This window comes from Tiliqua scincoides, chromosome 5 (genome assembly GCF_035046505.1).
Source record: "Tiliqua scincoides isolate rTilSci1 chromosome 5, rTilSci1.hap2, whole genome shotgun sequence".
NCBI classification, from domain to species: Eukaryota; Metazoa; Chordata; class Lepidosauria; order Squamata; family Scincidae; genus Tiliqua; species Tiliqua scincoides.
This window is the reverse complement of record NC_089825.1, coordinates 69,091,525-69,203,163: the sequence shown is the minus strand read 5'-3', so window position 1 is coordinate 69,203,163 and position 111,639 is coordinate 69,091,525. Positions and strand designations below refer to the sequence as shown.

General features: G+C 42.3%; 3 protein-coding genes across 4 annotated transcripts in view; 1 reads left to right on the top strand and 2 right to left on the bottom strand.

Moving 5' to 3' along the window:
* LOC136652268 (palmitoyltransferase ZDHHC11-like) overlaps nt 1–15,137 on the bottom strand; it is a 15,673-nt gene extending 536 nt beyond the window's left edge. The window contains exons 1-7 of the mRNA XM_066629198.1: nt 15,021–15,137; nt 13,844–14,089; nt 10,058–10,236; nt 8,315–8,416; nt 4,607–4,731; nt 3,377–3,532; nt 2,258–2,379 (exon numbers count right to left, since the gene is read on the bottom strand). Of these exons, the coding sequence (XP_066485295.1) occupies nt 2,258–2,379; nt 3,377–3,532; nt 4,607–4,731; nt 8,315–8,416; nt 10,058–10,236; nt 13,844–14,089; nt 15,021–15,137 (1,047 nt within the window). The remainder of the gene's footprint in view (nt 1–2,257; nt 2,380–3,376; nt 3,533–4,606; nt 4,732–8,314; nt 8,417–10,057; nt 10,237–13,843; nt 14,090–15,020) is intronic.
* A 34,717-nt stretch (nt 15,138–49,854) lies between these two features.
* BRD9 (bromodomain containing 9) lies at nt 49,855–82,810 on the bottom strand. Of its 2 annotated transcripts, none has more exons than XM_066628186.1 (17): nt 82,624–82,810; nt 80,534–80,754; nt 79,300–79,432; nt 76,772–76,832; nt 75,283–75,427; nt 73,707–73,817; nt 72,504–72,619; nt 67,486–67,618; nt 65,894–65,969; nt 64,883–64,978; nt 64,367–64,499; nt 61,130–61,241; nt 60,495–60,533; nt 58,286–58,357; nt 54,709–54,811; nt 53,222–53,389; nt 49,855–50,674 (listed from the first exon to the last, which is right to left on the bottom strand). In XM_066628186.1, the coding sequence occupies exons 1-17, from the start codon at nt 82,721–82,723 to the stop codon at nt 50,574–50,576; spliced, it is 1,920 nt and encodes a 639-aa protein (XP_066484283.1). In that variant the 5' UTR covers nt 82,724–82,810; the 3' UTR covers nt 49,855–50,573. The 2 variants fall into 2 exon arrangements, with proteins under 2 accessions (XP_066484283.1, XP_066484284.1); XM_066628187.1 differs by having other exon boundaries at nt 72,504–72,616.
* TRIP13 (thyroid hormone receptor interactor 13) lies at nt 82,630–105,412 on the top strand. The gene is made up of 14 exons (XM_066628188.1): nt 82,630–82,894; nt 89,901–90,003; nt 91,076–91,241; nt 91,962–92,091; nt 92,538–92,593; nt 95,037–95,127; nt 96,533–96,605; nt 97,332–97,395; nt 99,655–99,741; nt 100,081–100,187; nt 101,312–101,465; nt 103,485–103,597; nt 104,490–104,559; nt 105,079–105,412. Exons 1-14 carry the CDS (start codon nt 82,801–82,803, stop codon nt 105,172–105,174), a joined length of 1,404 nt encoding a protein of 467 aa, XP_066484285.1. The 5' UTR covers nt 82,630–82,800; the 3' UTR covers nt 105,175–105,412.
* The last annotated feature ends 6,227 nt before the right edge of the window (nt 105,413–111,639 follow it).

Genomic DNA, 111,639 nt, shown 5'->3' with positions numbered 1-111,639 from the left:
AACAGGACACATCAATAAAAATATAAGATGCTTATTAAAAGGGTTTGCAGGGAAGATCATTGCCAGTGATAAGGGCAAGGCAAAATGAACCATGGTGGGGGAGGGAAGCCAAGGTTGGCAAGGAGATTACAGAGCAAACTGAAAAGAAACAAATCCTGATGCAGCTCAACTAGGTACAGTCCCTATCTCAGTTGACTTGCACTGTTTCAGGCTTCCAGTCATCACTCCCCACCCCCTCCCCATTGTATAGCACCATTTAAGAATCGCAAGCTATGATTCGCAAGCTATAATATCAAGAATTCCTTGATATTTCTTTATCACAGGCTTACTAATAATAATGGTATAAAGCAGGGGTACCCAAACCCCAGCCCTGGGGCCACTTGCGGCCCTCAAGGACTCCCAATCCGGCCCTCAGGGAGCCCCCAATCTCCAATGAGCCTCTGGTGACTTGCTAGAGCCCATGCTGGCCTGATGCAACTGCTCTGACTGTGATGGCCAACTCATGTTTGACCTCTCACATGAGCTGTGGGATTAGGGCTCCTTCCACTGCTTGCTGTTTCACATCTGTGATGCATCAGCAGCAGCAAAGGAAAGGCTGGCCTTGTTTTGTGCAAGGCCTTTTATAGACCTTCAACTATTTGCAAGACCTTCATTCATTCATTCATATAAGTTCCATCTCTAATATATTAATTTATGCAAATCTGAAATGTAAATTAATTCTTTTTTTTCTTGGTCCCTGACACAGTGTCAGAGAGATGATGTGGCCCTCCTGCCAAAAAGTTTGGACACCCCTGGTATAAAGGTTAGCTAAACTCCATCTACTTCAGTGGTTCCCAAACTTTTTAGCTTTGGGACCCATTTTTTAAAATGACACTTTTATGAGGACCCACCTAAACCCAACAGGTTTAACAGACTTTTTAAAAAGGAGATCTAGAAAGAAATAATAGTTTTATTTACTTACAAGTAATAACTTTTTTATTCATTTATTTACAAAAACCTCAATTCATTTTTCATAATGTAGCATCCCTACTGAACTTTAATGAATGCTCTCCTTCCTTTCCCACATGTCTCCCTAGAAAAATAAAAAATAAAATCATCTGGGGTTTTTGGAACTCTTTGTTAGGGGGAATCAGTTAAGGCAGGGGTGTCAGACATAAGGCCCAGGGGCCTGGATGTGGCCCGCAGAAGCTTTTTATCCAGCCCTTGGGCTCTCAGCTGTTGAGTAGTGCTGAGGTGTTACAACTGAAAGGGCAGCCCACATGATAATTGGGCTGTCCCGTATCTTGAAATATAATCAAATTTGCCTATTTTCTCTTCTACCATTTGCAGCTAATGTATTCGTGAGAAAAAGTTAGAAAAAGTGAGAAAAAGCTTATTTCTGGTTATGACCTGTTCAATGATATCACTTCCTGCCTAATGACATCACTTCTGGCCCTCAGCAGGCATCATAAATGCCATTTGGCCCGCTGTATGAAACAAGTTTGACATCCCTGCCACCCCTGAACTAAGACATATTCATCCCCCTATATTTACATATGCTTGCAAACTGCAGGAGCTGTAAACCCCAGGAGCCTTGCAGGGCAATTAGCAGCTAACTTGCAAACTCCAGGAGCTGAGTTGTTTACAGGGTAATTAGCAGCTATCTGATTTTTTAATAGCCTCCGGACTATTAGTTATCTGATCTTGCCATTACTTGTGTTTACATTGGAGGCTCTGCCCAGCCATTCATAACCCACCAAAAATTGAGTCGCAGCCCACCAGTGGGTTCTGACCCATAGTTTAGGAACCACTGATCTACCTTATTTTCAGGATGGTAGAGGTTTTTGTATAGCCTGACCAGGAACGGACTCCCCAACCAGAGGTAAGCCAGTTTTCTCCAGTTCCTCCTGGATCACAGATGCCGTGTGTGGCCACACAGTCAGAAGAAATGGCAGGAATTGCATACAGACAACCTGCACAGCTCATGTCAGTTCCCACTCCTTGCCTTACTCTTAAAGATTCCTGGAGGCACCACTGTAATCCACTGCCCCCCTGGCAGCCACTATGCAACTGCTCAGAGCATGCTGAAATTGCAATTACTTCTTGGCAAGGCAGGGGTCGGCATTTAAAGGGATGGCCCTGGGGCGGCAGAACCCCCAGGAACGCCAGTGCCCAACACACTACCATTAACAATCTACTAAGCAATTTGATCTTTAAGATGGATGTGCCCTTGTCCAAAGCTACAAACTAAGAAGAACAGGTGACAGCAAGATCTTACCTGTAAAGGTTCCATTCTGCAAGATGCGTCTGATGTGGTCTCCAAACTAATTTCCTGAGATGCAGAACCCAGTTTGGGTCGATGTCGAGTCATGTATTCATATGTGCTCATCTTCTTACGCACTGCTTATAAACAAATTATTTGGACTTTTAAGTTTTAAGAATTTCCCAACGTTCTGTAGCTTAGGTAGGCAAAACAAAGTTTGGTAAACAGACACATAATTCAGATGGTACCAAGGATATAGATTTCTACCATGTGGCATTTGCATTCTGACTGGCAATATTTCTTTTTCATATTTTTGATACCACCCTTGCTCCAAGGAGCTTAAAGTGGCATGCATAGTTCCTCCTCTCCTTTTGACATCACAACAACTCTGTGAGGTAGGTGAGGTTGAGAGAGAGTGACTGGTCCAAGATCACCCACAAAGCTTCGTGGCTGAGCGGGGATTTGAACCTGGATTTTAAGTCCAACTCCTGAACCATTACACCATCCTGGCAGACATCATGGTGGCAGGTGTGGAAGGGAGGATCCCCTTGGCAGATACCTGTCAGCAGAATCCAGATCACTCAGCATCGGGAATGCAGGACAGGTTTTGCTTTCACTACTTTCTGTGGAGAGGCCCAGTGACCTGGGAGAAGAGCTGCTTACCCTTACTGCTCACAACATCTGCAGTTATTAGCTGTATCTGCTACTGTTGCCAGGTGATTGGGGCCTGCCGTTCCCCCAGATCAGGTTGGGGAAGAAGGAAGGCCAAACTGCAGGTGAGGCAGCCCCATCTGTGCAATAACCTGAAGCATTCCTGCAGTTGGCAGCCACATCACATCATCATTTAAGAGAACCATCTGAGATCACATTTAATCAACAACGGAATTTATTTCTAGCTGGAATCGGTTTATGCCCACAGAAATCACACACCACCACTCTTCATAAATGCAGCAGTTTACCTTCTATTTCCCAGCCATAGGATTTACAGCAACTGTTCACATAGAGGAAAGAATGGTGTATACTCCAGGTCACCATTAAGAAAGCATCATACTTCTGCCATTTCCATACTGAAAGAAGAAACCCACTAATGTTTTTTGAATGAAGCCAGACGCTTTCAGTGTATGTTTTACTCACTGAGATAAAGATGAAACAACAACAGATGTCCAAGTAGCAGGAAAGAAGCACATCCAAAAAACATAGTTAATACTGCTACAACCAGGATTCCTGCTGCTGTAGTCTCTATTGGAGCTAGAGGAAGAAATGCCAGCCAAGTTCCATTTCCACTGACACCTATCAGAGGAAAACAGAATGAGCAACCATTTTACTCTGATGTCAATTACCTAAAAGATTTATTTAAAATCTATTATGGGCAATTTCCACTCTTTCCCTCCCCCAATAGTATGAAAGGATTAAAGTTACCCTTACCCTATACCCAGACACCACTGAACAAAAATATATGAATGGAAAACATTGTTCTCGAGTGGCAAGCCATGTTTAAGAGCTAAAATGTTTCAGGATAAGAATTTCTCATTAGGGGAGAAATGAGACCTATGCATGTTCAAAAGATCCCCTCACAGTCATGCTAAAATAATTCAACAGCTATCAGTCCTCTGTTCATATAAGCAGACCCCTCTTCCCAGGACTTTTAACAGCCCAATCCTAAGCTTCCCCAGCACCCAGCTGTACAGTGTAGCGCTGAAATGGCTGCCACTGCATCCTGTGGGGCCAGGGAAGCTGCCAGAGGTCTCCTTGGGAACTGATGTAGAGTCCCGGCATGCCCCAGTAGGTCTCCTCAGAGCTGTGCTTGCAGTTGAGCTGGCGCAGAACCAAAGAGAACCTTGTCAGTCTCCACTGCTTGGGAGGGGGGATAGGATCAGGCAGCAGTTTCTGCCACCGTCCCCACCCCCTTGTGAGCCTGATCTGCTCTCCATCCCACTTGTCCTCCACCCAGTCTGCCCCACCTGCCTTTCCCCTGCCCCGGGAAGTTGTCCCACTGTCTGGAGGGAATACTTACCACTCAGCAGTCCTTCTGCACATCTGCCAGTGCTGAGGCCCAGTGCTGACTGGCGCTGGCCTCTCTGCTGGTGCTGGGTGTCTCCTGCTGGCAGGACAGTGCCTTATGGCACTTTTGTGATACCCAGCATTGGTGCTGCAAGCACAGCGCCAGCACGGGCAACACAGGATTGGGCTGTATTTTAAAAATTATGGCCAGCCTAAGGCAGTTTGGAGCTTCTTTGCTTTGTCAAAGATTAGCATCTAAGAAATCACTGGTCTCAACTTCAGCAAGTACCTCAAGAGCACTACCCTGAAAATGTTTTAGATCACACTGGTGTAAAGAGTTATTTTAAATCAGTGGAACAATACTTTCAAACTGAGGAGATGTGCGGAGTTGTGCTGGATTCACAAAATACTGGATGAAGACATACAAGATCACCAACATCAGAAGGAAGATCCCAACAACAGCAGAAGCAACCGCATTGAAGAAAAACCTATATGCATGCACACATGAACAGAAAGACTTTACTCAGTCATAAGGGACTAACACAATTGCACAGAAAGACTCTACAACCTGCCATTAATTTAATATAAAAGGTTACAACACAGGGAGGATATGAAGCTTTTATATGTGAATGTGTCATACAATTACAAGTTATAGTTAATTATATCCCCAATACAATCATGCTTCAGTCTCTCCTTTCCACATCTGACTCTGAGACCCTTGATAGGGTCGCTGCCTTTTTATCTGGGGTAATTGCCAGGCAGAGCTCTGGAACTCTGGGCAGTATGTGAGGAAAAGACTGATGTCTATGTTGTGGTGTCTTTGTATATTTTTGTTTTGTTTTGTTCTTTCTCTGTATTTTATGCCAATAAAGGTCTACTGAACTGAACTATATCCCCAATACAGATAAAGAGTTTTGCTCACTTCACAAAATGCCAGTCACAGAATATGGCCTGCTTATCAGTAACCTGTTTAAAGTTTAATAGCCTAGTACAGTGTTTCTCAAACTGTGGGTTGGGATCCACTAGGTGGGTCATGAGCCAATTTCAGGTAGGTCTCCATTCATTTCAATATTTTATTTTTAATATATTAGATTTGATGGTACCATGGTATATAACTGCATTTGGGGATATGTTACAGATCTGTACTTTTAACAGGTTGCTATGTGTATGCTTTTAACAATGATAGTAAGCGGGACTTACTCCTGGGTAAGTGTGAGTAGGATTGCAGCCTAGGATTGTTAAAAATTTTCTTGCTTATTGATGTCACTTCCAGTCATGACATCACTTCCAGTGGGACCCAACAGATTCTCATTCTAAAAAGTGGGTCCTGGTACTAAAAGTTAGAAAACCACCGGCCTAGTACCTTCTCAAGCACAGTACTGCTGTCCAGAGCTTGTTTTAATACATTTGAATCATATTTTCCCCTCTCTTCACCTGGCAGTCTTCCCTTTGCAAGCAAAACACAATACAGGCGGACACTGCTCATTTGACAGATTAGGGACTGGAGCAGTGTTGAAAAGGGGAAGTGGTTGAAAAGCAAAACACTTTTTCGTTTACAAATGTTGCTTCCAAAGCTTTTTTAGTTAGCAAACTGCAAATGCCTTTTTAATCCTGCAAATTCCTGTTGTCACACAAAGATTTCTGCAAATGGACTCTCGTTAATGCCTTCGGGAATGCGAAGGTAAACCCGGAGGTATAGCTGGCATGTGCTCTCTCTAACACACACACCAAAACAGTTTTAATTACCATGTCATAAACAAATCAACATGGGGGAGGGCAATTTTAACTTTTAAAACAGCAGAGAGGTTGAAAGAGTGCAGCATGTGTTGATTGAACGAGTTCCAGGTACAAATGAAATGTGTTGAAAAAGCGAACAGTCAGAAAATGAACCGTGGAAAGCGGAGGATACCTGTATCATTTTTCCTACATGTAAGAAGTCTCAGTGCCAAAACATATGCATTGGGTTGGATCTGAAAGATGTTAGTTATTACTAGTCATGATAACTTATTTATTTTGCTGCTTAGTCATGACCTTCTATAGCTTGGATCCAAAGAGCTGCTTGTGCATGCTCAAAGGAATCTGTGACTTCTTCCTGTTGAGTGGCAAATTGCCATATCACAGTCAGCTTTTCAAATCCAAAGAAAATGTGAAAAGCAGTTTGCAATATGGCATGAGGATCTGTCACTTAACAGGAAGAAATCAGAGACTCCAATGGGCATGCTTAAGCAACTTTTTGGATCCAAACCCACTGTTTTGTAATAACCATTCCATGTATTTGGAAGCTGCTCTACACTGCATCTTTCAAGCATGTCTTTACAGCAAGAGAGATTTTCACACTTTATTGCATGCATATACATGTACCCTCATCTTTCTATGGCAGTCAGTTTCAGATTGTGTCTAGGGAGAACCCTGCAATTCTTCGAAAATCTATCAGGCGTTCCCAATGAGGAAAAAGCTTCCCTAAAAGGCAACTTGCCCACCACCGCCATATCTCCTACAATGGGCAGCTGTGGGGGGAATGTGTTCTAGGTCAGAATCTTAGTAAGAGGACATGACAAAACACAGAAGTCTGAGAAGTTTGTACCACAGACTTCCACACTTTTAAGCATGTATATGCCAAAATCCTCTCCAATCCAGAACTCTGTGGAAGTTGTATCTATGTGAAAAAGCCATAGGGCAGTCGCTTTTAACAAGTAGAGCCAATCGTCTTTTGTAAATCTGGGCCATTTTGTGCTCCTCCCTGGGACAACAATATCCACTGATTTTATCTTGAGTCAGACTTGGATATTTATAACTATGCTTCTCAGACTGTTCTACTGTTGGTCTGTGGATAGACTTCTTAACTGTGTCATAAGATTGGTTTTACTTTGCCGCAGTAGGGTTTGCCGAAGACACAGTGGAAAGAACCAGTGGTGTAGCTAGAGTTTTGCAAGAAACACCACCACAGTGTGGAGGTGGCCCCCTCCCCCTCCCCTTCAGAGTCATTCTGGGCAGTGAGAGCAAAATGGAGGTGAAACACCTTCTGGGAGAATTCCAGGGAAGCCTTCTGGGAGTTTGCCTCCATTTTGATCCTCCCATCCAGAATGGCTCCAAAGGGGAGAGCAAGGGCTGCCTCCACGCTGCAGTGAGGCTCCTTGCAACCCTTAGTGCTTTACACCCCCTCCAGCTATGCCACTGGAAAGAACATGCCTCTGTCATCTTTCAAATTTCCAGATGGTTGAAGAATGCATCAAAATTATGCCTGTTGTCCTCTTTCTGAGCCACCAGCAGTAAACAGATGTCACTCTGTATACTAGCGGGAAAAGGATCTGTATTCTGATGAGCGAGAAATAGATTGTGGTTATTGGAAAAAATGCTGAAGGTCCACATAGCCTAGAAACAGCTGAATTAAGGGGAAAAGGGTGGGCAGGGTGTTCTTTCTTGAAAACATTTGTATATTAATGGCTTGATGCCACACACTATCGCTTTCAGTTAGTGGTGCTCATTAATTTGGGCAATGTTGGTTAACTGGTCAAGAGGGTAGAGGATAGAGGCACTGGATTAGAAATTGGGCTTCTTTCCTGGTTTATACTCTTTGTTGTAGGTACCTGCATACATTATGAATACTGCCAATTAACATCTGTATTAAATTAAAAATGAAAGATAACTTCTCATTGTGCTATCGCACAAACTAGTGGTGGCATAGCTCTCAGAGCTCCAAGCAAGGACTGAGTAATCAATGGATGATACCTTTTCCCTCACCCAGCTCATTTATAATAATGGAAGTGCTACACCACTAAAACAGACACTGGGGAAAAGTGATTGATTTTTCATTACAAACCAGGAATGTAACTTCATTTGAAAACATGTCTCCACCCAATTGATTAAGAATCTGTTGGCATCATTTAACATACAATAAATATTCCTTTCTGCGCTACAGAGTAAGATGTCCCAGAGGCACCAGTGTGGCAAGTGGAAGCACTCCTGCCAGCTCTCTACAACTGCTATCTGAGATTTCAAGAAGCAAGGCAAAGCAACTTCAGCAGAGGAAGTCTTCCTTGCCTGCTTTATAGCTAAACATTATTAGCTTACCAGTAGTTTCTGTTTCCAACACAGTTATTAAGCCAATTGCAATGATGGTCGAATTCCTCAACACACTTATTGCAGGTACTACAGTGCTTGGTTTTTGGCCCTCTGGGTGGAGGGAAAAAGATACATCAAATGGAACAAAAGTATTACCTGGTGCACACAGACAAAAACAGTGTCTCATATTTATGGCAAATCTAAATGTGCAATGCATTTTATAATATGTACGTAAAAGTGATGAGCCATTTGTGCTACACTGCCTGGTTAAACAAGCTTAAATGCCCAATCAACTGTTGCATACCGTTCCCAGCAGGTGACTAGCCAGACTGCAAAGGCAGACAATTTGCAAAATGACCCATCTACTGTGCAATATGGCTTCCCTACAATGATGCTGAATTAAAAAGGGTCTGAGGACCATGGCTACAGCAGCAGTATGTTTCAGGAGCATCTTAGGAGGCTGAGGAATCACAGGAGTCTCTGGGGAAGTGGAAGGGTTCAGAAATAGGCAAAAGATGGGAGGGGGAGGATTAAGACTTCTCACCATGCAGGTGAAGGCCTTTTATTTTGTTCAGGTTTCTTAGATCTTCAAGTTTTTAGATTGTTGTTTTAACCTAACACCAACATCAAGGCCTAACCTTGTTATACACAGATTTGACTCAACACAAATGGCCACTGCAAATGAGAAGGAATGTGCTGATTCTTGGAGACGGGGAAAATGCATCTCTTTAAAAATAACAATTAAAAAAACAACTGCTTTTCTTACTGTTGTAGAGAGACAGTCATACAAGTAATTATTCCATTCTTCAGCTGAGCCAGGCAAAGGCAGGGGGTCCTTTGCATTTCTAATTGCTGACTGCTTCTCTACAACAGTAAGAAAAGTTGTTTTTAAACCACTATTGTAAATGGATGCACTTTTTAATTTTTTTTAAACTGCTTTTATTTAGCACATTTTATGGTATCAGCAGGTTGTCCCAGAATCAAACCCCTACAGATTAGGTTGAGCTACAACCTTATTAGGAGGAGCAAGAAACCTGGAGGTGGGTCTTTAAATCTATTTTTCCACTGTTTTTTTATCAGCAGTTTTTTTTTAAATCCAATAGGGGCTCTGGAACGGAACCCCAGCGATAACAAGGGATGACCTTTACTATGGCTACTCTGTCATTTTTATTGTTGTTGATACGGTATTGCTCTTAAACCTTCAGCAGCCATTCAGTTCTTTGGCTTAAGGGCCAAACATATGTTGCCTCAAGCAAAGAAATAATTATCTTTTTTACTGAACAACCCCTATTAACTTAAACAAAAAGTCCAGAGTAGCACCAGAACATAGTCTGAAAGCTACTGATTTAGACCCAGCCTCATTCTCTCTGTCAACCTCTTTCCTTCCCTGTCCAAACAATAAATTTAGATAAAATCACTTGAAACATATCTAGCCTGTCTTTGGTTAAGTCTTTTTAAAAGTTGACAAGACTGTTATAAACAAAGTCACTCAATTAAAAAAAAAACTACAAAAACTATGGAATAGTAAGCTGAGAAAAATTGGTTGAGGCCAATAATCCCAAAAGACAAATAAAAATCATTATGGATCACCATCCAACCTTAAAATAATGACCTAATAGGCCAAAATGGGCAACATCTAAACATTCTGTTGGTGTTACACAAATATTAGGCAACAATATTTATAAAGGTGAGGTTTTGATCTGGCACATAAAACTACCTCTCATTCACTGTGCTGTAAAGATAGGAACTTACACATCAACTTCACAAAGATAGCAGTGCTGGTTCTGGATGACATGCTTGCACCTGCTTCGGTCAAAAGATGGCATGGGTTTGTTGTAATTTTTCTTAGCCAATATATTTTGATCTGCTGGATCGATAGTGATGGCAACAAGGTGAGTAATTAAGTGATGCACAAAAACTATGCCAATCACCTGCATTGTAATAAGGTTAAGGACAAGTTAAAGAACAAGAGAAAACAAGATCTTGGATCATATATAGTTTGCTTGGTTGCCTGGGCATTTCTAACAGTTGGGTTCTTCCTTCCTCTTAGACTAGTAGCAAGGCTACTAACTTCTGAGAATTTGTTTGCAGGGCTGGGAGTGATGCATGAGACTAGTTTCTACTAGAACTCTTACACGTAGCAATTGCTATTTATACTTTGAACAGAAAAATAGTTTCAACATTGCACCACTGCAGCTTCCATCAATCTGATTGGACTTTAAAAAATTAAGAAATCACTGTACTTTGGTATAAGGAAGTACCATTTCTTATTTATTGTAAGAAAGTGATTCTCCTTTCCCACTGTCCTTTCCCAAAATATTATGCCTATTTTTTTTAAAAAAATGTTAACTGCCACATTGGAAACAGAACATATGGTGGATTATCAACTGTCACTGTTGTTACATCCACTTCAACAAATGAAAGAAATTTGTATTGCAGGGTCAAATGCTTTAAGTCTGAATGCACCCAGGCTTTTGGTTCCATCTCAAAGCAGAAAATTCTACTTCAGTATGTATTTTAGCTTTGATAGTTTAGTAAAAATAAGTTTGCTCTGTCCCCAAATTTCCATTTTGACAAATGAAAGCATCATTCTGTAATAGGCATAATATGGAAGACCTATCCCACTTGCTCTGTCACCTTCTAGAAGCAATAGTTCTAAAATGCTCCCTTTGAAGCTTTTGGATCACAGAAGATTACTTGTTCATTATCAATTTCATAGCACTTTTAAATGTGGAAAGGGTCCTCCTAGTTTATGTCTCATTCAGCCTCCCAACCACGTAGATACATCTATTTTTGGATGGAAAAATTGAAGTATTGGACAATAGAGCCCCAGACCCACAAAACCTACAGCCCCCAGATCGTGGTTTAAGACCAAGATAGCTGTACCTGGCAGGTTTGCTACTGAAATATCAAGCTAGGAGTCATCAGTATTTTATTATACTTATATTCTACCTTTTCCCATGTTGAAGCTCAGGGTGACATACATGAGGTTCTAAGCAGACTCCCATCCAGGTATTGTCTAGACCCAGATCTGCTTAACTTCAGCAAGATTGCTACATCATGTGCCTTCAAACCTTGCCCTTAACCCAGAGGCGTCTTGAGGGTGTGCGGCACCCAGTGCAGTGCTTACCTTCTGGAACTGACATCCAGAAGTTCAGGGTGAAATAATCACTTCACCTTATGCTCTATCACAGTGCTTCCCAACCACTGGTGCTTGCACCACCAGTGGTACTTGAGGTGGTGTCTGGTGATACAAGCAAGACCCCCAGACTTCTGCTGCCTGACAGTGAGAACAGCAATGCAACATGATAAGCAGTAGTAGGAGGCTTGGCGGGCAGAGAACCAGTGTGCACTTTTCATTCACTCAAGAAAGCCCTCCCCCATTCACCCTGAGCCCCTCTCAACAAAAAACATTTATTTTCTGAGATCATCTCTAGGTGATGAGATGCATCTCTCCGAACAGATGCAAACAGACAAATATCTATAGCAGGGGTCTCCAAACTCAGGCCCACAGGCCAAATGCAAGCCTTTATCCGGCCCGTGATTAGCTTCTGCTCCCCTGCAAGCCTCTGGCTCACTTGACCAAACATGACCAGAGCTGTGCTCTGGTCATGTCCAGAGGGTGTTCTGAGGACCTAAAAGCATCACTTCCTGGTTTTCCTGAAAAATTGTAAGTAATTTTTTGTGCCTCTGGAAGCCTTAGAAGGCCCTCAGAATATGCTGTGGGTGTTTCCTATGATGGTTCTGAGATACTTACACCTGTATATTTAACTAAGCTGCTTGGGAGATGGGGGAATGAAAGTCCATTTATGTGTGCGCTTTATTTCTTTTGGACAAAATCCTGGAAATTAGAGCCCATTCATTTATTCTCCATCTGTTTCATCTCTAATGTATTTATTTAAATTTTATATTGAAAAAAAATTTTTTCTGGCCCTCAACACCATGCCAGATATTTGATGTGGCCCTTTAGCTGTAAAGACCCCTGACCTATAGCATAGATCCCTGAGACACAGCAGATAGCTGCAGGCCATGTTGACATCAGCTATGCTGTAGTTGTAGACTATATTCTGCATGGTTATATAGAAAGAAATGAAACCACTGAAGTGCTAACCTGGACAAACCAGCCAGCTTGAGGACATCAAGAGATGATCTACTATGTCAAATGCTGCCAATAGGTCTCACACAATCAACAAGGAGGCATTCCTCTGGTCAACCTCCAGATGCAGATCATCCACAAAGCAAGCATTACAATGAATTCATTTTCTGCCAAGGGTCTCAAATCCAGTAGTCTGCCTACTAAACCAGCTAGCTGGCTTTCATGCTGAAGTTTGCAAATGTGTTCAAAACATATGAAGCCCAGAAGGTTTTATACTATAAATGGTTATCATTTTCAATTCAAATCTCATTGGCTTATTACAAACATCATTGCTTTTTCTAGTCAATGCTTAAACTGAGCTCAAAGATAATGCAGCTGGCACCCTTACTCTAACATATGACCTAACTTCACAAATCATTTCACTTTAAGCTGCAATTATCATCATGTGTAAGAATAATGCAGGACACCATTAATACTTCCTAGCAACAATCTTGTGTTTGGCACATAAATAGTGAATCAGTTATAAAACTTGTCATGGTTTCCTTTTCATAACATTGGTGTCCTCCTTGACCCTGGCTCCTCATCCTGTTCAGAGGAAGGAAGAAAAACTTTGAATATGCAATAGATTTATGATTTACTTAATTTTTGAAGGAAGTGACTGGATAAAAATAATGAATAGACCAATCGAAATCACTTACTGCCACCAGGCACAGTACAAATGGTCAGCATTTTAAACTATATTCTTGAGTTATAGAAGAAAGTTTTAAAAGTGTAACCAGACAGTAAACTTATTTTGGTACCTAAAATAACTATAGCTATTTTGTTAGTAAAAATTACTAACTATTTAAGCTATTTTTAACTAGGTTTAGCTATTTTGTTAGTAAAAATGCCTCTCCGTTATTGTTTCAAAAGCCTAGTTCTCAATAAGATTGAGAACCTTTGTCTGGAGTATACCACTACAGAATGAGGTTTACATTACAAGATGCTTCTCCATACACAAAAATTCACACAGAAAACTAGTGTGTCATGGACTGCTAGATTCCTTGTCCTAAACAAGCTAGTTTTCTATCTACAGGGTGTGTTTTAAACAGAGAAGAATTCAGTCATGCAAACCTCTATCTGCGTGAAGTAGTATAGTCCAGAGACACAGCTTTAACTCCTCAGTTAGCTAGGCCTAATCTGAAAAAGTTTCCTGCTTGGTCCTATGGAGTCTAAGAACCAGGCTAGTAGTTATCAACAAGTCTTTTTAAAAAAATATACATTTCATACACAAAAAAGCCCTCAAAAACCCCCACAACTTAGAACACAGAATCTATTTTAGGACTAAACAGAGAATATGCACTCCTTTGGCCCATTCCTCTTAACTATTTCTTACAGCATGAACAGTTCATATGCAATCTGAGATTTATCCCAATGTTTTAAATTGAGAGAAAAAAGGATACAGCATAGGCAACATACTTCCACTCATGTGGGAGAAGAGGAATGTAGATACCAAAGCCCACAATGGCCAAGTACGAATAAAGCACAAGTGAGATTAACTGGAATGAGTGAAGTGGTGGAGACCAGCCATTCACCCTGGAGAGCAGTGGTGGTGCTACGATGACAGTTTGGCCATCCAGCTGTTCAGGTCCCGTCTGCCTCAGCTTCTTGTCATAGCAGGTCATCTGCAAGATAGAACCCAATACCACCTATCAAAAATAGCCATTGTCGTTTTTTAAATTGAGAAACACACATGTTGCGGGGGAAGGAAAGCAGATACACCCAGCACCGCAGCCTCACCCAGTCACAACTGGTTGGCAACCTCCCCTTCAGTCTCGAAAGACTATGGTAGAAGCCTACAGCACCCGGTATTCCTTGGCGGTCTCCCATCCAAGTACTAACCAGGCCTGACCCTGCTTAGCTTCTGAGATCAGATGAGATCAGGCAAACTGTCCTGCAGGAATTTTCTATCCATTCTGTCCCTACACAAACTAACACACAACTATGTAACAAACACTCAGACTAAAGCAGGGCCAGCCCATCCATGAGGCCAGCTGGAGTGTTCGCTTCAGGCAGGAGATGGGAGGGTGCCCATCTGTGCCTACCTTCTTGCCTCCACTGCTTACACTCCCTGCATTGGAAAAGGAAGAGGGGGACAGAGGGGAAGAAGAAATGGGGCACACTCCCAGGGTGTGCTGAGCTAGAATACTGGAGAATGGGAGGAGCAAAGGCACTAGCATATTCTTGGGTAAGAAAGGGTAGCATTTGGCATGCTGCTTTAGGTGCCAGGAGGTCTAGGGCCAGCCCTGGGCAAAAGGCATTTGTAAATTTCCAGAGAATGAAAACCTTTCCAAGCTAAGTAAGAAAATGGGTAGTCAATTTATAGATTGAACTGGCAAGAACTGAATTTGCAATGTGTTACAAAGTTACTGCATTTGGGTAAAGGTGGCAGAATGTGTAAGGCCATGAAGTCAGTTCATGGCAGAGGTGAAATCTGAACCAGGACTTCTTTATCCATATCAACTATGTAAATAATCCTAAATAATGAATTTTTCTACCATGCTTTTTCTAGCTTTCTACAGGCACAATCCTAACCAGGTCTGCTCAGAAGTAAGTCCTATTTTGTTCAATGGGGCTTACTCTCAGGACCGTGTGGTTAGGATTGCAGCCTACATCCCCTTCCTCCAAATTGCTTAGCGTAGTAAACACAGGCTCCCTCATTTTAACTTTATACAGTGGTAGTGCAACCATGGGCATGATAACCAGCCAGGACCAAATACAGGTGCAACCTATTTATCTGTGGATTTGTCTCCATAGGGTGGGGGGAATTGAAAGTCAAACACACCTTTGCCTCATTTGATGGTGTCTTGCTCCTTTTCAAGGCAGCCCAAAACACTGCAAAAAAGCTCTGACTGGCACAGGCAGAGAAAAGCCCTGGAGCCCTGAAAGAGGTTTCCCTTGCGAAGGAACAGTAACACTCCTGGAGCCCCTGAGCCAGCAAAAATGCTGAAGAGGGGAAGGGGGGGGTCGGAAAACCTCTGTAGCCAGAGCATGTGCAGCAAGGCGGAGCGCTCTCGCCTGCTCACGCGATCTCTCTCTCACTCACACTCACAGGGGCAGGTGAGGTAGTAACAGAGGGGATTGCTTTAAAAAACCCAGGGAGTGTTTGCCGAATTCCCCCCCTTCAGACTGAGATGGTGCAGACTCTCTGTTCTCCAGCCTAAGGAAACAAAACAGCCCAGCAAGCAAGTCTTCCCAGCAAGCAAAGCATGCAATTTAGGCTACAATCCTCTCCACACTTTCCTGGGAGTAAGCCCCATTGACTAGAATGGGATTTACTTTTGAGTAGGTAGGCATAGGACTGAGCTCTCATGCTACAATCCTCGCCACACTTTCCTGGGAGTAAACCCCATAGACTACAATGGGGCTTACTTCTTAGTAGAAATGCATAGGACTGGACTCTTAAAAGCTCAGCATCCCACCTGGTGAAAGAAGGGGGGCAGAACAGCTGGCAACGGGGAGGGCTGAGTATGGATGGGGGGGAGGCAGAAGAAGGAGGAGTCAATTGAGAACCTCTGCCTTAGTTTCCTTCCATCCCCAAGTGTTAGGCTGCAGCATATTTGCTTAACGCTATGCAATTTAGCACAAGGCATTTTTTCTTAATTGCAGCAGGTCAAGGAACAGAACTCTCACGTGCATAAATAGGTTCCACCTGTAGGTTGTTTCTCCCCTCAATTTCTTCTCAATTCTCTGTTCTACATGCTGATGTCTTCAATGCAACATATTTTTCCAAGCATTCAGAAATAAGCATGTGCAACACAGGAAATCTTTCTTATGGCCCGCCCAACCCTATCTGGGCATTGCAACCCCATCAGCCTAGGCTGCAGGCCTAGGTATGGCAGCAGCTAGCAGTTTTGGGCTGCCAGCACAAATGTATTGTAGGATGGCAGAGGAGGCATTCCAGGGGAGAACTGGGGTGGAGATCAGGTCAGGCTAGGGGTGGAGAAAGGAAGCAATGCCAATATTCAATGCCCCGTCCAGGCTCAACACACCCTCTTGGATTTACGCCACCCAAAACACTGGCACATGTCTGAGTAGGCCCATTGGGGACAATGGCAATGGCAGAGGTGGTTTACCTCTCCATCACTGCCTAGTTCCCTCCACCCACGCAGCAGACCAGGCCATAGCACGCAGTGGAGGCTGTGCCACACAGCTGTACACTCTGGGTTGGTTCAGGATAGGATTAGGTTGTGAGGCATTAAAAAGCTGCAGTCCTGCACTCTTAATGCAATGTCTGGATTGTTCAGTTCATCACTACTGCTGTAAACATTTACAAAGCAAAGGGAAGAAGCCATTGCATAAACATTAACCTGACTGACCATCCTTTGTTAAGCAGATCACTGACTGGCTAATGCTCAGAATTAATCAATTCATGTTTCTGCTGGGAAGTCTCTTCAGCTTTTGACAGGGATAGGAGAGTTTGGCAAGGTATTCCCTTTAGCTGTTCCCAACAGCAGTTTGAATTTTAGAAAGATGGAGATTGGAAAGAGAGAGAGTTTGAAGCTGGGGGATGGACAGAGCATCCATGGAATGCATCTACTCTGAGGACCCAATGCAGGATTTGTGGCTATGCTGCTTGCTTATAGGAATGCAGATGTCTCCAATATCCTCTACTTGTATATTTGCAAATAAACAATCTCCAGTACTACTTCAACAAAAGAAAAACCACATTTGTGCCTCTGGAACTTTTCACCACTTGGGGAAAAAGGGAGCGAGTAACAATGCACTGTATTAATCTTGAGATCCACTGAATGTGTCGGAATCCAAGTAAGGTACACTAGTCTGCATGCTATTGAAATCACTGGCATTTGCTTCCAAAAAAATATTTATAGGATCAGACCGTATGAGAGGTAACAAATGTCAAATACAAAGGCATCACTCAAAGAGCTGAAAAGGCAGGAGAACATAGAAATGAATTTGAACTCTCTCTGCTGTTTACATTACATATTTTAAAGGTCAGTTTAAGAAGATACTCCTAGGGCTGGGGTCTGCAACCTGTGTTTTTAGAGCCGCATGCGGCTCTTTCAGCGGTCTGCTGCGGCTCCCAAGTGGGGGCTGGAAGCGGGACGCCTTCCCCGCAGCCGCCGCCCAGCCAGCCCAGCCCTGAGGGTGCCTCTCTCCAGCACGATGTGCTGCGGGCACTGGCTGCTGGTGAGTGCGGGGTCGGGGTGCTGCCCTCGCCCACAGCAGCTCCTTCGGCAGGCAGGGACAGTGGCGCTCTCCCGCACCTGCTCTCTGTGCCCCACTGCGAGCAGGCACTGCAGGACAGGGCCGCTGGTGGGGGGCACTTTGAAGGGACCCCTGTGGCTGGGCAGGGAGAGCTGGCAGCGCTGGCGCGGCCGCGCATGGGCTCAGCGGGGAAGGGCATCAAAGGAAGGGGCAGCGGCGCTCTCCCGCACCTGCTCTCCGCGCCCCACTGCGAGCAGGTGCGGGGGGCAGCCGGGCACCTCTTCCCTGCGCCCTTCCTTCCTTCTCCCTGCAGCGGCAGGAGGCTGAACCGCGGGACAGGGCCGCTGGTGGCAGGCGCTTTGCAGGGACCCCTGTGGCCAGACAGGGAGAGCTGGTGGCGCATGGGCTCAGTGGGGAAGGGCGGGTGAAAGTGGCAAAGGGGGGTGACAGAGCGCCTCTCTGTTACCCCCTTTGCTAAACTAATTACTATGTAAAAATACAAAGGCATTTCCCAGGCAGATACGTAAGCTGCGCTCCGAAGCCTTCTCCGACCCCTCCCCGCAACTTGGAGTGCTCAGCCCAAGGTGCGCGTGCACCTCCCCTGTGCCCAGGCTGGGCTCTTCTCACCCTGGCGCTGTTCCCCCCCCCCGGCACAGAGCAGGCAGGGGGATCTTTCAGCTCCATCCCTCTGAGTCTGGCAGGCTTCGTTATGCCCTTTGCCTTAATGTTGCCCCTCCCCCCACTGCAGAAGAGATGGTGTGACCAGCCCTGGAGCTCCCTGGAGTGTGCCTGCAGGGAGTGCACACTTTCCTGGGAGTAAACCCCATTGAACTGAATGGGACTTACTTCTGAGTAGGCATGCTTAGGATTGGGAGCCGACTCCGGAATCAGCCCCTCTGGCCTTCCTGCGATTTCTCTCCTGGTCAGTGCACTTGATCATGGAAGTCAGTCCCTCTGAAACCGACAGGGCAGACTTCCCAAAAGAAGTCTGAGGGTGGAGGATGCAATCCTAATACTACACACACTGACTTAGGAGGAAGCCCCATGGAAATCAGAGAAGCGCTTACTTCTGAGTAAGCCTGCCTAAGTCTTCCCATTGCTTCGATTCAGCACAAAGCAGCATCTGTCAGTTGTTTTTTTCCCTCCCCTGACTCCACTTTGGAGTCAAATGAAATCCCATTGATTTTAACATACTATAGTTTTTTTATACATAGCATAAAGAAAAAAAACTATATATGCAGTGTTATCTTCATTTTAGATGTCAAGAGGCTTTTGTGGCTCCCGAGGTTTTCTTTTCTCCGGAAAACGAGTCCAAATGGCTCTTTGAATGTTTAAGGTTGCCGATCCCTGTCCTAGGGCATAAATATCAGCAACTACATTCTATGAAGAAAATTATTACCTGGTTGAATAGTTAATTTACTAGTTTCTTATCCTGGTTTTCAGCTGGAGTTCCCGTGGCAATTCACAATGTTTGTTTTTTTTTTAAAGTAAACTATTTTTTTAAAATGCCTATTTTGAACTAGTAACTTAAACATGAGAGAACATTTTTTCATCATCATGAATTTTCATTCAAATCACTCAACACCACAAGTCTTTCATATATAGTATTAATTTACTATAAATAAATAGATAAATAAATCCTTGTGTTCCCTTCTGAAATATCAGTATTTACCTACTGACAAGCTTCATTGCAAAATAAGAAATTGCTTATTATGATTATAAGCCTATAGCACAAATAAGAAACAAGTGGTCGTGGTCCAAGGCCTGAGCTTTCAATCTAAATTCCACCACACAAAGACAAGAATTAATTTTTTCTTTTAAACAGTCTAATCAAAAATGAGTGAAAACTGTTTCTAGTTAACATACCCACTTCTTTCCTTCTTTATCTTTATTTCTGAAGCCTGGCATCTCATGAAGTCATAGCCTTTCAAAAATTGTTTTCTTGGTTAATAGTTCTGATGCTGTCAAAGTCAGCCCTATACTGTTTTGCTACTGTTCACCAATGAACACCAGCAAGATTTTTTAAGTTGCTCTCTTTTTTACATAATGGCATGAAAGTATCTAGGAAAAGCACACCCGTTTAGCTTCAGGGAAGAAAGATGGTCTTTCAAATGATTTTGTTGGAGAGAATTGTAGCAAATGATCAAAGGACTCTTCAGTGCCTGCAGAACCTATATCTATATTATTCTGTGTTCAACAACAGATGGAATTATTCACTATGGACAGACTCCCCAAGGCAAAAAGACTTTCCAGTTGCAGTTATTGCACAAAAAATAACCAGTTTTTTTGATGGCCTCTTCCCTACACTACAAATAACTTTCATGGTTGTTCCATTTATATCCCTACGTAAATTTTTTTTGTTGAGAAGTGGCATTTAAATTTTCACTCCTGCATTAAGTTGAGTGCTTCTGGTCCAAACTCATTCTGTCCAATTTTGCTCATTATAAATTCAAAGTTTGCTCATTTTCAAGTGCTCCTTTTTGAGGAATTTCCCCCTTTCCCCCCCCTAGTGATTTATTATCAATAATAATAATAATAACTTTATTTTTACCCGCCTTTCTCCGAAGGGACTCAAGGCGGCTTACAACATGTGATTACAACTAGTGATTTTATAAATGGATGATGAAAGTGCTAGAGAGCCCTAGTATTTCTAAAGTTACTCAGGTGCCCTTTGCCTATCACAGCAGCAGCACAGAAGTTGTTTTGGGGGGCTCCTTTCACTGTACAATAGTAACATGGAGTCCTGCAGCAATGTGGGTGGAGCGGAGCACCATACAGTGTTGTTGCTTACATGGTTGTGGGCCTTCAAACATTACAACAAAAGTGTGGGAAGAACTAATGAAAAAGCTGCTCCTATAACAGTGATGTGGAATTTTTAAAACACCTTAATTGGGAGCCATTCCTGTAAGACTGTATGGAAATTGGTTTATGTTTATAGTGCAGCCATGTCCACTGCATGTAGATGCAATTACATGGCGATTTTCTTAAAATGCTTCGTATACATTCTCCCAATCATCCTTATAACCTCTCTGTGTGCCAGTTCTGTATTACCTTCCTCATAACAAAGAATCCTTATGCTCCTGTTTGTGCAAAACACTAGCAAAGAAACACAGCAAGGAGCCATCCATAGGAAGGTCTACAAGCAGACCAGCAGCCTCTAGTGGAGAGCTGCATGAACTGCAGTAAGACAGACATCAAGTGCAGTGGAACTCAGAGATTAAAACATGAGATTTAATACAGAACTTCATGCCCGAGTCGCAAATCATATGCAGTGCCACATGCCTTCAAAAAAATACTGCGGTGATTGCAATTTGGCAAAGAGCATTGCAACAGAGTTCTGTTCCATTTACCATGAAGTGTTCCCAGAGCCTGACTTCACATTTCCAAAGTCAAGATGAAAAACCTAGAACTGCCCCCAAAATCATACCCTTTGGCATAACCAAGGTTGAATAGGTTGTAATACTGAAATGTCAAGTATCAGTCCTTCAGAATTGACTGAGGAGGTGGGTACCTGTATTAGAATCGCAGAAGATCTGGCGAGGAGTTAGATGTGGTGTCAGCAGTGACCCCTTTAAGGGTAAGGCCTGGGCATCCAGCAGAGTGTGCTGTACAGCTGCAGCCACCTGAAGGCAATAGGGCCCTCAGGGATATAAGGAGCACCTGAGGCAGGAAGGGTTTGTGGGTTGTAGAAGGTGTGTAGGTAGGAGAGGAGATTGACTTGGCTTATTGAATTTGGAATCTGATTGTGGACTGTGACTTGGCTTAATGACTTTAACTTGGATACTCTGACTACCTGGAATCTGACCTTGGACTGTGACTTCGCTTATTGGCTCTGGACTCTGATTTGGCAACTCTAACTGATTGGACTGACTTACTTGGAATCTGTGGACTGAGACTGGACTCTGACTTTTGCTTGCTGCACTTGGGAGTTTAACAAGGGAAACTAATCAGCCTTAAGCAGGCATGAGGCCCAGTGGGGAGGAGCTGTGGCAAAGCCAAAAAAGGGTATTTCAGCTTTAAAAATATAGCAGCATGCTTGCTTTTAATGTATATTTAGAAGTGCAAATCTGAAATACAGTGAATATTCATGTTATTCACTCCATCTAGTGGCTGAAGGCAGTATAGTGTCTATATACCAATGAATTGTGGTGCAACAAAGGAGGAGCAAGAAACCCGGGAGTAGGTCTTTAAAGCTATTTTTCCACTGATTTTTTTTATCCACGGGGTTCCAGAACAGAACACCCATGGATAATGAGGCAACCTGTATGTGATTGGGAAAGAGGCTTCCAGGGATAGTCTCCCTCTGGTTGGTTTTTGTCCTCATGGTGGCAGTAGAGTCTACCAATCTTGATTAAGGGTGCATGGGGAAAAGAATGGAATTGGTACCAGGGCTCCCCCCATTGCCACAACAATACCTAATTAAAAGTGTTCTTATCAGTGTTAGAAGACATCATACAGACAGAGGCAAAATATCTGAAATAACCCTAAAAGCTAGTATGTGCTTGTGGGTGTTTTGTGCAACAAACAAGAGAGAAGTCAGAAGAAGGCTTTTAAGAGGAAGAATCTTTTGCTCTAGCTTAGTGGTTGCACACCTTGCTTGCAAAAAAATCTCAGGCTCAGTCTCTGAAATCTCCAGGTAAGGCTGGGGAAAAGTACAACCTGGAGCCTGGGAAGCCACAGCCAGCCATTGGAGATGAGCTAGATCACTGACCAGTGGTACAACTCATCAAAAGTTCATTTCATATTCTCTTTATTCTACAAAGGGAGGAAGTTAGATAGTACATGGGATCAGACTTTAAACTCACAAAAACAGCATTTTCTACATTGTATTGACAACTGACGCAACACAGCAGTGCCCAAACATGTATCATACTTACTAATGGAAGATGCTTTCAAGGGGCAGGGATTTATTCATTAAGTGCCAAGTTACCATTGAAACACGCAAAATGCTCCAGCTCTGAGTAATGCAGTATAACTTGTCCTTTGTGAGCCTTGGGCAACATACCCATCCTCAACTCTACTTCTGAGCCAAAATGCCAGCTCAATTATTCCTTCTAAACACCTGACAGGAAGTTCTACAAGAGCTGCTAAATTCTTGCCCAATACAACACAGTTATAAATCATAAATTGTCAAAAAGTTAACAAATTTAATGTAAGAAAAATAAGTGTGTCTGGGTGATTGTGCTGCCAATGGTTTCTAATTTTTAGGCAATGATTACCAGGAACCCGCAGCTCACACCACTGCATTTTATTTAAAAATGCTTCCACTGTTTTGAATTCTGTAGAAGAGACACCATTCTATAATATCTAATTTAATTCTAGTGACAGAAGAGAGACATATTTTCAGAGTTTCCACTTTCCCATAAAAGAAAAGAGGAAGGGCATTTGCAATTTTGGCAAAGAGCCAAGTGGGAATTTAAATGTCAAACTGTGTAACATCTATGACTATATGCCTATGGGAAGAAGTCATGAGTGTGCACTCAATGCAAGGAGCTCTAGAAACGCAGGGAACAGGTCTGCTCCCTCAAAACCTTGGTTGCCAACCTGGAGAAGCAGAGGTAGGTGGAGAGGGACCACCATGAGACTTCCAGGGATGTGCAGGTACCGTCCCACCCTCAGGTGAGTAGCTCCCCAGCTGCTGGGGTAGGAAGTCTCAGGGTTGGAGAACATCATTCTAGAGAAGAGAGAAATGATTCTCTAGAGGAGACCCCTTCCTCAGGGGATGGGCACATATTCAGTTGCACTAAAGATACTCCCAGTGGCGTACCTAGCCCATCTGTCACCCTGGAGCAAACTAACATTTTGGCACCCCCCATGATTTAATTAAATTTATTATTATTACTGTATTATAGAAGATATTAATGTAAAAATGGTAGATGAAATAACTTTAGCTTACAAAAACTTGTGCCACATTACTTTGTTAGGGCACAATCCTAAGCAAGTCTACTCAGAAGTAAGTCCTATTGTGTTCAATTAATACTAATACTAACTTGGCATTTATATACCGCCTTTCTGGTCATCGGATTACTCCTCTGACTTTATTCAAGGCGCTTTACATAGGCAGGCATATCTAAATCCCTCAAGGGGATTTTTATAATTATAGATGGTCTTTCTTTCAAGAACCAACAACATTTCAGAATGGATCTTCCTGGTTTGGTCTCACTTCTGGCCTCCAGTTCTCCCACGCAGGCTAGCTAAGATGCTTCTTGCTCATACCAAGAGCAGGTGGAATGACTCAGCTTGGCTAGTCAGCTGCTTCAAGGTCTCACCATTCTCAGCTGTTCAGGGAGCTGCTGGTATCCTCGAACTGGCAACCTTCTGATGTTTATCTTCAGGCTAACAGCTGTTCTACCCTCTAGACCAGACCTCCTGCCCTACTCCCAGGAAAGTGAGGTTAGGATTGCAGCTTTAGGGCCCAATCCTATCCAACTTTCCAGCACCAGTGCAGTTGCAGTGCAGTCCCAAAGTAAGGGAACAAATGTTCCCATACCTTGAAGAGGCCTCTGTGTCTGCCTCCCCACCACAGAATGAAGTGCCCAACTGGCATAGCTGCACTGGCACCGGAAAATTGGATAGGATTGGGCCTTAAGTTGTCACAGGATCATGAATATCTTACGATCTTGGCACATCTCCCACACATACAGTCCTGTCTTAAGTAGCATTATGAACTCTGAAAATATCTGATCAAAAGCATTCTCTCAGAGACAACTGCATCCTAAAGTGTTCTGTCTCTTTAAAACTCAATGTAAAAAGTTGCCCATAAATCATAATCCTGAGCATATTTATTTGGAAACACTGAAATAAATTAAATTTACTTACAAGGTAAAGGTGTTTGGGTCCATAGAGATAGATATGCCATTTGTTATCATTATAATATGAAATCCATAATGCTCAGAATGGTGCATTTGCACAGGATATTTTTCAGGGACTAAAATCAGTGCATCTAATCCTGCAAGCCTGTCATAAAACACAACCTTCTTTTCTGGGGCATAGTTCCCTATGTTTCTAGTTTTGCATTTGACAAACACAGATCTCTCCTAAGCAAATATGCCCAGAAAATGAACATGCCCTCATATGTTATTTAAATCAGACACAAAGCAAAGGTGCAGCTTATCAGTTACAAACACACTCAAACAGCTTTGATTGGCAGAGTGGCCATGCTTCCTAAAATGTGCACAGCACTCATGAAATTGGCAGGAAACTCCAGGGCTAGCCCAGGCTAGGAGGCAAAGGCTGCAATCCTAACCACACTTTCCTGAGAGTAAGCCCCATTGAACAAAATAGGACTTACTTTTGAGTAGAGCTGGTTAGGCTTGTGCCCAAGCAGGATCATTTAGCCAGATTTCTGCTTCTCCAGCAAGGCCATACCACACTTACGTGGGAGCCTGCTTTGGGTCCCATCCCCACATGTCTCCTATGCCTTTAACAGTGACATTCTACGACAGGCAAGAATCCAGTTGTTCTTTTTGCACCAGGGAGAAGCTCTGGGAATCTAATTAAGTTCAAGGTTGGAGAGACTAGGATTCTCTCATGTCAAAGCAACAGAAGAGAAGTTGAAGAGCTGCCTCTGTTCTCTCCTCCTCCCAGTAGTTTCACCATGAAGCATCCTTTAATTTTCCCCACCCACCACCCCTTTTTTTTGGTGCTTAACATTAAACATGATAATGAACTGAAAAGGAATGTTTGTTCACACTTTGGTTCTAATGTGTATCAGTTGTGTGTGTGTGTGTGTGTGTGTGTGCGTGTGTGTGTGTGTGTGTGTGTTGGGGGAGGGTGCCTAACAGCTTTCTACTGTGCCAGGGACTTCTCAAAAAGTCACCCCAGACTACCTACCCCTCATTGCCCAGGCTTTGCCTGGGGTGGGCTCCTTTCCAGACAGCTAAGGCCCCCAAGCCCCTCCTTCCAGAGGATGCACACTTCTAGTGGGGGAAAAAAAGTTCTTAATGGAAGGAGCTGACTTTCAGGCTGCAATCCTCTATCAGTGGTTCTCGAACTTTTCTGGCCCACAGATCCCCTGATCCTTGTGGCCATTGGCCATAGCTCCCCATTACAACACCCCACCTCAATTACCCCCAAAATGGGGATGAAGGTGTTATAATTATACACTAGAAACAAAAATCAGATGCCAGCACTCTGAGGCTGCAATTCTAACCACACTTACCCAAGAGTAAGCCCCATTGAACAAAAATAGGACTTACTTCTAAGTAGACCTGGTTAGGATTGTGCCCTGAGTTTGTTAGCAGCACACCTGGAGGGTTTTGGAAAGGGAAGGGGGAAAGTGATGAATTTGCTGGGGGAGGGGAAGACTTTGTTTTGTGTGTATCTGCTAATTGCAAACTGAGACCCAGAGACTGTTTGGCTGCAATCCTAACTTCACTTTCCTGAGAGTAAGTCCCATTGAACACAATAGGACTTACTTTTGAGTAGACCTAGCTAGGATTGTGCCTTTTGTCTTACAATAGCAGCCAACATGGGAAGTACCCCCCCCCCCCCAAGGAGGCAGGAGGAAAAAGGGGGATGGCTGAAAAGGAATGGATATTTTTATTTTTTAATCAATTTTTGGAGACAAAACCATCAAGAGTGGCTTTTTTCTTTTTTGAAGGGGAAGGAAAAAGAGAAAGGTGAAGATCCTGGGTTAAGCTGACACAGACCCCAAGCCTATGTAGGTCTATGTAGGTAGATTTTAGTCAATGGGGCTTACTCCCAGGAAAGTATGGAAAGGATTACAGCCACACTGAGCAACATTACAACTCACCACAAAGTAAATGGGGCATGCTCACACAAGTACACCCCAATATGCAGATGCCACCCCTATTCCCCCCAAGCAAGACAGAGGAATGCAGGCTGTGGTATTTGGACACACACACCCCCAGCAGGCTGGGCTTGTTCCTTCCCAAGAGGAGGAAAGCGCTTCACTGCCTGTACTTACTCTTCCCCCTCCAGTTTGAAGTCTGCCAGGAGCAGGCCCTGTTCTGATGAGGTGCAGCAGCTCTGCTGCTGCCCAGCCAGCCTTCTCTCCCATCTCCCCCCACCATGTTTCACAGCCCTCCCCACCTCACGCTGCCCCACCCACCTCTGCACAGCTGCAGAAAAGCAGCAAGTCAGCAGGCAGCACATGCAGCAGAGCAGCTAAGGCCACCTCTCTCCCCCAGATGCCTCACAGAGGCCCCTGGAGGCTAGCCACACCTCAGATTGATTACCTCAGCTCTATGTAGTTACCTGGGAGTAAGACCCATTGAACATAATGGGACTTACTGTGAGCATTTCATTGCTTTTCCAACAGAGATAATGAACGCCCCTTCTCCTTTAAAAAAAGGACAAACCAGCAGGGGAGAGGGGAGGCTGGTGAAGATGCCCCCAGAGGGTCAGCACTCAGGCCAGTGGATACTCCTTAGTGGGAGGAGGGTTGGAGGCTTGTTGTAGTGGGTGATTGTCAGGACTATAGAGGGGGGTCTGTGATGGCCATGAGGATTGCATGGTGACTTGCCTGCTTAGTGCAAAGGTTTCGGGCATCATGTCTCATCTAGATAGGTTGGTAGAGAGTGCTGGGGAGGAGGTAACTGTTGTGGTGCATGTCGACACCAACATTGTGGGGCAATGCAACCAGAAGGTCCTGGAGGCCAAATTTAGGCTGCTCGGAAGGAAGCTCAAAGCCAGGAGCCCATAAGTAGTGTTTTCAGAAGTGCTACCTGTTCCACACGCAGAGCCAGCTAAGTAGGTGGAGCTCTGGGAACATTTTGGGACAAACCCAGCCTGTACAAGAGGGACAGGCTTCACTTGAACCAAAATGGAACCAGACTACTGGCGCATAACATTAAAAAGATGGCTGAGCAGCTTTTAAAATGAATCCTGGGGGAAAGCTGACAGGAGCTGAGGGGCATCCGGTTCAGAACTTCTCAGTTCTATGGAATGAGAATGGGGAGGTTAGAGAACAATGAGGTAGTGACAGAATAGGAATTGGGAGTGGAAGCATGATGGGAAGTGATAGCTGGTTCAGCAGAATGAGAGGCTCTACAGGGATAAAGGAGCAAATAAGCAGCCCATCTTGGGGGACTCCATATACAAGTGCTTTTATGCAAATGCCCAAAGTCTCCAAGCAAAGATGGGAGAACTGGAATGTTTGGTGACAAGGAAAAACATTGATATAGTGGGCATAAAAGAAACATGGTGGAATGAGGAGAATCAGTGGGATACCGCATTCCTAGGCTATAATCTCTATAGGAGAGAGGGGCATGTTGGAGGTGGGATAACCATCTACGTTAAAGATGGGATAGAATCCAGCAAACTAGAGATTGAAGGCGCATCCAATCCACCATAGAATCTCTGTGGGTTAAATTATCAAGCAAGAAGAGTGATGCAATACTGGAGGTATGCTATTGTCCTCTGGACCAAAAACCTGAAGGGGACCTTGAAATGAGGAAACAAATTAGGGAGGCGTCAAGGAGAGACAGGGTTGTAATAATGGGGGACTTCAATTATACTCATATTGACTGGGTCAATTCATGCTCTGGTCATGAAAGAGAGACCGGATTTCTTGATTTGCTAAATGACTGTTCCTTAGAGCAGCTAGTCATGGAACCCTCCAGAGGACAGGTGACTTTGGATTTGATATTGTGTGGTACTCAGGATCTGGTTAGAGATGTAAATGTTACTGAGCCATTGGGCAACAGTGACCATGCTGCAATCTGTTTTGCCATGCATGTTGGGGGAAGAGTGCCAACCAAGCAATTCTGACACAAAAACGCTTGTCTTTCAAAAGGCAGACTTCCCCCAAATGAGAATGGTTAGAAAATTTGAAAGGGAAGGTAAAAAGATTTGAATTGCTCCAGAGTGCATGGAGGCTGCTTAAAACAACAGTAATGGAGGCCCAGCAGAAATGTATACCACAGAGGAAAAACAGTTCGACTAAGTTCAGGAGGGTGCTAGCATGGCTAACGAAAGTTACCAAGGAAGCTTCCTTCCGTAAATGGAAGTCTTGCCCTAAGGAGGAGAAAAAAAAGGAACATAAACTGTGGCAAAAGAAATGTAAGAAGATGATATGGGAGGCCAAGAAACACTTGGAGGAACATATGGCCAGCAACAATAAGGGGAATAATAAAAGTTTCTTCAAATATGTTAGAAGCAGGAAACCTGCCAGAGAAGCAGTGGCCCTCTGGACAGTGAGAAAAGGAAAGGGGAGATAAAAGAAGATGGAGATGGCAGAGAAATTGAATAAGTTCTTTGCAACTGTTTTCATAGCAGAAGCCCTCGGACAGATCACTGCTTGAATGGCCCCTCCTGACCAAGGAATTAAGAGCACAATGCTATCTTGTGCTGGAACAGGCAGGCCAGATTCTGGTTGCCACATCTCAAAAAAGATATAGTGGAAATGGAAAAGGTGCAGAAGAGAGTGACCAAAATGATTACTTGGATGGGGCACCTTCCATACGAGGAGGCTCTTTAGTCTAGAAAAAAGGCACCTGAGGAGGGACATGAATGAGACATACAAAATTATTCAGGGTATCAATAAAGTGGATAGGGGATGTTCTTTTCCCTGTCACACAACACATAAACAAGGAGACCTCCACTAATACTGAGTGTTGGGAGAGTTAGGACAGACAGAAGAAAATATTTCTTTATCTAGCATGTAATTAGCCTGTGGAACTCCTTGTCACAGGATGTGCTGATGGCATCTGGCTTGGATGCCTTTAAAAGGGAATTGGACAAATTTCTGGAGGACATGTCCATCACAGGTTACAAAATGTGATGGGCATGTGCAACTTTCTAATTTTAGATGGAGGCTACCTCAGAATGCCAGGTGCAAGGGAGGGCACCAAGATGAAGGTCTCTTATTGTCTTGTGTGCTTCCTGAGGCATCTGATGGGCCACTGTGAGACACGGGAAGCTGGATTAGATGGGCATCTGGTGGGCCACTGTGAGATACAGGAAGCTGGATTAGATGGGCCTTTGGCCTAATCCAGTGGGGCTCTTCTTATGTTCTTAAGCACATTTCTACTACAGCAGTTCATATGAAGTTGACTAACCAACACTGACCAGCAAATGGTGGGATCTAAAGCCACCATGTTGTACAGTCATGTTGCACCTCCTTTCACGAATTGACACCACACCTTCCTAGAGCATTCTTATGGTCAATAATTTTCAGTTTGGGGTAGACAATTAACAGCAAAACCTGAATGCTTTGGCATCGCCATACCAGAACACCTTCTACTGGCACCAACATGCCTTTTCAAGAGGATGCATATTCCTGACCAACCCAGAAGGCTAAAGAGTGAAGTATTAGGACTGGTAGACATCCTCTCATTTTAGTTCAGATTAAGGCAAGGTGACCTTTGAACCTAAACCTAGATGGCCTAGTAGAATATGAACAAGAGTACTGAGGATTTACAATAATAAAGAGAAGTCTGATTTCTAAAAATAAAATGCTTAAAAATAGTCTGAGGCCAGACTTACGAACTGATACAATTCTGAGCGAGACAGGCCACATTGGCATGCGTACAGGTTTCCATGCCAATTGAGAAGACACTCGTCCATTCTTTAAAGTTCCAAAAGAAAGAAAACCAATATATTTGGCTATTGTCTTTAAAAAGTGTAATCAATATGAAGGCATAGTAGCTTAAAAGTGAATTTTAATTGTCTAAAAGTTAAATAATAACATAGAAAAGTAAAAAAACCATTCCAGCTCACAAACTCTGGAATGTAGGAGAAGTTGTTCCTCACAGATAAAACTCTTGTCTTGTCCGCAGCAACCATGAACCAAAGGATTCACTTGCAACATTAAATGAAGAGCCATATCTGTAAGCAGGTTAAAAATAGAATTTTGCTAAAATTGGGTTAAAGGTATTTCTTATTAGGAGCCCTTTCTATAATAAAGTTTAATTTGTTTTGAATTAAAATACAAAACTATACATCCCTCAAAAGAATACATCTATGAAAAGTGTAAAGTCCCATAGTGTGTGATAAGAACAGAAGGAAGAGTTTAGTAAGCAAGTACAGAGAGCAGTTTAGGAAGAAACAGTATGATGCAAAGTAGTAGGTTTATGAAAAATTAACAAAACAAGAAGTTACCAAGAGAATGTGCAGAGTACAATGTTGAAATGTAGGAAAGTCACAAAACCTTATTTTAGCTCTAAAATAAGTCACAAGATATATAAAAGAGTGTTAAAAGAAGTGTAAAAGGATTAGTTCGCACAGGTTAGTAAAAGAACTCTTAAAACATGTTAAACCCATGAAAGAAGATGTAAATAAGTAGTTTAGCAAAACCATTTAAAGAGTTTAAAACATAAGAGTTCTACCAAACCAGGGCCTATGCACTCATATTCATTTGCCTATACACTCATATTTAAGTGTTTGTATGTACTCTTTGATAAAGATAGTATGAAAACTTGTTTTTTCCAAAGAAGTTCATAATTAAATTAATAAATGTGAGTAAGAGTCAGTTCTGAATAAAGATAGAGAGACAGTGAACCCTACTGGTTTTAAGAATTGTTGAAAATTGTATGATTTTGGCAAAGTTTGAAGATGAAACCCCACCTGTATGTAAAGAACCAATCAATGGTTGTGCTCACTTGTTGCCCATCTTTCCTCCATCTTGTACGTAAATGTATCATATCTCTTTCCTATTAAAGTTGTGCCACCATTTATGATGTCAAACCTTCAGTGAATGAGAGGTCTAGATGTTCAAACAAATGACTGTAAAAATTATAAAAGTTAAAACACAATGGTTAATCCTGGTCCACGCTTTGCGACCATAGTCTCGTGGGCCAATTGTATACAATTCAATGAAGCCTGTGAACTTTCACCCTGTGTACTGAGTTGCTCATTTGGGTTGGCCCTTTGGCCTTGCAACACAGATAACCAGAAAAAAAGCTCACATGTAAAAAAAACAAAAAACCCACAAAAACTTTGCACACATGGGATAGGGTTAGGGTTGGGGTTGGGGGATTCAGTGGATTAGCGTTAGGGTAAGGACTAGCACACTTCTCTGTAGGCAATTCCATGTGGCCTTTTCATATAACTACACACACTACCTTAACTCTTCAATTCAGCATAACTACATTCATAAATAATTCTATCTACAGCTTGACAGGAAAATTGAATCTCCAGAGGCAGGTACATTTTTGAACACTAAACGCTTGCAACAAAGGATGGCCACTACTGTCTTTCCAGGTTTGCAAGCTCTTCTGGTCTGTTGCTGTTGTAAATGTAAATGTGGGACTAGAAAGGCATTTGGTCTGAGCAAGCAAGGCAATTCTGAACCTCTCCATTCCTGTGTTTCGAATGCTTTTAACAAGAACCACAAGCTTCTGGTTGGAAGAATGCTTGAACAATACACATCTGTGTGGACATCTAGTTTGGCCCTTTACCTCATGGTGTGCATTTCCCCGACTCTAATCCCCACTAGAATTAGTTTCAAAGTTAAACAACGAAAGCTACTGGGGTCTTGAGCAAGACCATTTCTTCTCTCCCCTTCTCCATTTTTTCTTCCCTGCACTTTACAACTGATCCCCCCTCCACATTTTCAGAGCTCAAAAGATCCTTGTCCAGTCATTTTGAAGTTTTAAATTAAGTTTGAAAAACGTTAAACACCAGTATATTTTTCAGTACCTTTCAATTCCCTTATCCCCCATCCCAAATATACAGAAACTACTGTGATTTGGGGGTGACTCAATTTCTCTTCCAGATAAACTGCTTGAGACTATCCAAGAGGGAATGATTTTGAGAGAAAAAACAACAGCTCCCCCCTCCATTTATTATTTGTGTGAAATAAAAAGTAAGAGAGGCACCTGTGCATTCTTGCCAATGTAGGATGCACATTTATAAACAGGTTTTAAAGAACAGAACAAAATGCTTTAACCCTCACATAGGCAAGCACCACAAGAGCGTCCAGGTACCCTATCCCATCACCCTATACAATATTCAACAGGCACCCCAACCTTTGCTTACCTCACAGCTCAATCCTAACTCAATCCTATTGGCACTGATGCAGCCGTGCCAATAGGTGCTACATCCTGCAGCGGGGGGCACTCATGGAGGCCTCCTCAAGGCAAGGGAACATTTATTTCCTTTCTTCAGGGCAGCATTACAGTTGCACTGGCACTGGAAAGTTGGGTAGGATTGGGCTGTCAGACATTTACCCACCAGCCAAACTCTTGCAGCTGTCTCCAATCACACTGAAAGAATTGCCACAACAGTCCTCCATTCCACCACTCTGTGCATGCAAATTTCTGTGAGTTTCGCAATCTGCTGAGGAGGTAACTTGCCAACCATGGAGGTGGTGGTAGAAAAAGCTTCACACACACAACAGCAGGTTTCACGTTTTCATTATGAAAAAGGTACTAAATTTTATACATTTCAGGAGCTGACCTGAGTGAGCTCTTCACTACAACTCCAGAAACAGAATCTACTTACCCAGTACCAAAATGCAAAGCAACACTGAAAATGATAGAAAAATTCCCGAGGTTCACAATAATGAAACGGGAGGCTTTTATATCCTCTGTGCCCTCTGTTCTTCATCTTGGTGGCTTGCAATTGATGAGCATAGAGGAGAGTGCACCCTAGTCAAAAAGGGCTGCTACAACACCAACAGAAAGCAAACCGAGAGGAAAAACTGCAGTATTGTTCAAAGGACTTGGTCATATGTTCCTACATTATGTGATGCTTTAGCCATCAAATCTGCACAACTAAAGACAAATGATGAAGCCAAGTGAGATGATCAGTACTTCCACCTTGCCAAGAAGGTATTGTGAAGAAATGGAGGAAACCACAGTGAGGAAGTGACTGCTTTACCAACAGTTTGTACAGCCAAGTTGCAAGAGAGCCTTTTAAATGACAAAATACAAGAACATCTTGAGTCATCACTTTCACAAAAAGCCCTCTCACCACAAATATATCAGAATAAACTATATTTGGAACAGACCTTTACCGAGTCTCACAATTGAAAAGTAATCTGTCATTGATTTTTAAACATATTGCATCACAAGTTTTTTTTTAAAAAGTACAATTGATTTCTACTATTATTTTCACTTTCCAACTTTTCTCACTTTTTGAAAAGAAAAGTTAGAATATGATGTTTCTTCTGTATGTTTGTATCTGGCCTTTCCACCCAACTGAGGCCGCAAGGCAACTATCATAACATTTTCAGATAAATGCTTTTTAAAACAGAATACATTATATAAAACAGCAGAAGATCAAATATTTATTCCCCACTAGGGAATACATGTGGAATTGCACAAAGAAATAAGTACAGCATCATCACATGATTCTATACTTCCTCATTAAAACTCAGGAAAAAAGAAGCAGATAGCAGGAAGAGGTGTGCACATACTAACCAATACACTAGACCTCTTGATTGGCTTGACCTCTCCCAATATGGATCCCTGACAGCTCAAAAAGCATAGTGCGCTGATCAGCCATAGCTGTGGAACAAAGGGCCATACTTGGCAGGAGCTATCACTTGGACATCCAGAAGTAGTGCTGAACTGCAAAGTTATTTTACTGTGCTTTGGCCTTTACATAGAGTGAGTTTTATCTAGTTTGTGATGTACGTATTTTAAGTCTCTTCTGTCAGACTTAATAGGTCACAAACAACTAGATTAGGCCGGCCCAACTTCTGGCCAACATGATGATATCACTGCCAATTAATTCTGAGTTCTGAGCCACCGAAGGAGGCAGAGGTGGCAGTAGGGCTTTTCGATCTCTCTGCCATGCCGTTTCAGCTTCCCCTTTAAGAAGAAGTTAGAACAGCGTGGCAGGAATACTGAAAAGCTGCTGAAGCAAGAAACAGTTGGGGGCGCTGTGGCAGGGCTTTCAGAGACCGCCAAAAAGGGCTTCAGCCTGTGGCCCATGTGTTAAACCACGCTGAAAACTCACCTTATGCTTTGCATTTTAGCCACCATAAGCTATGAACAAAGAATTAATGCTAACGTTAAGCATGTTCGATGCTGAAGTGCAAAACATCCATTCTAGTACAAAACTTTTATCAGTAGATTTGTACCTCTAAAACTAGGAACAAAACCAATTTCTGTTAGTTGTCAGATGTTTATGAGTAGAGCATGGCCTATGAATCACACCTCTTGTGTAAGTAAACATCCACAAATCCATTTGTTGGGCGAGTGCTAAACATCTTAAACAACAGGGGATACTCCTGCTATTTCTCACCTTCCTTCATACAATAGGGCATTTGAGAGGTCAATATGTGGTGATCATAAATAATGGCCTGCTAGTAAACCAAGTCAACAGCTGTGGACTACTGGGTGTAACTGTCCAGATTCTTCATGTGCTGAGCATTTGGAAATTAGGGCTGCTAACTTGTGACCGTAAACAATTCAGGACAAGTCATTTGTGGGCCTGGACCAGTGCAGCCCCAGGGCACAGGACTGCAACACACTGCCCCCCCCCCGGGAGGAGCTACCCCCCCCAAGAGGAGACTAACCATCCGTACAGAGCCTTGCTCGATGTCCACAGGCGCTCTGAAAGCCTTCTGAGTCCTACAGAGAGATGTTAAACAGTACTTCCAGTTTTCTGGAAATTGGCAGTACTGTTTAATGTTGCTCTGGAGACCTCAGAAGGCTTTTGGAGCACCCATTGACGTAGCGTGAGGCCTCCCTGGCCCTTGGAAGGGCTCCGTGGGTGGGCAAAGGTGGCAGCAGAGGTACGGCCCCCCCGGACTACTATTAGGACAAGTTATGCAAAGATAACACTGACTATACAGACAACCACATGGAACACAAAATACACAAAAGTCCAAGCTTTCCAATCCCTAAACCCGCCCTATAAAGGGGACCCCCTTTAAGACAGTTTCACACACACACATAGCCACTTTACAAAGTATATATTGCTCAACTGTATCAGCTTTGAGAGAGGCAGTAAGTGTGACAGCAAGCCCAATTCTTGCTGTTGCTGGGTCAGATCCAGCAGAGGAGCTAGAAGTGGCTATTGTTGCAAGCTTAAAAATGCAGACAATGTCCTCAACTCTCAGTCAGCAGCATTTTAAAACAAAGTTCAAATGTTTAAGTAACTAGGAGCTGAAGGGCCAGCCACACATCCTCCCCATTTCAGGCTGTCACAGAGAAAGGCTCTTTAATGTCTTACTCTTCACCCCCTGTGACTAGCAATCAAGCACTTCCCCTATGCAACTCATCTTCTGAATCCGTTTTCTCAAGGTGCTGAAAGGATGAACCTCTCTTGTTGTTCCCTTCACACTTCAGAAAGGGAATTTAAAAAACTCTGCCTGCATCTTGGAAAACAAATGTGGAAATCAGCAGGGTCCTCAGCTTGCAACAGAGGACACCCTGATAGGGTCAACCCCACCTAGAATACCATAAGATTCCATGGGGCAAAAATCTATAAAAACTCAGATCCTTGTGTTGTTTGTTCCACCATACATTACCCTGCCTTGATATCATAGATCGTTAACTTGCTGGTGCCACATTAAGTCATCCCCATTCCAGGCTGGCAACACCCTGACACCCCTTTCCTTTTCAGCCTTCTCTCTATCTCCCTGGACATAAACAAGTCTGCAGAGCCAGCATGGGCTGGTTTGCTAACCTTGTGGGTTGCTGTTGCTTCTCTCTCTCTAAGCAGCCATCCCTTCCAAGAAAGGGAGCTCAGCTCCCTTGCCTTGCTCCCTTCAAGGCCATTGATGTATTGCATGCCAGGGCTTGCTTCATGGCTCACTTTCTGTCTGCGAGACCCCTCTTTGAATCCGGAAGGTTCATGTGGCCAGCTTCCTTGACACTGCAGTGCCTGCAAGCAACATTCTCAAACCTCACAGAAACAGGACAGATAACTTTGGCTTGTGGCACAGCCTTCCTCCTTCCATGCACCTCAAAATTTCTAGTTCCTTCCTTCTCTGGGAGGCCCATCTAATCTCCCTAATCTCCCCCCCCCCCCGGTGCTACTTCTAAGGAGTTCACTTCTCCTCTTAACTGCTTTCCCCAGGACTCCATACTGCATGAATGTTAGCCATAGAATCCCCCTCTCTAGAGTAAAATGTGAGTTATTTTCGATACCTGTTTAAATTCTCTTCTGGTTCTTGGAATAAACTGAACTCTTTTTGCATCTTTCACACTTGTCTCTGTTTTCCATTTCCCACCAGATTATATAGCTGTTCAATTGGTTACTACATAGGATTTCTGCTGCAAATGACTATTTCCCACCACCACTACCACGTGTGCATGTTACATGCGTTTTGAGAGCTGTTGGTAACAGCTGAGGATATGATTCAACCCAGGCTTCTTGTCACCCATCCCTGTTGTAAACACTCTAAGGCTGCAATCCTAACCACACTTTCCTGAGAGTAAACCCCATTGAAAAAATAGGACTAAGTAGACTGGACTGTGCCCTAGATGTAATTGCTCTCCAAAAGGAAACTTTTCTTCATTTCAAACAATGGTGGAAAAAAATCCCCACTGTCTGGGATAACTCCCCCTGGTCACCATAGTTCTGGCACACATCAGAAAATATATGGCAGCCCATCTACTACATTTTAGCTCCTGAGGAAACTACTACTGCATTCTAGTCAAAGCTAATATATCTAACCCAGCCGCAGTAACCTTGGAATGTAAACACTTCTTGATAATTAATGAGTCTGTGGCATTTGAACAAAGCTGGAGGCAAAGAACCATAAAAATACAACAAAAGTGAGTTTTCGTTATGTACTACAGTGGTTTCCAAGATGTCTTCTGTATGGCCTAACACTTTTATATGCATGTATACCAGGGATGGGCAAGTCAGGGTGGTTTGACTCAAGTTGAGTCATGTCTCCACCACCCCCCTCCGTGACTTGACTTGAAAATGGGTCATAACGGGTGGATTTTCTGAGTCGCCCAGAGTGTTTTTGCAACTTGAAAAGACTTGAGTCATTCCCTTTAAAAAGCCAGCCATGGAAAAAAATGGGGCTGATGCCAGGGTGTGGGTGTCAGATGTCACTTTAAACACTCCCCAATGTCCCCTCCCATCTGTAAACAAGGCAGGAAGGGGTTGAACAGACTACATGAGAGCAAGACAGAAGCAGCAAGAGGGTCACGCACAACAGCTGCAAGGTTTACCATAACAACACAATCCTTTGCAGCTCTACTCAGAAGTACTCCCATTTGCACCAGTCCTTCAATGAGGCTTCCTCCTCCCAAGTAACAATGGAGCCATGCATTGGAAAGCGTGATGGCTACGAACTGCCTCCCCGAACTTTCCTGCCTCCTCCCCCTCCCTGGGTTTCTCCAGCCAATCCTAAGGCAAGAACCCCCTTGGGCTTCTCCTTCTCACCTACTTCAGCCAAAGAAAAAAAACCAGAGTGCCCATCCTTCATCCAATGACCATCAGTTCCTTCAGAGATGAGCAAGAGAGCTCACTCCTGCCCAATGCAAAAGCAAAACATTAAACCTTCCCTCCCTCTGTCTGGAACTTCCCTGCTGTTTGCCCGGTCCAAATGATGGCCCCACAACGTCTTTCGAGCCATGAAAACAGTAAGCAAGCACACCCAGACACAGACAAACCTCAGTGCACATGTGTGGGGAATCAGTGCCAAGTCAAGTGGCCTCAGACTCAAGTCAATGCCCAAATATTCACGAGTCAGCAAAAAACGATTTTCACAACTCTGACTCATCTGACTTGAGTTCCCATCCCTAATGTGTACATACCAGATGAGCAAGACCCAGGCCAATCTCCTGTTTTGCTTGGGCTGACAGCAAGGAAACATCAGGTCCTGTAGGTTTTTAAGGAAAAGGCCAAGCTTTCATTCATTAGAACAAACCCCCTTTCCCCCTCACTGGCTGGCTTGAGAGAAGCCTTGCCTTCGGAAAATTTCATGTATGTGGTTGCACCTTGCTTTGTCAGCAAATTCAAACTTGTAAACAAGGTCACATTTTCAGGTAAATGAGATCAACAATATTCACAAAAGAGGCACCTTAAACTTTGGCTTCCCTCACCAACTAATTGCACATTCAATCATGAGACATGGTAATTGAGATACAGGCTTTAAGAACAACAGAGGAGTCTCCTGCCAGACATTCCCCCCCCCACCCCATATTGCAGAATAGTAGACCACCATCCCCAAAAAAGGATTAATAAGGGCCATCAAGACACAAAAGAATGGTGCCCAGTGAGCTCACTGTACAATAGACACTTTCTTATCCTATAGGGATTTTATCTATCAAAAGCAGGATCACAGCCCCCTTGCCTAGCCCTCCTGGGTTCGCTCGTTTTTTCCCTTTCTCTCCACCTTTGAACCAGGAGATTGCTGGATCTTGACAAACTACCTGCAACAACGCAAGCTCATCTCACCAGATACAGATAGGCAACCATGGCCTTTGGCAACCCCAATCATTTACTACCAAACCCCTATCTCCTGTGTCCCATATGCAGTCAAATTGGAGACACGCTTATCCCTTCCTCCTTTGGTTTAGCCTCAGGGCGCAATCCTAACCCCTTATGTCAGTGCTCCAGCACTGACATAAGGGCAATGCAGCTCCGAGGTAAGGGAACAAACATTCCCTTACTTTGAGGAGGCCTCTGTGAGTGACACCCAACTGCAGGATGCAGCACACGCGCCATTGTCAGTGGAAAGCACTGACATAAGGGGTTAGGATTGCACCCTCAGTGTGTGATGGGCAGGGCCTCTGAGAGGAATTTTATCAGGGAATATTTTGGGCCCCTTCCCAAAGAGGGAGGGGGTGAAACAGAGCGGGGGGTGGCAATTGGGGTTGGCAGAATGGAGGCAAAACAGACAGGGGGAAAGTGGCAAAAGCTGGAATAGTTTGTGGAGCTCAGGTCTACCAGTCTTCCCAATGCAGAGCTCAGGTGTATCTGCCTGCCCGACGTTGGCAGCTAGATACAGTAATACGGAAAACCAAACACATTCCTAAGTCTCTCTAAAATTTTTCAAATATAGAAAATCATTGCAGGATATTAGTATTGTATTTAGGCTCATACTAGAATGTAAAGTGTCCTGGGTATACCAAAACATACTTCTGCTGCAGCTGTAGCCCTGCAACTGTGTCCCTGAGCTCCTCTATGCTCCTTCATTGTAAGCAGATCCACAAGCTAAAGAGCTACTTTAGCAGGTCAGTTTCCTCAAAGATGTGACACTGTTAAGGAATGTATGCATTCCTGGGCCTGGTGTGTATGCCTTGTGGCAGTAGTCACCACCATTGTGCCCACAGTCATGCCCCCAGCATCCCACATGGGCAGTGAGTCTGGATGAGATTGGAAAATATAAGATCCCAGGAAATTGCTGGGGCCCCTCCTTTGGCTCCTGGGCCCTCTTTTTGACCCTGGGTACAAATTACCCCCTTTTCCTAGACCCTGGTGATGGGCAATGACTAAAGAGTAACCCCAGGCCTCCAATGCACAGTCCACCTGCACCTGTCTATCAAGGGCTCCAAGAACAAGTAAAATCTCAGTTCCTATTGCCATCTCAGAGTCTTAGAGATAGGTTATGAATAATTAGGCAGTGGGAAAGACAAGCTTCCTCACCACAAATGAGTGAAGTGTTTTACAGCCTGCTAGCGGGCTCACTTCCGGCCTGTAGCCATAACTCAGTCTACCAGAGAACACAGATTCTAACCATGGTCTCACACTGCAGCTGGAACCTTTGGTTCTGAGCTTTCTCCCTTTGCCCTCAAATATGCATAACCCCTGGTTCATCAGCCCCTGCTCCCCCTGCATAATCTCTCCAAATTCTCTAAGATGCCAGGGCCCTGCTGCCCTCTTTCCATCTCTATTGTTTATCACAAGGCACCCCTTTTTCTTTGTAAATTTCTTCTCGCTTTCTGCTTGCCTCAAAAACACTGGAAGCCATTGAAACCTCCTATTAAGACCTAGTTGTACAAGCACAATCTTTTTGCTTCCCTGCTCCATTACTGGACTTTTATCCCTCTAACAAAGTTTTACATTGTTGCCCAGAAATTCTTGCCTTTCTCCTTATTTCATGTTACGCTGTGCGCCAATGCACTCAGTCCCTGTACACATAGTCAATTTCCTCTATTATGTGCATGCTATATGTGTCTTAGACTAGAACATTTCTGGAGTTTGTCATTATGAAGATCAATAATAGTGGCAAAGCTTTACTTAAAGTCAGCTTACCCACTAGCTACTGATCTTTGCCTGTAGTAAGTAGCTATGTGGGTGTATTGCATAAGGCAGTATTTCTCAAACTGTGGGTCGGGATCAACTAGGTGGGTTGCAAGCCAATTTAGGTGGGTTCCCATTCATTTCAATGTGTATTTTATTTTTCATTTGGAGAAATGTTATAGATATGTACTTTTAAAAGACTGCTATGTATATGCTTTTGACAATGTTAGTCAATACGGCTTACTCCAAGGTAATTGTGGCTAGAACTGCAGCTTTTGGGATGTTTGGGGATTTTTTTTTAAACAGATCAGCAACTGCTTGGGATGGTTCTTCTTCATTTTAAAATTTTTTAAACTTATTGTAAACTTTAACTTACTTAGTTTTTATTTAATTTTGTTTGCATGGGGGTGTAAAAATTTTCCTGCTTGATGTCACTTCCATCCATAATATTAATTCCAGGTTAATATCACTTTTGGTGGTCCCGACAGGTTGTCATTATAAAAAGTGGGTCCCGGTGCGAAAAATGTTTGAGAACCACTGGCATAAGGCCAGTCCATATTGGGCCATCAACAATCCTGGCAGTGTACATCAAAATACACCCCAGAAAAATACAGAGCTTCCACAGTGGGCAGATTGATGTGGGCAGTCATCTGAAAGTAGAAAGTTTGAAAGCCACTTCTTGATCAACAAATACAAACAACTTGCTATTGAACTGAATGTAAAATAGACAATGCTCATATCAGATTATGGCAAAGCCATGGGCACAGCTGTTAGAATCTCCCAGACTTTCACCATGTCTCAGTACCTGATCAAAATCGAGAGAAGTGACGCAGTGGCAAGTCTCCCTCACTGCCTATCATAATGATACAGACAGCTTTCCAAGTGGTACACACAGTGCTGACACCTGGTTGCTGGAGGCCCTGGGGGAGAGCCCTACACTTGTCCCCCCCTCCCCCGGTGCATTGGATGCTACTGTCAGTATTGAGGTTGGCCTTGCCAGAAGTGACCACTGGTTGACCTGGGCCCTCGCCAAGACTGTACCTAACTTAACTCCCATCACAATCCCTGCATTGCCCAATAAAATACAATTACATTCAATAGACTAAGTTCTAAACAGTACATATCTACTAACTACTGCAATTTTCATACTGCCATTTATGTTACAAAAAAAATTAACACAATCTTTCCTCTTAAGAAACCACATTCAGACTTACTTGTTTACTTCCAGAAATACAATTACTGCTTTTCCTTTGGCCAGAAGAATCTCAGGGTATTTAATCCAGTGCTGAATTAACAGAATTTCAGTGAAAATCCAAGACTTCTTGGTAGATAAACTTCTTCCTGTTTTCTCACTTCTGCCACCTTAAACACATACTGCCATTTAACACACTTTCTCCCCCTCTCTTGCAATTAGCTGGGCTGGAGAGAGACAGATGTATAGGTAAAGTTGTATGTATGTAACACTCATGTAAAAAAAAAAAAAGGAATCTTTCTCCCTGTGGCTTTTGAAAAACTCCAGACTCCCAAGACTAGGCCTCCATCCAGTATGCAGTATTACCAAAGATACACAGCTATTCAGTAAGTCTACCTGTGTCAACATAGCCTTTATTTGCCACCTTAAAAACACACACACACACACTATTTCATTTCCTTTAAACAGAACTACTATCTGCAGCTATGGAAACAGCTCTGACTCCACTTCTCGTACAAACACTGGTTTGCAAACAAGGAAACTGCTCAAGTAACCACTCCTCTATATTTTACATGGACTACTTGGTTTGAAAGGCTTATTATTAAAAAAAAAAAATAACCCCACATCACTCATTTCATATTATGAAGCATTATCAGAACAGTAAAAACAGAGTTCCAAACAGCCTAGAGCACCAAAATAGGTGACTTGTCAAATGCAAAATAAAGTAGCTGACAGTGCTTATTTCCATGCTGTGAAAAAATTTCCAACTACTGTTTAAGGGCACAGGAACAGGACAAGCTCACATTTTTCTCCTCAGTTGGCTAGGCGATCTAGAGTGGTAACCAGTGAGCCATTGTATTTTGTAACTATAAATCTTTAAATCTACTAAGCATGCTACGGAGAAGTAAGTTCTGCTATGTTGAATTCCAGCCATGCAGTTTAATCTCATGCAAACTTATTTATAAGCAGGTCCTACTGAGTCCCCAGCAAGTTTGTTTAGGATCACTGCCTTAGTACTATTAATTCTTTATTTTGCCATGTGATCTATCTAAACTCTCCTGAGAGAAGGAGTAAAAAACAGAAGCTGATATTTCAAAAAACAGAAGCTGATATTTCATTTACTTCAGATTATAGTAATATTACAGTTAATAGAACTGCTCTGGTCCATCCTGTTCCAGGCATGGTAGCAAGCTAGGCTGGTGATCTATCTGAGACAGAGACCCAATCTGAGGTAGAAAGTCAGGTAGCTCCAAGTGGAAACAAAAGACCACACCTTGATGCTATGAGTTGAGATGCTGCTCCAGCAGAGATCTAGTGGTTTCTGAATATCTTTATGTTGGCTGTACCTCCTCCCTGCAAGGAGACTTTGCTTTTAAAGGGTTCTTACTCCACACTGTGTAAGTGCTGGTTCCTACTGCATGTTGGCTTCTGTGCAGTTCCTCAAGTGAGTCCTTGAGTCAGTGTGGATCTGGCTCCTGGGGTTCCCCTACTACAGGGAGTTCAGGGAAGCTGGAGAGGGCTGGGTCCTGGTCCAAGGGAATTTCTCTTCTTCCCTGGGTCTTCAGAAGCAGGAGGTTCTGATTATAGGGTTATAGCACCATCACCACTTCAGGGCTCTCCCCAAGAGACATGGTCCAGCCAGGCTTGTTAGGATACTGCACGTGGCATAACCACTGAAAGCTCCCATTACTATTCAGGCCTTCTTATATCCCTTCTGATTGACTAGGTATTCCAACTGACCCTGACGAATTCAGAATGTCTTGTGCTTCAAATTATTCCTCACCTTCTACCTGCAGTGGAGGTGGGTAAGGAATTGGTATAGATTGGTATCTGTAGCAGCAGGAGTGAGCAGTGTCCAGCAGAACACCAGATGCATTTCCATGGTATTGGGCAAATGGGTACGGAAGGCTATAGGGTTGATCACTGGGCTCATTGGAAAGAGCTCCAAATATCAGTAGTTTCAATAGTTTAACGTTTGTGAGGCATGAATGGTTTGCAAATGCTTTGTTTCATAGCCACAACCTTTTGGGGGATTATTTTTTTTGTCTACTTGTGCTTTATAAGCTTCCTTGATTCAGAAGTTCTTGGAGGTCTGTTTGCATGGTCTGTAGTTCTTCCACAAATTTATCTATAGGAGGCATCCTAGTGGGAGGACAACCCCACTATGTAGATAATGTGGAAATCAAACTCTTTTAAGAATAAAGATCAAGAATAAATACAGTATATATTGCTGTTTAAGTTTCTTGGTGGTCTGACATGTTCCATCTGATTTCAGTGCAAACAATAATGGGGTGCTGTGCCCCTTCAGGATAATGGCACCAAGTTTCAAAAGCTGCATTGGCCATAAGCAATTCTTTTTTCCCAGAGGGTGCAGTTGAACTGAGACAGATGATGTCTGAGAAAAGTTCCACAAGAATTTGAGAGCTCTGGCATTCTCTACCTGCTGTAATAAGACTGCTTCTATCACCACATCAGATACATTAACACCCTCAATGTAAGGCTACCAAGACTTAAGATATACAGGGGAGGGTGTGCAGTGGTGAAGTAGTATTTTACCTGGTTGAAGCCTTCTATGCTTCAGGGTTCAATTTAAAACAAGGACAGCTTTTTGAGCAGATCTGTTAGAAGGGTGGTTTTGAAGGAAAAGTGGTTATAAAGCAGTAAAAGTAGTTGGCAACCCCCAGGAACCACTTCAAATCCCTGGAGGTCTTAGGGAGATGGCAGTCTACTACTACTTTGATTTTGTGTTGATCTATCTCAGGGGTGCCCAAACCCCGGCCCTGGGGCCACTTGCGGCCCTCAAGGCCTCTCAATGCGGCCCTCAGGGAGCCCCCAGTCTCCAATGAGCCTCTGGCCCTCCTGAGATTTGTTGGAGCCCACACTGGCCCGATGCAACTGCTCTCAGCATGATGGCCAACTGTTCGACCTTTCGCATGAGCTGTGGGACAAGGGCTCCCTCCATTGCTTGCTGTTTCACATCTGTGATGCAGCAGTGGCAGCAAAGGAAAGGCCAGCCTTGCTTTGTGCAAGACCTGCATTCATTCATATAAATTCATCTTTAATGTATTCATTTAGGTAAACTTATGTAAATTTATTCAAATTTTAAATGTAAATTAATTCTTTTTTCCCCCTGGCCCCCGACACAGTGTCAGAGAGACGATGTGGCCCTCCTGCCAAAAACTTTGGACGCCCCTGGTCTATCTGAAGGCCCAGGCAGGTGCCATGATATGGGCAAAGAATTTTAGCTGTGATAGGGTGTACGTTTGTCCAGGGTGGCAGTTGGACACTGTGATCTGAGGTGTAGCAGTGGCATCACTACGGGGTGCAGCTGGTGCAGTTGTAAGGAACTGGAACTGAGCAGCAAAGGGGCAGTGCTTAGTGGCAGCCCCAAAATAAATTATAGCTAGTCTTTGCCACTTGTCTGCCAGAGAGAAAAGAAACAAGCTGAAGAAACAGGGTCATTTTGGACAAACTGAGAAACACTAGTTTGAGGGCCCAATCCTATCTAGCTTTCCAGTGCCGGTGCAACTGTGCCAATGGGGCATGCACTGCATCCTGTGGTGGGAAGGCAGTCACAGAGACCTCCTCAAGGTATGGGAACATTTGTTCCCTTATCTCAGGGCTGTGTTGCGGCTGCAGCAATGCTGGATAGTTGGATAGGACTGGGCCCTGACAGCCCAATCCTATCCACACTTTCCTGGGAGTAAGCCCCATTGACTCTAATGGAAGTTATTTCTGAGTAAACATGCATAGGATTGAGCTGTGAGTCCACTATCTGCAATATGGGGCTGATACTGACTTACTTTGGTAGTGTGGGGATTATTGAGCTAATGAAGCACTCTGAACACTCTCTCATGCTACATCAGTATTAAAAGTATTGTTAATTCATTAATGAAAATCACATGTTGGTTGATGGTGAGCAGAAAATAATGGGTAAGTCACAAAGAAAGTTTTGACTCTTCTGCCTGAACAATTTATATTGCCTTTTAGCTGTGAATATGTGATCTTATTAAAGGCCCAGAGGCATATGATGATTTTAAATGGGTTATAGTCCCCACATATTATGTTCTGAGACCCTTGGGGGAAAAATGCAGGATATAATTGTGATGAATATACAAATTAAAACTCAAATGACCACATACTGACCATGTGGGGGGGGGGGGTAACCCTGATCATGATAGTAAAAAAAAACCAAAACATCTTCTTAGGAAGTTCCTAAGTAAAGCACATTGCCTCTATTGTACATATTTGTAACACACAGCTCCCAAACTCCACCCCTTCCAGACAATCCTCCCTCCCCACCAATGACCTTAAACATTGACTGGATCGGGAGACAATCAGCGATTGAATAGCCTCCATCTGACCTGGAGCTGCTGCTTCTCCCTCTTTGTAGAATGTTGGGGCTTGTAAAAATGGAGGAGTTGCCATGGCAACCAACTGCTAACTTAGGGCCCAATCCTATCCAATTTTCCAGTGCTGGTGCAGTAGTGCCAGTGGGGTGTGTGCTGCATCCTGTGGTGGAGGGGCAGTCACTGGGGCCTTCTCAAGGTGTGTGAGAACATTTGTTCCCTTACCACAGGGCTGCAATGTGGCTACACCAGAGCTGGAAAGTTGGAAAGGACTGGGCCCTTAACTGTGGGATGTTAAATCAGGACTGTTTGTGACCAACAGAACAATTTTTTCCCCATAACCAAGGACAATTCTTTGCAGGTGCAAGAACTCATCAGTAGGGGCTCTTCTACCACAGCATGTTTATTCTGGCATCATCTCTCTAATCATGCTTTCAAAATAGGGTCCCTAGTTTAAAAATCAAATCCAAGAGCTATCAAACTTAGGTTATTGAAAAACAATCTTGATATTAAGCAGTATCAATAGATAAAATACTTATACGTTGGCAAGTTCCCTCTTACCAAACAAGTTATTGGCAGTATGACATACCTGTATAACAGCGCAATCCTATCTTGTGCTGGAACAGGCAAGCCAGGAGGCTTGCACTGTATCCAGCGCAAGATAGGGCTGCAAAGTGGCTCAGCCGAAGGTAAGGGGAAACTCTTCCCCTTACCCCAGGGTAAGCCACTGCAGTCCCTATGGGTCTCCTTGGACTTGTGCCACCTCCTGAAGTGGCACAAGTCTGAGGAGAGTGGAGTGGCTTGAAGCCGCTCTCCGCTGTTCAGTTATGGGGGCTAGGATCTGGCATAACAGCTGGATCCAAGCCCTGCTCCCCACCCATCCCCAGAACACCTCCCTCCCGCCTTCCTCCCCTCCCCAGAGCTTTGCTTCGGCCAAGAAGGCTTGCTCTCTCCATTGGCTCGGAGGCTGAATTCAGTGTCCACGTGCTGGCCCAGCGGATTCTCGAGGAGATGCAAATGTGCCTTATGGCACGTTTACGATCCTCCTGGGCTGGCGCAAGGGTAAGTCAGGATTGCACCAGAGATATATAGGGTACCTCAAATCCTCACAGAGAAACTACACAATATTTTTCAGCCATGTTAATGCAAGGATATTAAATATTTTCACATGGAGATACTCCCTTCTCTAAACACAGAGTCAGATGGCTTTTCATTGAACCTTCCAAGTTAGCCACAAACACCAAATGAAGATACATATTGGCGATTTTTCTCTTTTGTTACAGTTTTGTGGATTTCTTGTATTTCCATTGTGTCTTTGCTCCAGTTTCCACTCCAGTGTCCACATGTGTCCCAGAGCTATGAAACGAAAAAGACAAGACAGACTTTGGAAACTTCACCACCCAGTCAGAGTGTGCTGACCTCACTGCTGACTTCATAATGTTTGACTTTTAGTTAAAAGGTGACATCACATTTGGTGGTTTCATGCTTTGACTCTGCAGTCCTTACAGCATGTCCCAGTCCTACGACCCTGCACTTCTTTTCCCGTGGCACTTAGTACTTTTCTAATAGTACTTTCCAAAAGTTAAGTTATTTTCAGTACTTTCAGAGGGATAGTCTTATGAGTTTGTAGTTCACAAAACTTGTGCTGAAATAATTCTTTTAAGATGCTGCAGGACTCTGTCATAAGTTTACCATTTGTATGCAAACACTGAGGGGCTAAGAGCCCAATCCTATGCCTGCCTATTCAGAAGTAAGCCCCATTAGAGTTAATGGGGCTTACTCTCTGATAATCGTGAATGGGATTGCAGCCTAAGATGTCTCTTCCAAGTCACAACACTATATGATCAAAACTGAAGAAGGCAGAAAGACCAGGACACACTGTGGCAAACCAGTCTGGCTGTTGATAGTGGTGTCTCAGCCTAGCCCCTGGGAAATTAGAATCACTGCCATCAGAGATGGAATGATCTTAAGCCTTCCCCCAGTCTGGGGTTATCCCTCCCTCCTGAACGGTATTGTACAGCGGTCCCAATTGTAGCAGCTGCCTTCTGCTCATACATTCAGAGACACTGAGCACTCCTAGCATTGACTCAAACAAGTAGGCAAATAAACTAACTCAGAAGAAAACTAAAATAGACAAAGTACAAAATGGGGGAAAGAAGACCATAGAATCATAGATGGATGTGCAAGATGTTTGCCAATTGCAGGCAGTCTATAACTGATAGCTGGTGTGGGCAATCCTCCATTTCATCCCATGGGGTAAGTTCAACCACCAGAGGGCAGAAATATGACATTTGGGGAGAGGGAGCAATATATGCTTACAAGTCTGGTGGATGCTTATAAAGGTTTATTTGAAAAGGTGGCATTATAAGGGTTATTTGAGGTTTATTTGAAGGGTTTGTAAGGGTTTATTTGAAAGTGGCAACAACTGGGATCACCTAAGCATGGTTACTTCACCAAAAGGGTTCTGTCAAGGGTTCCATCTGGCAGTGGATGTTGCTCCAGCAAAAGCTGGCTCTTCCTTTTGAAGATGGCCCAGCACCCCCAGTTTCTTCTCAGCAGGTGGGGGTACCATAGCGGACAGTGAACTTGCAGGATCAGCCTCAATTCCTGTTCAGTATTGGCAGGATCCTCCCAGCCCCCAGATTGCAATAAATGGCATATCCTGGGCCTCACCTGGTCATGCTTACTGCTGTTGGACTCCAGTAACTCCACCCCTTCCCCTTTGCTCAAGCTGGTTTCATCCTCTTTTTTTTTCATCCTCTGGCCTGGTGCTGTCTTGTCCCCATCTTTTCCTTTCTTCAATCGTTGTCTCTACTCCATCTCACCCAGCAGTCCTATCTTTCCCCTCTGCCTCCCAGCAGTTGTTTTCGGTATTCCCCTCAGATTTGCATTCTCTCTCTCAGCTCCTTTTGTCTCTACCTGTCAACCATTTTTCTCTCCTTCTGGCCTTCAGCTTCTTTCTCTTCTATTCCTTTCTCTCCTCTTTCCACCTCACTTGTCCTTATGGCTGCAGTCCTTTTTAAGGGCTGGTACTAGCCTGCCTCCCCTTAGGAAAGGCTGTCATTAGCTGTGCAGCTGACAGCATCTCAGATCATCCTTTGATTAGATGTGGCAGTTCTAAGCAGGTCTCCTTGGATATATACCACTTATTTTGGCATGCAACTGCTGTTGGATCCATCCCCTCCCTTGGTTCCTCTCCAACTTACCCCCTTCTTCCTCCACCAGCTTACCTGCACAGGAGAAGGCAACAAGCCATGGCAGCCAGTGGCTGGTTCTGCTGCCCCTTTGCAGCAGCAGTTTGAAAACGGCTGCTGGCAGTGTACTCCATGCATTATTGGTAGTTGATTTATGGCAGTGGGACACAGTCACACAGACTCTCATTCAAGTAGTAGCCAAGATCCTCCCAATAAAATCCCAAGTCTGGTCTGGGCTACAGTCTGATCACCTCTGGATTAGTAGTGTTAATTTTTTGTAAAAGGTATCCTAAAGATTTTGGTAAATGAATTAGAACTTCATTATTCTAATATTCTGTTTAGTAGGTTTATTTCAGAACATCAATTTTCATTCTTATAAAGTTTCAGTCAAACAAATTATATTCTGGAAACAGAAGAACACAAGTACATTTTGAGTTTTATTAATATTTACAGTATTTTTAATGAACAAATTAATTCTAGTTTATACATAATAGTAAGTGTTTAAAAAGCCATTCAATGTCAAATTTCAAATACTTCATTTAAAAACTACACAAATGCTTTCCCTTTTGGCAGGTACAATTTTACTCATATACACAAAACATTAAAAATCCATTCTATATACTTTGGCAGAGGCTGAATGTATTAGTGAAGTCTTCAAAATTATCATAAATCTTTTGCACACAAAATTAAGAGGTTCTGACATTGTTTTTATTTTAATCTGGCCCATCTCTTCACTGAGCAACTAGGGGAATATAAGGGAGAACATGAAGACAACCACAGTTCTAAAACCTGCAAAAATACCCCTCCTAGAGGAGTTTCTATATGATAATAGCTGTACAGAAGGTTTATATGTCAAACTTTAATGTCTGACAGCATGATAGACAGCTGATTTGCATTTTTTGATAAATAATATTTCTTAAATACGTAATTTGCAATTGCTTCTTTAGGTCTATTATATATATCCCTAAATGATGTGTGAGCTATGGTGCAAATATCATGATACACTTACTACCAAAGTAAAATTTACAAATATGTGCACAAACATTATTACAAAACAATCCTCATACAAAAAGAGGACAAAATGAAATGCATACCATTTGATGGAACTTTGTAAAATATTACACTGTTTAAAAAATACAACTTAAATACTGTGTATTTGAGATTAATTGTTATTGGCATTTGCAGGTTCTGGAGATTGAAGAAATTCATAGGGGTCATGAACCATGTCTGGTTGTTCTCCCACGCTTAAGTGTGAAGGGCTTCCTGTAAAAAATAGGGAGAAAAAGAAGATAGTTTAGCAGGTTATATTATTTGGGAGACATCTGTTAAAACTTCACTGTCTGGTGAAAATACATAATCTGTGCAATCCTATGAGTGATGTGCTGTGGATCCTGAGTGAGCCTTGCACATCAAAGGTTCATTGCACACTTCTGTGAAGGCACCCAGCAATGTCATTGCTGCATGCCTCTGAAGCACAGCTGATTGCCAGATCACCGGTTGCTCATCAAACCACCCAACTCCAGAACAGCCGCCACATGAGCAAACTAGAGCCACTAGGCCAACTGCAGAGTGGGGAAGGCCAACAGAGGGTGAAGTAGCCTGTATATTTTCATTTTATCTCCTGTATGGGACTTGGTTTTGGTTACATTAAATATGTATAGGCTGCATCCCAGATCTATGTCTGTATGTGGATGGAAATGTCCTTCCCATAACCTGATGTGGACTTGTCCCCTGGGACAACAGGGTAGGCAGGATACATGCCACAGCATGTCTACTTAGTCATTATGTGCAATAGACCTTACCCCTAGGAAAGTGCATGTAGGAATGTAACCTAAGGCTGCAATCCTATATACACTTACCCCTAGGAAAGTGCATGTAGAAATGTAACCTAAGGCTGCAATCCTATATACACTTCCCTGTGAATAAATCCCACTGAACTTAATGGGGTTTACCTCTAAGACTGCACTGTAAGCTTCACCTCCTCCACTGCTGGTTTACCATGCCAAGATATTATACATTCATACAGCCTGTTTAGTCCCTCTCTATTAGAGGTGCGAGACTGCTGATGGATGGCAGTAGAGCTGAGGCTTTGAATGAACTTCTGCAGAGATTACCCCTGCTAATTGGGTAAGAGGCACTTTTTCAAGTGGGTGCTCCTTTTTTTTTTTAGCAGGGGGAGAGTAACTGGCCCACCTCACCCCAGCATTGTCTGTTCTAGTGGCTGTCTGCTGGTATTCATTTGCATCTTTTTAGATTGTGAGCCCTTTTGGGACAGGGAGCCATTTAGTTATTTGATTTTTCTCTTTAAACCGCTTTGTGAACTTTTAGTTGAAAAGCGGTATATAAATACTGTTAATAAATAATAATGTGTTGGAGCATCTCCCTCCAAAAATGAAGCCTCTCTATATAAATTCACTTCAGGGCTGTTTTAATGAGGTTTTTGTAGGTGTGTAATTTTATTTGTTTTGAGACTGTCTTGGAAATTGAATTGATAACTTGTGGATTTTAAATAAAAATAAACCACATGCTAAGTGAATTTGATGGAAATATTTATCTATGGTTGTATCCTGATTTCTTCCAAGAACTTCAGGTGGCCGTGAGGGAAAACATCTGGAAATGAAGGGTTCTATGAGCTTCTCATAAACCATTAATTGTAAAAACTCCATTTGTAAAAAATTACTTTGGTGATAGCCTGCCTGTGTGAACCACCTTAGGTCTGTAAGATTCTCACTCACTGTGAGAGTCAGTGAGAAAGAAAGTATATAAATACTATATCATTATTATTGATGATGATGATACCTGAATGCTATGCAAAGTTCCCTCCATCCAAGTGCAGAATACATTTTATGGTGTCATGGCCATCAAGGTAATGGGTGCATATGTGTCACCAGTAGAAATAAAAAAATATATACATCTATAACTACTTGCACAAGTATAAAGAAAACTGGACTGTATCTGCATTTGGAGGCATTCACCAATTAAAAAGGCTTATTCAGAAGTGAATCCAACTACGTTCAGTGGGGCTGTAACCACCACAAGGAAACTGAATTTACTTCTGAATGAACATGCACAGTTTTGGGTTGAAGCTGTTCAAGAGGGTATATAGGAAAAAGTGCTCATACAACATGTAACTCAAGGGTGTCAGGGCATTTATTTACTGATTGATGGCTCCTTTTGCTTTTCTGGAGTAGGGGTGAGGCTGTGCTGGGCCTCAGAAGGGCCTCCAGAAGATAAGTGGGATAGCTGTTTGGAACACAGTGGGTTCTCTGTAAACAGCCCCTTTTTAGTGAATTAAGTACACAACACCAATGCTTCTCCCTCACTTTCAGACTTCCTGTGCTGCTACTGCACTTGTGCAGGATGCAAGCTATTTCATTGCTGCTTCAAGGTTCTGAGCAAGTACAATTGGTTGTGCACACTGATCTGCCAGCTCCAGCCAGCATTGCTTGATGAATGGGTGATGCATCCCTGCACTTTCCTTACACAGAGGCCTTGCCTGCCTCCCCTAGTAAAAACAACTCCTCAACGACTGTGTGCTTGAACAACTTAAATGTGCAAGGTGTGAAGGATTCTTGAGCACCCATGCAGCTGTTCAGCTTAATGGGAATAGAAGTGCTATCCCATTTTATCTTCACAATAATCCTGTGAAGTAGGTTAGGCTGAGACAGAGACCAACCCAGATGAATAAACAAGTCTACTGGTGCTTAATTTGCTGCTAATGACAATATAGATGATACTTTGAGACTTTCACAAACAACCCTAAGTGGAATCAGGACACTTTAGGTGGTCATACTGTACAACTACATTTACCTAGATGGTGCTGATCCCTTTCGGAAGCATTCGAGAGAGAACTGAGGTTAGAAGAAGGCCTGGATCCCACTCGATCAGTTTGAGCTTCATGAAGGTCCTGCAGCAATTTGGCTGTTTCATCCAAGTGTAAATGATTGTCATCATGATCCAGTTCCTTCTTTACTTTCCCTAAAAACGGTGTCATCGTTGAAGTGAACAATGTGAGTAAACAATGAGAAAAAAATTATCATTGAAAGGATTTTTTGCTATTTTCCTCCCCTGTCAATTTTCTTTTACAATTAAGCTGAAAAATCTATGCTATCTGAATATATCTTAAGAGGGGCTCTATTTTTATCCAATGGTATAAAAGATTTTCCATTAATAATGTATTCAGAATAACATGTTCAAGTTTCAGCAAGGACATGCATTCCAGCACCTCAAAGAGGCTGAAATATTCCTTTAAAAATAAGGATATTAGACCCCATTCCTCAGACCCACATAGCAAAGGTTTAAAAAAAACTCAGAGCCATACTACATAAGCCAATGGAGATCTGTAATTGGATCTCCTATCTTTGTACACTGGTTTTAAAAGCCAATGTGGAGGGAAGGGGCATGGGATTGGAACAGTTGTGCTAGAGAATGGAATGATCAACTCTTTTCTCCCCTACCCATGTGGGTCCCACACTCACCACTCACAAAACTGCTATTTGTCCAGTAATGGAAAATATACATTTTTTGCCTAATACTACAAATAGCTTATTCTTCGGCTAGAGAGGGGAGGGTTTTCTATCCAGAAAACTGCATGAGAGAAGAAGCGTTATTAAGGCACAGTCCTATGTACGTTTATGCGGAAGTAAGGCTTCTGAACTTGAATGGGACTTACTTCCAGGTATCAGTAGACAGGATTACAGCCTTAGGTTTCGACCCTATTGGGCCCGGTGGCAGTGCTCGACCAGCACTGCTGGTCCAACTGACACAAAAAGTGCCATAAGGCACTTTCATGCCAGGGGTACAGGTGCACTCCCAGTGCTGGGCCCAGTGGCAGTTGGCACGGGGTCTTGGCACTGGAGGACGAGTGGCGAGGGCTCCCAGTAGTATGTTTTGCATTTCAGGGTGGAGAGGGGGCAGAACTGGTGGGAAGAGGGCAGCAGAGATGGCAGCAGGCTCTGCCACCATATCCTAACCCCATCCCAAGCCAGGAAACCTGACATGGGTCTCCTTGATTCTGCACTTGCTCAATAGTGGGCAACAGATCTGAGGAGACCCATTGGGGTCACCTGGTCACTATATGGGGTAAGGGAACATAAGTTAGTCCTTTATCCTATTGGGCTGTTAGTCCTTTATCCTGCATCAGTCCAGTAAGTTATCTTGTGCATCATCACAAATGTTACATTAACACACCTGGGCCTATACTATGTTAGGAGAACCAAGAAAACAATGACTATTGGACCATGTTATGTATATACTACTGAATCACACTTTCAACACACCTTGATGAGAACACCTACCCAATGAACTCAACATCGATATGTCAAGTGACACATCTGGATACGGCTTCATGGATAAAAAATCCAAAACTGAACTAGTACCATCTCCAATGGCTTCTCCAACCTGAACAAAAAGAGAAAGTAGAATTCTGAGTTATCAAAATGATAACTACACAACAGAACAATAATTATTTGCTCAGGGTTGCTACGAATGTGATTTCCCTCAAATGCAAGCATGTTCTCCCCAAGAAGGGCAACATGCATACTACATGAGCTGTATATGAAAAAAGAGATTCCTTACGAAGCACCACTGAAATCAATTAGACTTAAGTGAGTGACAACTAATGTGTCACACTGATTTAAATTATGCTTAGTTAGGATTCCCTGTCCCCATGACTTTTGGCTGGGCAATCAAATATGCTCATTGTACTGTGTCTGCATGTATACTCACTGTTTCAGGAAAGCATTATTTCATCTTTTCTGGGGCATCACATACAATCCTACCCTTCAGTACATTTTAAGACTGCAAAGGACTTGGATCCATCACCCAAGTCTGATAATCACTTTACTGATCATTTTTTAAATCACGATTTTATCACAGCCTTCTTCCACAAAGTTCATGGTCACATTAATAGGGTTAACTCACTTTATCCTCAAAAACCATCCTCTGAGATATAATACCAAAATTTGCCTGTAAATATCCAATTTTCCTTATGCACATAGCTTGCTCCAAGATTATATCTACTTAATCCTTCAGCCCCCACTTTTCCCTTCCACAGAAGATTTCTTATGCAGATCTGATCGTTATTTTCTGCCATCACTGCCTGCCAGCCTCTTTAATCTCAGTTCTAGGCAGCTGAGAAATTGCTCATATAACCCTTTTTTCCTGAATTAGCTGAACTTGGTCTTGGGCACTGAATTTAGGAGCGGGTATTTACATGAATTTAGTTAGGGGCAGGTATTTCGGTTCTTCCCTGGCAAATACACATGGCACAAAGTTATTTATTTATTAAAGACAGGATAGTAAAGACAGCAAAGAGCCCTCATGCATAACAAACGGCACATTCATGGGATAACACACAACATCAGGAAAACAATAAACATTAGCTCAGCCTAACGACCCTAGGAATACTTACCTCTGAAGTTGAATTCGGGAAAGAAATCCTAGGCTGCAAGTTTCAAGCATGGCTAGGAACACTCTTGCTCCTGGGATGCTTGCCAGTGGTAGATTCCAGGGCAATGCAAGCAGAAGGCAAAAGGCAAAAAGGAGGCCAAAATGGCTCTGCACCTTTCCCTTTTTATACTTTTTTCAACCTTACAAAAAAAAATCAGCTGATGCAATCTTGAACTGTGATGAGAGCATCACATAGGCATGCAAGTGTCCAGCAAGAAAAAAAAAAGGTCACTTTGTGATTCAGGAAAGGTAGCCAGAGTCTTGTGATTTCTCCCCTCCTCCCCCACACTGCTCACAGCTGCATTTCTTATCTCCGAGAGTTACATCCTGGCACCTTGGAACAGACTATCTCAGACAGAAACAGCTTATCCTGAAAGATTTCCAATTCTGTGGCCTTTTAATGTTCCCTAATCAATTTCTTGGCCATTTGGCCATAAATTGCAGACCCACAACTCCGGCAGAGAAATTCCATGCCAGGCATCCACGTTTGGCCCTTCCCTGGCAGAGTTAAGGACAGTTACATATTACAGACTCCTTTTGATGTTACTCTCCTCTACCTTGTTGACCCAGCTCCTCACAGCTATAATTCTACTGCCTTTAAACGATACTCTTCAAATTCCAGTATCTTCAGAGTACATGAAAAACACTAAACACTGTTCACTGCATGAACATTGTGCCATATTGCCTGTAAGCAAATTATAATCCGGTTAAACAGAAAGGAGAGAAGGAGAATGGATGGCTGAACCCCACCCCTGCCTGCAATTCTTTAGTGTACCTCAACCAGTGCTAGGTCCCTTCCACTGGTGCAAACTCAGGGGAACCTTTACTTTAAGGGCACAGCTTTTACTAACAAGGCCAAAGTGCCCCAAAAGGGAAGGTGCGTCAGTGACATAGCCTGGTGGGGGGCCAACCATCCCAGGTGCCACCCTCAGGGAGGTAACAGCACTAGTGACCAAAATTGTGGTTATTAGGAATAAGACCATCATATTATACAGCATTTGATGTGTATTTTACAGTAGAATGCAATGAAACAAACTGGAGTGAAATATCTCAATTCTATCAAAAGTTATGGCCAAAAAACCAGAAAACAAATATGCAACTGTCTTATGTAACAAAAAGTAGATTTCCTAACTCAGAATGGACCAATGAGACTGATAATTCGAAAAGTCAATGAGATGTTATTATGACATACCATAGTACCAATAAGATGTTAGTAAGGTGACACCCTCAGGGGAGATGACACCATTAGTGACCAAAATTATTGTGGTTTTTAGGAATACCATCAAGTTACATACCATTCGATGCATACTTTACACCAGAATGCAATGAAACAAAGTGCACTGAAATATCTGTGTCCTATCAGAAGCTATAACCAAATAACCAGAAAAGGAAACATAATTGCCTTGTGTCACAAAAAGTGCCCATTTCTGCCCAGCTCACAGGTGTACATATTTGATCTCTAATTGTATATATGCAATGTTGGGCAAAAATGGCATAATTCAAAACTGACCAATGCTGAGTGTTATGAAGCTCTAATATATGACACAGCATGGAACCAATAAGATGTTGTTATGAATCAGCTCCCTTTTCCATGCATCAGAGCTAATACTCAAACTCCTATTCAGTTGTGGGAGTGTCATCAAGTTGGCCACTGTTGTTTTTTTTGTTGGTTACAGATTGGTCGGTAACCTGTATTGTTCTATAGTAAAATAAATAAATAAATGGTGGAGATACCATGACTTACTAGACTGGGTGACACCTACCCTAGCGATGCCACTGGAAGGTTGGGTATTGTTGTTCACTGGCTTAGATGACTTTTAAAGTGAGTTCTAAACATTCATGGTGGACTATAGTCCATTAGTCTATTAACTAATAGTCTATTACCCATGATAGCTACATTGAACCTCCAGATGCAGGGGCAGTATGTCACTGAGTCAGGAATGGATCCAGTGTTTGTGTTTTTGGGGGTGGGGGCACGAGAACTCTTAATTCCAGAGCCCAGGTCAACCAGGCAGATAGACCTGGGCTCTTGGTTGAACTTTGGCCTCTGTGGCTGAAGTTTGCTGCGTGGGTAGACCTGGGCTCCCACCTGGATTTGCAGCCCAAATCTACCTGCTGGGTAGACCTGGGCTCCCTTCTGATTGCCCTCTGGAGCCATCTCTTCCAAATGGGTAGACCTGGGCTCCTGGGTGAACTTTGGCCTCCACAGTCAAGGTTTGCTGAGTGGGAAAACTTGGACTCCCGTCCAGAATTGAAGCACAGATTAATTAATGTTGTCATATGGGGTGTCAAAAATTTATGGGTGTTGGGTGCCAAATGACTTAGCTACGCTACTGAGGTGCGTACAGATCTCAGTTGCTAACATTCAAGATTTACCCTTTGGCCACATTTTCTTAGAGGCACAAACTATATAAGAAATCTTACCATACTTTGCTTGGAGGCATCTGGGCAAGTATTGCGCAATTTATGTTCTTCTTTTATGAGAACTGGTGGAATCTAAAATATGAAAACACATTCAAATTGCTAGCAATTTAAAAATCAGTATTCAGCTTCCCCATACCAGCTTCACATCGCTTACCACCACAGAGTTCAACATGAAATCTACCATAGGCACTCGCCTTCAGGGCAAGAAATTTTTGCCAATACATCAAGCTTAGATAATCACCTTGTCTTCACTCTGAGGTCGCTCAGGGGGCAGAGCTTTTCAAGCAACTTTGAAGAAGTTGCTTTTCAACTAGCATTGCTTTTCAAGCAGCGCTGGCAATGTAGAGATAATCTGAGATAATCAGCATTGGCAATGCAGAGGACCGTTAATCTCCAAGACAGCCCCTAGAAAGCTGCAGCTAAAGTTTAATCTTTTCACTGCCCCTGAGACTTCCATTGAATTCCATTGAATTGAAGCCAACCTCCTCTAAGTTTACAGAGCCTGTTGCAGCCTCCTTCCATTTTGCAAATGCTTTTTCAAACAGCAGGATTTACAGGTCCAACTGTGTTATACATGGATTTTTTATACACCGATTTGACAAAACACGAACGGTCATTGCAAATGAGAAGGAATGTGCTGATCCCTGGAGAAGAAAAAATGCATCCCTTTAAAATCACTGTTTAAAAATAGCTTTTCTTACTGTTGTAGACTCATGCAAGTGATCATGCCATTCTTCAGCTGAGCCAGGCAAAAGCAGGGGTTCTAATTGCTTACTGCCTTTCTATAACAGTAAGAAAAGCTGTTTTAAACCACAATTGGAAAGGGATGCACTTTTTAATTTTTTTTAACTGTTTTTATTTAACATATTTTATGGTATCAGCAGGGAGTCCCAGAATCAAATACCTTGGGATGGTGAGTCACAACCTTATTCCATTAGGAGCAGTGAGTCTTTAAATCTATTTTTCCACTGTTTTTATATCCACTTTTTTTATCCACTAGGGGTTCCGGAATGGAATCCCAGTGGATAACGAGGGACGACCTGTAATCCTCGTTTCCATTTGAAACAAAGTCCCAGGCTGCAATTTAGTGCACCATCACTTAAGAATAACACCCATGGAAAGCAATGGGTCTGCTTCTGAATATATAGGGTTGCAACTATGTGTAGATGCACTTCCAGTAATTACTTGTTGCTTGTCTCTCTGCTGTGAATTGAATTGCACACTCCCAGTTATGTGTTATATGTTATATATTGAGCCTCTGGCTTAACACACGAGGCACCTTAAAGAAGGATTTGATTAATGGTTCTCCTGCAGTGCTTCCCAACCTTTTTCACTTGCATACTCCTTGGCAGCCCATTTCCATAAATTGTACCCCTCATATTAGCTAAATGTTTGTAATTAATATTAATACAAGCCCTCATCTCCTCCATATGAAAGCCCATACTTCTTTTTCAAGCACTCCTAAAGGTCCTGTCAAGTACCCTTTGGGGTACATGTACTCCAGGCTGGGAACCACTGTTCAACTAGTATGTTGTATACAGTGCATTTACTCTGATAGTGTTTACAAAAAGGTTGTGAAGACCAGAATTAAAAAAGTTAAAGAATAAAAATGTTTCTTATGGTCTTTTATTATATTTTTAATAAATTAGAGACTGCACAGTTCTTAGGCAACAATTACTGGTAGGTTATTTTTCAGGATAAGGCTTCAAGTAAAATCAGACAAAACTATAGTCAGAAACCCCCTAAGTTTAACCCTAGACTTAGCTGAGGGTCATAGAAAATTCCATGATTTTGGCTCAAAAACTTGCCCTCGACGTCTGTGGAACTGACTTATAGTCGAGTATCTGTGGTATTCCCTTTTGTGCTTCAGTTTACAATTTTTATACATTAGGTCAGTGGTTCCCAAATTGTTTAGCATCAGGACCCACTTTAAAAAGTTTCACTTTACCAGCCACTCAAGCCTCTGTAGCCATAGTGGTGATTAGGCAGCAGTACCCCTTTTCCTTTGATAAATTGAAAAAAATACAAAATTTAAGGAATGAAAGTGACACAGAAAAATCCAACCCAAACTCAAATCTTAACGTCTTGAAAACATCTAGAATGTTGTGGTGAACAACCCATGAACTTCCCAAACGTTTGTAGTTCTTCTAACACAGGTTACCAGCAAGAATGATGATTTATAGTTTTGTTTTTATGCAGTACAACTTACTTTAACTTCATCTGGTGGCTTCACAGGAATGTTTCTTCTCTGAAAATTTAAAAAAAAAATTTGGTATAGGAACATTTTCGCTACCTTCTTTTATTGATGTTGAGCAATTATTCATATTCAGTAGGAGAGACTAATTTCCCCTACAACCTTTTGTTAGATTTATAATTAGATTCATCTTGCAGATCTACTAAAACCTACAGAAATCTGGGACAAAGGGGAACAAAAATAGGGCAAGGAACAAATTATTTTCTTTTGATCTGTGCTCAAACAAGACAAGAAAATAACTGTGGTGGTTTTAAAATCATGCAGAAAACGATACTATTTATTTTGTTTAATATCATGATCCACAAGCAAGCTTAACATTAATACAAAACAGCAGAATTAAGTAAAGACTGAGAGATAGTAATTAACTGCTTCATATTACAAATGCTCCCTGAATTAGAAAGTTCTTAATTTGCCAGTGGAAACTTAGCAGTGAATGAACCAAGCAAGCCCTCCATGGAAGCAACAGCTGACGTACCACTACTGAGTAGGCCCTGTCTTGCATAACCACCCACCATATTCCATTGTGCAACGTATCTCAAGGGAAAAACAAACAAACACAACAATTACAGCTCTGTGTAATGCAAACTTACCTGCTTTAGCTGATAAATAGTTTTGGAATGATCTCCACAAGTGATCTGATCCAATAGGTCATCCACTAATTTTTTGCTGTAACTTCCAGAATCTTTCACAAATTCCTGCAAACTAGAAGAAATTGTGATATAAAATTCAGACAGCAGCATACATATTTGTACATTAATATTTTAAAAAATCTTGCTTATTACAGCTTTCTTCCGTTGTTTTGCCTCCCACAGAGTTTCCAAAAGAGCATTTCCCCAGATACTGCAAATCTTTGTATATTGTTTGTTTTAACTGCCACAGGAGCAATTATGAGGGATGAGAAAAATAAACTGGAACTTAATCCAGATAAAACAGAAGAACTGCTGGTTAGGGAACTGCTTGATCCAAGAGTAAATGTACAGTCTGTTCTGGAGGACTAGAAACTTGATCCTTTAATGCAGGACTCTCCAAAACCTGGGTCTGGAAAAAGCCCTTCTCCCACGAGCAGAGATTTCATTTCTTTCAAGCTGATCTAGGCACAGAGATATTCTGGGTAGTCCTGTGTGCCCAAACATTCTGCTGCACAGCATTCTGGAATGTTGAGCACACAACTGCCTAGAGTGGCTCTGTGGCCAGATCAGCTTGAAACAAACATGGCGATGAGGTGGAATGGTAAGCGCCAGTTGGGGCAGGGAGGGGTTTTTGAGAATGCTTTAGTGGTTCTCCTCAATGCAGTGCTGCTTTAAGTGATGATGGAGACCAGGAGACATTTTACCAGCTTCCGTTGGCTGGTCAATAGGGCCTCTTCCTGGAAAAGTCAGACTTAGCTACAGACATTCACACGCTAGAACATGGGCGTCAAATATAAAGCCTGCAGGATGGATATAGTCCCCAGAAGGAATCTCTTCAGAACCTGTTATAACTGGGCTCTCCCAGCATGACAATTGGGCTTGCTCACATCTTGAAATTATGAACAAGATTTGCACATTTTCTGTTCTGTCATTTGGAACTAATGAGTTTCTGTGTTAGACCAAAGTGCTTATATGTGAGAACAAAGTGCTTCTTTCTGACCATCATCAGCTTAATGTTACTTCCTGCTCTCAGCAGATGCCATTTGACACCCCTGCTCTATAAACCTCCAGAATTGACTACTGTAAAGTGCTCTATGGGGGGGTTACACTCGAAAAGCATCTGGAAACAGTGTAAAATCAGGTTTTTTACTAGTCCTAGCAAACTGGAGCACAACATTTCAGTATTGACAAAGCCCGAAAAAGTATGGGAATATGTTAGGCAGCACCTTTCCTGTGTTCAGCTCCTCATGCACTCTATTCAACATCTGAGGTCCTGCTCCATGTACCTTAGCCAGATTGGTGGGTGGCTAATAAAAGCAGGATTTTTTCAGATATGGCACTAACTTTCTGGAATGCTCTCCCCAGGAAGATCCATCTGGCCCCACAACTGCATGTTCAAATACCATAAAAATATGATTATTGAAGAAGGTCTTTTTAGGATGGTTGATTTTGTTTTTGCTGCTTTTTAGTTTCACCACAATATCTACCTTAGATACTCACGTACAGTACAGTGAAATTTTTGCCAAGTAATCAAGCTCCAATTATCACTTCACCTTATCTCCGAGTCAATCAGAGGGCAGAGCCTTTCAACTCTGAAGTGTTTGGTTTCTCAGCTCTGAAAAGTTTTGTTTCTCTGCTCAGCTCAGGCAGGCACCTGGTTAGTTGCTATAGTAATTTTCCTGGGACATTCCAGCCAAAGTTAACCTTTTATTCTCCTTCCTTCTGCTGCAACCTGGTTCTGCTTGGGAAATGCTTGCAAAGCAGGTCTGTTTTTTTGAAACACCAGGATGGGATCCTCCTTCCCAGGCTACAGTTCAGTGCACCATTACTTTAGAATAACACCCATGGAAAGCATTGGGTCTACTTCTGAGTAAAAAGGGCTGCAAATATATGCAGCTGCATCTCTCTGCTGTGAATTGAATTGCACACTCCCAGTTATGTGTTATATGCTGTACGTAGAGCTTCTGGCTTAACACACCAGACACCTTAAAGGTGGATTTGATTCATAGTCCTCCTGCAGTGGTTCCCAACCCTTTTCACTTGCATATCCCTTGACAGCCCATTTCCATAAATTGTACCCTTCATATTAGCGAAATGTTTGTAATTAATGATACAAGCCCTCATCTCTGCCATATGAAAGACCAGACTTCATGTATTCATCACATATTTTCTCTTTTCATCTGAAGAACAGAAGACTCTGCCTTTGCACTGTTTTGCACCAGAAGTGTCCTGAGAATTTCTGGGTGATTGATCACTTTCCATATTATGTTTCAGTATTTTTACTGCGCTGGTTTTCAATCACTGGTTCATAGATGAATTGATGACCAAAAACTAGCTATTGGTGGGGCTTTCACAGCCAACTAGCTACCTCCCTTCCTGCCTTGCTGGTCCTTGCAAGGCATTCCTGCCTTCCAAGGCATTCTGGAGCACAACCTGCCTTTTTTTGCCATTATTCCATTCTTTTTCAAGTACCCCTAAAGGTCCTGTTGAGTGTCCCTAGGAGTACATGAACATCAGGTTGGGAACCATTGTTTTACTGGTATGTAGTTTACAGTGCACTTACTCTGATAGTGTTTACAAAAAGGTGATGACGACCAGAATTTAAAAAGAATAAAAATGTACCTTATGATCTTTTACTATGTTTTTAATAAATTAGACTGTACAGTTCTTAGGTAACAATTAGTGGTAGGTTATTTTTCAGGATCTGGCCTCAAGTAAAATCAGACAAAACTATAGTCAGAAACCCCTCTACGTTTAACCCCCGACTTATCTGAGGGTCATAGAAAATTCCATGATTGTTGGTTTAAAACCTGCCCTCGAATTATCTGTGGGGTCGACTTATAGGCGAGTATCTGCGGTATTTGTTTGTGCCTTGTTTGGCTGCTGTGTATTTGTTTTCTTATTAGGTTATTCAATACTTTAATATTTTAATTATGCTTTTGTCTTCAGCTATTTATATTATTATTATTATTATTATTATTATTATTAACAATATTTATATACCGCTTTTCAACTAAAAGTTCACAAAGCGGTTTACAGAGAAAAATCAAATAACTAAATGGCTCTAAAATAATAAAAGTGGGATGTACATATTTTAAACTATTTTGTATATACCCCTAACTTTAAACATTTGTGCTGTAGTGCATGCAACACCAGTGAAGTATCCATGCTTGCCATGTTCCATTATGACTTGCTTACCTTAAGGCACACTGGATCCCAGTTTCATCTCCATATGCTGAATACAGCAGTTCCATTTCATCTGCTTTCAGATCATGAAAGATAGAGTGGTTTTGCATCGAGAGTGCTGTATTAGCACTGGAAAGAAATGTAACTGAAATATAAGAAAAAAAGTCTTTGGAATTTTCTTCTGCCAGAAAAATGTGCATTTCTTAGGTTGCTTCAAAAATGGATGCATGTTGTTTACACATTAGAATTACACACTGGCACATAGGTGTGAATGAGGCACTACAGTGCAGAACACGCAGAACTGCCATTATAATCACTTCGCCTCACCTCACCATACAATTCAATGGAGGTTCAAGCATACAGCTATAAACCATTAAACGTACAGTAAACATCCAAAATGAATTGAAAACACCTTCTTGACACTATTGTGTGCTTCACAAATGAATACAGATATCATACAAAAACAAATATTTAATCTTGACAATCTAAAATGCATTTGCCTCAGAGGTCTTCAACACATGCACCCACCTTTGTGCCTTCTTTCATCTTTAAAGCCTAATGCAGTGAAACCAGGCAATAATTTGCTTGATAGCGAACTCAGATCCACTGGATGGGATTCTTCTTCTGTATTGAAATAGGATTCATATAACACATTTAACGTTGCAAATATAATATAAACAAGTAATAGAAAAATATATTTGTGTATGTTTATATGGAATTTGTATCAGAATGTATTTACCATTTTCAGTTCATACGTAACATACATTATACATCTATGTATAAGCAGACAAGAAGAATCTGAATTCTCATTTGATGCTTTACTCTTTGAACCTTGCTATCACTGTGGCCTCTAATTTGCCATGGAGTAGTCAGCAGTGAAATGGAGGGAAAGATAAGCAGGACTGCAGATCAATGTGTCACAGCCAGGCAATGTGCCACTGGCCCTCCTGCTTTTTGTCCAGGACTTAAACCCCCTGTTGCCTATGTCAAAGGTTGGTTAACCTTGTTTTAACGAAATAGCTGACGATTACGTTGAATAAGCAGAGTATATATTTACAGCAACTCAGCTCAGATGAATGTCAAAAATATTCCAATCAACAGAAAGATACTTTCGATTTCAGCAGTGCTGATAAATGCTGCTTAATTTTGAAACTATTTGTAATATTAGCCAGAAACTCTCAAGGAAATTATTACTAACTATCCACTTTAGCTGATGATATATTGTCAAGTGTATCTCTGGGTGTAAACCTTACTGTTTTGTTGCCAGTTTTAATACACCATTACTGACTTGAGCTCCACAAAGGAATTGACAGGTTTTGGTTACTCAAATTAAGATGGAATCATAACATTGAATTGAAATGTTTGTCTCTCACTAACAGAGCAATTAAAAAAACAGACATTACAGTGCAACCCTAAAATGTCTACTCAGATATGTTTTTTTCTGTTTAATGTATAAAGAAATACAGCCTTATCATGCACCAATAAAACCACAGTTGCAATGATTTTTAAAAAGCATATTGAGATTATCAGAACAATTACCTTCTGCTTCTGGATCTGATGGATTGACTACACTGAAAACCAAAGACCCGTCGCCACTTTTTTTCAAATAGCCTATCTGTACTTAAAAACACAGACAGAAATATAAATTGGTGTCATGCTTCCTAAAAACAATGAAAATCTACATTTTAAAATTTTTTATCCTAACGGCCTGATCCACACTGCTGAGATCACACAACATCAGCCCTGTTACACCTTGCCTCCTGCTGTGTGTGGACAGCATGCTCCAAAGAACAAGGGAGATAATTTTCCTCCACATAATCTCCAATACTTTCTTTGCTGGCTTGATGTCATCACAAGACTATTTCCTTAGCATCTTTGTTCAGTTATGGCTCTTACAGCCCAATCCTAATTTGCCCTGGAGCATGCAGGCTGGCTGTCCTGCGCTGCATCCAGAGCAGGGTTGGGGCTGGCTGCGGCGCAACTCAGGGAAAGGGGAATTAATTCCCCTTACCCTGAGCAATGTGGCAGTAGGCCATATGGGGCAACTCGAATCTATGCCATTTAAAGAAATGGTGCAAATCCAAGTAGCCCAGCAGTAGGTCAGGCTGTCCAGAAGGCCAAAGTGCTGGATCCTGGTCCCACCCCCCACCCAGAACCAGTCCTCCCACCAGCCCACCCACCCCAGAACGCCTCTGTTCCACCCTCCCCCGGCCTCCCCAAAGCCCTGTGCTGGCCTGACTCAGCTGTATGGACTTACCTGCCGTCGGTGCAGCAGAGGCCAGCACAGGTCCATGCACCAGCCTCCTGACTCCAGAGGTGTTGCAAAAGTGCCATTAAGGAATTGCGCTGGCCCAAGAGCACTTCTGAATTGAGCTCACAGTTACGTAGAGCTACTCATGGTGGAGGTGGTAGTTTTGTCATCTCTTGAATGTGTCAGTGGAATAGGTTGTATGTGTGTACAGCCCAACACAGGCAAGTTGTGTTCCATACACCCACCAAAACAATGATTAAACATAAAATAACCACCACCAATAACTGCACAGAACTGACTCACATATATTGAACACTAAGGATAAAGCCCCTATTCTAACACAACGTAGTATATAAGGGCATTTGACAGACATAATGGGGAGAGGAAGTAGGTTGATGGAATTTGGCAGCCATGGAGACCTCTTCAGTGTATGGGAACAAACTTTCCCTTAGTTTGGGGCTGCATTGGCACTAGAAAGTTGGATAGGAATGGGCCCTTAGTTTAACATAATCAGCAGATGTCAATATTCTACTTTTATTTTCAGTTTTTAGTCTTACTATAATGCAGAACGTTACCCATCCAGAGTAGCCCGCTTTAGTGATTTTAATACAGAGCTAATGTATTAAACTTTCAAGGGGATGGTCACCAAGGCAGAACCTAGGAACAAGACCAAGGGGATACTTAATTTCTGTTTATCTTCAGATGGAAGTCTCGAAAAATGCATGCACATTTAATACATGCACTCTGTTTAACTAACAATATTCACATTCCATTTGCATGTCAGAAAGCATAATTATTTAATCTGATTCAAGACATCATTTCCATGCATTTAGCTGAAAAATAGTAAAGTAAAACAACTGCATAGATTAAGTGGCAAGACCTTGCTGTTTGGGAGACATCTATTGATTCTGTCCCGAGCTTCATCAGCTGCATGTTCCACCAAAGCCAAGACGTGTTCTTCAGCTGTGCTGTCTGTCAGACTGCATGCATTTCCTTCTGGTTCAAATATACAGCTACAACAAAGTATAAGTTATACAAATAAATATGAAACCAAATATGGCTAAATGTGAGCATTCTCCAGTCAGCCAATCCACATTTTTTCCCTTATTATTCAATGGGTTGTATCCTAACTTGTTTCTGGAGGATGGAATATTATCAGAAACACCTTACAATCCAGGAAGGAGCATTCTGACTATGCAAAGATCTCTTGTGAAAGCAGAAGGGGTCCCTGGACTGATGAAATGCCCCTTCCAGGAATGAAAGAGGCTTCCAGTGACATCCTATGTTCTACAGACAGCTCAAAATAAAACCCCACTGGCCAATAACATACCTGATGCTTTATATCAGGGGTCTTCAAACATTCAGCTGCTAAGGTCACACCATAAGAACATAAGAACAGCCCCACTGGATCAGGCCATAGGCCCATCTAGTCCAGCTTCTTGTATCTCACAGCGGCCCACCAAATGCCCCAGGGAGCACACCAGATAACAAGAGACCTCATCCTGGTGCCCTCCCTTGCATCTGGCATTCTGACATAACCCATTTCTAAAATCAGGAGGTTGCGCATACACATCATGGCTTGTACCCCATAATGGATTTTTCCTTCAGAAACTTGTCCAATCCCCTTTTAAAGGCGTCTAGGCTAGACGCCATCACCACATCCTGTGGCAAGGAGTTCCATAGACCGACCACACGCTGAGTAAAGAAATATTTTCTTTTGTCTGTCCTAACCTGCCCAACACTCAATTTTAGTGGATGTCCCCTGGTTCTGGTATTATGTGAGAGTGTAAAGAGCATCTCCCTATCCACTCTGTCCATCCCCTGCATAATTTTGTATGTCTCAATCATGTCCCCCCTCAGGCGCCTCTTTTCTAGGCTGAAGAGGCCCAAACGCCGCAGCCTTTCCTCATAAGGAAGGTGCCCCAGCCCCGTAATCATCTTAGTCGCTCTCTTTTGCACCTTTTCCATTTCCACTATGTCTTTTTTGAGATGCGGCGACCAGAACTGGACACAATACTCCAGGTGTGGCCTTACCATAGATTTGTACAACGGCATTATAATAGTAGCTGTTTTGTTCTCAATACCCTTCCTAATGATCCCAAGCATAGAATTGGCCTTCTTCACTGCCGCCGCACATTCTTGCTATTAGTGTGGCTGACAAGACAGTCAATTACAGAAATGTAATACATACATTGTGTACATAACACTAAGAATTGTCAAAATAGGAGAAAAAAATTTGCAATATTTGTAGTTGTGCTCCCTGTGAGAGTAACCCAGTCCAATAGTCATTTCATTTGACAGGAGAAAGATGCACAGTGGCAGGTCAGGATTGGGAGGAGAGCACGTAATAACAACTCTCACATAACTTTAGAACCAGGGGACAATTGAGTGCTGGGAGAGTTACAACAGACAAAAGAAAATATTTCTTTACTCAGCGTGAAGTTAGTCTGTGGAACTCCTTGTCACAGGATGTGGTGATGACATCTGGCCTAGATGCTTTTAAAAGGGGACCAATTTCTGGAGGAGAAGTCTATCACAGCTTACAAGCCTTGATGTGCAAGTGCAACCTCTTCATTTTGGAAGTGGGTTACTTCAGAATGCCAGATGCAAGGAATGCCACCTGGATGCAGGTCTCTTGTCTTGTGTGCTCCCTGAGGCATAGATGGGCCTATGGTCTGATCCAGCAGGGCATGTTCTTAATGCCACTGGGTTCATCAGGTCAATCAAAATGCGCTGGTAGGTTGGATGTGGCCTGTAGCTGGGGAGCCCTGCTTTATACATATGCAAAGTGTGTGTTTGTGTACACACACACACAACGCATCTCATTATATACACACACTCTCTCTCTCTCTCTCTCTCTCTCTCACACACACACACACACACACACACAACACATCTCATGATCCAGTGCAAAACATTTCGCATGAACCAAACATAAGAATTGCCTTGTTAGATCAAAACAAGGTTATAACAGTCCAGCATTCTGTTTCCAACAGCATTGTTGGTCATTGATACATCTGGGAGTGCAACCAGGACATGAAGATAATAGCCTTCATCCCCACTTCTTTAGTGTAGGCATCATGCCTTACAGTCACCATGGCAGAAAGGTATGTCTAGAATCTGAACTCAGAACCCCTTTAACCCAAGTGAGAATTATGTCCCTAGACTGACAGTCTTTAAAGCTTTAAAACTTGGACTGCGATGTGGCACCTTAGAGGCCAGCAGATGGCTTTTATGGGTCACATTCCTTGCATAGGTTTTTATGGGTCACATTCCTTGAATGTGCTTCCTCCCCCACAGCTTTTCAGGTCTTGTTCTAAGGAAGAACGTGTGCATTTCTCCTAAGGCCTAAAATCAATGTGGCTAAAATAAATTTGATTTTAAAAAATCAAAACAAGTGAATTTTCAAAAAATGTTTCCGTTATACAATGCATTTCTCTAAAGAAAATAACAAAATGAAACCTGATCTTAACACGTGAAAGTCAACGTTTCAAATTGGAGCTCAAGAAGTATCAAATACATTTTGTTAACAACTATTATTTTAAAGGAAAGAAACACGGGGAAAAATAACTTACTTTTGATGTAAAGCATTATACATGATACAGATGGGTCATATGTGATTTTGTTCATTTATTACTATATACAGTGCCCTTTAAGCAATTATTACAGCCCAATCCCACCTAACTCCTCTGGTGCTGATGCAGCCACACCAACGTGGTGCATACTGCATCCTGTGAGAGTTTTGAGCTGTAAAGATCTCTTCAAGGTAAGGAAACATTGTCTTGAGTACTGGCAGTGCTAGCAACCATCCCAGTGTACTCCAATGAGGGTGCAATCCTAACCCCTTATATCAGTGCTTTCCAGCACTGGCATAGCAGTGCCAATGGGACATGTGCTGCATCCTGCAGTTGGGTGTCACTCATGGAGGCCTCCTCAAAGTAAGGGAATGTTTGTTCCCTTACCTCAGAGCTGCATTGCCCTATGTCAGTGCTGGAAAGCACTGATATAAGGATGTAAGATTGCGCCCTGAAAGGACAAGATGTGGCAAGGAGGTGAGTGCTGACTGTCCTGCATCCCATTCCTGTACACCAGGGTATTTAATTGTCAAGTAGGTATGTTCCAATGCTCACTCTCTATGTTTTCATGAGAATTCTATCACAAAAAGGTATATGGAGATACCAAAAAGATATGTCCAAATGCTCTCAATATGCTTCTAGGCTTCATAAAGGGCTGAATGTGTCTGTTTCATTTACACACAAACTCATATATTTTGTTACTGCCATTAATTACACAACGAGAAATCATTTATTTAAACTAGATTTTCAAAAGCAAGGTGATTTAACTCAATCTACCCTGCCCAAGAGGAAGCAGAAAATGGGTAGGAAAGGTGAATATTTAACTGGATGAAGAGGATTTTACTCCGTGGGGAAATGCCTCCCTCCTCTTAAGGTAAGATCCAGAAGCCTGGGAGAGAAAGCTCAATAACTTGTGCTTCTTTGGAAACTCTGAAGTATCTATCACAGAATGCTTGGAGATCCTGTATCACTTTTATTGCTGTTCCAAAATGTGGTTGCTAATGAAAGTGAACAGGGATATAAAATTTCAATGTAGCCCCATCTAATCTTCTACTAATGCTGTATAGTGGGATGCCATGGAATCTAATCTTCCAGTGTGATTTTCTCATTGCAGAACCCATAAATCACTTTCCTATTTAGGAACAGTGAGATATTTGACTTTAGGGCAACCCTCCTTAGATGCTTACATAATTTCAAGCAAAGTATCCCTTATATGGTATCCATACAAAAAAATTAAATCAAAATATATCATGTTTTGTTGATAGTAAAAAAAAAAAAATCAATACGCAGAGCATGACTGTAAACAAAGAGTAAAATAAGCAATATTTCTCTTAGAAAACATTTAAAATATGCAAGAGTTGGGTGGTAAATTCTGCTGATTCCACAGATACTCAAGCAATACCAGCAATTTGGAATCTATCTAAAACCAAGGATGCAATCTTATACAAATTTCCTCAGAGTAAGTCCCAGCGAATATAACAGGGCTTTCTTCAGAGTGAATTTGCTTAGTAGTGCACTGTAAATTGATTACAAAGTGCCATACACACCCCTCTGTAACTTGGAAAATGTGTGGCTACACATTTTGTGACTGGAAGGGAAATAAACTGGACTCTCAGTATAAGACTACTTCAGTTAGGGCTACAGTAAGCCAAAACAGGAACACCTCTCTTAAATTTTTCCGATTGTGGTTATGCAACATGTTCTTTTGACCAAAAATTGAATTTAAAAGATGGAAAATATTGACCTATACTTGAGGTGTCTGTTCATTAACAGTTAAGCCAAAGACAGAAGAAACTTCATCAAAAGCTGTCATAAAAAAAACAGATTAAATGAAGACCACTGTCCAATCTATAAGAGCAAAAGCTCAAATTAATTTTCCATCTCAATGCCTTTGAAACTATTGTTTAGGGAACTGGTTTGCTGCAAAGGATTACCAGTAATCTTCAATGAGACGATCAGGAATGGTGGACAACGTTCCTAAAAGACCACTTCTCTATCAAACCTTGCAAAATTCACCCACAGAGGAGAACTGTGTGCATCCTAGGAGACACTTTCAATACATTTAGAGGGGAAAAACTTTCAGTTCATGTGGGGGACAACCTATCTTCCCTATACTCCACATAAACTAATGGTGCACTCTAGAACATGTAAAAAGATTCCCTAACAGATAATCAAGAGTTCCTTGACAAATATGGGTGTACTGAAAGGGTTATCTTAATAGTGGAAAGCTTAGAAACCAATGCTCTTATTCTAATGCTTCAGATGCTGGTAATTTTGAAACTAGTACATATAAAATAGCAAAGAATTCCATCAAGATCTTTACCTAATAACTTCTTTACTTGGCTTTTTGGATTTCTTGGTAGTCTCTACGTGCACAGGAACAACTTCGGGCACAGGTTCCTCAACAGCTGTGTCTTCGTCACCCAAAAGAGCTGCCTGCTGAGAAAAATCCATGTCCTGCATAAACGACATGCTGCGCTTCAAAGCTAACAGCCGTTCCTAGAATTAGAAAGGACAGAGCGGCAGGGACTTTACACCTTTCCCTCATAGCCAAGATGCTATGATGATGGGATGGGATGGGAATGGCCATGGCGTTGCACCTAAGAGCTACATCTTCAATGATGATGCAACATGATTCAGTCATGGCAGCACGACACCAGAATATCTGTAACCTAGAAAGAAAAACTACACATGCAGATGGCCATCTACCTGAGTGTGAGACTCACATCCATCTTCACAGAGGACAAGCTACTTTGTTTTGTATTAACGCTTTTATATTTTCATATTTTTAAAAAATGGTTTTGCACAATTTCATGCCAATCCATTTCCTATGCAAGCATTTTTCCATTTCTTTTAATGCTATTATATGTTCTTCCTGTCTTTTTCTTTTTTAATGTTAGTGCTGGGGGAGGGGCTTGTGTGATGGCTATGGGGATTCTTATATAGTATTCCATAAATCATAAAACATTTTAAGTGGACTTAGACCTGGAAGATCCAGGTTCAAAAACTCGCTCAGCCATAAGCTTCCTGAGTGACCTTGAGCCAGTCACTATCTCTAAGCTTCACCTCACAGGGCTGTGGTGACGACAAAAGGAGGGAAGGAACTGGTACACCACCCTGAGCTCCTTGGAGGAAGGGTGGTATAAAAAAACTCAAGACAAAAACTCAGAAGGCAAACGTGTGGCTGAAAAAGACTTAGCACTGGGGCAGGGTGGTAGGGTTGCAGTGTTCTACACAGCTTCTAGTCCCTTTTCATCATAAGTAGAAGCAGAATATAATGCAAAAAAGAAAAATCCTATAATTCTGCTTAATTTGAACAATTTATATTTGTTCCAGAATTCAGATTTACTTCGTAGAGAATGTGTATTTTTTTAAGTGCAGAGTATACACGCTACTGAACAGAGCAGTCATATAATGGGCACTATAACTAAAGACAGATGGATGAAAAAATGCTTCACTGTGACTCACTACAATTGTTTAATGTGTATTAGTGATCTCATTGTGATCTCTTTCATAGCTATCTTACTTTGCTCATCATCTTAAAACCTGTATGGAGGATCTTCTTGGCCAATTTGTAGTACACGGTGTCTGGTCTGTTGTATGTCATTGCATTATCGCACATCAGTTTAAAATCTGCCTGTAAAAGACAAACATAAGCATTGCCATGTTTTCAAAAGTTCTTTATAGTTGAAGAAGTTCAATCAGAGTCATGTCATGATGAATTCAAAAACATTAAAATGGAAAATACTGTTGATAAACACCCACCAATTATTTCAAAGATGACTGTGAAGATTTGTGTCCCTTTTAGTTCTTCATGGCACAAAATGGAAACCAAAAAAAGTCTCACTCCTCAGCATTTAATATCTACATCAAACTTTAGAGAACAACAATGAGTAAAACTCATTAAATCGGTTGGTTCATTTACTTTTCTTTTGGCAGTTTAGGTGAAGTTCTTACAAAACAAATGGGGCTGTAAACCTCCACCTGGGCTGCTCTACTTCAGACTGTAGATGGGAAGGGTTATGGGAATGGGAACTAGCATGTCATATGTTGATTTTCTAAGTACAAAGAATTATTTTTATAGTATTCAGCCAGATGAAACCACAGTATAGCATACCAAAAGAACTAAATTCTTTTACTGTATCAGGGTAAGTATGTACAACTTGCAACCTAGTAGGCCAGGCAGAGTTTAGCACAGTGATTTTCAACCTTTTTCATCTCATGGCACACTGACAAGGCACTAAAATGGTCAAGGCACACGACCAGGTTTTTGACAATTGACAAGGCACACCATGCTGCCAGTGGGGGCTCACATCTCCCATTGGCCCTATTAATAAATGACCTTCCCCCAAATTCCTGTGGCACACCTGTGAACCACTCGTGGCACACCAGTGTGCCACGGCACAGTGGTTGAAAATGGCTTGTCTAGCAGCTAAATATTATAACCTATCAGGCGTTTGTCAATGTTCTGATTTTTCAATCTTAAGGAGGCTACAAAAACAAATTTTTCATACACGGCCTCAATTTGATTTAGTTGATTATGGGTTATGGAGGATTCTGGCACAGAATGCACAAAAGATTTAAAGCCCAGAGCATAGCCCGAAGCACTCAAGGTTATCTCACCAACCTTTCTGATCAGGAAGAAGACCTTGCAGATAGAGAGATTTCCCATCACTTCTATGGGAACCTTACTCACAGGACAGGGGAATGCAATGATGTGTCACCATGTTATGTAGTGGAAAACGCAAGCTTGCCAGGTGTACAACTGGAAAGAATCCACAGGCAGTCCCTCTTTCTAGCACATGCAATTCAGGGATACATAGCCTTAATGCATTTGATGTGCATATATTACAGTTGCACAGATGTACACAACACATTTTGTGCATATCCATACAAAAAAATAAAAAAAATAGAGAGGCCCTAAGTTTTCACAGCGGAATAACAGGATTACTAGCCACTCCTATGGACTGCACAAATATATAGGATTATTTCTCAAAGCATTTGCATGATCATAGACAAAAAAATTTCACCTCTGTTATACTGAATATAAAAATTGGCTGTTGTAGTATTGTTGAATATTTACCAAAACACTAACAATTCACCTTAAATTCTGTTACTGATTTGTACTCGTTTGCCGCAATTTTTTCTTTCATAGTGCCAAAGTCCATAGGATGCTTTATTATCATGGAATACCCAGGAGCAATGGCATCCGTGACTGGAAAAGCAAAAAAACCATGTGGATCTTTCCTTTAAAAATAAAGAAAAGAAAAGAAAATCATGCATTTTTGCTATGTTTGAGAACGTTCTTATAAAAAAGTGCTTTTTGTTTAAAGAAATGATTAGATAAATTTATTTATTTACTGTATTTATATCCTGCCTTTTTCCCCAAAGGGCACCCAAGGTGGCTAAATAGATGATACTGTTAAGAACTATCAGTAAGCCTTGATATTCACTTTACCTTTACAATAACATACCACCATTGCATATAGCAGTGGTTCCCAAACCTTTTAGCACTGGGACCCACTTTCTAAAACGCCACACTTTTCGAACCTAACTAGCTCTACCAGACTAAAAAAAAAAAGTGTCACCTTACCAGCTCAAGTCTCTGTTTTTACCCTTTTTACTATGGTGGGGGTGCACCTTCTGGAAAGTCTGTTGAGCTTCACATTCATCAGATCAGGACCATTCTGGTGGCCTTGCGTTCCCCTTCACATGGCCTTCAACAGGAGCCAAGGCATGCGTACTTACTCATGAAGAAATGCGCATGTGAAGCTCAGTTTTGCTTTCCATAGGGCTCTAAACATTTGTCAACTTGGGGGGGAGACTTCCTTCTTGAGTGTTTTTGGGGGCATGCATTCACCTGGGGGTATTGTGTTCCTCTTGGCCTGCCCTTTGAAACTGACTGAAGTGCGTTCACCTACTCATGAATAAACACAGTGCTGTTCAGTTTCACTTTCCATAGGGCTCAATGTATTTTTCCCTTCAGCTATCAGCTTCTCAGTTTCAGTTTCACCACCAACCAACAATCATGTCATGACTCACTGGTGGGTGGTGAACCACAGTTTTGGGAAACAATGGTATACTGCGAATTAAAATTAGCCACTTGAAACCCATATTATGTCATTTAAATAATATAGTCTTGAAAAATACAACCATCTCAAGTTTCTTTTTCTAATCAAAATCTATTCATGAAAAATAAATAACTTCAATACTAAAACTGAAAAATCCATACTAAAATTTCATTTTTCTTTCATGGCCTTTGGAGAACTGGAGGTTTGTACTCACTGAAACAAGCTGCTTTACTACTACACATGCTACTTTTCTTTTTTATTTCAGTTGTACATAGAAAACATTTTCAGAGATTAGACAGCTAAGACAGTCCTTTAAAGCATTGGCTGAAAAAGCATTTCTCTCATTATTTAAAAAAAAATTTCTTAAGAAAATTCCCCCCCCCCAAAGTTCCAAGAAAATATCCTTTTTAAAAACACCCTTTAAAAAGTGTCTTTGCTCCTCCCCCCATTTCTGCTTTTCTTTTTTCAGTCATCAATATCTAGACTCAACTGCTATTCACAAATCTTGCTGCAGCCTTACCTCTGTAACTGGCGAAGAAAATGCTCCAATAATTGTTGGATAGGCGTGCTCTCATTTTCTGCTACAATTCAACATGAGGAAAAGAAGTTAATTCTTATAAACGCTATGCTTTAATAGGGTATATCTGCATGATGTGTTAATCTGGTCACATATGTGAATTTTGCAGCTCCAGAAAGATCACTATATACAATTATTGTGCATACCATATTCACTATCTCTAATTAGAACTAAGGTTCAGCAACAGTACATTGGACCTTGAATTGTTTTTGCTTGTAAATGTAAGAGACAAACTCTTCACATCTGTATTTATTTACTGCAGTTTTATCCCACTTCTCTCCCCATTAAGGGTCCCATGAATAAACTCTATTTTCAACAAACAGAAGAGAAACAAATCTAACAAATTAGGAGCATCAGAACAAAAACTGGTGACATTTTCTGCCAGACAACTTCCAGACTTCATCTGCATTATAAAATGCCTGGCAATTCATAATGCTTATTCTGATGCATATATTTTTATATGGCACTAATTTTTATATGGCACTAATAATGCTTATTCTGATGCATATATTTTTATATGGCACTAATATTTTTATCTGGCACTAATGCATACTGGTAATTGATTATTAGAAAAGGATGCTTTGCTATTCACTTTCCCATTCCTACCTCCACTCCCTGGGAATGCTTTAGTAAAGTAAAAGAATACATATGATTGTAAAACTGTGTGAATGGGTGAGAGGCTAGTCGGACTTTGGGTGCAATCCTATCCTGCGCTGGAACAGGCCAGCCAGGAGGCTTGCGCTGTATCCAGTGCAGGATAGCGGCCATAAGCAGCTCAGCCAGAGGTAAGGGGAAACATTTCACCTTACCTCCGGTTAAGGGCTGTGGCCCCTATGGATCTCCTTGGACTCGCGCCACTTCTTGAAGCCACTCCATTCTCCCCAGGAACAGGGGTTGGGATCTGGCATAACTGCCAGATCCCAGGCCCGCCTCCTGCTCCCCGCTCGCTCGCCCACCCTCTCGCCACCCAGGAACGCCTCCCTCCCGCCTCCTCCCTCCGAATACCTTTGCTGCTTGCGTCAGCCTAGCTGGACCGATGCAAGCCTCAGAGAGGAAGCCAGGGCAGAAGCTTATGTCAGCCACCACAGGCCAGCGCTTCTCAGAGCGCCAGCCTGGCTTCCTCTTGAGGAGGCGCAAACATGCCTTATGGCACGTTTGTGACCCTCCTGGGTCAGCGCAAGGGACTTGTGCTGGCCCAAGTCATTTCTAGGATTGCGCCCTAAAAAACTGAGGGACTGGAGTAGAGAGAGAGATAAGAAAAAAGGAATCAGGTTAGTTTACATATACCTATATAAGGTATACATTTAAGGCGCAATCCTAACCTCTTATGTCAGTACTTTCCAGCACTGGCATAGCGGTGCCAATGGGATGTGTGCTGCATCCTGCAGTTGGGTGTCACTCATGGAGGCCTCCTCAAAGTAAGGGAATATTTGTTCCCTTACCTCAGAGCTGCATTGCCCTTATGTCAGCACTGACATTAGGACTGCACCCTAAGAACTCCCTCTTTAAGAAGGAGCCCTTTGAATGTGAACATAGGCAAAGCTCTGCAAGAGCACAACATTTCAATCAATTAGCAAGGAAACCTCTAAAACCAAATGTATTTCATCAAAGCCCAAGGACATTGAGACAAAGAAAGGTGTATTAAAACCCTGTGCATCTTTCCTGAGGGCATGCCAACTCAGGACTGGAAATGTTCAACCCAAGAGACAAAGGGTGATGAGGATGTGGAAGCCTTGCCCCTGGAGGCAAACTCTTCAGGAGAAACAGCCCAAGGGGTTAAAAGAAAGAGATCCCCAGGAATCAGGAGAAGAATGACTTCATCATGATTCTTCACAACCTACATTACTTGAGTCATCAGCATTGCAATACTGAACTTTAATAGTCTAGTCAGCTGGTAAGAATGACTTCGACAGAGTGAACAACTGTGTCTGTTAGGGACTTCAGTTATTTTGCTGCAAGCCATTATCACTGCTGCTTTCCGTTAACCTGATGCCTTTTCTTTCTTTGCTTAGATCTGATTTTATAAAGCTTGTTCATAACTGTCAATGTTGCTTCAGAGTGGCTTAACTCAAAACCCCTCCTTTGGGAGTGCAGACTCAGGGCCCAATCCTATGCAACTTTCCAGCACCGGTGCAACCACAGTGCAGACCCAAGATAATAGAACAAACATTCCCTTACCTTGAGGAGGCCTCTATGACTGCCTCCCCACCAAAGGAAGCAGTGCACACCGCATTGGCACAGCTGCACAGGCACTAGAAAATTGGAAAGGACTGGGGATTCAATTGGGTCCAAGCATGCCTTTCTAACAAGAGGAGTCAGGAATGTATTTTTTCTATGAAAAAAATTTCCACTGTATCTTTGCACAGAATTTAACATGGTCTATTGGAGGAAATCAATATCAAATCTCACTGGTAATTAGATCTCAAATAAACTGCTGATTTATTTCACTATACCTACAGTTGGCTACTCACCAGGCTGAGTTCTGCAGGCTCTCACTGGACGATCAGTGGGTGGCTCAACCTCTACTTTCTTTCCAGGATCAAAGTCATCAGTCTCACCCTCAGTGTCACACTGTTCCTTCTCCCTTTTCCTTTTTTTCTCCTCCTAATACCCAAAGGTAGAAACATGAAAAAGGTAATCAATACAGCATATTCAGATGCAAAAACAGCATATACACACAAAATTGTTAAAACTGTCACCAGAAATATTTTGGTGATGTTAAAATTCAGGGAGATTAATTTCTCACTAATAAATGCAAAAAAAAACCCCAGACATTTATGGCTTGTGTGAGATGTAAGCATTTCTTAAAACAATGTTTATTTATATCCTGTCTTTATGCCAACTGATCCCAAGGTGGGTAACATCACATAATTAAAACATAATATAAACAATCAATGTAGAGACTGAGAACAAATCCAGATATGTCCAAATGTCTGAGAAAAAAGTTTGTTCTTCAAGACATTAAGAATCCAGTCCTAACCGTGAGCAGTTTTCTAAGTGGAAGGAGGTTTCTTTGAAGGTTTAGTGGACCATGTAAGCTGCCACCCACAGTCTAAAGTAGCATACCCCAAACACAGTCCCATCACCTTAGTAAACCAAGTATTTAAGCATAACCAATTGAAATTCCCTCCACCCCCAACAGTTACAAATGCAGTGGAAGAAGCAAAGCTCCTCCATGTCTCCCCTTCCCCTTTCCTCCTTGTGGCCCCCTTTCTATCCAGCACCATAAAGGAGTCACACTTCATCACCGCCTCTTCCTCTCTCAGCTTCTCAACTCAGCTTGTCCAAGGGACTCTACAGTGATGCAGCAATCTCTGGGGTAATCTCCCATTTCATAACAGGAGGGATACCTGGAAGCAGCGACAACAGAACAGCTCTCTCCTCCCCATATTGCCACCAAACCAGCTGTCATTTAAGGAGGGGACGAAGAGGCAGAGAAGATACTTGAAAATGTTTTTAAATAGTGGTCCAGGGAGCGAGCAGCAATGGGCCCTGGCAGCTGTCTGAGAGTCCACTGGGCCTGCTTCATACTGACAGTATAAATACATATCTCAACATAATACATCAGTATTCTGTGTACAGTACAAACATTTTGATGATCTTTCACTGTTTTGGTCAGGAGTTCAAATACTATGGTTTCAGTCCCAGCTCTGACAGGCACCACTGAAAACAAGTCAACTGCTTCACTATCATGCAACTGTTTACCTTTCTCTTCCGTCTCTCCTCATCATCAAGATGTTTTTCTTTCTCCTTCTCAGATTTTTTTTTCTTTTTCTTCTTCTTTTCTTTATGCCGTTCTCTCTCATGGTCTGATCTATCATCGTAATAACTTGAATCGTGTCCTGATCCTGAAAGTTCTGTCACTTCACTCCCTCCAACTTTCAACACTAGCTTCAACGGCTTCTCCAAGGGCTTATCAGCATAATCTAATCAAAAACAGGTAAGTGTGTTACAAAAAATAGTACATACACTCTACATTAAACATACACCTGAGAATGATCCAAAGCACATGACATTGTTGAAACTAAATGTCCAATCCTATTCAACTTTCTAAAGCTGATGCAGCTACAATGCAGCCCCATGTTAAGGGAACAAATGTTTGCTTACATTGAGGAGGCCTCTGTTACATCACCCCTCCACCCAGGATGCAGCATGCACCCCATTGGCATGGCTGCATCAGTGCTGGAAGTTGAATAGGATTGGGCCCTAAGCAAGTTTGAATCTAATAACACACTGAGCTTCTGTCAGGAAGATGATATCTTCATCTTATGGTCACTTAGCAAGTGTATGAGAGGAAAATACAAAAAACTTGGGGCCCAATCCTATCCAACTTTCCAGTGCGGGTGCAGCTACAGCGCAGCCCCCAGGCAAGGGAACAACTTTTCCCTCACTTTGTGGAGGCCTCCATAACTACCCTCCCACCACAAGATGCAGTGTGCACCCCATTGGCATGGCTACACTAGGGTTGGAAAGTTGGATGGGATTTGGCCCTTGGGCTGCAATCTTATACACACTAAATTCCAGATAAGTTCCACTAACTTTAATGGGCACATTTCTGAATAGGGCAGGATGCATAGGATTTTACTTCCAAGAGGTTACAGGGCACAATCCTAACCCCTTATATCAGTGCTTTCCAGCACCGACATAAGGGCAATGCAGCTCTGAGGTAAGGGAACAAACATTCCCTTACTTTGAGGAGGCCTCCGTGAGTGACACCCAACTGTAGGATGCAGCGCATGTCCCATTGGCACTGCTATGTCAGTGCTGGAAAGCACTGACATAAGGGGTTAGGATTGCGCCCACAGTGGCTGAAAATTAGGCTTCCATCTAGTGTTCTGAGACCATTTGGTGGCTTTCAGTGAAAGCTTTAGTGTACAACCATCATTTTTTCTCATGTTGTCTTTGACAGCTAGAATCCAACTGATGAAACTTCCAATTCCACTTCACTTTGCTTCTCCATGCTGTGAAATGTATCTCACACATTCATAGCCTACTCTCCCTTCAAAGATGCATAAGGTGACATTGGTGAAGTCATCTCCCTTCTATCCTCAGTTCTACCCTGTAAGGCAGGACTGGGAAGAGAGATAAGTAAACAGCACAAGGTCCACCACTGGAATTCATGGGTAACTTGGATGTGCAACATCTTCTCTGTCCAGAGTCTACAAGTCCCAAAAGCCTGCAACCTGTGCAATTTCTGCCTGTCGTGCAGTTTGTTAAAGGTCATCAACCTCAAGCCATTTCAATATTTCTGAGGCTTAGACTTAAAATGTTAATATGTAAATGTGACATCAAAGATGCCTGCAGAAATATACATGATGATGTACATACTCGTATGTACACTGACAGAGAGTCAGGGTAGGGGGAGGGTGTGGATTTTGGGTGCCTCCTGTGGCGGTGGTGTTTTGGAAGGACTCTGGGAGGGAGGCTCTGCCTCACCTGCCTCCCCAGGGGCGCTTTCCAAGACTTCAGAGGGGAGGCTCTGCTTTCTCCGCGCACACAACCCTTGGGACAGACCCCCATGGCGGCCCCCCAGCCAGAGCCTGCGGCGCTCCTCGTGCAGGCGCCAGTCCTCTCCACACTTTCCCTGGAGTAAGCGCCACTGAACACGGTGGACTCACTCCTGAGCAGACGTGGCAAGGAGGGCCTGCAGCCCCGACCCGAGACAGGCGGGAAGGGGGCGGCCTCTGCGCAGAGCGGCTCGGGGCTCAGCCGAGAACGGGCCTGGGGGGCGCGCGCGGGAGAAGGGGCGGGACCCGAGGGCGCGCGTCCCCGCCCCGGTAGCCCCAGCAACGCACCGTCGTAGGCGGCGGCGCCGGGCCCGGCGGCGACTGCGGGGGCGGGCGCGGACCTCCACTCCGCCTTCTCCGCCTTGTGCTTCTTGTGCTTCTTGCCCATGGCGCTGGCGGGGGCGAGCGCTCCTTCGCGGTCTCTCCGAGGAAGCCGGCCCGCCCCGCAGCCTTCGGGCCAGGGGCATGGCAGGAAGTGACGCCGCCGGGAAGCGCTTCCGGGTCGCCGCCGCCTCAGCGCGCGGAATTCGATTTCGTCGGAGAGGCGGCGCCGCTCCGGGTGAGTCGCAGGCGAGGGCCCCCCGCGAGGCCCCCGCGTCTCTCCCTCCTCAGAACCCCTGGGGGGGTTATAGCCTCGGGGGGCTGTTTAGGGGCCAGAGCAGCAGTGGGGGCACCCTCTGAACTGAACCGTAGCCTTCTAGGCAGTGTTTCTCAAACTGTGGGTCGCGACCCACTAGGTGGGTCCCCATTCATTCCAATCTCTTATCTTTAACATATTAGACTTGACGCTGCCGTGGTCTCTGACTGCATTTGGGGAGCTGTACTTTGAACAGGCTGCTCTGTATATTCTTTTAACAATGAGAGTCAATGGGACTTACTCCTGAGTAAGTGTGGGTAGGATTGCAGCCTACAATTGCTAAGAATTTTCCTACTTGCTGATGTCACTTCCAGTCATGACATCACTTCCAGTGGGTCCTGACAGGTTCTCATTCCAAAAAGTGGGTCCCAGTGCTAAATGTGGGAGAACCACTGGTTTCTGTCACTGGTAAAAAAAGAGGACTGTGGAGTGAAAAACTAAGACTGCTCTAAATTGCAAACTAAGTCATCAGTTGAAGGTTATCACAGTGCCTGAGGGCCTGATCCTGTCCAACTTTCCAGCACCGGTGCAGCTGCAATGCAGCCCTGAGGTAAGGGAACAAACATTCCCAGACTTTGAGGTGGCCTCTGCGGCTGCCTCCCCACCACAGGATGCAGTGCACACTTCATGGGCTACTACTTGACATTTTTATTCATTATATATCATTTCTCAGTTTAAGTGCAGCCCTTGTTTCTTTATATTTGCCGCATTTCTCTTTTGTTCGGAATCATATCATGCTGATTATAAAAACAACCCAAGTATTCATTCATTGAAATGTCATTGATTCATTCATTCACTGCTTTTTTTTCAGCCCACAAAAATGTGTAGAATATGCAATGTGGCCCTCGTACTGAAAAGTTTGGAGACCTGTGGTTTATACTGTCTCTGCTATCTGATCACTCCAATGGGTTAAATTCCAAAGCAATGAATAGTTACGATTCTAAATAGCGTTGTTTACTTTTCATCTCATTGACAAGCACTGTTTTGTCTCCAGACTTTTTTGAAACCATCTAGACCAGTGCTTTTCAACCTTTTTCACCTCATGGCACACTGACAAGGTGCTAAAATTGTCAAGGCGCACCATCAGTTTTTTGACAATTGACACCGCTCTGCTGGTGGGGGGCTTACATCCTCCAATTGCCCTACTAACAAATGACCCACCCCCAAATTTTCACGGCACACCCACACACCACTCACAGCACACTAATGTGCCATGGCACACTGGTTGAAAATAGCTGATCTAGACACATCAGCTGGTGCTTACTTGAAATACATTCTGCTTTGGTCAGTTGCACTGCATTCTAAATAAGTTTGCATGGAATTGTAGTCTTAGCATTCATGTAAATGTACATATTTACATGAATATGGAGAGAATCTAACAGGGAGCCCATATATTTTTACAGTGCAAAAGGCATGTAGGTTGCATGCCCAAGATTTAGAATTTTGTTCTTAAGTTGTAAGAAGGGTAAAATATTTTAATTGTTCTAGCAACTAGTTAGTATGTATATTTGTTCAAGAAATATATATATACAAACAAGATAACTTGATTTAGATTGCCCTTTTAAAATTTAAAACAAATGATCTTGATTTAAAACTATCCACTTTGGGCATGTCTAGCTCTGCACAGGACCAGGCCATTTTTCTTTAAAATAAAATATTTCTTGAAGTAACATGTCTGTTACTTCATTGCATCCCTCCAGCGGCATTTCCTTGGGCTTTGCTTTATTCAAAGAGCCAGGGGAAAATACACTCCCATATAGATATCTCCATTTGGCAATAACACCTGGTCCTGCTAGGTGCTGCCAGAGGATCAAGCCTGTTGGTATGGCCTGTGGAAAGGAGCGGATATCTCTGATGAGGACTATGTTGCTGCTTTTCTTGAGAATCAGCTCTTAAGTGTAAACACATAGAATACTAATTCTGTTTGCTTAATTTCCTGCCTTAATCCTATTATTTTATCACTATTTCTGTATGGCTTTTTATCACATGAGAGAGACTGAGACGTGCCCCAGAACACCTAAATCTCATGTTAGAGAGATTTCAGCTTAGATTTCCTACATTCCGACTGAACACTCTGTACCACATTGGTTTCCAGTTTAAATGAACCAAATAGTTCCTCACCTGATGGTCCTTGTCCTTTTCTGACATTGGGCTATAATGAAGGTAGGCAGTACAATAGCAGAACAATGTGGTGTTCATAGGCAATAGGAATGTTACTATGGTAACTTTGCCTTAGCTGCATTGTGACATCAATGTGCTGGCTGAGTGGATGGGGTTTGATATTGGAAAAGACTGCTATCACTAGGGATCATAAGGAAGTTTTTATACCTCTTAGCTGCATGTTTGGTAAGATATGCTTCTTGGGATATTTGAGGGCTGGTTAGAATTCTCCATTCTGAATTACCCTAAGACCAATATCCCTTGTGTCTTTTATTGTAAGGGATATCATCACTTTTGCTTTTTTTGTTGCTATACAAGTCAAAATGTTTCTGGACTACTAGGTTTATCCTCTGGATACACCGTCTGCGGAGAAAGCTGATCTATTATTTAAAATGGTGCTCTTTGTAAGTCTGCAATCCTATGCAAGATTACCTGGAACCAGAGAGTTGAACTATTAACAATTTATATTCTAGTTAATATAACTCTCCAGTTTGGTTCTGGTTCATACACTTATTTAAAAATTGGTTTGGAACCCAGTTCAGGTACATTTTTATTACATATAAAATGTAAAACATTTGCAATTGCAGTGTAATGCCTGTGAAATGAGTACTGCATGTGACAAATATTAAATAAAATTATTTTTAAATGTGCAATATGCAAGCACTAATGCCACATTCACCAGAAATGTATCAGTTCGATTGACAACTGAGTGATCTGAATGAATTTTAGTCCCACATATTCCCACATATTCTGGGATACCGCAATCCCGGGCTATAAACTCTACAGGAGGGACAGGCAGGGGCGTGTTGGAGGTGGGGTGGCCCTTTACGTTAAGGAAGGGATAGAATCCAGCAAAGTAGAGATTGAAGGTGGGTCCGACTCCACCTTAGAATCTCTGTGGGTTAAATTACCAGGCTTGTGCAGCGATGTAATACTGGGGGCGTGCTATCGTCCTCCAGACCAGAAATCGGATGGGGACCTTGAAATGAGGAAACAGATCAGGGAGGTGACAAGGAGGGACAGGGTTGTAATCATGGGGGACTTCAATTATCCTCATATTGACTGGGTCAATTTGTGTTCTGGTCACGATAAGGAAACCGGATTTCTTGACGTGCTAAATGACTGTGGCTTGGATCAGCTAGTCACGGAGCCCACCAGAGGACAGGTGACTCTGGATTTAATTTTGTGCGGTACGCAGGACCTGGTTAGAGATGTAAACGTTACTGAGCCATTGGGGAACAGTGATCATGCTGCGATCCGTTTTGACGTGCACGTTGGGGGAAGAATACCAGGCAAATCTCTAACAAAAACCCTTGACTTCCGACGGGCGGACTTCCCTCAAATGAGGAGGCTGGTTAGAAGGAGGTTGAAAGGGAGGGTAAAAAGAGTCCAGTCTCTCCAGAGTGCATGGAGGCTGCTTAAAACAACAGTAATAGAGGCCCAGCAGAGGTGTATACCGCAAAGAAAGAAGGGTTCCACTAAATCCAGGAGGGTGCCCGCATGGCTAACCAGCCAAGTTAGAGAGGCTGTGAAGGGCAAGGAAGCTTCCTTCCGTAAATGGAAGTCTTGCCCTAATGAAGAGAATAAAAAGGAACATAAACTGTGGCAAAAGAAATGTAAGAAGGTGATAGGGGAGGCCAAGCGAGACTATGAGGAACGCATGGCCAGCAACATTAAGGGGAATAATAAAAGCTTCTTCAAGTATGTTAGAAGCAGGAAACCCGCCAGAGAAGCGGTTGGCCCTCTGGATGGTGAGGGAGGGAAAGGGGAGATAAAAGGAGACTTAGAGATGGCAGAGAAATTAAATGAGTTCTTTGCATCTGTCTTCACGGCAGAAGACCTCGGGCAGATACCGCTGCCCGAACGGCCCCTCCTAACCGAGGAGTTAAGTCAGATAGAGGTTAAAAGAGAAGATGTTTCAGACCTCATTGATAGATTAAAGATCAATAAGTCACCGGGCCCTGATGGCATCCACCCAAGGGTTATTAAGGAATTGAAGAATGAAGTTGCAGATCTCTTGACTAAGGTATGCAACTTGTCCCTCAAAACGGCCACGGTACCAGAAGATTGGAGGATAGCAAATGTCACGCCTATTTTTAAAAAGGGAAAGAGGGGGGACCCGGGAAACTATAGGCCGGTCAGCCTAACATCCATACCGGGTAAGATGGTGGAATGCCTCATCAAAGATAGGATCTCAAAACACATAGACGAACAGGCCTTGCTGAGGGAGAGTCAGCATGGCTTCTGTAAGGGTAAGTCTTGCCTCACCAACCTTATAGAATTCTTTGAAAAGGTCAACAGGCATGTGGATGCGGGAGAACCCGTGGACATTATATATCTGGACTTTCAGAAGGCGTTTGACACGGTCCCTCACCAAAGGCTACTGAAAAAACTCCACAGTCAGGGAATTAGAGGACAGGTCCTCTCGTGGATTGAGAACTGGTTGGAGACCAGGAAGCAGAGAGTGGGTGTCAATGGGCAATTTTCACAATGGAGAGAGGTGAAAAGCGGTGTGCCCCAAGGATCTGTCCTGGGACCGGTGCTTTTCAACCTCTTCATAAATGACCTGGAGACAGGGTTGAGCAGTGAAGTGGCTAAGTTTGCAGACGACACCAAACTTTTCTGAGTGGTAAAGACCAGAAGTGATTGTGAGGAGCTCCAGAAGGATCTCTCCAGACTGGCAGAATGGGCAGCAAAATGGCAGATGCGCTTCAATGTCAGTAAGTGTAAAGTCATGCACATTGGGGCAAAAAATCAAAACTTTAGATATAGGCTGATGGGTTCTGAGCTGTCTGTGACAGATCAGGAGAGAGATCTTGGGGTGGTGGTGGACAGGTCGATGAAAGTGTCGACCCAATGTGCGGCGGCAGTGAAGAAGGCCAATTCTATGCTTGGGATCATTAGGAAGGGTATTGAGAACAAAACGGTTAGTATTATAATGCCGTTGTACAAATCGATGGTAAGGCCACACCTGGAGTATTGTGTCCAGTTCTGGTCGCCGCATCTCAAAAAAGACATAGTGGAAATGGAAAAGGTGCAAAAGAGAGCAACTAAGATGATTACGGGGCTGGGGCACCTTCCTTATGAGGAAAGGCTACGGCGTTTGGGCCTCTTCAGCCTAGAAAAGAGACGCTTGAGGGGGGACATGATTGAGACATACAAAATTATGCAGGGGATGGACAGAGTGGATAGGGAGATGCTCTTTACACTCTCACATAATACCAGAACCAGGGGACATCCACTAAAATTGAGTGTTGGGCGGGTTAGGACAGACAAAAGAAAATATTTCTTTACTCAGCGCGTGGTCGGTCTGTGGAACTCCTTGCCACAGGATGTGGTGCTGGCGTCTAGCCTAGACGCCTTTAAAAGGGGATTGGACGAGTTTCTGGAGGAAAAATCCATTATGGGGTACAAGCCATGATGTGTATGCGCAACCTCCTGATTTTAGAAATGGGTTAAGTCAGAATGCCAGATGTAGGGGAGAGCACCAGGATGAGGTCTCTTGTTATCTGGTGTGCTCCCTGGGGCATTTGGTGGGCCGCTGTGAGATACAGGAAGCTGGACTAGATGGGCCTATGGCCTGATCCAGTGGGGCTGTTCTTATGTTCTTATGTTCTTATGTTTTTATCTTGACTAGCATGGCAGGGGCAGAACACAATTTTAGTTCATTTCAGCCACCCCTTGTGTTGCCTCTCCTAACAATGGCAAATAATGAACACCATCATATAAATCTGTGGTGCAGCTGCAAAGTTCTGTGCAAGTGGGGAGAAAGTCTGCCCCTCTTGGAAACCCCAAGGAAGCACAGAGAGCTCAAGGGAGAAGCAGAATCTTTCCTCACCTGCATGGAGCTATGAATAAGGAATGAAACAGTGATAGAGGCTTCTGCTGTGTTTGCCCTTTTCCAGATCGGAAAGAGGGGCAGATATTTTTGTTTCACTTGCACAGATTTTTGGGCAACCTAAGAAGCAAGAAGAGATTTCTGTTTTCCCATCTTCCAAACCTCTTTTACAAATGAGATTTGACATTGCTTCTTTTCCAAACCCTCTGTGTATTTGGAGAGCTTGGAAAGGAGGTGTCTCATTTTAGCAGCAGTTTAGAGAGGAATGCTTCTTGCCTTCTATGTTCTGCAATCTATATGAGTGCAAATGCCTTTCCCTGAAGCTTATGCACTTGGGGGGTGGTTGGGAATTAAGCCATTTCTGCCCAACGTTGCATTTATGCAACAGGGACAAAATGTGTACACCTGTGGGCCGAGCAAAAATGGATTAATGAGGACTGAGGCTTGATTAGTAGAGCCAGTATTTGTAGACCTTGGCTGTAACATAAACTTTTCAGGGCAAGACTGTTGGCTTTCATGTTGCTATACAAATTTCTACAGCAGCATCCATTGCATTTGTCTTTTTTGGTGATATTGCACCATATAAAAGTAGTATACAGGAGGAAAGAAAAGAGCTGATTGCAATTTTTCCACTTCTCTTAAATGCTTAGTTGCCTATTCCTTTTCCCACAACACTTCTCAAGTCATTACAGTTATTGCAGCCTTGTCTACATGTTCACTGTCACATTTGCTCTGATGTTTATGAGAAACTTGTAAGAATGAGGCCAGAACAGAAAAGAGAAAAATGGCTAATACAACATGCAAGTATTTCTGCCATTCTCAAAGTCAAGACATTTCAAGTTGTTTAACCACTTCATTTTATACTTAACTACTTAACTTTTTATACAACTTCCAAGTTGTGTAACTACTAAACAATTTCTTTAAAAACAGGTTTCTATAAAATGGACAAAACTGCAGGTGACTTGCAACAGGCTCTTCCAAATGACTGTGAATCCCTGCAAATACATGTAGAAGTTCATCAGAAATCAGAAAGGTTAGTGTTATGCCTTAAGCTTCTCTAGTACTGAGAGTGTTTCATATAACTTCCTGCAACAGAATTACAGTGTGTCCTGTTGCAAGGGGGCAATGATTGGTTGCCAGAGCTTGAAAGGATTGAAAATGTGTGTAGAACTCTTTTATATGCTATGACAAGGTCACAGAAAGTAGGTTTTCTCTCTAAAAAGTTAAATAATTACAATAGGTATGATGGATGCGTTAGTCCTGAGCATCTGCCATATAATTGCACCATTGTCCATATAGTATCAGTCACTGTCTAAGAAAGGGGTCTCCGAACCCCGGCCTGGGGGCCAGATGTGGCTCGCAGCAAGCCTCTTTCCGACCTGCGACCAACCTCTTTTCCCCTGAAAGCCTCTGGCCCACTCAACTGAACATGACCAGAACTGTGCTCTAATTATGTCTGGAGGGTGTTCTGAGGACCAGAGAGGTTTTCCGGCCCACCACACCACGCCAGATATTTGATGTGGCCCTCTGGCCAAAAAGTTTGGAGACCCCCTGGTCTAAGACAACACAGATCTTCCAAGCCCTCCTATCTGAGCTCCCTTTTTATTGGCTATGCTGGAATGAATCTTCAGCATGTGAGCCATGTGCCTGCTACTATGTTTTGCCTTCTCCCCATTTTAGCAAGTTAAGAAAACTCTTTTGGGGAGGAGGGCCACTATTTGAATTTTGCTTTCATGTGCAGGGGCTAACTGGTCAAATCTTCATAGCTAAAAATGCATTTGTATTCAGTTCAATTTGGCTGATGACAAAAGATTTCTTGTTTTTATCTGTACAGTGGGGCTTGGTTTAATAGACACAGACATATGAATTTGATTCTTTTTCCTCAACTTTACCCTCTCCAATCACTTCAGGTGTTCTGCTCCTTGAGGGATACTAGAATCAGGATTTTGTGGGTTGCCTGCTGGATGTACTTTGGGTATGTGTTGCCCTTGGTGGCAGTGGGTGAGGGGGGGCCATGGTACAGATAGTTGAAGTACATAGCACTGGTCTTTCTTAGCCTTAACAGTTACTACTGAAGCTGTCATTTTATTTTCTTTTTTAACCAGCACAGCAAAGAAAGAAGATGTCAAGTTGAGCTCCCTAAAACTGTTAAATAGACATAATGTTGTCTTTGGGGATTACAAATGGACTGAGTTTGATGACTGTTTCCTAACAAATAATGTACATTCAGTTGCAATTGTGGATACAGAGCTAAAGCTGAAAGAGCGACAGGTATTGAGCATTTCTTATGTTAATTAAATATGAAAAGCTTTTTTTAAAAATGTCTGCAGTTTCCTGCCATCAAGCAGGATCATTAGATCTAGAAGTATCAATCAATCAGTTCCTTTGGTTGTCAGTGATTACTGTCATCCAAAGTCCCCCCACTTTGTTTGTTTTCCTTTTCCAAATGCTGCAGGAGGTTCCTAGCACTTACAAGCACATAACTGTGGCAAGCTGCAGGAAAGATTCCTCAAATGATGCACTACAACTCTAGTCTACACATGCAGATGTTGGAGGTCACAGAGTGGACTGTCATTCCAGATTGCAGTTGAGAATTGCACTTTTGAATGCTCCCTGTGTGAAAAATCCCCTACAAGTAGAAAAGTTAGCACAACAGGGAATGAGTGAGCTAGATATCCAATTTCGATTGCAGGGAGTTTAGTTTTGTTTTTGTGTTTGTTAATGTGGAAGGGCATTCAGAAATGGCTTCCCCCACTTGCACTCTAAAGTTATACTCCATCACCTCATTCAGCTGCACATGTAGTGCATTCCTCATTTGTTATAATTCGTGGCAGGTTTAGTTTAGTTAGGACTCCTTTGAAAGTGGAAAATTGTATTACCGTGTGAATGTCCTAAGACTAATCTTACTTTTAACAGAAACACAAAAATTCTTTTAAAAATTTTTTGTCAAGCAGTCATTGTTTGTCAAAACTTGTTTTTTCTTCCTTGCAGCCTATTAACTTAAGTAAGTGCAGCCTTTCAATCCATATTTTTCATCTCAATGAAGAAGGCCCAAGTGCTGAAAATCTGGAGGCAGAGGATGAGAATATTGTTGCAGCTAATCACTGGGTGTTACCTACAGGTACTTTTATTTGTTTGTAACTTTAAATATGGTCCCTGAACAGCATAGGATCAGGGTATCTGGAATACGTTTGTCAAAAAGTAGTGGTATAGCTACTTGATGCAAAAATCCATTAATTTTATCTTGTACATCTTTTTAGTTCGTGTCTATGTATACATTTCATGCAGACTTACTATTTGAATACTTAACTTTTTAAACTGGACTAAGGAACTTGCAAGCCTTCTTATACCATGTACCTCTTTTTAGGAAGCCTGAGTAAAAAGGCTTCTATTATTTTCAATGGGACTTGCTTCCAAAAAGTATGCATAAGATTGCAGCATCTCTTGATTAAACTGAATGAAATTTGTGTAATTATTTAAACACAACTGGATTACTGATTTTAAATATGGTAATTCTGATTTTTATAGCTATATATTGAAGTAATGTGTAATGGCTATGTTTTGCAGTTGAATTCCATGGTCTGTGGGAAAGCCTCATTTATGATGCTAAAATAAAATCCGATGTAAGTTGAAAGTATATGTTCAAACCACCCATTTTTATCATGTTTATAAGCCAGTGTTTCTCAAACTGTGGGTAGGGACCCATTAGGTGGGTCGTGAGTTAGTTTTAGGTGGTCTCCATTCATTCCAATATTTTATTTTTAATTTATTAGACTTGATACTACCATGGTCAATGTGACTGCATTTGGGAAAACGATACAGATCTGTACTTTTAACAGACTGCTATGTATACATATGCTTTTAACAATTATAGTAAATTCGACTTACTCCTGGGTAAGTGTGGGCAGGATTGTTAAAACTTGTCCTGCTTGATTATGTCACTTCTGGTTATGACATAACTTCTGGTGGATCCTGACAGATTCTCATTCTAAAAATTGGGTCCCAGTGCTAAAAGTTTGAGAACCACTGTATAAGCAGTTGTATATTATTAACATATAAGACCCTGTAATTTGTCATTCTCAATCAACTTTCTGTCTGTTGACAATGATGCAAAGGATGTCGTTATGAGGCTCAGAAGCAGGTAATTTCTAGTAGCTTAATTTCTGGAAGCTTCTACACATGAGGCCACAGGACATGGAACTGGTGTTAAGTGCTAAGAAACATCTTTTCCCAGGAACAGAGCTGCCTATTTTTAAAAACATCTCTAAATGTCTTTCAGCTTTGTTTATAGAGGGGCTTACAAAAACAAATACAGTGGGCCCACCGTAGACATGAATTCAGGACTGCAGATTTCTGTACCCCTGGGTCATCAAGCTCATGCATGTGATCCACATGAACCCTCTGGAGGGTGTTCCAAGGTCCGAGGAGGCCACAAGCAGCCTTCCCAGGCCCTCAAAATGCCTTCTGAGGCCTCTGGGAGGCCTTAGGTCATTTCCAATTTTTCTGTAAAATCAGAAGTTATGTTATACAACTTTAAAAGGCCTTTGGAGGGCTAGCCTTCAAAACAGCTCCCCTCTCCTCCAGAGGATTACAGGGCCCCTGAAATCCACAGATTTCATTATCTATAGGTTTCTTGGTTCCTGGAATGAAAGCCCTGCAGACAATGTGGGAGTAAATTTGTAACAGCATAAAACACAGTCACAAAATTAAAAGAAGGACTTAAAATAGTTTTAAAGGGTTTTGAAGAATAAAAACACATTTGCTTGGTGCCAGAAAAACAATAGCATAGGTGCTAAGAAACTCTCCCTGTTGGCAGAGAAGTCTACAAACAGGCACTACCACCAAGCCCTGTCCCCTGTCACCATCCATCACTCACCTCCAATGCCTGGGTCACCCACAAGAGCTCTCTGAAGGTATCAGAATGGGGGAAGGGTGGGTTGGAATTCAGTTTTGAGGGAAGAGGAAGGGGGCGCATATCTGTTGCGCTGCATTTTGCTTTGGAGACAATTGAGCTTTAAAAAAGCCTCTAGTGCAGTGTTTCTCAAAGCGTGGGTCGGGATCCACCAGGTGGGTTGTGAGCCAATTCCAGGTGGGTCCCCATTCATTTCAATAATTTATTTTTAATATATTAGTCTTGATGCTACCATGGTATGTGACTGCATTTGAGGAAACGTTACAGACCTGTACTTTTAATAAGCTGCTAAGTATATTTTTTTAAATAATGATAGTAAATGGAACTTACTCCTGGGTAAGTGTGGGTAGGATTGCTAAAATTTTCCTGCTTTATGACATCACTTCTGGTCGTGACATCACTTCCGGTGGGTCCTGACAGATTCTCATTCTAAAAAGTGGGTCCCAGTGCTAAATGTGTGAGAACCACTACTCTGTTCTAAGGATGTCTGCCAGATTAGAAACAGTATGTTAACGTAAAAAGTATAGTAAAAATGTTGTTCTGACATTTGAATCTTTATATCTTTATAGAAGTGGCAGTATCTTTCTGACAAATTTTATACCTACAGAGGTTTCTCTTTAATGTCTAAGATCCACATTTCTGGGAGTCAGCTCCATTGCACATAATGGGACTTACTTCTGAGTAGACATGGAAAGGATTGAGCTGTTAGTCATTAACTTACAGATACTACAGCAGTCTCAAGGGGTCCCTGTCAACTTGGGATCAAACAGAATGCATTGCCCTTTCATCCTAATATTGTAGGAAAAAAATGCCTAGTGATTTGGGTCATCAGTCTATGGTAGCTATACTGGACTCATGGCTAGACCATTTTTGTTCAAATTCAGGATGTATTGATATGACCTGGCTTGTTAACTACCTTTCACTTAAAACATAACAGAATGTGTGCATCTTACAGTGGATGATAGTGAATTATTTGCCTATGAAAGAGAAATCTCTAAATTTCTGGATTGCTTCTGTTAAGTCCTAACATGGTATTGTCTCCTCATATCTTGCTAAAATATGGAAGAGAGATTGGATGTTTTGTTTTGTTTTTTGTTAAAGAGTATAGATTTTTAACTCTTTGTCCTTTTCTCCCCTTCTGTCCGTCTGATTAGTTACTAGATTATGTGACAACAACATTACTGTTCTCTGACAGAAATGTCAACATCAATTTGATATCATGGAATAGAGTTGTTCTGCTGCACGGTAAAAACTACATTTTTGGCAAAGTGAACTTGGGTAGAAAGTTTTGGGGATTGACCAGCACTGCTGCCTTTTATATACCTGGCCTTTATATAGCACTAGAATATGGGAAGTTGTTCGCAAACATTATCTCAGTAATGATTACAGCAACTCTGTGAGGTAGACTAGAGTCATCTTTATACTGCCGATGAGGAAGTGAGGAAATGATGCCTTGTCCAAGGCTACCTAATGAATTTGTGGTTGAAACAGGACTGGAGTTTAAGACTACTCTGGTCTCATTCTTGGCCACTACTTTACATCAGCTTTCTGTATAGCTGAACCTCTGTGACTTTCCAGTATTTTGGATGTAACAATACCAAGGTAGGAGGAGTTACAGCTCAAATAAGTTATAGCTAGAGGTGTATATTTCCGGTAAGATAAGATTACAGCCTTAGGGCCCAATTCTATCCAATTTTCCAGTGCCAATGCTGCCATGCCAGTGAGGTGTGTGCTGCATCCTTTGGTAGGGAGACAGTCACAGAGGCCTCCTCAAGGTAAGGGAACATTTGTTCCTAAGGGAACATTTGATCCCTTACCTCGGGACTGCATTGCGGCTACACAGGTGATGGAAAGTTGAATAGGATTGGGTCCTAAGTCTCACTGACCACAATGGCCTTACTTTTGAGTAAAATAAATAACACTAAACACCTCTAGTTATAGCTTTTGCTACCTTATAGGGTTATTCTCAAAATGCTGACAGGTCACAGAATATAGCGTTGTTATTGTTATTGATGATGATGATGATGATGATGATTGAGTTTTTGGTCTTAAAATGTATGCTGGTGTTGAAGTATGTCAAAAAGTAGTGATATTGGTGATCTTGTAAGTAAAGAGGATTATTTCCATACAAGATATGCTATTATAATATCAAATAATGTTATGAATTTGTGTTCCTTGGATAATGTTTTTTGTGTGTGCATGCACATACAAGAGTGTTTGAAATTAAAAAAAAACACCAGTGGGACAGGAAGCTTGTTGCCTTTTGTATTTAAGGGAAAGCAAAATTAACTGAATGCACAAATGCATGCAAGCCCAGTGTCACTTTTTATATAGGAAAAGCAGTTTCTAGGAAGGAAGTAGTAGATAGGGAAAGGGTTAAGCACACAGCCCTCTATTTCTTTGCTCCTAGCTGCAATATCTGAAAATGTTTCTTTTCTGTGTGAAAAGGACTGTCAGTTATTGTTGCCCTGATTTGCATTTAACATGCAGTTTGACCCTGAATAACTTTCAGGTAAATGTTGATGTTGTTACAGGATTATCACCAAAGGACAGATGAAGACAAATACAGTATTATGTAGTATTGTGCTTAAAATTATGTATTTTATGGGTACAATAAAAATAACTAATATATTATATGGTTTGACTGTAGGTCCTCCAGGAACTGGTAAAACCTCCCTATGTAAAGCATTGGCTCAGAAACTGACTATTAGACTGTCACACAGGTAATTCAGATTCACGTTTTTAGTCCATTATTATCTAGTCTAAAGGCTCATCTCTGCAAAAGCAGAATACACTAAAGAATGTTATTGTGCTGTTTAACTCCAATTCATTTTAAGAAGGAGCATGTGTAAGAATTTCCCAGTGGATTGTTTTTGGAAGACCTTCCTTCACTCCATTCTTGAATGGAGGAAAATAGAAATAATCCTATGCTGATAAATTTGATAAGGAGCAGATAAATAAGAAATGACAGATAATTAAGATACACGGATACTAACCATCTTTCACTTACTAACAAATAATTATTGCGAGTCACTGGTAAAACATAGCCTCAGTTCAGTAGAAGCTGAGCACTTTCAGCCCTGTTTACTTCAGCAGCAGATAGTTAGGCTGCAATCCTGTACACACTTTTCTTGGAGTAAACCCTATTGAACACAGTGAGGCTTACTTCTGAATAGACACATATAGGAATCTGCTGTTAAACCTGAATTTAACACTCCTGTTGAAGTAAATGGGAGTTGGAAATGCTAAACTTTGGCTGGATTGTGCGCTGTAAATGTAAGTTCTGCAGATCCTAATATTGGGGATAATGTGAAAAGATCCTCAAGTGTTCCTTGGTCTTACCTTGCATGGTGACTCGACACTGTTCTGAACTCCTCCCCCCCCCCAACTAATATTCATTCTATAGATAACAGAATTGTAGTAATTGCTTGTTTAACTGATATTTTTAGGTACCGCTATGGACAGTTGATAGAGATAAATAGTCACAGCCTCTTCTCAAAGTGGTTTTCAGAGGTAAATACTTAATTTTCTCAGTTCTGGGTTTATGAAGCCAGTGGCATTTCTTGCCTGTGTGATGAGGTTTAAGGATGTTAAGTGTATGTCAAATTTAATCATAACTTTGGGCAATATCTACTATTCCCTTCCTTTAGAGCAGGGGTGTCCAAACATTTTAGCAGGAGGGCCACATCGTCTCTCTGACACTGTCGGGATCCAGGAAAAAAAAAGAATTAATTTACATTTAAAAGTTGAATGAGTTTACATAAATGAATTTATTAGAGATGGAACTTATATTATTGAATGAAGGTCTTGCAGTAGCTCAAGGCCTATAAAAGGCCTTGCACAAAGCAAGGCCAGCCTTTCCTTCACTGCCACTGCTACATCACAGACGTGAAACAGCAAGTAGTGGAGGAAGCCCTCGTCCCACAGCACAGGTGAGAGGTCAAACAGTCGTCCTCTTGCTGAGAGTGGTTGCATCAGGCCAGCACAGGCTCCAGCAAGTCTTTGGAGGGCCAGAGGCTCATTAGAGACTAGGGGCATCCCGAGGCCAGATTGGGAGTTCCCGAGGGCACCCCTGCTTTAGAGCAAGGAAACTATGGATGCTAGCCATTAGCTTGTACTTTTGGCAGACCAGTGGCCATACTTACCATAAATTACTAAAATATTTTTAAAAGTTGAATTGCCTGATATTTTTCTGATACAGTTATCTGCAGTTCTCTGCACCCGCCTTTTTATTAGCCCATTATCTTCTGTTTTTTTATTATCAAGCAGGCATGTTTTGTGCTTTTAAAAAGGTTATAATAGGAATGTGACAGGCAGGCAGCCTGCACACTAGAGGAACACAGAATGTTAACAGGAAGCAGGAAGGGAGGGATTTGAGGAGCTGTAAGAGAGGTGGCGTCTACAGGGGATCACACAGGGAGTTTCAAGCAAAAGGGGTAGCAAGGGAGATGTGGTGGAGCTGCTTGAGGGAGCTGACAGCCCAATCCTATGGAACACACCACTGCCACTGCAAAGTGATGCCAGCACCAGAGCCCTATTACCATAGACGTCAGGCTGCAGCAGCCTCAGTAAGTCAGTGTTGGGGTCATGTTGTGGGCTGGGAGGGCAGAGGGAGTTTCACGGAGGATCAAGGGAACTGCATGGGCAGATTTCTTCCTTTCCCCATTGTTCTCAGACTTATACCACCTAGGTGTCAGTCCAAGGAGATCTATAGGCCATCCGAAGGCCTATGGCAGTGGTTTTCAAACTCTCGTGGAGAGTTTGAGCCATTGTAAGTGCTTGGAGGGGCGGGGGGTGGGGAGGTAGCGTGGGCAGGGGGAAGGCAGTGGCACGATCCCCAAGACAGCATTGCTCAGGGGGCTGCAGGGGCTTGGGTGCACTTACCCAAGCCTCCTGCAGCCTCCCGGGGGTGCGGGGAGCCCAGCACGACCTTTGGCAGGGCTCCCCGCAGCAGTGAAAGTGAAAGTGGAGCGATCACGCTCCACTTCCACTTTAGCGCTGCTGCCTCCTCCCTGCCTCCAGGCTGCCCCTGCCTCTTAAGGGACAGAGGCCAGGGCCCACAGGCTCGGGCGTCACGACCTCCCAGTTTGGAAAGCCCTGGCCTATGGAAAGGTTAGGGGAATAATATTTTCCCTTTACTCACAGACCTCCTGATTGCACTCCCCACCACATTACGCGGTGCTGCAGTGTGGCAGGGCATAGAATTGGGCTGTGAGGGTGGTGGAGCTGGAGGAACAAAGGTCACAGCAAGGTGTGTAGCAGGATACTAAAGCAGAAAGATAAGAAGGTAAATCTATAGGGTATTATGAAGATAAGGACCTGTTAGCAGAAGTTAGCCTCAATTCTGTATGAGCTTCCCCCCACCCACCCAACCAGATTGGGATAGGTGTAACTAGGTTGGGGGCATTGGGAATAAGTCACATGCACATATCCACTGTGGACCTCTCTGTCCAGTCCATGTGGGCTGCTTAGGAAGGCTCCCCTGCCTTGGCGCTATGCCTTCCTGAAACTTTGCATCCTCCCGTCAGATGTCCCACACCTGAATATCCAATCCCAGGTGGCCCATCCCACAGTTTAAAATCACTGTTGTTGAGTTTCGCACATGCAGTTCTGTACTTGCTGTTAGTACAGCAATTATGGCAGCAGATGTTCTGGGTTCATCTTGGGGTAATTGCTACTCATCAGGGTGACCAGGTGATGCTAAATGTAAGGTTGGCTAACCTGGGAGAGTAGAAGGAAATACATAATTATTTTACATCAAATTTTTTTTAGAGTGGTAAACTGGTTACCAAAATGTTCCAGAAGATTCAAGAGTTAATTGATGACAAAGATGCTCTTGTATTTGTACTGATCGATGAGGTATGACTTTTAGTTTCATTTAACTGTTAAAATTTTTATTAAAGTACAAGATATTTGTCGTTTCTAGAAATAAGTTGCCTGCTATGAACTCAAATGGGTTTTTCTGAATAGTAAAAAGATAATCCTTTAATGTAATTTTTTCATTGAATTTTCTAGTTATGATATGGCTTGTCCTTGGGAAGTTTGTAGATGTTAAATTACTTAACAGGGAAAAACTCTGAAATATGGCTGGCTGATTTGTTCTAGAGTGATGCTTACTGAACAAGGAATAGAATGGGTGCGCATGCATTCATGTCAATAATTACTGCAATGAATATGCCTAAAACAATCTTTCTGCAGGTAGAAAGTCTCACAGCAGCTCGTAGTGCTGTTCGGGCAGGTACTGAGCCTTCTGATGCCATCCGTGTTGTAAATGCAGTACTGACACAGATTGATCAGATCAAAAGGTAACTAAAGTAATTTCTTGCAAAAGAATAGAAGTTGGTAAGAAACAATTGGAGGGGCAAAATATTCCTCACTCAACTTTGCAAAAAATATGTTTGAAAATATAAGATTAGTAATCCTGTTACATACAGAAACATTTATGGTTTCCACGATCAATATGAAGACCTCCAAATTCATTTGGTCCAGATACAGTGGATAGACAGCATGCAGTTCTTGTGCAGTCCAAGTGTTCTTTGAATCGTCTTGTCATGAAACTGTTGTTTCATGTGGATTCTTACTTTCTCTTGCTTGGTATTAGAGTAGCTGGGGCTCCTCAGGTGTAAAAGATTCAGGTGAGAATGGGTGATTCATTAAGTGAAGAGGATAAAAACCTTTAGAGAAGGGAACTGTTGCTTTTCTGGTGAATGAGACCTAAGGGAGAGTTAGCCTCACTGGTTTCATGAGTAAATGAGAGAAGTACTACTAGTCAGTAGTCAAACTACTAGTCAGTAAAAGAGCGAGATGGCATTAGGGTTTTATCTTTGTAGTTTTTCAGCAAGTTCACAAAAGGGTTCTGCCTTTAGCAGAGTCCTGTAGGTTTGGGAGCCTCCTATAACTGTTGCACCTTTTGCCAACTGTATGTTTGGATTGTGCAGAAGCCCTTTTTTGTTGGTTCGTCATAATTAATGGATCTTAATAAATTCTGTGTTTCTTTTATTCCTTTTTGTTTGGATCTTATTGAGATATCTAGGAACCATTACTGTCATCCCTCACAGGGAATAAAAGAGAGGAATTAAAGAAAACCCATCAAATAGCTTATGTTCCAAGGAAGAGGGATTTAGCCCAGGGAATCCTTCTAGTGATCCTTGTTCTTGGGGTGGTGGCAGCAGGGTTGTTAAACTAGGGGTCTTGCCCCCAGGACCCTGACACCTCTAAATCTCAACTTCCACATTAAAATATTTTGCCAAGAGAAATGATTGTATGCAAATGCAAAAATTTCAGTGTTACTCCTGGGGCAAACATTTACCAGCTTAAATAGGCAGGGACTTCAGGCTGCAATGAGATGGACTGTTATATCTGTTAAGTGTTGACAAATTCTATTTTCTTTAACCATATGGAGTGAGTGTTGTGGCTTTCATTTTTAAAGGTGTCCCAATGTGATTATTTTGACTACTTCAAACATCACAGAAAAAATTGACATGGCCTTTGTAGACAGAGCTGATATCAAGCAATATATTGGACCTCCTTCTGCTGCAGCGGTATTCAGAATTTATCTTTCTTGCCTGGAAGAACTGATGAAGGTAAACACTGAGCTCTGTTGTTTAAACAACTGGCATCCTTAAATGGGTACATGCATACTTCTCCCTGATTTCTCTTGGTGCAATCTTTGTGTGAGTTTTCCTTGGGCCAGGAAGAAGCATGTCAGCCTATCCCTTCTCCCCAACTGATGTAGTAAAGTGGGTAATACTGCCTCTCTTCTCCACCCCTCACCCTCAACAATGCGCACTTAAGTTAGTTGATGGTATTCAGAGTAGTAATATGAGTTTTCCAGAAAATTATACATTGGAACATTTTCCTGTTTCCGAAATAGGTTGTGATTTGGCACATCTTATTTCCTTGTAAATTCCTGCACGTAAAACTAAAAAACTATCCCACGTTAATTTTATGAACTGTGAAAGTATCTCAGAAGTTTTTTATATAGCTGAATGAGTATTTGATAATTAATATGCTTTACTGATTTTTTTAAAATGTGGTTTAAATGTTATATTCAAACTTTCAAAGCTTTATGTGGAAATTTTTTAAAATTGCAGTTCTTGGGTATTAACTTTAAACTTTTACAATAGTGCTCTATCAGAATACGTCCACCTTCCCAGTTCAACAAAATAATTGAACCATTGCTCTGTGTGCTTGCCGTTTTAGTTTTCCATTCACTTGCAGTCCAAAATGGAATAAAAATGAGACATTAATGAAACTTAGGATACACCCCATAACAACCAAAAATCGTGAATTTACCCAATTTGTTTTGAGTGACCTTGCACAGTTAATCATGATTAAATCCTGCTTTTCAAATCAATAGGATGCTGCATGCACATGTACTCTTTTCCACATCTAGGGATAATTAATTTCATTTTGTCTGTTCCTATTGTATTATCAATCTGTTTCAATGGATGATCCAGAGTTCTAATTTTATCAACCAGGAAGGAAAAAAAGTATCTCCATATTGTTAATATTATAAATCTCTTACCACATTTCCTTTCTGGAGTTTTTTACTTTTGAAAAATTACCACACTGGATTGTATCCTAAGTTCCAAACAATGGGACTTAATTATGAGTAACTTACTGTCATGATTAATTGAACTTGGTGTAGCCCAAACTGTGCAACATGGAACAAAATGCTAAAAACACTTAACAGTGCAATTCTATGCAGGTCTATTTAGAAATCATCTCTATTGAGTTAAATGGGACTTACTTCCTTGTGTGTACAGGATTGCAGCCTTACAGCACAATCCTATGCATATTTACTCAGAAGTAAGTCCTACTGTCTTCATTGGTGCTTACTGCCAGGGAACTTACTGCATAAGTTCTCAGCCTAAGTCTTCTATTGCAATAGTGATAGGAAAGGCAAGATAAGAAACAATTATGTATATAAAATTATTACAAAACACAGGAGAAAAAAGGTGGCTACTTTTCTCCTGGGATACTACACTTCTTTTAATTAACCTTCTAATTTTTTAACATATCAAGTTTCAATTAGCAAACTTTTTTTGTATTATTGGCTAATACCATAACTGAAATTGGTTATTTTTGTATTGTATTGTATTGGCAACCTTCAGTCTCGAAAGACTATGGTATCGCGCTCTGAAAGGTGGTTCTGGCACAGCGTCTAGTGTGGCTGAAAAGGCCAATCCGGGAGTGACAATCCCTTCCACACCGGGAGCAAGTGCAGTCTGTCCCTGGTCTGTCTCCCTGGCTATGGGCTATGAAATTGGTTAAATACTATGCAAATTTGCATTGATGACTGTTGGTCTGGTGCTCTTATGACATCATCTGCAGTGAAGATTCTGCAGGTCAGGCAATGCCTTAAAGCCAATGTGAGCAAAGTAAGACATCATTGCAAACAGCATTGTATTTTTGGTGGCTTACAAGATGATACAGGTGTTTCATTCCCAGTTCAATGTTCAGAATATAAACGACAAGGAAGGTAGACCTATACTGTATATTAGGTGTATATTTTCATGTAGTGACTTCTTTGAATAGCAGTGGCATTTGAACTTTATTTGCATCGTATAAATAAGATCTTTCCCTTTTTTCCTTCAAAGTGTCAAATAATTTATCCTCGACAGCACCTGTTAACACTCCGTGAACTAGAGATGATTGGATATTTAGAAAGTGACGTATCAAAATTGAGCCTCATGTTAAAAGAAATTTCAAGGTAGGGTTTATGGGTTTCATTAATCTGTTTCTTAAATTTCTCTTTACATATAGATCAAAGGTCATGATTATGTTATTATAGTTGATGATGATGAATAATTTATATGTCACTTGTCAACCAAAAAAAAGTTCATGAAGCAGTTTATGCAACGAAAGAAATGAGAAAAATGCTTCCTTGATTTCATAGGGGTTCACAGTCTTTTTAAAAAAGCAAAACCAAAAACCAGCAAATGAGCCACTGGAAAAAAGATGTTCTGGGGTGCATAGAGACATTTCCTCTCTTTTTGCTAAATATAAGAGAACTATCATTTAACAGGTGCCTCTGAATTTGTGAAACCAAATGCAGGTAGTTTCAGAATCCTGGATAAAATGAGAAAGTCTGCTCTTCTGTGTTTTAATAGACCTACACATAGATCCTTTATATGTATTGCTGTCCGGAACCTGTATTGCTGTATCCAACTGGGGATTATAATAAGCAAATAGTGATGCTACTAGTATTAGAGCAATCAAATCCATGCTGAGGGGTGGGAGAACTATCACTGTTGTAATTTATTCCAGCATTGAAGTGGAAAAGCATGCATTTTTGATCCTATCTAAAACTAGGCTAGGCTTGTGTGCCCTATGTCATCTTTTATAGCTGCTTTCATTCTTTCTTGCATGTCCTTTCTTGCATAAATAAGATCTTTACTAGATGCCAAAAACTAGCTGCAGATGGAACGCTAACCAGATTGTCTAATTAAAGATAAATATGAATACCCTGTTCCCTGAATCTCTGACTCTTCCTCCTCACAGGCAATTGATGATTTTGTGGTTCCTGTAAAGGGTGGGTGGGGAGCACAGTTCAATCGTGAACACTGATCTGAATACTATTATATTCTTCTGCTTTAATACAGGAAAAGTGAAGGACTCAGTGGTCGTGTCTTAAGGAAACTTCCTTTCCTCGCCCATGCACTTTACATTCAAGTAAGTTTACGCTGCCCTGTGAATATTTCCTTCTCTGGAAGAGGGAAGGGGGGCATTCATCACTGATGGGTAGTCGCTCCCACTGCAAGAGGCAGGGCCGAAGTGGATTAGGGGGAGGTCTTCCCAGTCCCCAGTTTTGGCTCTGCCTTGCACAGAGCAGGTCGTGTGGAAGCTGAGCTCTGTCCAGCTCAGCAGTCTCCTCCGGAATTCTTCAGCATTTTCACCTTCCCTCTTGCCTCGACTGCTCCTCTCCCTCCTTAGCCAGGAACAGGCTCGGCACGGAGGCCTTGGGGTCTACAGGCCTCAGTTTAGGCCTACAGGCCTCAATAAAGCCTACAGGCTTCAATAGCTTCCCAACTGAAGCAGGAGGCCTGTGGGACCCTGCAGACACTCCAGCAAACACTGAGGCTTCTTCCTCCTTTGATGAAGCAGATTCATCCCCCCCCTAAACTCTTGCTCTTGCTCTCTGTAATGGAGTAGACACAGTTATTCTGATCTTACTTATTTCTTTGTTTCTAGTCACCTAACGTCACAATGACAGCATTCCTTCAAGCTCTGTCGCTTGTGGTGGACAAGCAATATGAAGAAAGAGCAAAACTTTCAGATTGTGTTTGACATTCTGCTCTGTCATTCTTAATTGTGTATATAATGCGTCTTTTAGTTCTTCTGCATGTTGTTCTTCATGATCCTTGGAACTCCTCTAATGAGAACTGATGAATTATGGGTAAGGAGAGCCCAGGTAACAAAGGTGTTTTTCCCCCCCAAGTAAATGTTTTCCAAATGAATGCATAGAGTACCATATACATTCAAGAACTTTATTTCCTTTTGGGTCATGAAAGCTTACTTTTTTAAAAAAAATGGCTTAATTTCAAGCATGACTTTTGTCTGCTTTATCTTTTTGTTAAGAGTTATATTAAACATCCTGTACTTTGTTTACATGTCTTATCTGTGTTATGATGTGTTCTTCTGCTAACTACTTTAGTATTGTGTCTTTACTTTGATAACTCTAGTAAAAAGTAGTCAAAATATGCATCTTTCACCTGTATCAGGCTGATAGGTGGCTACTCACTTATGGCGAGTTGTAATAATCTCTGGGCACACCATCACTATGGCACCCCATCCCCCAGCACATTCTTTCAGGTACATCTCCTGTACAACCCTCAGCTGTTTCCACGTTGCTTAAGGAGGGTCCATTTGTCCCTCCACACTTAAGGATGCTAGCATTCCAGCCTCTCAGGAAAGAAAATGTTATAGTACAAGAGGGGAAACTAAGCACTCTTTGTTATCTGAGTGGTTCGTTCACCTTCAAAGGTTTCACCATGGATAGCACTTCAGATAAGGGATGCTCAACCTAGCATTTGCTAAGTGCCGAACTACACAAACCGATATTCTATTTATAGCCACTAGGTGGCAAGCTTGTATTCTCAAATACTATAACTGCCTGAGAATGTGAAATCTGTTTACAATAAGGGTTGCTAAGTGTTCCTTTATTTTGATGTCTGTCCTGAGGTGGCTTGTTTACTGCATAGCATAGCACACCACATCCTCTCTCCATTTTGTATCTGATAGATTCCCCTGTCCATCTAATTGTAGTTCATCTAATCTAATAATTGAATGGTAGTCTAGAGAAGATTATCACTTATATACGTAGTACATAGTCCTTAATTTTTAATAATTTGGAGGACAGAATAGAAAAGTAATTGGAGAAGCATTTGGCTGTTCCATTTTAAACCATTTAAGATTCGATTTTAGGATACAATCTGTTATTTCTTTAACAAATATTGTAGGCTCAATGAAGACTTTAGAAATTTAACTCCAAAAGCTGCTTGAGCCAAAATAATTGATTTATATCAGGCTGTGTTAAAGTTTGCTTTTCCACAGAAAATACTTTTGATTTACTCAATCTGTGGTATGTAAGTTTTAAAAAAATGAATGGGGAACTGCTAAGTTTGGCATCTTCAGCTCGAATTGTTGATTTGGATTAGTAGCTAAGATGAATGGAGTGTGGATCAAATATCATTATGTTAAAACCCTTCCACCTCTAGTGCTGATTTGCACAGCTTGTGATGCACTATTTTAAAAGTTACTAGGGTTAGGGTTAGTTGCCACTGACAGGTGGAGGGCCAAGTATGAAGAAGAGGAGAAGATCCAGGGTACCCTGTTGATCTCTGGCTGGGCCCTCAAGGAGAACAGCAGAGGAAAACTGGCAGTGTCCTGAATATTGAGGGCTTTGCCACCCTGTAACTCCCATTCACTGCTGTTCAAAGAATGTTAAACTTGAAGCCTCATCCCAACCTGTGCAGGAACTGGCAGACTGGCTGGCCTGTGCTGTATCCAGTGCAGGGTTGGATGCAACTTGGGGCAATGAGATATTTTTCCCCTTACCCCGAGCACTCCCCCAGCCACTGCAATGAAGCTACTCAGATCTGTGTCAGCTAAATCATTGGTGCAGATCCGAGCAGCCCAGTGTTTGGCTGGGCTGCTCGGGAGGGGGGTTAGGGTCTGGTCTAAGTGCCAGAGGCTGGTCCCACCCCCCTTCCAGGACCACCCCATCCCCTACTCAGGGAAGCCCACGAAACACTTTCCCCAAACCCCCCACACTGGCGGCCCACTGCTGGCTGCACTTACCTTTGCCATGGATTGCTCCCTAACTCCTGCGGTGGCACGAATGTGTGTTCGTGACACCCGGAAGCTGGTGCAAGGGTCTTGGGCCAGCTTAAGTGCAATTCAGGATTGCACTCTCATACTGATATTGCATTTTTAATTTTTAAATTGATTTAGCTGAATGCTTTTACCTCACACTACTACCAAAATGTGAAAATGTATTCTGATTCTTGAACACCAAAGAAAAGCCACCATCTTCTCTATGTCCTGTGTATCTGTAAGATTTACTTGCCTACACTGCAGCTGTTTAGACACTCGCATCCCAAAAGTATTTGGCTGCAGTGATACAAGTGCTAGAGATTACTATGGAAGATGCAGAGAATCTTCTCCATTCTTGTACCGTTTCTGTGGGGAGAAAAAGCCTATGATTGACTGCAGAGTATGAAGCACTGGCACTAAACATCAGTCAGCTGAGATTAATTTATTTCTCCCAGCCCGAGCCTCTAGGAAATTGGAACATCTTAAATGAAGACTGAGAAAAGACAGCAGAAGCCTCTTCCAGTGACTGTTATTATATCACTTGCCCCCAATTCTTACACAGTGGCCATTAAGACCAGGCAAGTCTGAGGAAGCATTCTGATGTTCTAACATCAGCCTTCCAGTGTAATGCAGCAAGTTCTCATTTAAAATTGTTTCGTTATAAGTTGTTCAGTTTTAAAGTTGTTGAGAAAAAAATCTATAACTGCCACAGCCACTGTCTGTGGAGTTGGCATGTTCTCGCATGCCTGTGTGGGTTTTTTCAGCCCAGAAGGCTCACATTTATTTCATTTTTTAATATTAGAAGTGTTTTGGGTCTTTATTTAGAAGTTTGGTGATGGTTTTGTGACCAGAAATATGCTGTAGGAAGGAACATAGCTTTCGTTTACATATATCAATTAGCCTATGGTAAAATTGGTTTTGGTATAAGTCGATTTGCTTACAGTTGCAGTTTTCAAGAACCTATTGACAACTTTAAGTGAGGACTTGCTGCATGTGCCTTGGAATACCTTTGTCCTCTTCCATATATGTTCAGTGATCTGCTGACTTAACTTTCCCAGTCGAAATAATCAGTTTTTTAAAAAGTAATTAGGCTGATAAATATTGTATTAAGAGATTTTTTTTACTGTTTTTCTATTTTTTTAAATACACAAAGTTATGTACATAATTGTATACAGTGGGCCCCCATTATCCATGGGGGTTTTCCCAGATCCCCCGTAGATAAGGAAAACCACAGAAATTCAAACCCGTGGTATTTGGGGCTCCAAACACAACTGGAGCTTAACTTCAGTTGGGTTCGGATGGTCTTCTGAGGCCCACAGAGGCAGCGCATGACTGCCTACTGCCTCTGTGGGCTTCAAAATGGCAATTTCGGCAGGGTAAAACCTCACTACTTCCTGTTTCCATTGGGAAACTGGAAGTGACATTTTTGATGCCTTATAAGGCATAAAAATGTCACTTCCAGTTTCCCGACAGAAACCAGAATAGGTGTTTTTTTTTCCTTTCCCCTGAAACGCCCATTCTGAGGCCCACAAAGGTTGCACTCCCCTTACCTCTGGAAGGTCCAGGTCTGCCTGCCCACAGGTTCAGGAGTACCTGCAGATAAAGGAATCTCTGGGTTCTGAATCCACACGTAATATAGGTGGACTTTTCAGAAAAGCGATAGCAATACTTAAGAAGACAAATGAAAACAAAATTAGGCAAATCAGATTAAACAGCACTAAAAATAGCAGTTAAAAAAAATTAAAGACCTGGGATAAATTAGTTTTTATTTGGTATGTGCGGGACAATGATATAGGCTCCAAGCTTCCCTGGGGAGACAATTCCCCTGGGGAGTATGGTAACTGAGAAGGTCCTCTCCCAGTAGCCACCTGTCTCACCTCCAAAGGCAAGAACATGCTGACAAACATTGCTTCAGATAGGAACATGTGAGGCTATACCTTCAGGTACCCAAGTCCCAAACCACATGAGGCCTTAAAAGTTACTACTTTGAACTTTGCTCAGAAATGGGCCAATGACCAGTGCAGCTGTTTTGGTATAAAGCTAAGCAAATGTAGTATGGGTACTTAAACCTGTCTTCCTTGCGGAATAATGGTGAAGTCTTTGGTAAAGGGATTCACGGAAAAGCTGAATTTGTGGAAGGAATTTGAAGGGAAGATGTTTTTAGTAGAATCACTTCCACATGGAAATAGCATTTAAAAGCACATGCAAGCAAAGGCTTGTCAGTGTGTGGAAGTGCCAAGAAAAGGTTCTTTCTAAATGTAAGACTATATGTTAAGTATATTATAAGGTATGAGGTATTAGGATGATTTTCTAAATAGGACCTGCAGGGAGGGGGTGGGTGGGGTGAAATCCAGATCAGAACTGGCAAATTAAGCCTTTGTCCTCACTGCAGTCCTGATGTGGATCCTCCACCAGCTTCTATTAGTTCCAGGTCAGAAGCTACCTTTGGCACCACTGAGAGCTTTCATCTCAGGGAAAACAGCAGCCGTGGAGGACCCAATTTGGATCAGGAAACAAGGGCAAAGGGTTAAATTCCCCCCTACCCTATACTGCAGTCCCAATTTGGATTGTGCTCCTATTTGGGGGACGGGACTAAGCATGCCCACTCTATTGATGCAAGTAATGTGACATGTAGCTTGATCCACAGTAGGGACATCACAGGTAATAATGCATGCTTTTGTGTCACTGGTTTGCAGTACTGAATTAAATAAATCATGCCTCACCACTCTCAGAATAAGTACTTTCAACCTGACAGCCAAATTAGTCAACTGGGAGAAGCAAGGAGAATTTTTGCTTCCTATGTTTGTCCTTCCTGCAGCAAATCTTTTCCATAAATTCATTACTGGAGTTATAGTTCACTTCCAGAAGAGCTGCCTTGTATCCACAACTGTAAGCACCATGGCGGGTGGTCAATGCAAGTAATGACCTGAGTGTCCAAGTGCCGCAACTGCTTTGCATTCCAGGCTCGGTTTCTCTCCAGATGCGTTGCTCAGGCTTCCAATTTGAGTCACCCAACTCACAACAGGGCTCTTTTGTTTCACACTCTATGGGAATTTTATACTTTCTGAGAAACTCTCTAAAACACATTTAATTTTCATAGCATATGGTTTTTACTCATTGTTCAGTATGAAGAAGCAATTGGTCCTAAAGGTAACTAGAGATAGGTGAAATCCTCAATCCTATATCAGGCAATGCTTTTATTTAGGACCAGTCAAAAGTGACAAAGTAAGAAACAGCATCAGGTTGATGGTGTGCAAAAGGTCAGAAGGGAAGGGGTGCAGATATTGGAGGGTCCTTAATAGTCTGTAAAACATAAAGTGTGTAAGAGGTTTCTTGCAGTCTTGAATCAACTTCTGAAAGGTGAGAGATGTGGGCGCACATGCACAAACGCGCATACAGGACTGTAGATAAAAGAAACGAAACACCCCACTGTATTTTGGAAATACTGTATAAAAGTTAAGAAGGAAATTCACAGGTTCCTTCCAAGGCAGAGATTAGGAAAAACAAAACAACAAGTTGAACTGTGTCATTCTGAAACAGGAGGTAATATGAAGAATATATGCACTAAGTCAGTGATCTTCAACCTTTTTTGTGCCATGACCTCAATGTATAAATAAAGAATGGGACTGGGGATCCCACTGTCATCCTGCCCCCTCCCAGGACCCTATCCACCCCTCTTGTCTCCACCCACTCTATGCCCCCATTACACCCTCCCAGCACTGTTCACTGTAACCAAGTATTCTTGAGACAGCAGAAAACGTTTCCATGGAGCCTGCCACTAGTGAAAGCTATTTTAGCACAATTTCTAAGAACCTGAGCTGGTTCACAATCTCCTGGTACCAGAAGGGGTACACCAGGTACCTCTACCTGGCGGTGCTCTAGTCCGGTGGTCCTCAACTTTCATTCCCATACATAGTTGTGGGGTCACATTAGAGGCTTCATGACCCCAATGGGGTCCCAACCCCAAGGCTGAGGAACATTGCACTGTTAAAGCCAATTTGAGCTAACTTCGATTAATTACCTTATGTAGGAGGGCTTTACTTTTCATTGGTCTCAAACAAAGTGTTGCTTGATCTTAGATTGTAGTGTTTTCTTCTCATGGACCAACATAGCCATCTTTGATTAAGGGGTATGTACACACATGTGAATAGCATGGTAATATCTGGGTGTTTTGTATTCAGGTTCTTCTGAAGTTAAAGCGAAATTTGCTTTCACTTTTTGTGCTTCCTGTGACCTTGACAGCTGCCTCACCATGCCAGGTGAGACTGCATCCCAAGGAATTCTTCACTCTGTTTTATGTACCCTAATTTCCCCTCTAACCCTCATTTGTTTCATTAGCATAGACTTCCTGCCCCCAAATTTCCCACTGCCTTTCAGGACTTCTTTTCTTCTAGATCAGGGGCTGGCAACCTTTTTCCACATATGGCCAGACAGTGG

Excerpts from the sequence above, each read along its gene's own strand:
- BRD9 (XM_066628186.1), bottom strand. The coding sequence starts at position 82,723 with ATGGGCAAGAAGCACAAGAAGCACAAGGCGGAGAAGGCGGAGTGGAGG. Across the intron at positions 75,428-76,771 it reads TTTCTTCGCCAGTTACAGAG|GAAAGATCCACATGGTTTTT; the intron begins GTAAGGCTGCAG and ends TTATTTTTAAAG. Across the intron at positions 53,390-54,708 it reads ATCGATGTTGAGTTCATTGG|GGAAAGTAAAGAAGGAACTG; the intron begins GTAGGTGTTCTC and ends CACCGTTTTTAG.
- TRIP13 (XM_066628188.1), top strand. The coding sequence starts at position 82,801 with ATGGCAGGAAGTGACGCCGCCGGGAAGCGCTTCCGGGTCGCCGCCGCC. Across the intron at positions 96,606-97,331 it reads ACTATTAGACTGTCACACAG|GTACCGCTATGGACAGTTGA; the intron begins GTAATTCAGATT and ends TGATATTTTTAG. Across the intron at positions 100,188-101,311 it reads CAGATTGATCAGATCAAAAG|GTGTCCCAATGTGATTATTT; the intron begins GTAACTAAAGTA and ends TCATTTTTAAAG.